Raw genomic sequence first — 144179 nt, forward strand, 5'->3', positions numbered from 1 at the left:
CTATATTCAAATATATCCCATTGCACACAGTAGACTTGAAGACCATCTTCTAGTCCAACCTTCCATTTCTTTCTTGTCCCTGGATGCTGCTCACTGGCCTACTCAAATGGGCATTCCCCTACGCTTACCTTGGGCAGCACCGACCTTCTGTCCCTCGACACTGTCTACTGGCCTATCCAAATGGGCATTTCCTGCCCACCTTTCCTTGAGAAAACTGCCTGTCCTGAGCACATGACTCCTAGAATCCCACTGGGACCTCTAAGTAGGGACAGGCACAAGTCAAGCAGCTTCCCAGAATCTTGGAATACAAGGGCAGAAACAGCACCAGCACCCTGGGCTTATAGCAAGGCCTCTTCAGCTGCCTGAGAGGAGGCCCAATGCATCAGAAAGAGCCTGGGAGTGGGAGACCACCTGGTCAGCTGCTGTAGCAAATGAGATATGAAGTGGTAAGCTTCAGATGTATCTACAAGCCAGCCTAAACATTCTAGTTTCTAGGTTCTTTCCCACCAATTCTTTACTTTGTTTCTATGATTTTATACTTCTGCATAGTATGGAGACCAGACATATGATTCTAAAGGGATAAGGACATTCTAGATAAGGAAATCCCCTCTCCCAATGCAGATTAGAGTTTCAGAAAGTTTCCTGGGTGTCTGAGAAGGAAGTGATTGCTTGCTCCTGTCTTTTAGCCCTGCTCTCTTTCCACCATGCTACCATGCTTCTTTGTCTGCACAGTCCTGACAAAGCTCAGTGACATGGCGACGTTTTCCTGAGTACCCAGGCTACTTGGATGCTCAGTGACACGTAGTTTTACTGCGACCATGGAAAGACAGAGGGGAGAACCTGATCCCAAGATCTGGAGAAGCCTTTGAAGAACCCACTCAGCTTCCGACACTTAGTAAGTTTCCATTATGTGCAAAGCCCTGGGCAAGGACACCCTTTCTGTTTGTTTGTTTTTCCAGAGTGAAAGGATTCAATGCAGTTTATGAATCTCTCTCAGTCACAGCAAGAAGTGACATCTACAATGAATACTTGAGGAAATACTTATTACAACAAACTGGCTCAACAGGTGTGTCAATTATTCCATTCCTGGAAGCCTTGGGCTGTTTTCTGAGGTTGGTGGCCTTGGGGGAGTGGGGGACAGGGCATGAGGGCAGGGGAGGGGGAGGGGAACACTTCTCACTGCCCCATCGCTCTTGAGTAAGTAAGTAATATAATTATTATAATTATCTTCTCATTCCTCTCATCTCTGGAGTTCAGATAGAAATGGTCTTGAGACAAGTCGCTGTACTAATATTATTCTTTAGGCTTAATGTTCTGTTTACACATGGGATGGGGGTGCAAAGTGATAGCTTTTTGAAAAATGAATAAAAATATGGGTATATCGGCTCATCTTCTATAGGTTTACTAAAAAGCATCTCTGAGACAACGTGAAGAGCAGAAAAGATGAAGGGGATTATACAGTGTCCCAAAAGTCTTAGTGCAGCTTTAATCTCTTAAAGCTATAAAAGAATAAAACTTCACTAACATTTTTGGGTCACCCTATAGGTACTTCCTCCTTTTTTCACATACTTTTTGGCTCCTTCTACTAGGTCTCTAAATTTTGAAAGATTTTTGTTCTATGTAGTTTGGAGATGCATGTTGTTAAAAGTAATTATAACTTCATTACTTTAAAGGATTCATTATTTCATCAGTTTTGATACTTTTTTTTGGCAATCACCAACGCAGATAACGTCCTGTCTAGCCATTAATACTTGAATTACAATGACCAAAAAAAATAAAAATTAATCAATCCTCTGGTAACCATCCACCTGGGGATAAGCATCATTGACCCTAGGTCATAACTAGGCTGGTCCCCCAAGGACAGAGTCTGTAGTTAAGCCCTTCCCAGTGTTGTAGAACAGTCTGGAGCTTACATTCTACTAGCATAACCTTCGAGAATCCTGGGTCTCTTTGATACCACAATGAGATAGCAAAGGAGAAATTTAGTGGAGGAATAATAACACCTACAACAACTGATACTTATACAGCAGTTCACCATTTAGAATTGGGAAGGGTTTGGAAACTATCTCATTTGAAACACATAATACACTATATTACATATAGTAGGTACTTAATGAATGAATGTTGAATGAACAGTACCATTAGTACTAATGGATTATTATTCCCATTTGACAGATGAAACATGTAGAGCTCAGACAGGTGAAGTGATTTGTCTGAGTTTACACAATTAGTGGCAGAGCTAGGACTAGAACCCTGGTCAGTTGTCTAGTCAGCAAACCTTTAATAGTCACACAAACTATGGGCCAAGCACTGTGCTAAGCACTAGGAATGTTGTTCCTTGTCCTTCATTCTCAAAGAGGACCATGACATCAGGAAGGTGATGTCATGACTTGCAAGTGAATTGGATTTAAGTGAGGGAGGGCTGTGCAAAGTCATCAGCCACACTTTCTCCTCCAGAGTCATCTGGGTCCAGTGGCCAGATATAGATCAGGATGATTAGAGATGACCCCACATGCAGTGAGAGACCTTGGCCTTTTTAAATTAAGGTCTTTCCCAGATCTCAGTTTGATTGAGGCAAAGCCCATTCAGTAATTAAGGCTATGTAAGAAATGAGGCAAAGAAAGAAAGGCAAAAGGCAGTCCCTGCTCACAAGGAGAAACCTGAGAGCTCTCAAACTCACAGTCTAATGGGGAAGGCAACATGCAAACAACTAATGTACAAACAAGATACAAACAGCATAAAATAAATTGGAGCTAGTCAATAGAGTGAAGATGCTAGAATTAAGAGGGATCAAGAAAAGGCTTCCTGTAGAAGGTGGGACTTGAAGCAAGACAGGGAGAGCAGGAGATGAAAATGAGGGTGGAGAACATTCAAGGCATGGGAGACAGTTGGTGAAAATGCCAGGAGTCAGCAAATAGAATGTTTGACACAAGGAACACTGGAATGTAGATGACATGAAGGAGTGTAAGAAGGCTGGAAAGGCAAAGCGGGCCAGATTATAAAGGGTTTTAAAGGGAAATAGGATTTTATATTTGATTTGGGAGGTGAGAGGCAGCCATTGGTGTTTGTTGAATAGGAGAGTGACATGGTCAGATTTAAGAAGATCATTTTGACAGCTGAATGGAGGATGGACTAGATTGGGAGAGATTTGAAGGAAGAAGAAAAACCAACAGTTATTGTAATAACTGAAGTGATTAAGACCTGGAATCCCCTCCTACGTATTGGTGGCTGTCCTCGGTACTTGTTCCACATCATCAATGTCTTTCCTGAAATATGATGCCCAGAACTGAATACAGTACTCCACACATGATCCAATCAGGGCTGGAGAACAGGGCAACTATTGCCCCCCTGGCTATGGACATCACACTTCTGGACACTATGCAGACTCAGATCACATTTAGCTTTTGGTTAAATTTTTTTTCTAACCTGACTCACTGTTGACATATATTGTGCTAAAAATTCCCTAAAACCTTCAGGTCTATATTTCATGAACTGATATCTAACTGGCCATCCTGTACTTGTATGGTTATACCTGATTCAAAAACAAGTATAGGATTCTACATTTATTCCATTAAATTCCAACTTATTAGAATCAATCCATCATTCTTTCAATCAGCCAGCCAATCAATAAGCATTTATTAAATGCCTTATATATTTTATGTCAAGCACTGGAACCAGTATATGGGCAGTTTGCAGGGAAGGCTATTTTAAAATAGACTTTGAATGTGTTCTCCTGAGCCACATGTGAGGATAATAGCCTTTGGTTCTGAAATTCTGTACAGGAGGATCAGCCTGCCCAGGGAATACAATGAGGTCAGCTGACTGGCTGGCCAAGAATTTGGGCAAGTTTTCATCTGATGCTCCACTCAGTGATCTGGACACATTCTACCCCAACATTACTTCAGTAAGTGCCTAACACTCAGTCTGTTCAGTGCCCCAATGACAGGGCATGCATCAGCCTTGGGGGAGGATGTTGAGAGGGGCACATTCCCCTGCCCAATGAATATGCCAATATCTTTTTGAAGCCTAATGTTTGGAACTAGCCCCAGTTCCCCTTGATCTTCTAGCAAAGTTTTAGCTTGCACACAGCTCCCTACAACTATTGGAAATGGGATAGGACTGAAATTTAGCCAATCAGTGAACTAAGTGACAAGTGCCTACTATGTTCCAGGCACTGTGATAGGCATTGCAGATACAGACACAAATGAAACAGTCTATGTCCTTGAGGGGCTTAGACTAGTCATGCTCAGTCACCTCCACCTTGATGGGGCGAAAGAAAGGGGAGATGTAAACACTAGTTCTCTGGCTTGGGTGACATATTGAGGGAAAGGCAAGAGACTTTAAATACTACTTTATGTATTAATATCCCCAGGATACGAGGGAAATAAGAGTTCCACCATAAAACTCTCCACAAATCCTAGCCTTTTAAGAAAAACTTCAACTGTTCAGGCCTGGTTCTGAAACAGTGCTGAGGAGAGAGCTTCATGAAAGAAACATGGAGAGATGGAAACCTTCCAAGAACATTCACTTTCCTCTGCCTCTGTTTTCTTTAGGAGATTGAAGCCTTCACAGACCTCTTTTCAGAGGAAACCTTTCAGACACTAGGGGCCTTGGCTGTTGGGTTAACACCATCCATGATCCTGAGTAAGGCCAATGGACAGGTGTTGAACAGGACACTCCCAGTTCTGGCCACCATCAGGGTCTGGAGCCCTGCCCAGGCTTCTATCATTATGAAGAAACTCCTTCAAAATGGACTTCAGGTAAATAAAATTTTAAAATGACACCATCTTAAGAAATGCTTTGAAAATGCATGGTTCCCACACCCAGATGACTTAAATCCACAGAATAATAGAGGTGGAAGGAACCTTAGAGATTATATAGTTCAAACCCCTCCTCCCATTTTATAGAGGAGAAAACTGAGGCTTTTCCAAGGTCACATACTGAGTTAGTGATTAATCCAGAACTTCTGAATTCCAACTGTGAGCTTTTTCCACTAGTCTTGTAGCTCACCATTGACCTTGACTTGCTGCCTCCATAGGGCTGTGCCTTCATACCACATATCCCAGCCTTTTAAGGAAAGTCACTTCTTTTCAAACTGAAGGTTGGAAACTCTAAAGGGAGGAGCCAGACAAAGTCATGCTGCCACCTCAATTTTTATCTCACTCCTTGCCTGTGCTGGCATGTGTCAGGTATCACCTGGGTAATCCCAAAGGGAAGAATCAAAAATAACTGAATTTGTGAACCTGGCTATCTAGGTGAATAATGGAGAGTTCATAGAAGTTTGGAGAATGGGCATGTTTAATAAGGGGGATTTGATTGAAGAAGAAACCACTGCAGTTGTATATAATGTGATAGTAGTAATCTGAATTTCATTTAATTTAGTCTAGTGTTGAGTTGGACACCTGGTTTGTCCACTGAATGAATTCTCTTGGGATTCCCAATATGGCTATATACCATAGGTCACAAATATTGTTTTAGAGTCTCAGAAGTTCTATTTTTTTCCTAAATAGTCTCCTCAAATTAGAGTCAAAGGACATGAGTCCAAACCCAGTTCTACCACTTTACTACCTGTATGATCCAGGACAAGTCACTTGAAGTAAAGTGGGCTTCAGCTTCTTCATCTGTAAAATGAGGAGTTGGGTCAAGTGTCCTCTACAATCCCTTTCAGCTCTAAATTTGTGATCATGTATATTAGGGAACATGGGTAGAAGCAACAAAATGCAGTGCCCCCAAATAATAATTATGATAGCAATAACAATAATAATAGCTAGGTTTTACATAGCACCCACTATGTCCCAGGCACTGTGCTAAGCACTTCATAATTATTACCTCACAACAACCCTAGGAGGTAGGTGCTATTATTGTCCCCATTTTTGTTTTGGTTTTGGTTTTTTGGTTTTTGGTTTTTTGGTTTTTGTCTAGGCAATAGGGTTAAGTGACTTGCCCAGGGTCACACAGCTAGTAAGTGTTCTGTGTCTGAGGCCGGATTTGAGCTCAGGTCCTCCTGAATCCAGAGCTGGTGCTCTATCCACTGCGACACCTAGCTACCCCATATTGTCCCCATTTTACAGATAAGGAAACTGAGGCTGGATTTGAACTCAGGTTTTCCTGTCTCCAGGACCAGTGGTCTATCCTGTGCACTACCTAGCTGCCTCAGTAACATTTCTATTTCCCCCTTATACCACAGTGTTAAACCAAGTGACCTATTTGATTCCTTCTCTCTCTTGTAATACCTTGGCAAACTTTTTCAACAAGAATTGATTAAGCACCTACTGTGTACCAGTCAGTGTGCTAGGCACAATACAAAGACAAAAACAAAGCAGCCCCTGCCCTCAAAGAGCTTATATTCTATTGGAATATAAATTGTTCGTTTTGGTTTATTTACTCAGCAAATTCTTTTTTTTTTTTTTTTACTGACTGTGTACAGATAACTTCTACTTTAGTCTATGTTCAAACTATACAAACTCCAAATTAGGGTACAAAGTATTAAAGTGTTGCTGTACTAGGAATAATCGATTCATTTGCCTAATATCCTAGGGCAAGAGTTCTTAATCTTGTTTATGTCATAGACCCCATTGCCCATTGGCAGTCTGAAGCCTATAAACTCTTCCTCAGAATAATACTCTTAGAGAAAGATGGAGCCAGGATTGTGGAGTAGAAGAAGTCCTACAGCCAACCTCTCCCAACATTCCCCTCCAAACAATTTTAAAATGTCACCTCAAATTGAATTCTGGAGTGGCAGAGCCAACAAAAGGTTGAGGTGAGACATTTTTCCAGTCCAAGACAAAGTAGGAGGTCAGAAGGAGAGGTCTGTGACACTGGGGTGGGGGATGACCTGGTGGCAGCAACACCAGCTATGAGCCTTGGCAACAGCTTTGGGAGCTCTCAGCCCAGAGGCAATAAGGGCAACTGGTCAGAAAGAGATTACAGGGAACCCCTGTGCTAGCACAGGGTACTGTTTGGCAGCTCCATTGCCCATAACCAGTTCTAAATCACAGTTCCAGAGTGGAGAAGAATGCTAGTACTTGTGGCTGCAGGTGACCAGGGGCTCTTCCTGGGTAAAGACCAGAGCATAGACCAGGAAAGCAGTGACCACACGTCTCCACAGGTCACACCACCTTCGGAGCACCAAAAACTTGTAGATCCTCAGAAGTAGCTCTGAAAACAACAGTGCAATAAAGCCTGAAGCTTGGGACAGGGGTTCCTCACCCTCAAGTGAACAAAGCCCAACTTTAACAAAAAGTTCAAAGTCAAGAAATAGGCTAGAAAAATGAACAAACAAACAAACAAAAAAAAAAGAACTTGACCACAAAAAACTACTACAGTGGCAGGGAAGACTAAGACATAAACTCAAAAGAAGACAACAATGTGAAAACAGCTACCAAAAAAAAAAACTCAAAGAAAAAATGCTAATTGGACATAAGCCCAATAAGAATTCCTAGAGGAGGTGCAGCTAGGTGGTGCAGTAGATAGAGCACCAGCCCTGGAGTCAGGAGGACCTGAATTCAAATCCAGTCTCAGACCAGACACTTGATAATTACTAGCTGTGTGGCCCTGGGCAAGTCACTTAACCCTAATTGTCTAGCCAAAAAAAAAAAAAAAATCCTAGAAGAGTTAAAGAAAGAGATAAAGGTGGTAGAGGAAAAGTTGAAAAAAGAAATGAAAGTGATGCAAGAAAATTATGAACAGAAAATTAACAACTTGATAAACAAAGCACAAAGAAATACTGAAGAAAATACCACCTTCAATAAGAGCCACAAAAATTCACTGAAGAAAAGAATTCCTTAAAATGCAGAATTGGCGAAATGGAAAAAGAGGTACAAAATCTCACTGAAGAAAATAATTCCTTAAAAATTAGAATTGGGGGGCAGCTAGGTGGTGCAGTGGATAGAGCTCTGACCTTGGAGTCAGGAGGATATGAGTTCAGATTTGGGCTCAGACACGTAACACTAGCCGTGTGACCCTGGGCACATCACTTAACCTCAATTGTCTCAACAACAATGAGAGAAAGAAAGAGAGAAAGAGAGAGAGAGAGAGAGAGAGAGAGAGAGAGAGAGAGAGTTAGAATTGGGTAAGTGGAAGCTAATGACTCCAAAAGGCATCAAGAAATAATAAAACAAAGTCAAAAAAGAATATTATTTTAAGGCACAAAATAAAGTACATAGGATATATAGGAAACTGTTTATATTGAAATAGCTATCAAATGTTTTTTTTTAATTCATGAACCTCAAGTTAAGAACCCCTGTCCTTAAGAGTATTATCCATAAAGTATTAATGGTATTAATCCATAATATGGCATCTGTATACTCCTAACTTTATGTCTATAGCTCACACAAGGTAGAGATGTACTAGCCCTGGGAACCCTAGTATCTGGACTCCCCTCAAGTGAAGTGAGCCAGCTAAGTGATGATACCATCCTTCAGCTTGCAGCAGATGAGAATTTCATCAACATTCTTCGAGGGGCTGCAGAGTCCCTACAATATGCATTTGTACATAGGGTGAGTATGGACCCCCTTAATCACAATTGGCCATCAACACATGCATCCCAGGCTCTGCCTGAGCACAAGTTGATGTAAACCTAGTCTTTCCCTGATACCACCTGTCCCAGCCCCAAGCATGGAAATCTGAATGTAGGGGGTTTGCTAGCAGCCCAAACAATAGATGTGATCTTTGGCTTTATTAATAAATGCCTGGTGTCCATAGTGAGGGAGGTGATGCTTCTGATGTACTCTGACTGGGCCAGATGATCTCTGGAGCACTGTGCCCAGCTCTGGGTGCTGTATTTTAGAGAAGATATTAACCTGAAACTATGCCCCACAAGGATCTATTAAAGGAACCAAGAAAGTTTAGGCTAGAAAAGAAAAGACTTAGAGGAAGGAATGACTTCTGTCTTTTAATGTCTGAAGGGATGTCATAGGGAAGAGAGTCTGGACTTGGTCTGTGTGTCTCCACACAATGCCAAGATTAATGTGCAGACATTAGAAGGCAGATGTTGATTTATCTCTCCTCAAACCCTAGCACAGGGCTTGGCATAACACTGGGCCCTTAGTAGAGGATACTGACTGACTAGAAGCTCAATATTTCCATTTAGTTTTATAGGGGGAAGGGAGCAGGAAGCTGGAGGAAGGCAAGAGATGAAGCCAGTGGATCAGACTCAGTTCTGGAAACTCGCATTGGATAGGAATCTCAGCCTCTTGATGTGGTCGCCATGTTACCATGTTATAGGACATAGTAAGCTCCTTGAAGACAGAAAGAGTTTCTCTTTTGGTTTTGCATCCCCAATGCCAAGCACAGAACCTGATGCATGGTAGGCACTTAATAGATGCTTTCTGATTGATTGACTGATTGATTGATTGATTGTAATGTGGCCTCAGTGAATTCCAGATAGGGGAGTGTGCATAGGCTGCAGAAGCCAACTGTTCTTTCAGGAAATATATGGATTTTCCTGAGAGGTTGTGGGGCTCTATATTTCAGATCTTACAAAGCAATGAAGGAAAGGTTTTTCCCAGAGTTCCAGCTGGTCTGGCCTCCCAGATCCCCCTGTCTCAGCTGCTTTCTTCCCAGATGGACATTGATGAAATCAACAAAATGCTGTGGACACCTGCCCAGGTAGTTTCCATCAATGTGACTGTCCTGTAAGAGGTAATATGGTATGGGATGAAAGGGAAGCAAGCATTCATCTTGGGTACAAAAAATCTGAGTTAGAATTCCAATTCTACCATTAACCAGCCACACGGTTAAATCACCCTGGACAAATCACCCTGCCTCAATTTCCTCATTTGTAAAATGGGCATAATGACATTCTCCCTACCTTATAGAGGTATGTTGTGAGAAAAGCATATTGTTGTAAATCTTAAGGCATTATGTAAGTACAAATTATTATTATTATTATTATTATGAGATTACATATGTAAAGGGTGTTATTACTGTGACATGCTGTAGAAACATCAACTATGGTATGTTTTAGCCACTGCTCCATTTCTATGGGAACTGGTTGTCATGAGGGAGGAGACCAGGGGGATTTCTTGAAAAATAAGGGGAATAATAACTGATTTTATAAAAACACTTAAAGGTTTGCAAAGGATTTTACATATTTTTTTTCACTGGATTCTTAATGGAGACCTGGGAGGGAATTTGAAAGACTCAAATGCTAAAACTTTCCAGTGGGTCAGTACATTGTAACTAACAATCCAGAGTTTCCTTCAATGGGCATTTCATGTGCCATCTCTCACTGGAACCCTTTCGTCATCCCCCTGCTTGTCAGTGCTTAGTGTTATCTCATCTCTCTTTTCAAATAATGGTATATATACATGTGTGTGTGCATGTGTGTGTGTGTATATACACACATGTGTATATATACATATTATGTATATGTATGTAAATACATGTATGTGTGTATATATATGTATTTTATGTGTGTGTGTGTGTTCCAGTTATTGGTTACATTATTTAAATTCTCACTGCATATTTACATTAGGTCTAATATTTCATATAATTATGACTTCAAATAGAGCAAAATTCTACTATATGTGACCACTGCAGGAGAATTCATTATTCACACTGGTTGAGACCCGCCTGTATTGCATCTCCACTAAAAACATAAACTCCCTGAGGGTTGAAACTTTTCCATTTTGTCTTTATAGATCTAGTTCTTAGCATAGCACTTTGCATATAATAGGTGCTTAATAAATGCTTATTGGGTTAAATTGGTGAAATGGGAAAGAATGATAGATTTGGAGTAAGAGTACACGGATTTAAATCACAGGCTCTGCTTCTTACTCCCCATATGACCTTGGACACATAACTTAAGCACTCTGGACCTCAGTGTCTCCTCATCTAAAAAATGAGGAGGGTGGGACAGATGACTTTGAAGGTCCCTTCCAGATCAAAATCTCTCTCCCTTTTATTTACTTTAATATAGGGTGTCCTGAAAGTCATAGTGCAGTTGTAAGCTTTAGTAACTACTAAAAGTAGCTACTACTAGTTTTAAGCAAACTATACTAAGATATTTGGGACACCCCACACTTGAAGGATTTGTCTGCATGAATGTAACAGTCCCATACAGCAGTGGATAGAGTGCTGGGCCTAGAGTCAGGAAGATGAGTCTTCCTGAGTTCAAATTCAGCCTCAGATACTTACTAACTTTGTGACCCTGGGCAAGTCACTTAACCCTGTTTACCTCAGTTTCCTCATCTGTAAAATGAGGTGGAGAAGAAAAAGGCAAACCATTCCAGTATCTTTGCCAAGAAAACCCCAACTGGGGTCACAAAGAGTCGGACACGACTGAAAAACTACTGAATAACCACAGCCACCACCAACAAAACAGATGACCACAACACTTCCCCATCTTAGTGGGTGATCTTCAGAAGTTGGGGTACCCCCAAAACCTTATCACCTGGTGGCTAATTCTCAGATGATGAGCCTCTTAACACTTAGGTTATTCTTGAATGACAGGCACACAATCTGAATTCCTGAACCTATACTCAAAGCCTTTCCAGGTTGGTAGGAATAGTTTGTGCTATTATATGATAGACTTCAAGTGCTCAAGGTCACCTTCATGCTTTGATGAGTCATTGGAGCAGGCTCTCATGAGTAATGATGATAACACCATGCATTTCTCTAGCAGCACTTTAGAGCTAACAAAGTGCTTTCCTCACAGTGACCCTAAAATGTTTTTAGTGTGAAGATTGTTATACCCATTTTACAGATGAATAACTGATGCTCAGGAAGGATAAGTGATGTGGCCACTTGAACTCAGATTTAGTTCTTCTGACTCCAAGACCATGATGCCTCTTCTCATGAGCTACAGGACCCAGTTCACACTAACACACAATTTGTCCTCTTTCTTTCCCATAGGCCCAAGTGCTTTTCCAGACTGTGCTCAAGTCTCCTCTAAAGTACTCACAGTAAGTTGACTAGTTCCCAGGCCCCACATCAGGGGCCTATATCTGAATCATTACTCACTTGTGCTCCTCTTAACTAGCCACCTACAGTGACTGGCACTGAGTCCCATCCCTGCACTGGCAAGGGTAAGTTTGTAGTGCCCATGTTCATTAGACCCTTTAAGATCTAGCTCAAAGACCATCTCCTCCATTATGTCTTCCCCAATTATCACCAGCCAGAAATATTCTCTTTCTTGCATATTTTGTAGCATTTTGTTCTTCTCTTCTGTACTTATAAACTAATTCGCATTACATTTATATGTCTTATCTCCCCTACCAAACTACAGGCCCCTGGGTTCAAATCCAACTTCAGTAACTTACTAGTAATATGTCCTTGGGTAAGTCACTTAAAAAAAAAAAACTCTGTTTGCCTCAGTTTCCCCAACTGTAAAATGAAGATAATAACAGCCCCATCACCCAGGATTGCTGTGAAGATCAAATGAGATAATATTTGTAAAGGGCTTGGCACATAATAGGTGCTTAATAAAATGCTTGTTTCCTTCTTTCCTTGAAGATAGACAAATTCTTATTTAATTTTTTTTTGGCGAGGCAATTGGGATTAAATGACTTACCCAGGGTCACACACCTAGTAAGTGTTAAGTGTCTAGTGTCAGACCGGATTTGAACTCAGGTCCTCCTGACTCCAGGAAAGGAGCTCTATCCACTGCACCACCTAGCTGCCCAAATTCTTGTTTAATTTGGTGTCTCCCAGTGCCTAACTCAAAGATTTGCGCAAAGTAGATGCTTAACAAATAAATACATGTTAAGTGGGTGAATGACTGTCTGGGACTCCAGGTACAGCTACCAAGCAGCTGTCCCAGCTTTGCTTATGCCCAAACTCTCCTGTGTAGCTATCCCTGGTCCTGAAAGTCAGAAGCTGGGGAATTCCAAGAAGGCTTTGAGTTAAAGTTTGTGCAATAAAGAAAGGAACCCCCTATCAACATCTTGTGATAAGATGACCAGAGGGCTTTTCTCCAGAGTCACTGCGAAAAGTCTTTGAAAATGGAACCAAAGAGAAGAGAATAATAATAATAATAACTCACATTTCTTATTTCTAACAAAGCACTTTCCATACAAACGTCCTTTGAAAAAAACAGAGCAAGGATTGTTACCCTTCTCCCATTTTACAGATGAAATAACTGGGGCTCAGAGAGATGAAATGATTGACCAGAGTCACACAGCCTGACTAGTAAGTGTCAGAGCTGGAACTGAACCCTGGGTCACCTGACTCCAAGGTCAGGGCTCTTTCCTCTATTGCCACGCTGCCTTCCTTGGGAGTTTTCCCAAGCATTACCTTCTTATTCAATAGATACTCCACAATTTACTGATCCATGACCCCCAAGTAGAAGGGCAGAGAAATCTGGGTCCTGTGCAAATGGTACAATTTTTGTTTTGTGTCTAGGCTGTCCTCAAATCTGCTACAGGGCTTTAGCTGTGGAGCAGCCAATTTCCTGAAGCAGAGTCAATTTGCTGAGCTTATCAGGGTCTTGGCCAGTAAACATATCAGAATAGACAAAAGCCAGGTGAGTATATCTCCTATATCTGCCCCCACCATCCCCAGTACATACACCCACACCCACACCCACACTCACACACACACACACACACACACATATACTTCCTACCCAGTTTTAGCATCTAATCCCCTGGAACCCAGCTCAGGTGATAGCCAGTGTGATGAAATCATGGGTGGACCAGATGGACATACTCTCTCTTTAATAATTTATGAATGCTGGCTTCCAGCCCCTCTCATAACAGATTTTTGCAAATATTCTGAAAGTCCACTTAGTCATTCTACCCAAGACTAGTCCAACCTAAAATTAGGGCTCAGGTTAGACTGACAAGCTGGAAAGAGTAGACTTTGTTTTCCATGTATCAGGTGAGGGAGAAGGGAATAAAAGCTCTCTAAGGTCCATTCCAAGTCTAATATCACACAGTTCTATGATTCTGTGGTTCTCATTTTAATCACTGCAGATGTTATAAAGTAGTTTGTCTTCCTGCCATTTCTCATGTAACCAAATAAGAAAACCATTGCAAAGAGGTTTAATTTGGGAAATGACTCAGCTGTGGGGGAAAAAAAAACTTCCATAAAAAGGCAAAAAAAAACCCAAAAAACAAAAAAAATAAAAACCAAATACTGTGTAACTATAATGACCGAGCTTGGGAAGAGATAAATGTACCTCCCTCCCTTCTTTGCAGAGGTGGAGGACTATGCATGTGGAGCACTGGATATACTCTGCCTTAACTGCTATTTGTTAGTTTTTCTGAACTGTTTTTTTTTTTTCTCTTGTTTTACTCTTTGTTATAAGAAATGGCTCTCTGGGTGTGGAAGGGAGGAATATATTGGGAAATAAAGGACACACACACATATAAAACCAAATAATACCAATATAATTTTTAAAAGAAAAGCCTTCCATTTCACTAGGATTATTTGCATGACAACATCGGATTTTCCAATTTTCTTTGTAGCTCAGCTGTACGGCCAAGAGACTGATAGGGTTCATCACACCATCAGATTTTGAGGAATATCCTGCTGATATCCTGCTTTATTTGGGGTGAGAGTGTCTCCCACAAACATTGCTCTTCTGCCCATGCTATTACCCCACTGGGGAAGCCAGGCAGATGAACCCTCAGACTGCCTGAAAAGTAACTGGAATGGGACAAATGAGGCTCTACCCGAGGGTGCCAACATGTTGTAGTCCTTTACCAGTCCAGGCCAGTATGAAGTACAACTACCCTCCATAATTCCACCCCCAGGGTCTCTCTTCTCAGGGCCCTCTGGGACATAGACTACCCTTCTGGGGCCCCTTAACCCATAGTCAGGCCATCTTCTATCCCACTGTTATCACTTACCATTCTCTACCATCGATCTACTTGTCAGATGGTCCTTTGCACTATCCCCTTTCCAAAGGAATTTGCTCCAGATATAAGAATTCCTAGTTTGTGACTCTGGAGATTGACAAGCTGCAGTTATGGGAAGTAGTCCTGAGGAATACATTTGCTGTAGTTACCTGCAGAACAATAGATGAAATCAGAAAGAATCAAGATATCTGGTCTGGTGTTTTTAGGCTTTCCCATAATACTGTAGTTTCAAAGTTATTTGTCATGAAAGAATACAAAAGGGAGGAGAGACTTCTACATAGTAGAGAAGTATGGCTCTGGGGTTTGTTGCTCCTAATTGACTTTCCCTCAGTATCTCTCTATCCCCTGCTGTATTCTGTATTCTCCTGGAGAAGTCTTGGGTGTCAGGTTGTGCCATTAGCAGCCAGAAATCTTGGACAGAGACCACCAAAGGGCCATGGCAACTATGATTCTGTGTCACTAGGTTAATTATAGCTGTAACCACAGTTCCTTCTGAGCTCTTCCCTACTCTCTTGAGCCTCCCTGTATTAGATGTCTTTAGATCCTGGCAGTTAGAGGCTATGAGACCCTTATACATGCCAACATTTGACCCTAAATACTATCCATCTTGAGACCTAGACTTCAATTAAAACCCTCACTATTTACTATAATTTCCAGGATGGAGAAAGACTTTGGTCCAGACAACTGTGAAAAATATTTTAGGCAAATTGGACAGGTTCATTTTGACATCTTGAAAAAGGAGGCTTCGAAATGGAAAACCCTCCTGGACCAGGCTGAGGACTGCCTGGTAAGTGATTTTTTTGTCCCTATCTAGAAATTTACAGGACCTGAGGTTCTGAAAAAAGACTTTGAGAAAAATGACCTACAACCCCCAACTGCATTTTTATCCATTCTCTGTTTCTGTTTGCTTGTCTCCTTTCCCCATTCTCTTCCAGGGAATTTCAGGTGACTCTCTTTCCAAGAAAAACCTACAAATTTTGGGTAATTTGTCCTGTGCCCTGAATGACTCACAAATTATAAAATCTGACCCTTACATCCTCCAAATGCTTCAGCACTGTTCATCATTCACTGTATCTCAAGTCACAGCCATTCAGCATAGGCTGGAAGACATCTTTGGGTATGTATGTACTTGGAAGAATTTGATTCTATGTCGATATCAGTAGTAGCAATGATCATGCACATTTGTTGACCAACAGCATGGATATACCCTTGAGCAATCCAAAGCACTGACCCTCAGAAAACACGAGACTTAGTCCTTCAGGGGTCTGTTCAGCATTCCAATCCATCCACAAAGGTGTGCATTTAAGAGAATAGATGAGTGCCATATCCACAGCCTATTCACAGAATGTGCAAGGCATCTCATAACACCTAATATGGTAGGTCAGAAGGACCTTAGAGCATAAGGGGTCTTAGAAAGCATTGGCTAAAATTCTCACCACCATTATGCGGACAAGAAAATTGAGGTCACACAGGGAGCTAGTAGAACATCCAAGTCCAACTCAAGAACTCATTAAGCTAGTGGCTGTGATTTTACATTCCTATGTCTCTTTCCCCCATAGGTCTCCATCAACATGGACAACCAGCACCCTGGAAGGGATGGGTAATCTTGCCAGCATCTTAGACAGCAATATCCTTCAGAGAGTCCCTGAGGTACCTTGCAATGGTCTTCAGAAAATGGTTCTATTATGGGCTTTGTACCAAGGAGGGCTGGAGAAGAAATGGCAGGGTATGGGACTTCTGGCCAATGGAAGCCTCCAGGGACATTTCTTGCTCCCAAATCTGCCCCTCAACCAACTCTTTAATCTCTTTCATGGACTTCCCATGTGTTTCCTTTTGGTTCCCACCTGGATTTCTCTCCCTACCCTTAGGCCTCTTACAGAACAAGATGAGATCTCTCCCTATCTCCTCTTCTATCCCTAGCAAACACTCAACCCTGTAGAGGCTGACAGCAGAGAACAGGCAGAGAGGTCGGGTTGAGGCAGGAATAGCCCACGTGGGAAAATTGAAAGAGGTCTGAAAAGGAGAGGAAGTGAGATACCATGGAAAATATGCTGATTTAGAATCAGACCACCTAGGTTTTGTTTTGTTTTGTTTTGTTTTTTACCACCTAGGTTTGAATGCCTGCTCTGCCACAAAGTAGCTGTGTGACATTGGGCAAATTACAACCTCTCTGGACCTCAATTTTATTATGTGTAAAATGAGGGAGTTGGATTAAGAGGCCCCCAAGGTCTCCTTCCAGTTCTGAATCTCTGTGATCCTCTGGTCTTACAGTGAAAGTTATCTTTGGTATTTATTGACTCATCAGTGGGATTGGTCTTGATCTTTCTCAGTTCCTTCTAACTCATTTCTTTGTTTTTGCCTTAAGAATCAGTCACAGTCAGTTCCTCTATCCCCCTTTTTGTTCCATCCCCGTAAGTCACCCCATACACATACACACTCTGCCCCACATCTCTCCTACAATAAAACCTGTGAGGGAAATATAATCAATAAGCATTTATTAAGCACCTACTGTGTGCCAGGCACTATGCTAAGTGCTGGGGATACAAAGACAAATGAAAAAATCTCTACTCACAGGGAGCTTACCTTAAAAGTTAATGTAGATGTTAATGGTTGCTCTGGTGGTATCCAATTCCATTCATTCATTAAATACTTATTAAGCACCTACTGTGTGCCAGGTCCTGCTCCAAGCCCTGTAGAAGAAGCAGAGAGGAAGGAGACTCAGTGCCTGCCTTCAGGGAGCTCACAATCTAGTGGAAGAGAGTAAGACAAAGACACAGAAAACTACAATGCATGGCAGAAGGGATTGAGGGCATTAAGAGAGATGTAGATAAAATGCTGTGGCAGTTGCAAGGAGGAAGAAATGACTTCTAGCTGGGGCAGAAGACAGGAAAGACTTCATAGAGCAGATGGAATTTGGATTTGGAGAACGGATCAGATTGGAAAGGTGAATCTGGGGAGAAGAGCCTTCTAGGAAAAGGGAGCAGCTAAAGCAAGGAACTTTTAGGTAAGGAGCCCAACTTGCTGGAACGTTGAGAATATGAGTGGGACTAGCAAAAGATAAGCCTAGGAAGACAGGCTGGGCCAGCTCATGGAAAGCCTAGAATGTCAAACTAAGGACTTTATTAGACTTTATCAGCGTTGACATCTCAGAGGATATTCCAGACTGTATCTATCTAGATAAAGAACTTAGAGCTAAAATGGATCTTTAAAATCATTTAGTCTCACTCCATTTTACATATGGGGAAACTGAGGCCCATAGAGGGCAAATGATTAGCCCAAGGCCACATAGCAACTATGTAGCAGAGCTTAGACTTGAACCCAAATCTCCAGATTCCAAATCCAATACTCTTTCCACTATACTAAACTCTCCCTAGGAAATCATCTCAGGTCATTTCCAGACAGAGGTAAATACCCAGAAGACTGCCTCAGCATTTCCCCTCTACCTAGGAACAAGTACAAGCCTGGTTGGAGGCAGAATCCAGTGGCAGTCATCGACAGAAGGCAACTGCCTTGATCAGGAAAAACTTCATCTTCACAGAAACACAGAATTTCCTTTTTACTTGTGGACTGCCTCCATCTACCTGTGCATGAGGAGATTACATGGAGGAATGAGAGGGGCACTGGAAAGCCCTACCTCCAAGTTCCACCGATGGCCAGTTACTGATGCTTGAAATCCTACCATTATGGTACACATTCTTAGAAACTCTTAGAATTCCTTGTTAATATGCAAGTAGCGCTCCGAGTCAAGAGGTTGGAATCACGTGTTTAGTCTTTATCAATCAGAATACCTTACAGTAAATGGTATAGTGGAAAGAATGATAAATTCAAAATCAGGAGAACCCAAGGTTCAAATCTTACATCAAGCACATGCTTTTTTATGTTATCCTGGGCAAGTAATTTTGCTTCTCTGAACCTCAGTTTCCTCATCTGTAAAAATGGAAATAATGATATCTGTTCTACTTCACAGGATTAATGTGACAATCAGGTAAGATAACATACAAATCACATGCTACTGTATTAAAGCCAATCATTGGGGCAGCTAGGTGGTGCAGTGGATAGAGCTCTAGTCTTGGAGTCAGGAGGACCTGAGTTCAAATCTGGCCTCAGACACTTGACACTTACCAGCTGTGTGACTCTGGGCAAGTCACTTAACCCCATTGCCTAGCCAAAAAAAAAAAGTCAATCATAAATCTTAACATTTATTATTTAGTTTTTAGGTCCATGACAGCTTGTGTCAAGCAGGTTTGACTTGGATGTAGAGTCAGGGAAAGGTCAGTGAAGCTGGAAAGGGAAATGGAAGGAAGTAGATAAACCTTCCCAGCTCCACTCACTAGACCTGCTTCTTCTGTATCTGTTCATGGGGCTAATTTGTACTTTAATTTCCCTAATCAGGGCTTCATGTCAGGTGTTTCAGTCCTGGCCCTTTCTCTTACTTTGGGCAAGTCACTACCCTCTGATCCTCAGTTTTCCCATTTGTAAAATAGTGATAATAACCCCAGCACTATCGGCTTCATGGGACTGCTGTAAAGATCAGGTGGTTAATAAAATTCTTGCCCTAGGGGCAACTAGGTGATACAGTGAATTGAGTCCTGTGCCTGAAGTCAGGAAGACTCATCTTCCCAAGTTCAAATCCACCCTCAGACACCTAGCAGCTATGTGACCCTGGTCAAGTCACTTAATCCTCTTTGCCTCGGTTTCCTCATCTGTAAAATGAGCCAGAGAAGGAAATAGTCAACCACTCCAGTATCTTTGCCAAGAAAACCCCAAATAGGGTCGTGGAGAGTTGGACACAGCTGAAAAATAACTGAAAAAAAATTCTCACCCTATGTACCCGTCTCTCTCTAACACCATCCCTTTGTTCCACAGACCTCGAAGACATATTTTTTTCCAAATTTCTTGAGTTGGCTAAAGATTCACAACAAGGAACAATTCATGTACAGTTTGAAACAACTCAGAGGACCCCAGAGGAACAAACAGGACACAAGTAGGTAGTCTACATGCTGAAATTCTGAACTCCCTGTCTCTCTTAGTCTGTTCCTGGTTATTCTACCTAAAAGTTGTAGCTTCATGAAACATCACATAATCAGACATAGACCATCAAAATCGAAAAAGGCTTCAGAGATATGCCAGCCTAACCAGCCCCATTTTGCAGAAGAGGAAAACTGCATCCCAAGGAGAAGGGGTTACCCAAGGTCACTCAGCAAGCGTTCAGCACAATCCCAAAGAAAACCTAGATTTCCTAGTTCTAGCGCTTTCACCATGGTATCAAAATGATTTGGTGCAAAGCACCCGAGATTCCATGTCAGAGGACCTGGATTCAAATCCCAGCTCTACTATGTATGATCTGTGGGACCTTGGCCAAGTCACTGTACTGCAATTTCCACATCTACAAAATGAAGGAATCGAACCAGATGACCTCTGGTTCCTCCCAGCCCTAAATCTTTGACCATGACCGTGACCCTCCCTCACTAAGACACAGGGAACTTCCTTTCCAGTTTTTCAAAAAGGTCTTCTGGGATTCCCTCTTATTGTCTAAAACAAATGAGATCATTCTTTCAACATGTCTCAGAAGCATTTTGCATTTTTTTTCTCCATCTGTCCATTTGTTCTAAATTTTCTTTTTAAAGTGTTAGCTAATTTTGACCAAGACTAAAGATTACAGAAATAATAATAATAACAGCTTATATTTATGTAGTGCTTTGCAGCTTAAGTTGTGAAGTTGATCATGCAAGTATCATTAGGCCTGGGAGTCAGGAAAGGCTCTGATATGTACTAATGAGTGACCATGGGCAGGTCACTTAATTTCTCTGAGCCTCAGTTTCCTCATCTGCAAAATGGGGCTGTAATGCTTCCCTCCCAGGGTTATTGTGAAGCTCAAATGAGATAATGTATATAACATGTTTTTCAAACTTTAAAGTGCTATGGAAATGTCAGTTGTTATTATTATTATTATTATCACCCTTTATGGCCCAGCTCAGTTGCTACCCATAATATGCCTGGCCAGGAGTAATCTTCTGAACTACTGAACACTTTGCTCTGTTCCTATCTTATACCCTTATATTCTGTTCTTCCCCCTTCCTGCTACTACCCCGTTAGACTGTGTGCTCCCTGAGGGGAGGGTCTGTGTCATTCATTTTTGTCTCTCCCACGACCCCAAGCTCAAGGCCTTCCACTTCACTGTTTCTCAGTAAATATTTGAAAGGAGGAGGAAGGATTGTGTTTGATTAAATTCAATAAATATATATTAAGTATCTACCATTGTAATTTGTATGAAGTGATCTGAGAGTTTTATGGACTGCAGGGTCAATATGAGTCAACAGTATGACAGAGAAGCTGAAAAAAATATCCTAATATTATATCAGTAGAGACATACAGTCCAGAAAGAGAGACATACTCCTATTACTGGGCTCTTCCCTGGTCAGATCATATCCGGACAGCTCTGCTGAGTTCACATTTTAGAAAGCACATTGACAGGATGGAAGAGTGTCCAGAGAGAGATCAGGAGGGTTCCACTAGAATGGTTAATCATGAACCTGAAAAGCGCTTTCAGTTGGGGTTGGGTAGGGGGCAGTATGGTGATCAAGTTATGTTTCATAGTGGAGCATGGAGGACGTGGCTTGACCTGGACCTAACAAAAATAAAAAAGGTATATCTTAATGGATAAAAGAGAATTCTTGGTGTGGAAAAGGATGTGAGCAAAAGTATGGGAATGGAGAACAGCTGAAATAGAGCAGAGTATGTGAAAGGGAATAGCATGAGATAAGACTAGAAAGGTAAGTTGGAGCCAGATCACGGAAGGTGTTGAATGCCAGGACCCCTAAATTCACACATCTTCCAGACATTTCATGTGAAGGGTGCAATGAGTGGTCTCTTTCTGCAGGAAGACCAGCACAAGGGCTTGAGACTGAGATGGGGTTATTGGGTAGAAAGGAAAGGAAGGTTTTGCATTTCTGGAAAGTCACCCCATGCCTGTTCTTGCTTTGTGCCTCACCAGCTTGTCCTGGAGTGCCACTAACAGCAGAGAGAGTAAAGAAGGAGAGGGACGTGGTAGCTGCCCGATACACTTCGAGTAGTGGTCTGGAAGCCTGCTTGCCGGACAGCGTCCTAAAAAACCACTTGGAGCTCTTTGGGAGCATGGAGTTTGAGGATCCCTTGCTCCAGGTTCTGAAAATGAAACTGGATAAGGTAGAGTTGAACTGATGAGGGAAGAGGGAGAGGGAAGTCATGGAAGAGACAGAACTAAGCCCTCCACCTATGAGATCAGCAAGCCTAACTGCCTAAGCAAAGGCAGGCAGGTGGGAGTGGAGGGTTGCCATGTAAATTTAGCCCTAGTAAGACAATTCACAAATCCAAAAATCCATGTCAAGCCCATTCATTTTCCCATGTGGACAGGAGGCGATGGGCTACAATGGATGGAGACCTGGATTCTAGTCCCAAATCTTCTGCTAATTTACTGCATGACTTGAGCCAATCCTTCCTCTCTCTGTATCTAAGATTCCTCCTCTATAAAGCATGTTGAGTTTATGCATCTAATGGAATGCTATCATGCCAAAGAAATGACAACCATGAAGAATATCAAAAAATATTGGAAAAATAAGAACTGCTGCAGAGCAAAGAAAGCAATATTAGAACAATATATACACTGATTATACATATATATAAAATAAAAACAACACTGAAAAATACGCAATAGAAAAAGTGCATAGGAGGAAGAAAAACAATAGAATTGTTTTATTGATGTTAATATATGCATTTTAAAAGCAAACTGTAAATAATTTACAATTTGTGGAGCTATGTACAATCATTTTTAAATTGTGTTTTGTTGATGGCTACTGAGTTTAGACTTTTTTTTTTTGAGGCAGTCAGGGTTAAGTGACTTGCCCAGGGTCACACAGCTAAGAAGTATCTACTAAGGCTGGATTTGAACTTAGATCCTCTTTGACTCTAGGACCAGTACTCTACCTACTGCCCTACGTAGCTGCCCTGATAACTAGAAGGTCACTGAGGTTGTGTTTAGCTCTGATACACTGTGACATATGATGTCTTGAAACAGATGCTTGGAGTACTCCCTGAAGACTACCTCCCACTCCTGGGCCACGTAGCCAAAACATACCAACCAGCAGAGATGGCCTGGTGGAACATCACTGCCAGCGATACTTTAGTTGCCCTCCTGAGAGGAGCTTCTTGGTTAAATCATGATGAAAAGGTAAGAAGAGAGAAAGAGCCAGCATGTATAGTGAAGAAAACTAGCCTTAGATACTTGAAGTCCTGGGTTCAAGTCCTACCTCTGGCACATAGGGATGAACCTAGAGGTAAACTACTTAGCCCAGGAGTGGGGAACCTGCAACCTCAAGGCCACATAGCCTCAAGGCTGCAGGTTCCTCACCCATGGTTTAGCCTATCAGAGCCCCCAGGAAGTTCTCTAAAACTGTAAGTTACAGAGCAAGTTCTAACTTGCATTCATAGAGGAAGTTCTCTATACCATTGAAATCATAGGTACAGAACAAAAAAAAATGTAGAGGGAAAAATAGAAAAATCCCTCTCCTAGTTGGTCTACAAATCAGCTTACAAAGCTTTTATTGTTGTTCAGTCGTGTCTGACTCTTTGTGACCCTATTTGGGGCTTTCTTGGCAAAGATACTGGAATGGTTTGCCATTTCCTTCTCCAGCTAATTTTACAGATGGGAAACTGAGGCAAACAGGTTTAAGTGACTTGGCCAGGGTTACACAGCTAGTAAGTAAGTGTCTGAGGGCAGATTTGCACTCAGGAAGATGAGTCTTCCTGACTCCAGGCCCATCACTCGATGCATTATGGCACCACCTAGCCGCCCATAATAATAATAGTAGCAGTAGATAACATTTATATGATGTCTGTCTTAAGGTTTGTAAAGCACTTTACAAATATTATCTCATTTGATCCTCATAGCAGCCCTGGGAAATAGGTGCTATTATTATCTCAGTTTTACAGACGAAGAAATTGAGGCAGAGGTTGAGTGACTTGCCCAGGGTCACACAGCTAGTAAATGAATTCCTGACTTCAGGACTAGTGCTCTATCCACACAGCCACCTAGCTACCTCTAAAGTAGTACTATGTGACATGTCAAAAGGGAAAAAGTATTGTCAACTAAGAGGACCAGGGAGGCTTCCTTAAGGAGATATGGAGGATGGATCCGATAAGGGAGAAAGTGGAAGTAAGATCTGCTGGAAGATTGTCACGATAGCCCGGGTGGGGTGGGGGGAGGGGTATTGATAATATGGGTCTGTACTAGGCTTGCTAGGTCCAGGTGTGCCTTGCTCCACATCATATGTTCCCAATAAATTGCCTCTGAATGGGATTTTTCTAACTCAAATCACACTGAAAAAGCTAGTTGTTTCAAGGAACCCAGCAGGATTGGGGTATACTCTTGTAGCTAGGAAAAAAAAATTTTAATGGAAATAGTTAACTCCCTTATCTGTCTCTTTTATAAGTTTGGAATTTTGCTATTCAGGTTTCCCTAAACTGAGACCCATCCTTAGGTGAAGCCAAAGGCACAGGGAGCTTTAGTTGACTGCATAGGCATGGAGCCTGGCACCATCAGTTAGGCTCATAGAGGTTTTCCTATCTGAGGATACAAGCTTCTAGATGTTCAACCTTCCTATTCATCGTTTCAGGTTTTAGCATAGCTAGCAGACCACGAAGCAGAAACCCTGGGTCAAATCAGAGCAATGGGTTCATTAGATGGAACTGTGTTACGGTAGGAGAGATGAGCTCATGGAACAGGCCACTAAAGAAGAAAGCAAACGAGGCACCTAGAGACCGCATGGCCCACTGTGTCTGAAAGTCTCTGATGGCATCCAAAGGCTGCAGAGCTCCCTATTAGCCAGACCCCCACAAGCATCCAAGCAATAAGCTCATCCCTAGAGTTGGTAGTACTTAACTCTCACCTAAAACTTTACAATTTACAAAATATTTTACTGGCTTCAAGGTGCCTTGTTATTCACAAAGACCTTCACGGTTTCCAACGCACTTAACAATCCATAAAGCTTCTTATTTACAAAGAACTAGTATGGCTTGTTACAAAGTAACACTATTACTACAAAGTGCAAAGTTATCACTTATTTTCAGAGATGTTTCTTAGCTAACAAAGTCCTCTATTACTTGAAAAGTGTTTTATGATTTACAGCACCTTTACAGTTTACAAATATATTTGCCTTTTTTTGCTCATCTGACTATCACAACATTCTTTGGAGTTATTGCCCCCATTTTTCAGAGGAATAAACTGAAGCCCAGGAAGGGGAAATTACTTGCCCATGGGTACACAGATAGTCAAAGGCAGTGCTAAGACTAGAATCCAGAGCCCCCAGCCACCAATCCAAGACCCTTTCCACTATACTCCATTTGCCAAAGAGAGAAGACTGAAGATATGGGAAGGATTCCTTTCTCACCCTTCCTGTCTTCCTTTTCTCCCCTTGGCATTTATGGAGCACTTACTATGTGCCTAGGCCTGTGCTATGTTAGGATATAAAAGAAGTCAGAGTCTTTCCTATAATCTGAATGTAGAGAGGAAACACTTCCAGGAAATAATTAGAGAACAGTAATAGGACATTAAACTACTCAGCTATACAGCCTTTCCTTCTTCTTACAAATACAGTTCATTTTCAGCTCTAAAACAGCCACCTACCTGCCCACCATAGCCCTGAGACCCTGCAAAGAAAGGAGAAGGGAGAAAGCATTGGATGTGGGACAGGGAAAGGAGATCTGACATCTAGGAAAGTTACAGCGTGTGTATGTGTGTGTGGGCTCATAGGTCAATGCAATGGTCAACCAGTACCTGAAAGGGAACCACACCCAGCTAGGAGGGAGCATCCTCATTGCACTGGACCCTCACATCTGCGCTCTGGAAGACCGCCTGCTGCAGCATCTCAGTCCTGACGACATCCGGTATAACTCAAGTCATTTCTCTCTCTTGTAAACAATAATCTAGGCTCACATTGATATAGCACTTTAAATTTTACAAAGCACTTTGTATATAAAAATAATAATAGCTAGCATTTATATGGTGCTTACAGCATGCCTGGCACTATGCTAAATACTATACAATTATTATTTCATTTGATCCTCATGTCAACCCTGGTGGGAGGTAGGGGCTCTTTTTAGCCTCATTTTACATATGAGGAAACTGAGGCAAACAGTTTAAGTGACTTGCCCAGCACTACACAGCTAGGAAGCGTCTGAGGCTGGATGTGAACTCAGGTCTTCCTGACTCCAGGAATGAGATATGTGCTATCATTATCCACATTGTATAGATGAAAAAACTGGGATCCAAAGAAATTAAGTGACCTGCCCAGGCTCATTCAGATAGGGTCTTTGCATATGAAGTGGGATTTAAATTCGTGTCTACTCAACTTTTAGTCCATCACTCTATTACGTGCTTCCTCTGAGAATGTTGGATGGGTGGTTAAACTTAATTAGTGCCCAGGGCATTCACTCAAATCCTAGGCACTAAAAGTAGAAGATCCTAGCAGTTATCTGTATCTTGGCTCCCAAATCTTCCTCCCCGGGGCTCTATGAATTCAGATTATCCTCTTCTTTTCACGTGGATTTGAAATACTGAGAGCTGACTCTTCCTAAACAAAATAATAGGATTATGTCCCTGGAGTCTCTTATTTTTTCCCCTGGAGTCCCATAGGAAAAATCCGGAGATGTGTGTTCTTATCCCAGACGTTGCTAAGAACAGTATGACCTTTGGCAAGTTATCTCCCCGCTCCCCTCCAAGCCAACTTGGTTTCTTCATATATTACAAAACGGGGAGGGGGAGTTGGAACTAATTAATTTATGAGATCTCTTGCAATTCAAACAATCTTTGTTCTACATCCTAAGCTGCCCATGTCTTTAAGTCCTAAGCTCAAACATTCTAAGTGTCCTTCCAGTTCTAGGAGTCTCTGAAGAGCTCCCCTTGAGGAGTGTCTGGGATATGGGAAGGTTAGAAGGAAATTGGGAGACTCTCTCCTAATTCAACAAGTCTCTCTCTGTAGCTCTGTGCAATAGGATTTGGACTGTGTCTAGTTCAGCAACCCCCCCCCCACCGCCCCCAGCCCCACCACAAGCCCCAAGCACAGTCCTCGCCCTTATACAGACCAAGGGACCACAAGATGATAGATTGATGGCTGGAAAGAACCTCAGAAACACACTTCCCCTTCCCATTTTACAGCTGTGGAGACAGAGGCCCAAAAAGGTTAAGCAATTTTCCTATGGTTGCACCAGTAGTGAATGGCAGGGCCAGGATTAGAACCAAGGCTAAGGCCAATGCCCTTTCCACTGTCCCACACTGCCACTCACACCATGATACCCCCTCCCCCTGAAATGATGCAAACAGACATAGTTGTTCACTGTGCCTGATTCAAAACACAAAATAAAATGGGAATAAGTCATTTTCACTATTAAAGGTACCCAAATTAACTATAAAGGACATATGACACTATTTGCATCCAGAGAAAGAACTGATAAATAGAAGTATATGCCTATCTCGTGGTCGATGCTTAATACATCTTTATTGCCTGACTTTAGAACACTTACTGGTACTCAGCACTTCAATGATCTGTGATTTTATTGGTATGGTATTTAGGTACCTCTCCCTTCACTTACATGGCTCACAATTCCTCTATCATTTTGCAGATAATTTTCATGAGTTATTGTGGCCAAGAGAACTCCTCACCCTATACAAGTCTAAGGATGAGGCTCTCTAACCAAAACTAAGCTGATTCTCAGAAAATAGAAATGCAGTGCATCGCCGGACCATGCTCAAAGTCTTTCTAAATCAGTGGCACCTGCCAGAGACTGTATTCCATTTATTATAGCCTTCAAGAACCCAGAATTATCTTCATGCCGTGAGGAGGAGTGCAGGTGTAGAATTCTGATAGAGGTCTAGGTTTTCACATTCTAAGTTAAAATGGTTCCAAATCTTTCAATGGCACAGGGAACTGAGAACACCCTTGGATATTTCTCAGTGCTCTCCACGAAAGAAGAGCCTCATCTACCACCAGGTGAAAGCCACAGTCCAGGAGCACCAGAACGCACAGAATGCCTATTTTCAGATGCTAAAGTCCTTGCTTGGTGAGTTCGGATGCTGACAAGTAGACAAAGTTCATCTTGGTTTTCCAGTTCACAGATCTTCACTTTATAAAAACAAATAAGAAAACAAATCATGAAGTGTACCTGCCTCCTCTTGGCAAAGAGGTGGGAGCCTACGAGGGAAGAATAGAGTATCCATTGCCAGATACAATCCCTGCTTGGGGTATTTTTGCTAAACTATTTTTCTTTGTTACAAAGAAGAGTTAAATTCCAGAATGGGGAAGGCAGGGGGAGTAGAGTGCAGCAGGAGGCAGGCTTGGCAGATTTCCAAAAATGACTGTGATGCAAAAGCAAAAAGTATGAATAAAATGTATTTTTTTAATCTCAGGCCACGCTAAAGTTTTCCCAGACTGCCCACCCCTATTCAGCAATATTAGCACTTTAATCTAAGGTCATAGAACATTAAATTTAGGAGGGACTTAAAGATCATTTAATCTATGGGGATTTTTTTTGGACCCCTCCACCCATACAGATCTTCACCTGCTCTGAAACTATAATCTTACAGAATTGCATGAGTTGCTGAGAGATTGAACTCATTTAGCATTATACCCTTATATTAAAAATGGGAGGGGCAGCTAGACGGCGCAGTAGATAGAGCACCAGCCCTGAAGATGGAGGACCTGGATTCAAATCCAACCTCAGACCAAACACTTGACACTTACTAACTGTGTGACCCTGGGCAAGTCACTTAACCCCAATTGCCTACAAATTGAAAAAAAAAAAGAATGAGAAAGAATGAGAAAAATGGGAAAACTGAGGCACAAAGAGGAGAAGGGATTTGCCCACAAGAACCTGAGTTAATGGCAGAGGAAAGAACTGGAAGACCGGGCTTTGAGTCATGCAATATATTGGCTGTATTGCCTTTAACAAGTCACTTCACCTATGTGAACCCAATTTCCCTGACTTTCCAAATGGGATATAATACCTACCTTGTACGTTTTATAGGGCATAATATATAAATGTAAGCTGTTGTAATTAGAACCCAGGTCTCTTGACTCCCAATCCTATGTTCTTCTAGCACAAGGCCATAATGCTTCTTATTCCTAGTTCTGCCTATGTAAGTAGCCAGATGATTCCAGTTCTTTTAGTGACGATAAAGGAGGAAGCCCCAAAAGAGCCTCTGCTACTTTTTTCCTGGAGAGCAAAGAGAAACAGGAGTATCACACACCTTCATAGAAAGAAAATGAGACAGAAAGAAAGAGGGAGACAGAAGAGACAAAGACAGAGAAGAAGGGGGAGAGAGACGAAGGAGAGATAGAAGGGGGGAAGAGAAAGAGACAAAAGAGACAGAGAGAGATGGTGGGAGAGACAGGAGAAGAGAGGGGAGAGAGAAAGAGATAAAGAGAAGGAGGGAGAAGGAGATAGAAGGAGAGGGGGAGAGAGAAAGAGAGAAGAGACAGAGAAGGAGGGAGAAAGAAGAGAGGAGGGGGAAAGAGAAAGAGACAAAAGAGACAGAGAGAAGGAGGGAGACAGAAAAAGACCGAGGAGAAACAGGAGAGAGAAAGAGAGGGAGAGGGAGAGAGAGAGACAGAAGAGACAGAAAGAATGAGTGAGACAGAGAAGGAAGGAGAGAGAAAAAAGGGAGAAAGAAGGTGGGGTGAGGAGAGACAGAGACAGAGAGAGCTCTTTGCATGAGGGAGAAGCATTAACAGACTCCAGAGGGAGCCCTCAGCCAATTCTATGAATGAAACAACTGACTGTTGGAGATAATAATAGGAGGTCAATGAGGCCGTATCTAGTGGTGTTATGGGCAGTGGCAAGGGGGCAGTGAGCAGATCTGAGGTCCAGTCCCTGCAGAACCATGGGCAAGGTGTGCTGCTGGTCCATCTATAAAATAAGGGATTTAAATTAAATGATCACCTAGATCCTTCCCAGCTCTAACAGTCTATGAGGCAAGTAGGAAGCAGTGCTTGTCAAAGATTGATCCTTCCCTTCAAATATTGTGCTCCCTCGCTGTGTGTCCCTTCGATCTGTGAAGTCCCGAGGCTCAGTTGATGGAACTATAGCTGTTGCAGGTGGTGCCAACACACTGTTCAACGGGACATTTCAATATATCAGGAGCTGGATTATAAACTATCAAGGCTAGAAATTTTACTGGGGCAATAGAAATATTTAGACTGAATTTGTTGTTCTACTTTACAAGAACTGTGTTTTCATTAGTGTGGGGGAAATCCTTGTGAAGAAAATCCATCTATCAGTGAATGTCATACCTGCTGGGCAATTTAAAATCTAAAGGAGTTGCCTGGGCATTGAGAAGTTAAATAATAATAATAATGAAAAATAGCCAGCATTTATGTTGCACTTAAATGTTTGCAAAACACTTCATAAACTAATTTGATGTTATGAACTCATTTGATCCTCACAACAATTCTGGAACGCAGGAACTATCATTATTCCTATTTACAGATGAGGAAATTGAGGCAGGCATCTAGGTAGCACAGTGCTGGGCCTGAAGTCAGGAAGACTCATCTTCCTGAGTTTAAATCTGGCCTCATTTACTAGCTCTATGACCCTGGGCAAATCACTTAACCCTGTTTGCCTCAGTTTCTTCATCTGTAAAATGAGCTGGAGAAGGAAATGGCAAATCACTCCAGTATCTCTGCCAAGAAAACCCCAAATAGGGATACAGAGAGTCAGACGTGACTGAACAACAACAAAAACTGAGGCAAACAGAGCTTAAGTGACTTGCCCAAGGTCACACAGCTTGTAATTTCTGGGGCTGGATTTGAACTCACGGCTTTCTGACTCCAAGCCCAGCACTCTATCCACCAGACACCTAGCTGCCTCTAGGGTTAAATGAACTTCCCAAGGTCACACAGTCAATATGTGTTAGAGGTAAGATTTGAACCCAGCTTTTCTTGACTTCAAGGCCAGCTCACTATCCATCATATCATATTGCTTCTCTTTAATCTGTTTTAGTGCAGGAAAAATAAAGGCTAGAAAGACTTTTCCTAAAATACATTATCTAGTCCAACTCCCTCATTTTACTAAAGAGGCAATTTGTGCCCAGAGAAGAGAGGTCAATAACCGGGCCAGCCCTACCTGTGGTCTTCTGAATTGAAGTCCAAAGCTTATTTTACTGTACTGTGCTTCTCAGGAAACTTTTGAACCCCTCCCCCACCCCACCGAAGTTACTTTAACACTTCTTCAAACTATAATGTCCTAGAAATTACGTATTTCCTAGAAACACCTTGGTTAAAAATAATATACAAAGATTATCATTTTGGAGATAGAGCACTGGGCCTGGAGTCAGAAAAACCTGAGTTCAAGACACTTGGTAGCTGTGAGGCCCTGGATAAATCACTTAACTTCTGTCTGCCTCAGTTTTCCCATCTATAAAATGGGGATAATAATAACACCTACCTCCCAGAGTTGTGAGGACCAAAAGAGGTGATATCTGTAATACATTTAGCACAATGCCTCACAAAGTATTTGAATGGTTGTTTGCAGCATGGTACAATGAAAAGAACATGTGATTTGGAGTCAGAGGACCGGGGTTCCAATTCTGGCTACTTACTACCTATATGATACGTCACTCTACTCTCCAGGCCTCAGTTTCCTCATCTGTAAAATGAAGGGATAGAATTAGATGACCTCTAAGGTCCCTTCTAGTTCAACATCAGTGATCCTTCGGGGAAGTGAATGGCTCTGTACTGCATTGTCTCCATCCTCTCCTCAGATCTCACTGCAAGGTCCCAAGCATCAGTTACTCAACATTAAATGCCTACAATGTGCCCTGCACTATACTAAGACTGTTACGGCATCCAGAAACCCAGCCACTACTAGTAGAGTGGTATAAATCACAATCCATTTATAACGTAGTAAATAGGTCTTAGCAACTTGCCTTAGGGACAGAGTTTAAGTAACTTGTCCATGGTCATATAGTTAGGGGCTGAAGACAAAATGCATGATATGGCTCTGTAAGAATAATGTCAGGATAGCCAAAAACAAAAACAAAAAGTGACCCTGGGCAAGTCACTTAACCCCATTGCCTAGCCAAAAAAAAAAAAAAAACAAACCACAAAGAATAGTGTCAGGAGTGCTAAAGCTCAGAATGAACTCAGGCTAGTCAGGAAAGATAAGGACATCAAAAAAAGGTGGGGTGGAGAGTAGGGGGCTTGAGGCTTGTTTTAGCTATGTTGAGGAAAAGAGGAGGATCAAAGAAGCCATAAAACCATGGCCCAGGTTGGTTAGCATAATGATAATAAGACTACACAAAGAAGATAGAACTACTCAATTCTTACGTAGCTTGCTTTCTCGGTCAAAGAGAATAATCTTTGCACTAAAAAGGATAGAAAATGGATAATAAGTTAAAACTCAATAGAAATAGGAAAAAGGATATTCTTGCTCAAGTATAGGTGGAACTAGATGACTTGTGGTCCCTTTTAATGGGGAGAGAGCATGCGAGGCAGCAGGGGTCAGGGGAGAGTCCAAGTATAGGGTATACAGGGCACAGCAAGGAGACTGTTCTCAGTCAGACCAGTGTATGTATTAGGGGTGGGGGGGAGTGCAAAGGACCCAGAAAACCAGACAAATAGGGTTGCACTAAACTCAGTACCAGCCCATTGGCTAATGGCTAAAGGGAATTCCCCTCTGCTTCCTCCTGGCAGGAGGAGCCCCAGCTGAAGATCTCATCCAATATGCAGCTGACTCCCCAGTGATGGACATGCACACCTTTACAGCCCTCAGTCCTGAGGAGGTTAAGGTGGGAAACACTGGGGGCAAAGCTTCTCACTGGAACTGCCAGCTGTTATGTGGTCCCATACTAACCATTCACAGGCTCACAGTTGAACAAGCAATTGCTAAAAGTTCATTCCCTGAGTGCCCAGGATGAACTGATGGTACAATTTTAGCTCAAAGTTCAATGATCTTTCCACTAAACCACATTGCTTCCCTCCATGTTTTATAGTATAACACCAAGAGTAGTTAACTGATGATAGTCAGAAATATGACCTTGGTTTTCTTAACACTGTGTCTTAATCCTCTGAGCTAACTAGCCCTAAACCTTTGATACTGTCTTAGTGGTCTGGGTCTCCTGGTATGTGCATTGTAGACCTAAAGCAACAGTCTCAGGTGTTCTCTCTTTTCATTTGGGATCCATAGAAATTAAGTCCTCAAAATCTGAAAGACTTACTTGACGTAAATCTCTCTGAGCTGAACACCATCGTTGAGCATCCTACAGTACAAGCTTGGGTGAAGGCTCATACTCAGTCAGAAGTGAATGCCGTTGGACTCAAGGTTATGGCTGGACATCCAGACCCGACACCTGATGGTTTCTTTGTTTTAACATCAGGTAAGTGAATTCCTGGGACATTTCCCTAATGACCTCAGCCTTCCAAAAGTAATACAACCTCACCAAATCAGGCTAATAAGAAGAAAGATCTGTATGAATGAATAATATGAAGTCTTCCCCAAACCCCAGAGGCTGGTACTTCTCCCCTCCAAATGGCCTTGTATTTCTTCTGTATATATTTTATGTGTATACACATATATTTAATGTGTACTTTTTGTCTCTGATAATCGAATGTAAGCTACTTGATGACAGGCACCCTAGTGCCCAGAATAGTGTCTGACATCCAGTAGCTACTGCTTAGCAAAGGCTTATAAAGTAATTGATTAACACCTGAAATATAGTCAGACCATACCTAACATCATTAATGGATACCAATGCAGGAGTCTTAGAGAACTCTGAGAAGTTGACTTAGTACTCAGGATCACACAGCCAGTATGTGCCAGAGGTAGTAGTGCTTAACCCAGGTTTTCTGGCTCCAAGCCTAGCTCTCTATACATTATCCTCATATAAAATGTGTTATAACATAAAAAATGTTATATATACATCAGCATTTATTATTTCAAAGATAAGTAAGATGTGAAACTCATCCTCAGGTAACTAATGGGAAGAAGGGGGAAAGTTGGGACAGGATAAGATTTTATTCAACAAGTATTTATTAAACATTAATTACATGTAGTGGAGAGTGCTGAACTTAGAGTCTGAAAGTCTTCACTCAAATCCAGACTATGCCACTTATTACCTGCATGACCTTGGGTTAGCCACTTAACCTCTCAGTGAATCAGTTTCCTCATCTGTAAAATGAAGTCAAACTGTATGCTCTCAAAGGCTCTTTCCGTCTACAAACCTATGAAAAATGGGGCACTGTGCTACGTGCTGAAGAAACAAAAACAAAAACAAATCAGTCCTTCCTTCAAAGGAATTTTCCCTCTACTGGAAGGATATAACCCATACATAGATAAGCAATTGCAAATTTGGGGGTGTTTGTTGTTGTCATTGTTGTCATTTGCAAAGTATATTACAGGTAATTGCAAAGTTATTTGGAAGCGGTGAATTTCAGAAAGAAATAATATGTACAATAATAGCTAGCATTTATATAGGGCTTTAAGGTTTGAAAGTTTACATCATTTATTTCATTTGATCATCATAACCCTACCAGATACATACTATCATTACCCCCACTTTATAGATGAGAAAACTGATACTCAGAAAGTTTAAGTGACTTGCCCAGGGTCACACAGATAAGTGTATGTAGCAGTTTTTGAACCCAGGTCTTTCTAATTCCAAGTCTAACACTCTATTCATTATGGCATAATTTTATTCCAACATTACTATATATGTGTATATATGTGTGTGTGTGTGTGTGTGTGCGCATGTGTGTGCACTCAATATATATTTTATGTATGTTCCTATATATATTTATTCCAACATAACTATATATGTATTTATATGTATACTCTTATACATGTATGTATGCACACACTCCTATATATATGTATATTTATTCTAATATAACTATATCTATTTATTCCCATATATATTCTATACGTATTTACTCATGTTTTTACATATATATTTACTCCAAGATTACTATATATAACAATATATACACATAAAGATATGTACATCAATAGCTGTAATACAAAATAAAATTATTAGTACTTTAAAAGGGTACAAAGTACAAAGTTCAGAGATGGGACATCAGAGAGCTCTAGGGGAAAAGGTTGTCAGGGGTGTCTGAGTCTTGATGGTTAGGTAGCCAGTTATTTTCACTCTTTGTGGAAGGAAGGGAGCCCTTTAGAAATACAAGTTTAAGCCAATGGGTTGAGGATTAACCCGGCTGATGATTCAGTAAATCAGTCAGTAAATATTTATCAGGTGCTTACTATGTGCCAGGAATTGTGCTAAGTCCTAGGGATACAAAGAAAGGCTCACAAAGGTTACCCTTCTGTGCTTATGGTATATGGTGTAACAGAGGGTTCCATGGATCATATCCATGGTATGGTAGATCTACTCCAGTACCTCTTAGCCTCTCCCCTATTTCCAATACCCTCCCTCCTTCCCAAAGCTACCTTGGATTTATTTTGTGTACTCTACATATACTTATTTGTGGGCATATTTTTTATCCAGATAAAATGTGAGCTCCTTGAGGACATAAACTGTTTCTTTTTTGTCTTTATTTTTGATTCCAGAATCTAGCAGGGCCTGACACGTCATAGGTGCTTAATAAAGGATTGTTGATTGATTCCAAGGCTAACACACTCCATTAAAAGGAGTAGAGCTAGCTAGAGCTGGACCAAAGTATTCAATGAGGATGTTGTTTTATTGATTTGCTTCCTAGAGTTAAATCCAACTTTTCCTCCCGAGGAGAAAATTAGTGTTGTTATAAAGAAAGAACCAGATGGCAAAGCTCCTCTTTTTTCTCTGAAGTGCCTCGTCCCCTACAGCTGTGCCCTAATGATCCAACTCTTTTCTTTATTCTGTTTCAGCACCACCCATTTCCAGAGCGGAAGGAGCCCTCAAAAAACACCCGCTCCAGATTTCTTACACTATCCTCCTCACCCTGGGTGCAGTAATGATTTCCTTAGGGGTTTCATAACTGTCTTGGAATATATGACAGTACCATCTCATTTGTAACACCAACACAAAAGAGAAATCGCAATCTGCCCAATGCACAAGTGATTTGCCACCTCTCTCTTGAATGCAGAGTATAAGCATACATTATGTGAGAATTCCTTAACTTTTAATTGCAGCAGCTTTCTCTGCCTCACATGGGTATCGTAAGATTTGCTTCGTGTTGACAAATACAGAACATCTCAACAGAAAGGAACCACATATTTGACATATTTCTAGTGTTGTGTTTATTGTCTATTAGTTATCCCATATGGTCACATTGTGGTATATGGAAAAGTGTGCTGAAACTGGAGTTGGAACACCTGAGTTCCAGTCCTGACTCTGTCACTAACTGTGAAGCCTTTCAGGAGGTGACTGGTGGGTTCTTTCAATTTCTACTTTACCTTCTAGTTCTAAAATATCTGTGCATTTTCTTTTATGATTTCTTGAAATAAAACATCTAGGATCTTTTTTGTTGTCGTTCATAGCTTTCAGGTAGCACAATGATTCTTAAGTTATCTCTCCCCAATCGGTTTTCCAGGTTTCTTTGTTTTTTCCTCTGAGACATTTCACATTTTCTTTTATTTTTTTCAAGCTTTTGGTTTTGTTTTATTATTTCTTGATGTCTCATAGAATCATTAGCTTCCATTTCACCAATTCTAGTTTTCACGGAGTTATTTTCTTCAGTACCTCTTATTCCAAGCTGATAATTCTTTTTTCATATCTTTCTTCCATAGCTCTCATTTTCATTTTTAGCTCTTTTTTTAAACTCTTGTTTTAACTCTTCTAACTCTCTTCTTGTGTATAAACTGCATTTTTCTTTGAGATTTTGTTTGTAGATGTTTTCAAGTCATTCTCTTCTTCTGTGTTTGTGTCTTGAGCGTCCCTGTCACCCTAGTCGCTCTTTGGGGCCAGATTCCTTTTTTGTTTGCTCATTCTTCCAGCCTGCTTCTTGACTTTTGACTTTATGTCAATGCCAGGCTGTGTGCGCTTCTGGGGTGGGGATGTGAGGAGGAGGGTGCCACGCCTGTGCTTCTGTCCTTTTCAGTTTTTCTGATGCTTTCACAGCTCAGTCTGGGGGCGTGCAAGCTTTTAGTGCTCCCACAGTGGTGTGATCCAGGGAGAGGCTGGTTCACTGTCCTCTTGGTCCAGGATCTGCCAGTTCCTGACCCAGGTCTGAGTCTGGGTTGACTTGTCCATAGTTGAGAATTTCAGAGATGGGACCCAGTCATTATTAGACCACTCAGAGACTTTAGGTTTAGAGTGACTGAACTGCAGGCTCCCCTTTGGTCTGAGACTCCTGCTATAGGTATCCTACTGAAGGCTCACATGCTCAGCTAGAGCTGAGACACCATTTAGCTCCTGGGATCAGAGACACACAGCTCAGATCTGGAACCTGTCCCTTCTTTGGCACAGAGCTAAGGCCCACTTCATAGCTATTCCTCTCCAACCTGGATCTGTGCCTGAAAGCGAGTAATGGACTACAGAACTGTCAGACGGCACCTGCTCTTGCTACTAGGACTACTTCAAGGATCCCCTGGCACTTCCTGTCTGGTGCCCTCTCTCTGCCCTCTTTCAGTTCCTAGGTGCTAAAATGCTCTGTGCTCTGCACACTCCTGGTCAGATCCCAGCCCCATTGTCCACAAACTTCTCTGCCTTCCTAAGCCATGATGAGCTGGAAAAATGATTCACTGTGACTTTTTCTTGGCTTTCCAAATCAGAATCCAGACTGGCTCATTTTCTAGAGGAGTCATAGTGATCTTGGCTCAATTGCTTCCTCATTCCTCCAGAGCCATCTGAGTGTGCCAAATACCTCAAACCCTGAAAAAAACAAAAACCTGGTCTCATGGACACATTCATTCAAACAAACATTTGAGTGCCTACTATGTGTATGCCACCACGTGTGATACATAATAACATTTAACTAATTAGCTAATGAACCCAAGAATATTGGGATTCAAAGGACCCCTCCTCATAAAAGTATTCAGGAATGCCAGACTGGGTCAAACCTGTGAACCGCTGTGCCAGTCTGCCCAGTTACAGTTTCATAGCTAGTCTACAGATACAGAAAATAACCATAGGAGGCACTCGTGTTTATAGAATTAGGTAAAGTTTACACTAAGTATACCAAAGATCAGGAGATAATTAATAGCTATACAGGTATTTTTATAGGGAAATGCACCCTGAATTCCAACTTGAGATGCCTGAAATGCAACCCTTCCCTACTCACCTCCTAACAGTAGGAGGAAGGGGAAGGAAGATTGAGAAACTTGCTAAGAAAACCTTACTGATTGTTTCTTTGCGTGAGAGAAAGCGTCTCTCTTAATCAGTCTTTCTCTAAGCGATTGGGAAACTAAGTCAGAGTCGGAGCTTATGCCCATAGTTGATCAGAAGCATACGGGTTATTCATAAATCAAGTGTTTATAAGTCAAGGACAGCCTATCTCACAAGGTTGGTGTGAGATACAGTATTTCCTTCTACTTGTTGGAAGCCAGCTCCCTTCAATTTCAAAGCAATAGAGGGTGTCCTATTTCTAGTATGATTACTGCTGTTGTTTGTCCTTCATTCTCGAAGAGGATCATGACATGGGGAAGTTGATGCCATAACTTGCAAGGATTTAAGTGAGGGAGGACTCTGCAAAGTCACCAACCTCACTTTCTCCTCCAGAGGCATCTGGGCCCAGTGGCAAGATACGGATCAGGATGACTGCAGATGGCCCCGCTCTCGGATGATCAGGTTTGCAAGGACCACCTAGGTCTAAGTCCAAGACCAAGATGAAGCTGCTGAGAGGTCAAGAATCAGTGTGATATTTTGTGTGAGAGTTCACAAGGTTCACCCTGCTCAGCCCCCCACCTGTCTGTTTTCATGGGCTTTGCACAGAGGACTCCCTCCCACTCCACCATTCTATGCATCTGGAAGCAGAGAAGCTTCCAGAGACTGGGAGTTCCTGGTGTAACAAGTCAGCCTTGAAATGGAGGCGGGGGGCTTTCCCCACCCTCTAACCCTTTTCCTAGCACTAATGCTACAGCGTAGGTTGGGCAGCACAAAGGAAGAGCTGCGACCAATCCTGAAGATCTGTAGTAGTCACAGCAGGGATTGGAAGGTGAAAATCTGAGGCCAGTGTGGATAGGATCCGGCGGGGGGGGGGGGGGGGGGACCAGACAGGAAAGGATTGATGTGACTGGCCACTGCAGTGGAACTCCCTGACTCCAGTGCAATGGCTTGGAAGGCAGTTCCAAACCCTAGTGTTTCCCTCCTGCTTTCACCAGTTCTTGCCACATCAACTGGACCCCACAGTACCTTCCTTGATCCTCCTCCCCAAGCCTTGAGTAATAATGGTGACTGACAAAAGGATCAGAGGGAAGTCTACAGCTTATTTACAATTATCTTACTTTGGTCCAGTAAGTTACTTAACCCTTAAAAAGCTAAGATTATATCTCTGAATGGGGTCAGTAAGCACGAGGTTTCACTAAAGCTCAGAACAGAGATGAGAGCTTTTTTTACTCATTTTTAGCACATTTCAGTTCATACTCCTAGATTTGCACAGAACCCCACTGCCAGCCACTATGCTACAGGAGCCTAGGAGAACTCACACAGTGGGCAAAGTAGTCTAAGACCTTGCTGTCAAGTGCCCTCTGGTGAGCAGTAAGGACTGTGCAGCTGTTGGCAAAGGCAATGCACATGCAATGCACACCTACTGACATTACCACTGGGCTAGTAGTCTAAGGGTAGTACTACCTGGTAGCTGGAGGGGGATGGGAGGGGCGCTACATTCCCTAGCTAGTTAGTCAATCAACTGACAGCCTGCTTCCCTGTGGGTTACAGAAATCAGGAAACCTAGTCAGGGGTGGATGGTTATAGTTTCTATAGCACCACCACTGTATATCTACCTGGCACTCACAGCACCTGTCACACAGGTATTCTGGGATTTAGTACACAAGTCTATGTTCCTTTATGCCATTTTTAAATGGCTATCGCTTAAGTTTAAATTTAAATATCATTAGATCATGGGCTTCTTGAGCACAAGAACTCTCTTTTGCCTCTCTTTGTATCCCTATGGTTTAGCACTATGCCTAGCACACCACAGGCACTTAATAAATGTTTATTGTCTACCATAATAGTTCAGCAATTTTTTGAATATGTCACTTTTTGTTGTAGCTGCTTTCCTTAAAAGCAGCTATAAAATTATTTCTGCACATCCTTAATCACACACAACATTGGAGAACATATTTATTGAACTATACAATCAGAATCCATAAAATCAAATCATCAGGCAGCACACATCCATCATATCTATAAATAGGCAAATATTTATAAATAATATAAAAGGTGACTCTGAGGGCCATGTGATAGTTCATTTTACAGTTTACAAAGCACTTTTCCCACATGAATCCTACTGTATTCTTCTCCCTGGCCCACTAGGGTGAAAGGGAGGAGGAAGAACCATGGTTGTAGAGGGAGTACCAAGTCACTTACTACCAGACAACAAAGAGCCAGGGCCTGAGGAGTCAGTGGAAACAGGAGATATAGTTGAGATCTAGAAATATGGGTCAGCATGGAAGAGCATCAGGATCCAAAGGGCAAAACAGGCAAGCACAGTCCAAGGGCAGACAAGAGTCTGAGGCACTAGATCTCCAGAAGGATCTATGCCCCCAAAAAAGCTTATTTCCCAAGTTGGCTTGCTTGGCACCAAATCCATAATGCCACCATTTTGAATCCCACCAGGACTTCGTCTCCTATCTCCATGCCTTGGATGGTTCCCTCTCCTCTCTTCCACTTCTTGGAATCCCTAGCTCCCTTCAAGGCTCATCTCAAGTACCATCTAGGCCTTTTTTGATTCCCCCCCAATTCCTTTGTATTTATTTTGTGCACATCTTATGTTTTCGTAACTGTGCTCACAATGAATGTAGGCTCTTTGAGAGCAACAACCACCTTGTTTTTGTATCCCTATTCCCTGGCACATAATATACAATTCATAAATCCTTCTTGAATTGGATTATAAGAGTCAGCTGTGGACAGATATCCCACGGGTATCTTCCATGTTGGAAACACCTAAATCTGTCCAAGTTTCACCATAAGGTAAGTAATGTAGATGTCATTAACTTCACTTTACAAAAGAAGAAACTTATGCTCAGAGAGATTAATAACTTGGTCATGGTCACACAGAGAGTAAGTGGCAAGGCCAGGAATTGAACCCAGATCCTCACTGTACTATCCTGTAGAGCTGGTCACCACTGCTGGACAGCATAATAAAAGGAGCCTGAGATTTATAATAAATCAGAAACAGTTCAAAAATGGTGGGCCCATTGTTTCTCACATTTACTTGATTGTGTGACCTTTTTAAGGTTATCTGAGACTTAATTTCCTCAGCATTTTAAAATGGGGGAATGGAGACTTATAGATTAAATCTTATAATACAAGAATAATTGAGTCTTCTCTCCCCCTTGAAGACTAAATCCTAGAATACAAGAATTAATGATGCCTCTCTCTGCCCTTTTACACTAAATACTAGAATATAAGAATTTATTACTTCCCTCCCTTCTCACCTCCTTGAAGCTAGAAGGAGCTAGTTAAGAGGAGTCATGATACCCCACAATAACTCTGTGATACAGGAAATACAATTTAAATTATTACCTTACTCTTTTTGCCATCTGACTTAAGGTTACTTTTGGCATCTGCAGGAAAGTATTAAGAGAGAAATTAATCATATTACTTCCAACATGTAGAGGAAATTGCCCTCAAAATGAGCAGTATAGGCTAGTAGGTATATTGCCGTACCACAAACTGGGTAGAAGCACAGATGATAATTCTCCACCATTTATTTTAGAAGCATAAAGTTCCCAGATCAGCTAGCGGGAGACAACAACTCCTAGAAGTCTCAGGAGGGACTGAAGCACCAAAGTTGGAGTGATGGCATTCCAGATATGTCAGCACCAAAAAGAGCTAGTAGGAGATGGCAGCACTCCAGACGAGGACTCAGCCCCTGGAAGGCTAGATGGGGGCAGAGCAGTCCAGTGCTAAAGATGACTCATTGGCTTTTCCTTTTTATACAGAAAAAGTCCCATCTCTGACAAAAAAAAAAAAAAGTCAGTAAAGTTTCTATTTTCTAGTTCCTAGGGGCTCCACAGCAGTGATTGGCAAGATGGGGTGAAAAGGAAAGCACACAGAAATCTGTTATCTATAGTCCCAGGAACGGAGGTGCAATGAAAGAAAAATAAAATTCCTACTTGAACTACAAAATCTACCTTAAAGTTGAGGTGCAATCATTGTAATTCTGGAAACAGCAAGACATCTTCCCAGAAGTTTAGGGAATAAGGTAAAATGATGAGCCAGCAGATTGCATAATTAAACAGAATATACCTTCAATAAGAACTGACTCCCAACAGAGTTATTTTCTCTTTAACTTGGCCATGGCCAAAGGGGATGACTTTAAGGCATCTTATTTTGGTAAAGCTTTTGTCTTAAGGAGTTACAGCTCTCTCTTGATACTTTCTTTGGCAAACAATGTCAATTCATTCACTAGCATTAACAGTTGCAATTTTAAGAGTCCTAAATACCTGTCAGATTGGCCAACATGACAAAACAGGCAAATGATAAATGTTGGAGAAGATGTGTGAAAATTGGAACACTAATGCATTGTTGGTGGAGTTGTGAAATGATCCAACCATTTTGGAGAGCAATTTGGAACTATGCCCAAAGGGCTATAAAAATGTGCATAGCCTTTGACCCAGCAATAGCACTTCTAAGGTTGTATCCCAAAGAGATCATACAAATGGGAAAAGGACCCACATGTACAAAAATATTTATAACAGCTCTTTTTGTGGTGGCAAAGAATTGGAAATTGAGGGGCTGCCCATCAGTTGGGGAATGGCTGAACAAGTTGTGGTATATGAATGTAATGGAATACTCCTGTGCTATAAGAAATGATGAGCAGGCAGATTTCAGAAAAAACCTGGAAAGACTTGTATGGACTGATTCTGAGTGAAGTGATCAGAACCAGGAGAACATTGTACACAGTAACAGCCACGTTGTGGGATGACTAACTTTGATAGACTTAGCCCTTCTCAGTAATGCAAGGATCTAAGACATCTCCAAAGGTTTCATGACGGAAAATGCTATCCACATCCAAAGAAACAACTATGGAGTTTGAATGCAGATCGAAGCATACTATTTGCTATTTTTTCTTCTGTTTTGTTTTGTTTTCTTTCTTGCAGCAACTCCTATTGGTTCTAATTCTTCCTTACAACATCACTAATGTGAAAATATGTTTAATAGCAATGTATATGTATAACCTATATCAGATTGCATGCTGTCTTGGAGAGGGGGGTAAAGGGCAGAAAAACTTAAAACTCAAAAGCTTATGGAAGTGATTGTTGATAAATCAAAATAAATTAATTTTTAATTTCAAAAAGAAAAAAAGGAGTCCTAAATAATTTGATGCATCTTCATATACATTATGAAAAAAGGATATAGAACTTCAAACTAGACAATATGCACAGTATGTATTGTGGAAGTCACAGCTTAGTTGATGCAAACACAATACCTTACAGATACTCAACTTGTGAACAACCAATTGTCACCAGTCATGGACCTCCCTTCAATTCTCCTACAGGTGTGTCCTTCGAGAGCTAATGATTCCCCCTCTAACTAATTTGAATTGCATAAGGAACAGCTCCTCATTTTAAAGTCTATTAAATTTTGCTCCATAGCTCATTAAGCCTTGATTGCCTGAAAAGACACCATCTGACATCATAGACACAGACATCTCACCCACTGAAACCCACTTCCAGTATCTGTGGAGAATGTTTGCTGGAAAGGACCTGGGTCACAGAGCCTTCTGGTGTTGGGTCCAGGGCTGGTGCCCTAAAGGACCAGAGGTGATCCTGCACCTGTGTCACTCTGACCCCCAGGTCTTGGGGTGAACTTTTCTGTTGTTCTGTGCTGAGCAGAGCCATTCAGTGCTCTGATTTCTGATATAGCAACCTTTGCCTCCCATTTAGCAAGAATATAGCCCATCTATAACCTATATTGGGCAGAAAGAGATTTTCAAAAGCACAAGTCTGATCATGGATGGAGCTCACCTACTCCATATACTCCAGTGGCTCCCTATTACCTCTAGGATCAAATAAAAACTCCTCTACTGGGCTCTTAGAGTCCTTATGCAAAAGGATCCCATCCTTTCTTTCCAGTCTTATCACCCATTATGCCCTTGTACAGTACATGTACAGTAAAGCCCAGTCAAACTGACCTTCCTACTGTTCCTACCCAACCTACCCCTCCCACCCTGCATGTGCCTTCTCTCCTCTAACCCTAATTGCGCTTCTTTCAAGGTTCATCTCTAGCAGCACCTTGGACAGGAGGGTTTCTTCACCCTGTTCGCATCCTGGCCTCCTCTGGCAGTCTGGCAAAGTCCAGTCGGTGGACCCCTTCTCAGAATAACGTTCTTAAATGCATAAAATAGCATGTTTGGGATTATAAAGAAAACCAATTATACTTAAATACAGTTATTAGAGTATTTACAGAACAAGTTTGAGGACTCCAGATTAAGAACCCCAAGCCTTTTCTTATTTCTCCAGACATTAGCTTCTCTCCCGACCCTCACCCCCCAATATTGTTGTTGTTGTCCAGTTCTGTCTGACTCTTAGTGACCCCATTTGGGGTTTTCTTGGCAAAGATACTGGAATGGTTTGCCATTTCCTTCTCCAGGTCATTTTACAGGTGAGGAAACTGAGGCAGACAGGGTTAAGTGACTTGCCCAGGGTCACACAACTAGTAAGGGTCTGAGGCTGGATTTGAACTCAGGAAGATTCTTCCTGACTCCAGGCCCGGTGCTCTTTCCACTGAGTCACTATCTATTCTGTATATAGCTATCCGTGTGCACATCGTCTCCCCTCTCTAGACTGTAAGCCTCTCAAGGGCAGGGACCATTTCACTTTTGCATTTGTATACCCAGACCCAGTCACAAAGTAAGCGCTCAATAAATGAGCATGGGTAGTTTGGTGTCTGATCTCTCTCTGGCTCTCCTGCGCTGAGACGGTGCTTAATAAATGGGAAGGGGAGGGCAAGAGGCCCCGTCGGGTGCAGCAGGGTCCCGCTGTCATTGTCACTGTCACCACCAGCCGCTCCTACAAAAGGGGCGGGGCAAGAGAGGCCTCGAGGCACAGGCACTGCGCACGCGTACGATCTCCGGCGAAAGGCGAGGAGGGAAGGCGGGCAGGGGGAGGAGGCTGGGCGTGCGTGAGTAGCTCTTGACGGCAGTGTGGCGGAAATGACCCTCCCTGCAAGGCCTTTGACGACAGTCCCGTCGGAGATAGAGCGCCACCCAGCAGTGTGGCCATCATGGCGTCGCCCTTCAGCGGGGCGCTGCAGCTGACGGACCTGGACGACTTCATTGGGCCGTCTCAGGTGGGCCGGGAGTTCCGGGGGTGGGGGGGGGGGATGAGCCTCGCAGGAGGGAAGCCTGGTGGCCGATGGTGGGGAGGGTCGGCACGCGGGGGGACGGGTGCGCCCGAAGTGGGACTCAAGGCCCGTTAGTGACGTCATGGGCTCGGGCATTTTCCCACACGCCTCGTCGGCCGGGGGAGGGGCTTCTCTGCGTAATATTCCTGCAGAGCTGCGCTGCTGCCGCAACTCTTCGGTGTTCAGCCCATTTCACTGATGGGGAAAACTAAGTTCCAACCATGGAAAAGAGTTTTCCCAAGATCTCAGCGAGCCGCCCTGGGACGCAGCTCCCCCGACTCCCCAAGCCGGGGCTTCTTGCCTGCCCCACGAAGGAGTTGGGGAGCGTGCAAGCTTTAGCCTGGTCGCTAGTTCTGCTTTCGAATGCCGGCTCCGCTCCTTGCCGCTGCCCGCGTGACTTCGGGCCGTTTACTCCCCGGGCCTGAGAGTCACTGCGGCGCAGAGCTGCCGCGGGTCATGCCGGCCCACCCCGCCTTCCCCGGGAGGAGCCTGGGAGGAGCTGCCGAGGCCTCGGGGCCCGGAGCCTTGCGGGGGGCCGGGACCCGGGCTCCGGGCTCGGGAGCAAAGCCAAGGGCCCCCGCGGTGCCCGCAGCCTCGTGGGGGCACCTTCAGTAACGGTCATCGCCGCTGTTTATGCAGCCCCGGAAGGTGTGCCAACATGCCCATCCCTGATGAGGGGCAAAGTGTAGAAGCAGAGTTATTAATGTGAATTATTGTTGTGACTGATGTGATATATGTCTGTGTCCAAGTATGTAACAGTACCAGGATTTCAGCCCAGGACTAATGCCAAATTCAGAGCGTTTTCTTTTTTAAAAATCTTAGTTTTTATTGCTGTCTTTCGTTTTTACATCACTGACATTTCTAAATACATTCTTCCCTATCCCCTACCCATTGAGCAATTTTTTTTATTTTTAAAAAAAGGAAAATAGAAGCAAATTAGGCAAAGTCAATCGAAACATTAATGGTATCTGACAGTATATGTCCCTCACCTCTGCAAAGAGGGGAGGAAGGGTGTGTTTTTCCAAGTCCAAACTTGGTCATTATAATTAACATTTAGGGTTTTTTTTGTACTTTGCATTTCCGTTGTTTTAGTCACTGTATAAATACATATGTGTCCTGCATATTTTATTCTCCCATCAGTGCATATATCTTCCCATGTTTCTGTGAATATCTCATATTCATCTTTTTTTATGAATCAGTAATATTTTGTCACATACATATAGCACACTTTGTTTAGCTAGGTCCCAATTATTGAACATGTACTTTGTTTCCAGTTTTTACGGCCACAAAAAGTTGCTCTGTATACATTTTTGGGTAAATGGGACCTCTCTGTCCTATGGTTGAAACCCTTGTCCCAGGGACCTCCTTGGTTAAAACCCTTGTCCCTGGGACCTCCTTGGTTAAAGCCCTTGTCCCTGGCTCTTTGTGCTCTATACTTTGTGCTTGTCTCTGTCCCTGACGGGTTTTATCTTAGAGCTAAGTAATAGAATACCTACAAGGAATTCTGTTAATCTTAGCTAAGGAGAATTTCTGACACTGTTCGAATAGCCATGGAGAGTCTAGGGAGAAGGAACAGAAAAAGGGAAATTTTTCTAGTGTATGGGGGCTGGAGGTGGGGGGGGTGGAATGGCTGCAGATCTTCAAATGCAAACATTACTCCCAGACCTCCCTCTTAGTAGCACATGCAGCATTTTGTCATCCTGAATTTAGTGACCACACCTCCTGTTTGCTGCTGTTAAAAAGGAAAGTCGAGATCATTAGAGGGAGTGGTATAGAGATTTGCTGGGCAGACATTGGCTAGTTCAGAGTGAACCTTTCATGGGCTTCTTTTATGATTTAACTGAATAACCTTGGACAATGTTAGAAAACTGTTCTCAGTGTGAAAACAAGGTAAGCAACTCTTATCTTGTGTTGAGGATTTCTGCTGGCAGAAAACCAGTCTGAGCAATTAGCTTATTTGTGCTATTTCAGGACTGGTTGGAAAGAGGAGGCAAAGGGCTAGAGAGGTGAAATACGAAAGGAGAAAGTTAATGCAAATATTTGATAATGTCAGTGTTTGTAGGTGCATTTGAAGATAACCAGTAAAGCTATGTGAGACCTCTTCAATTGTGCAGAAGCCTCTACAGACAGGAGTCATTGCAGCATAGTAAAAAGAACTCTAGGTTTGGAGTCAGAAAACCTGGGTTTGAATCCTGGTCCTGACATGTATTGGCTATGTGACTAATCTGGGGCAAATGACTTTTCTCTGTAAAACGGAAATATTATGTTTGTCCTGCCTTCCTCACAGGGCTGGTGTGGGGGTAAAGCTTTTAAATCATAAGGCACTGTGTTACTGAGAGGTGTTGTTATGGTCAAGAGTATTGGACTAGGGATTAGGAGGATGTGGCTGCCGTTCACTTGCTATGTGACCTTGGGCCTCAGTTTCCTCTTCAGGAAACTGGCAGGGTTGGGTCAGGTGACCCGTCGGGTCTCTTCCAGTCCTGCATACATACATACATCTGTGTTACTGTGATTTTCTCACTTTTATACCATTTGGGTTTTGTGTTTTTTTCTGGTCTAGGATTGCATAAAGCCTATGAAAGTTGAAAAGAAACTTGGAAAAGGCACAGCCAAGATTCAGATTGAAGATGATGGGACTTATTTCCAAGTTAATCAAGTAAGAATTGGGGGAATTTTCTCACCATTCTTTGCTGCAGAATCGCAACTAACATCTTGAGACCCATTTTTCTTTTCTTCCAGTTTGCTTTCCAGCTCTGAATGCTGGTTACGCACAAGTCATTTATGTTTGATATCAGTCCCTGGATTTTACAGAGCGCTTCTCTTATAATCAAGGGAGAATGGAGGAGTCCATTCAGATTGAACAATGAATGTGATTTGTTCAGCAAATCATATCTATTTAAGAAAGATATGGCCAGTGACTGGTCTCTTTTCTCTTTAGTATGTTCTCATTTTTTTAAGTGAGATTTTCAAACTCAAACTACTTATCCTGAGTGAACATCTGTTGCATAATTAGCTGATGATATAATCAAAATCAAACTCTTTGTATTAAAATCAAGCTGCTTCACTGAACTCTTACCTGGTTATAATTTGGATTGAAATTATGTAACACAAGTAGATCTACGATAATCTCCTGTTTGGCAAGAATTGAAAGCATGCCTGAGTGTAATTGAGTGGGGAAGGGCAGCGGCTTGGGGTTGAGGAGACCTATTCCAGTCTCAGTTTTGCCGTTGGCTGTGACTGTATGGCAGTCTGAGTCACTTGGCCTCTCAGTAGTTTAAGAGCCCTTATTGATGGAGGGCTGTGTGCAAAGCATCATACTGGGGAGCCCTTATCAGAGTGAGCACACCCTCGTGCTGTTGTGGGTGTATTCCCATCTGCTGAGGCATACCTTCTCTCCTACCCATCATCCTTATCTTTCTCAGCCCTCTGCCCTTTACCCTCCCGTTCAGTTGTGACGTCTGGATTCTGTGCTCTCTTGCTGGCAAACTTGCCTTTGTCCTAGATCTCTCTGCTTCACATTCTTTCCACCTTTTTGCACTAACAGAAACTTGCCTCTTTACAAAAAACACTGGATTGTATTGACTGACCGGTTCCTGGCCACCCTTTCCAGTACCAGGTGCTCCTCCTCTCAAGCATACTTCTTCCATTTCTAGACTTGCTTTTTGCCGTCATCACTTAACTTCCCTTCTTTTGAGGTTCGATCCACCCGGGGTATGCTGGTAAATGTTGAATAGCGGGCTCTCTGGGGGAAATTAGATGCATGACGCATTTTAAAGTTTTTTTTTATTATTATTACTAACATTTTCTCCATTATTTTGTTAAGTCTAGACAATCAACAAAGCAATAAATCAAGCTCTCATTTGTAGCATCTGAAGTGTAACTGCTTACAGTGAAATTTTAACAGTCGGCTCTCACAAAGCCAGTTCAAAGCTAGCTCCAGCACACCCCATCTTTATCACCTGATCCAGTGATTTAGTGCAGTCATCTACTTACCTTACTCTTTCTTTTCATAAGGAGTTCGGTACCTGGCTCACAGTTTTCCTTTACATTACAACCTCTGCTGTCATACTTGGGGAATTTGATGTTGAGGTCCTCCCTAAAACCCTGATTTCCTGGTGGTTCTACTGCCTCAGCTGTGATCAGGGCTCACAGCTGATTCTATATGATAGTTATTTGTGTAGAAGAGAGGAGCAAGTAAAAAGTGCTCATTACCAAATGTGAGGAGTCATGGGAGACCTCACATGGTGTTTTTGTACCTTCCTTCTAGGACCATAACATAACTAAACATGACTAAGCTGTATCATTTCCTCCCAACACCCAACACAAGACCACGATTAACAGAAGTACTCTTGAACTGTGGAGGACGGCCTAGTCAATGGCAGAACTGAAACTGGAATGCAGATCTCCTGACTCCTAAGCCAAAAGGCCTTTCTAGTAACCCACAGTTTCACAGAGGTGGGGGTGCTGGAACTGGGCCATAAAGGATGATTGAGAATTCAGCACACTTGTAGGTGGGGATGAGCACAAGAGAGTGACCTGAGGCAGGGGAGTAGAGCAGGGTATTGTAGGCCTAAGGAAAAAATGAGCAAATTCATGAAGGGAAGGCATATATGAGGGAAGGCAAGTAGTCCAGCTCAGCTGGAGGATAAAGTACATGGAGAGGAATAGCATGAGACAAGGCTAGAAAAGTAGGAGTGTCATTCTGAAAAGCAAATTGTAAATTCGTTCAAAAAGCTATTAAACTCAACAATACCACTACTAGGTTTATACCCCAGAGAGATCAAAGGAAGAGGAAAGGACTCATATGTGCAAAAATATTTATAGCAGTTCTTTTTATGATGGCAGAGAATTAGAAATTGAGGGAATGCCTATCACTTAGGGAATGGCTGAACGAAGTTGTGGTACATGAAAGTGATGGAATACTATTGTACTATAAGAAATGATGAAGGGGACAATTTCAGAAAAACCTGAGAAGATTTAACTGATTCAAAGTGAAATGAATAGAATCAGGAGAACCTTTTATACGGTAATAACAATGTTGTAAAGATAATAAACTTTGAAAGACTTCTAATCGACACAATGACCCATCACCAGAGTTCCAAAGGACTCATGATGAAAAATGCTATCTACCTCCAGGTAGAAAGCTGATGGACTCAGAGTACAGAATAAAGGGTGTTTTCTTCAATTTTTTTTTCTTTTTTGGAACATAGCTAATGCTGGAATTTGTTTTGTATAACTATACATGTTTATGAGTTTTGTTTTTCTTGCCTTCTCAATTGGAGAGGGAAGAGGGAAGAAAAGATTTGGAACTGAAAATAAAATAAAATTGAATTTTAAACAAAGGAAAGTAAAAGAAAAGTAGGGTTGTGCTGTGTTACGAAGGGCCTTACATGCCATGCTAAAGAAATTAAACTTTATCTGGTAGGTGGTAAGATGTCAATGAAGAATTTTGAACAGCTTCCTTCTGCATAAGGAAGATAAATGTAGCAGCAGTGTGATGGGTGGATTTGGAGGCAATGTAGTTATGAAGAAACTGTATTGGAGTAGTGGCATTTAGTGAGAGAAACAATTCATTGAGGACCGCTACTCAAACTCTAATCAGTATTAGTTCATTATGATTTTATAAGGGGTAATGGTTATTAGTAATTATTTTAACATATTCATCTAGTAATACATATCTATCAATCACCTAATGATAGGTATAAGAATAAGCAGCGTATTAATCCATACTTTATATAAGTTACATGAGAATATAGAGTCTAATAGGAGAGTCCTGTAATAGGCCTCAAACTTTAATATAATGTTCATTACTTGTTTACCAGCTATGGAGCTCACTTTTACAACCACAAGAATGCTGACAAAGATATCTCCATTCTGTTCTGCTCAAATTCCAAGACCAAACCAAATATGGGTGGTGGCATGATATAGAAAGTTCCCCCCACCACTACCACTACCACCGCCACCACCATATGTTCTTGGAGCATATGTATAGCTTGTACCATCTCCTCCTGCCTAGCTTAAGGAGGAGCCCATCCATCTTATGACCACCTAGTCAGTGGAGATATTCCTGGCTTCAGCCAAATTGTGACCCTACTGACAGATCACTTTTGCTTATTTTAGTCTATGTATGTGTCAACCATTGGGATTCTGTATTTTGCCATGCCTCTTTTGCATATTTGGGTATCAAACACTGTAAATACAAGATCCCAGAAGAAGGGGGCATCTCAGATCATGAGGCAGATCTGAGGTCCATTTCATTAGAGGGGACCATGGACCCTTTAATAAAGTGTCATTGGCTCCGAGCTCTGCCTCAGTTTCTTTTAATTGTAGGTTGGACAATTTTAATCCCCACATTAGACCAGAGAAGAGGGAGCAAGTGTGAGAGTCATTTCTGGGATGGTAAGGCTATGAGATAGAAAGGAAAAGGAAGGATCAAAAGTTCCAGCTTTCAACCACAGGAGACTAGTGGTACCACTGATTAACATAACAAAGTCAGAAGAATGAGCAAATTTGGATGAAATAATAAGCTCAGTTTTGACCATTTTGAGGTGAGGTGCCAGTGGGATGTCCACCTGGGCAAAGATAATACTCTAGGCAATTGGAGATGTTGGTCTGGAACTCTTTGAGATGGGTAAGGCTGAAGATAAGGATTTGGGAGTCACCTGCACAGATGAGAGTTTTGAAACTGTGGGAGTAAGTGAGATTGACAAGTGTAGAAAAGAGAACACCTTGGACACAGATCTTTAGGGAATACTCACCTGAAGGAGTCAGGAAGACAAGGGACAAGCAAAGGAGACAAAGGATGGGTAAAAATTCCACAGATAAGGAGGAAGAGGAAGGTATTGTGGGCACAGTGTTTGTTATCTACTTTGGCTGGAGCATAGAATGCATGGTAGAGAGCAATAAGATAAGGCTGGAAGGTGAGGGAAGGTTGTAGAGGGCCTTGAACGCCAGACTGAAGAGTTTGAACTTTAATTGGGAAGTCATAAAACTGCTGAAGATTTTTGTGCAGAGGAATGACCGAGGTAGATTCCTATGTAAGAAGCATTGTTCGTGGCTTCCTTGACTGCTTTCTACTCGACTTCCCTGGTACTACTCTCTCTTCTGCCTGTCTGATCATTCTTTCCCTGTCTCATTTGCTGGATCATCACCCTTCTGCCAGCTTAGTGTGGGAGTTTCCCAAGGCTGTGTCGTAGCCCCACTTTTCTTTCTCCGTGCCCTTGTCTTCGGTGATCTCTTTAGCTCCTTTGAGTTACAATAGAATGTAAGTTCCTTGAGGTCAGGGACTATTTCATTCTCATCTTTGTATCCTCAATGCTTGGCACATGGTAGGTGCTCTTTGAATCAATTGAATTTGATTTCAAATGATCAGCTTTATGTAGTTCTTTGCTTTCCTTCAAAGTTCAGCACAACCTACTACAAAAATCCTGTCTTATTCCCCCCAGTTGTTAGTGTCCTTCCCAAAATTCCTTTGCATATATTTTGTACATAATTCCTGCATACAAGTTGTTTCTATTAAGGAAAGACTTTAGAAAGAATGTTGGTTTTTAAATCCCAGTATGGGGGTGGAGCCAAGATGGCAGAGGGAAAGCAGTGACTATCTTGAGCTCTCTCCCAAAGCCCTCCAAATACCTAAAAAAAGGCTCTAAACAAATTCTAAAGCAGCAGAACCCACACAAAGACAGAATGAAACAAATTTCCAGCCCAAGATAGCCTGGATGGTTGATCGGAAAGGTGTATCGCACTGGGCTGGGAGAGGAGCACAGTTCTGCGTGGGTACAGCGACTCTAGAGCAGGCCTCAGAGGACTGAATCGCAGGCAGCTATGGCAGTTTCCAGACTTCTCAACCCACGAATGCCAAAGACAACTTAGAAGGTCAGTGGGAAAAGTCTGTGACTACGGTGAGAGAGGAGCTAAGTCTCAGCCACAAGTCTCAAGTGAGGCCTGTGGCCTCAGCTTTTTCTTAAGCTTCCAGCCCACAAACTGAGGGGGAATCCAGTGGCTGATGAGAGGGGGGTTGCAAGGATCTCTTTGCCAGTGCTGAGGCAGGAATCTCTTGCTTTATCAGTGCTTGCATCTGGGTCACAGTTCTGAGGGGTGGTCCTGGGGCAAGGAGGAGCGCTGGTGTGGTGGAGCTTGTTGTGGCTATGGAGAGAAAACACCTCGCCCCTTATCCTAGCACCTTGAAAGAACTGAAAATCTATAGGTCCCTAGAAGTACCTCTGAAAACAGCTGTACAAACCCCCAAAGCTTGGGACAGTACACTCTTCACATTTGAAGCAGACTCTTACCTTAACAAAGAGTTTAAAACTCAAGTAATTGGCCGGGATCATGAGTAAGCAGCACAAAAAGAGTCAGACTATGTTATCTTACTTTGGTGACAAAGAAGATCAAAACATACAACCAGAAGACAACAACAAAGTCAAAGCTCCTACATCCAAAGCCTCCAAGAAAAATATGAATCAGTCCCAGGCCTTGGAAGAGCTCAAAAGGGATTTTGAGAAGCAAGTAAGAGTAGAGGAAAAACTGAGAGTGATGCAAGAAAATCATGAAAAACAAGTCAACAGCTTGCTAAAGGAGACCCAGAAAAATACTGAAGAAAATAATACCTTAAAAAATAGCCTAACCCAAATGGCAAAAGAGGTTCAAAAAGCCAATGAGGAGAAGAATGCCCTAAAAAGCAAAATTGGACAAATGGAAAAGGAAGTCCAAAAGATTACTGAGGAAGATAACTTCCTTAAAAATTAGAATAGAGCAATTGGAAGCTAGTGACTTTATGAGAAATCAAGACACTGTAAAACAAATCCAAAAGAATGAAAAATTAGAAAACAATGTGAAATATCTCATTGGAAAAACAACTGACCTGGAAAATAGATCCAGGAGAGAGAATTTAAAAATTATTGGACTATCTGAAAGCCATGATCAAAAAAAGAGCCTAGACATCATCTTTCAAGAAATTATCAAGGAAAACTGTCCTGATATTTTAGAACCAGAGGGCAAAATAGAAATTGAAAGAATCCACTGATCTCCTCCTGAAAGAGATCCCCAAAGGAAAACTCCTAGGAATATTGTAGCCAATTCCACAGTTCCCAGGTCAAGGAGAAAATATTACAAGCAGCCAGAAAGAAACAATTCAGGTATTGTGGAAACACAATCAGGATAACACAAGATTTAACTGCTTCTACATTAAGGGACCGCAGGGCATGGAATATAATATTCCAGAGGGCAAAGGAGATAGGATTATGACCAAGAATCACCTACCAAGCAAAACTGAGTATAATCCTGCAGGGGAAAAAAATGGTCATTCAGTGAAATAGAGGACTTTCAAACATTCTTGATGAAAAGACCAGAGTTGAATAGAAAATTTGATTTTCAAATACAAGACTCGAATGGAACATGAAGAGATGTGGACAATGGAAAGTTAGATCCAGAGGTCATTCCTGGTTAGTAGGAGGGGCAGATTCCTCTGTTGAAACCAGGCCGGGATTTGAAGAATATACTTAATTTATATGGTCACACTGAAGACTCCACCCCCACAATGGAAGAGATCATGATAGGTTCTGATGACTTCAAGGAAGTTATTGAAAAAAAACAAAAATGAAATCAAATGAAGTCATTTGGGACTGTATGACCTCATAAGGGAGTCAGCTCCCTGGATAGGGATGGGCAAGTTCAAAGTAGTAGCATTTAAGTGTTGTGAAATGTCTTGTACTAGAAGAGAGCTTAGGAGACTGTGCTAAGAGGAAGAAATTGAATATCTCTACTTCAGATATGTATTCTCAGTGTCAAGCTCACTAGTGCTTCAGGCAGGCCCAACGTGTTGGATTAACATGAAAAATCACGTTATTTACTTTACCTTTTTTGCCCCTGTGGTATCCAAGACTATGGTAGTTTGTATGACTGAGGCATTTTTTAAAAATTGCTAATTGTTAGTCTCTTAAAGTAAACTATCTTCTGTCTTTTGCTACCAATACAGCTACATGAATTGCCTTTTCATTTTGTTGCTAATATTTTGTTGCAGTAAATAAAGCATTTATTACTTCAAAAAATAAATAAATAAATAAAATCCCAGTATGCTTGGGAACATATTAACAATAGAACAGGGGTTACAAAGGACCGTGAGATAACAGAGTAAGTGGAAGAAGAACTGGGTTGGAATGTGACTGGAGAAGAGTAGAAGTGATTTTTTTTAGTAGCAGTTCGCAAATATTTTGGTACAGTACTCCTTTACAGTTTTGTTGATGTGTGTTATATCTGTTGATATTTACCATATTTGAAATTACATCATCTTTATTAATTATGAAAATAATTTTGACCTTTGAAACCCCCTATAAAGGTCTTGGAGACTCCCGGGGTCCTCAGACCACACTTTAAGAACCTGAAATAGAGGATTCAGGAGGAAGTCAGACTGTGCTTGCACCTTAAGTAATGAGAATAGACTGCCAGGACAGCTCGGACTTGACTTGCTTGGCAAGCTCACTTGACAGAATTTAAGCAGCAGAAGATTTGTGCATTAGATATAGCCAGCCTCCCCAGGGCTTCTCTTCCAGGAGTCCATGGCTCCTAATTGAAGGCAGCTGGGCCTTGGCTATCTAAACAACAATGTTTGCTATATGTATGGTTATATTGTGTGGTTTATTTGGTGCTATGTAAGGACCTTTTAGTTGTGTATAGTAAAGGCCCCAAGGGTGAATGTTTTAGGTTTCCTTCTCTATTCCTCAGAGTAAACACTGTGACATCATGTTAAATTCTGGGAAAGGAGCAAAAATGTCAGAAAAGACTCTTCACAGATCACCTGATCCCTGCCAGCTCCTGCATTTCTAAAGACAGGCATAAAGACCTGTTATTTTTCATCTAGCAAAACATAAAACAATCCCTACCAAAAGTGGGGCTTGGAAGTCCAGAATTTAACACTGGACTAATGTGTTTCTTTATGAAGAAGTATTTAGGTTTCTCTTCGGTAAAGTTTAAAGAGAAAAGTCTGGATTGCTAATTTCCAGATAGCTAGAAGTGTAGCTATTATGAAAGCTCTCAGCTCTGCCACAGTATAGACCCCTAAGGGACCTCGATATCCTTGTTGGTCAGATCTGTAACCCTGATCCAGTGAAGCCTTTCACAAAGGTACTGTGCTGTTTACAAAGCCAGGCAAACCAGAAGTTCCTATATTATTCAGAGAAGCCAGATGGTGCAATAGAGAGACTTTGAATCAAAATGCTTGAATTGAAATCCTAGCCCCGTCACTTAGGGCAAGTCAGTTGTTATCTCTGAGCCTCAGTTTCCTCATCTGTAAAAATGAACGTCATAATACACTACCTCCCTCAAAGGATGATTATGAGAAACATGACTTATAGATATCACAGAAAACTCATAAAGGAATTGTTACTTGCTTTTCTGTCTCTGCTGTTCTTAGTCTTTTTCTCCCTTCAACTCCTTTCCCTATCCCTCTTCAGAGCTCTGGATTATGAAACGCAAAGTAATTATAGTACCAAGAGCACTGGACTGGGAATCCGAGCTGAGTTAGAGCCTAACGAGGCCTCTATTTCCACCTCTATAAAATGGAGATAATGACCCTTGTGTTGCCTGCTTCAGAGTTTGGGGATCAGATAACAGTTAAAGCACTTGGTACCCTTAAGGGCAATGCCAGACTAAAGGAGTGTCATTATTGTTCCTTTGACCCTTTCCTTTGCCATTTTCTTACTTGGCTTTCCCTGGGCCATTCTTTTCCCTTTCTCATCATTATAGAAACCAAGCCCTCACTTTCATCAAGTGAGAAATTGATCCGTACCTATTTTTCTCTCTTCAGACCCAAGATTAATTAGTATAAGGAACTCTTGAGGAGGAAACTCCCTCTTCTAGTACAGGTATCATCTGCTTTGCCATTTCTAGAGAATCACCTGGGACACTAAGAGGTTGGGTAACAACAGTCAGAGCTGAGTTGGAGCCCTAAAAGGCACTTGCCCAGGACCACAAGGCCCATATGTGTCAAAGGTGAGACTTGAACCCAGGCCTTCCTGATTCATAGCTAGCTCTCTGGCTACTGTACCACAGTACCCATTGTGGAGTGAACTTAAACTTAAGGTTACAGCTGCTCTTCCCCTTCATTTCACTGTTCCTTTTTTTATTTCCCCCTTGGAGTTCATTCTGTTTCATTTAATCCAAGAGCAGCTGCAGGAAATCTGAATGTTTGTCTTTTTCCACTATTTCCAAATGAGTTTTTATGAAGTGTTAGAACTTGAAATTTAGGAATGTTGAATGTACTGTTTTCCATAAACATGCAGCTTCTGGGTATAAGTAGGTCCCACCTAAAGTCATTCATTGGTTCCTGGGAAAAACAGCCTTTTAGTGTGTGGGTAGTTGGTTCCACAGGAAGTGTTAGAAATGGCAGGATAATCTGACAGACATTCAGACATTATGAAGAACTGGCTTGATGGCTGTTTACCCCCTGCTTAGTATTCTTGCTGTCTTCCCTAAGGTATCTGCTTTGTATGTGTATTGTACATAGCTACACCATGTGGGTTTTGTCTCCTTCATTAGCTTGTGAGTTCCTTGAGGGCTGGGACCATCTCATCTTTGTTTTTTCATTCCCAGCACCTAACACTTGTCAATAGGCAGTTAAGTGCTTAACAGTTGATCAGGCAAACAAGAGTTCGATTTAACATCACAGTGGGGTTTGGTTTTGCTGCAATGGTAGTAGTAGTAACACTTCTCTGTAGTTTTTTATGGTTCACAAAGTACTTTCCTCCTAACAACTTTGTGAGGTAGGTAGTGTATACATTAGGGAACTGAGAGGCTGGGGTAAACTATACACGGTCACACAGGTAGGACTTGTTTTCCCTCCTTCATGCAATGGCATCAGTCCAAAAAACATCTTGGGTATATGTATGTGCTGTATATACACTGTTGTGTTCCCCTGTTAGAATGCAAGCTTCTTGATGGCAGGGACCATCTTCCTTGCTCCTACCTATATCCCCAGTGCTTAGCACAGTACCTGGCACATGGAGGCCCTGGCATTCAGATCCAAATACTGGAAGCAAATAGGCGTCATAGGGAATAAAGTGCCTAACTTGGAATCTGGAAGCCTGGAGTTCAAATCCTGTCTTAGAGGATTATTAGCTATGTGACCCTGGGAAAGTCACTTAACCTCTCATCCTATTTCATAGCACCTACTTCATACGTGTTCTTAGGCTCAAACAAGATAATATGTAAAGCACTTTGCAAATCATGAAGCACTATATAAATGCTGTTATTACTTTTATAGAGAATTATCTAACACCGTAAGATTAGAACATAAAGACTTTGTTAGCTTTTTAAAGGTAATTATTTTTATGTCATCTTTACAATGAAATAATTACATCACTTGTCAGTTGTTTATGAAGTGTTTTTCTTTGATTGTCCCTAGGATGGAGGCTCTCAGAAGCTTGAAAAAGCTAAAATCTCTCTGAATGACTGCTTAGCCTGCAGTGGCTGCATTACTTCAGCAGAAAGTGTCTTAATCACCCAGCAGAGCCATGAAGAGCTGTACAAGGTTTTAAATTTTAACAAAGTATGTGGTAGCAAACTTCTGAAATGTATATCTTCATCAGATGCCATGGTGTAGAATTCAAAAGTGTAGTTTACCTGCTGACACTGTGTTTTCAACATTCCATACGGTTTTCATAAGAAACCTAGAATCAAAACAGTCTTCAGGAGCTGCCTTCCTTTTTAACATTTCCTAAGTGGAATCTTCATGAATTTTCTAATGTGAAGTAATTTATGCTGCAGCCCTAAAATGGTGCTTGTGTCTGAATTCAGAAAAGCCCCTGTAGAATATTATTTGTAGCTTCTTTGGATATGATCAACTAAAGGAACTGAATTTGATGTCCCATTTATGTGTGGAACTGATGAGAATCTGACCCAGAGCCAAGGACGTGTGTGGACTCCTTCAGCATAGTCACTGTCTTATCTTGTGAAGTTATGGTTAATTTTCCACTTTTTGTTTTCCAGACCGCAGAGCCAAGCCAGCAAAGGCTAGTTGTCATTTCTGTTTCACCACAGTCGAGAGCATCACTAGCAGCAAGATTTCAACTGACGCCTCTAGATACCGCCAAAAAATTAACTGCATTCTTTAAAAATAGAGGTGGGAAAGGGGCCTCTTGTTCCAGTTGCCCTTGGATGAGGGGGTGTCCTCAAACTATCAAAGTGGGAAGTGAAGTACTCTCCTGCCTATTAGTCACTGACATTTTGCTTGACTGAAATCTTAAGTCATTTTTTTTGAAACTTCAACCATTTATACTATGTTTGACTTCAAGTCAGAGTTTTAGTTTTGAAGATCAAGGACAGAGCATTTTAAGGCAAAACAGTTTAAAATTCTGACTTTGGTCCCTCCAAAGTTTAGAACTAATTTATTTTTACTGTTGATAATATTACACATTTGCCTAATGCTTTCTGATTTATAAAGAGCTTTACTCTGCTCTCAAAGGTATAGGTAATATCATAGTATTATCCACATTTTTCAAGTGAGGAAACCAGAGTTTAAAGAGATGAAGAGACTTGCTCCCCCATCACCCTGCATCAGCCTCAGTGTCAAGGCCAGGGCTGGGACCCACATCTTTTGACTATAATGCTCTTTTAATTACGTCATTCAGCCACTTCTTCAGTATTTAAGTGAACTGGGATTTCAGTGATGTACAAGATAAATCATACCCCTCTGGACCTTATTAAATCACTGTCAGGAGTTACTGTGCAAATAGTCATCATCTTCATCAGCCTCTGGTGGTCTGGCTTCTGGTAGAAGGTAAAGCCAGACCTCAGGCCACAGGCCCAGTTTGTCACTGAGTCCACTCTCAACACAGTTCCAGCCTGATGGTTGTCTATCCGGTACTGGCCAGAATCTGTGCTCCGAAGGCCATGGCCTTGAGCACCCTGATCACCACCATAAGCTTGAGGCATCAGGAGGGTGTCAGCAATCATCCAGAGAACATTGTTTTTGTTGTCCTTACACAGATCAGTATCATGTTGAACTGTCATCCAGGGAATTCAGAGATTTTTGACACTTGGACTAGAGAGGGGAAATTAGGTTTAACATCATTTGACTGTCCCATAAACTTTGCTAACCGTCACTCATGTTTATATAGCATTGAAAGTGTCCTCCATACAATATAGCACCATAAGGTGGGTAGTACAGCCATTACTCTCACCATTTTACAGATCGAGAAGTTTAAATAACTTAGCCACAGTTAGTCACACAGTAAGTCTCTGTGGCAGGGTTTGGACCCAGGCCTTTTAAGGCTGTGCTTTCTCCACTGTGCTATGCTGCCTCTAACTGGGGAGTGGAAGCACTGCCTTTCCTATACAGTGACAATCCTCTGTCAGCCGACTACATAGACCATATTGGGCTCAAGATCCCAGAACCATGGAGTTAGGTATAGAAGATGACCAACCTCAGAGGTCATCTAATCCAATTCCTCCTATACTCGGAATCCCTTCCTTCTCCGAATGAATGATGATGCAGCCACTTAACGCCTAAAAACCTTTGGTGAAGGGGTGCCCACAATAGTGCATTCCATCCTTAGAGAGTACATCCCTATAACTTCTACCTTTATCCTGCAGGCCTAACAGAATAAACCTAATAATACTTACATGTTGACAAGTCTGAAGTATTCTAAATCTAATTCAGACTAAACATCTGCAGTTCTTTTCATCCCATTTGTCAGATGAGACAGCCCTTCTAAATGGCCTTGCCCTGAGCTAACCACACTTCCTTTTACCTGCTCCTCTTGTGACCAGAGTCCAATTTGGAGCTGTTAGCATTCTGACAAAGGGAACAGTGCTTCTTGTAAAAATGCTTCATGCGCAGACACAATGGGTAGTCTTTGGGGCACTTTTGCAGATAATATTCTTTTTTTTGGCCAATATAGAAAAAGCTGAGCAGTAACATTACCAGGACTTGAGATCACTGTTATTTTTGTGGCATAATCAGCAGTATCATTCCCTACTCAGGCAAAGTCAATTGAGAGTCCAGATTCAGCCTCAATTCTTGCTTGGTGCATTTACTGAAACTGAGGTAAATTGGTCATTTTGATACAGTCAAGTAACATACAGTTTAAATACAAAGTAGTTAGGCAGACTCATGATTGCATGTTTTTGTTTTTTGTTTTTTTAAGCTTTCTTCCTTGTTTCTCAATGAGATACTCATTTTGCAGGAGTGCACTATGTGTTTGACACAACTTTCTCAAGAAATTTTAGCCTCTTGGAAAGCCAGCGAGAGTTTGTACAGCGATTTCGAAGACACACAGAATCCAAACAAGCCTTGCCCATGTTGGCCTCTGCCTGCCCAGGTGTGCCTGAAGAATACAGGTTTTTATTGGCCTCTGAATATTAAAATAAAGCCTGACAGGTCATCAGTCAATCTAAATAAGCAGAAGGAGAGTCATTCTTAGGTAGAAAATATAGTGATATAAAAAAGCTGGTTCATGGCATCAACATAAAATTTATTCTTCCTAAACCCACAGGAATTGATTCTAGAAGCCAGGAAGTTTTCTTGGTTCTTGAAATTGATTTCCTAGTCTTTCAGTTCTCATGAAACCAGGGTTGATGTGATGTCATGTGATTTGAACTACTATTAATAAAGATAATAGAGATAAAAATAGGAAAGTTCTCTAATGTCATCATATACATGTTTTTTTCCTGTCAAGACTTTCTTTAGCAGCTAATCCTCCCCCAAATGTCATGTCATTTGCAAACCTGCTTCATAGACATTTGGCAGCAAAAGTACCTGAAATCTTAACCTTGTTTAGGGAGTGGGTGGCTAGACTTTTTGAAGTTATCAGATCTGTGCACTAACTGTATCTCATGGTGGTTTTCAGGTTGGATCTGTTATGCTGAGAAAACCCATGGAAGTTTTATTATTCCTTACATTAGTACAACTAAATCTCCCCAACAGATCATGGGCAGCCTAGTCAAGGATCACTTTGCACAACAGCAGGTAATATGTCTCTTGTCCATATGAAGCTGACTGTTGACAGAGCTCTATCTTAGATCCTTTCACTACTTGGTCACTTTTTAGGAGTAACAAGATAGCCAGAGTGTGGGCTTGGTGGCAGACTATGTGTCTGCTGACCAGCCCAACCAAGTTTAAAGAGACTTCATGCCAGAGAGTTGACCACCATGTGGATATTTTTTGGTTGTGGCATCTCATGAAGGCTATCTCCTGGTGGAAGAAGTCTACATTGACAGAATGCCAGTTCTTCTGAAGTGTACTTCAGTGGAATTGTGAGACTGTTGATGTGAGTACTCTCTCCCATGTTGCAGATCAAAACCCATTCATACTTTTCTGCTCCATGTCCCCCCATTTATCTTCAGCTCACGCATTTTTTCTAGGCCTCTTAACGTTATGTGAGTATTAGTACTATATACTTTTCTCTATCAAACTTCTTAATAAGTTATAACTATTACGTGTTGGTTTCCATTGAGCAATCAAAACTAATCTAATAAAGGACCCCATTTCCAAAATATAGGCTGGACTTACAGATGCCCTCACACTTCCTAGAGAGAGCGGGATAAAGCTAAGGGGGAAAAGCCAGTATGGCATAATGGAAAAAACACTGGATTAAGAGGCAGCAGATCTGAGATTAAGTCCCAGCTCTGCCATTCCACTTACTAGCCATGTGACTGTACAAATCACTTCACCATTGACCCTCATCCATAAAATGGGAGACTTGATCACTAAGGCCCCTTCCAGCTCTAAGCAGTCTATGATTCTATAGAAAAAGGGCATTTATTCTAACTGGAATGTGCCAGATACTTTGTATCATACTCTGTAAAGCCTTTGGGGATAGATGAAAATTCCATGTAATTCAACTTAATTATTTTACCTAAAGGCTATTTTGTTTTTCCTTTAAAAAAAGAATGGATTTTTCTCTCCAAGCTCATTAATTTTTTTCCAGTGTGATTTTTCTTTTCCTGTTTGACCTCTGCAGTTCCCCCTTAGCTATATAGATGTCCTGTGGGTTTTTTTTCTCTTATTTAAACTTGATTTTGTTAGGGAACATGTGAAAGCACTACAAATTCCATGATTTACTATCTGTGAATGATTTAATATCTGTGAATGGTTTCATTTTCTTCTACTAAATTTAACTCAAGACATCTGCATGCATTTAAAAAAAAAAAACACTGACAGAGACAAAAAATATTTGGCAAAGCTCTCTTTCAAATGGCCTTGACTATCAGTTATTTCCTGGCCCTCCAAGAAGTTGGTGGGTATGTTGTATTTTTGTCTCTCTTGATAACATGTGTCTAATCCCTCTTATTCAGTATATTTGAGAAGCAATATCATGCATTCATAAGAATGCTAGGCTAGGACTCAGACAACATGGGCTTACATCCCAGCTTTGCCGCTGGAAGGTGCCCTATAAATCATAAAGCACCATAGGACTGTGAGTTGTTTTTGTTTAGTAGTGAGTTTATTTTTATGAATAGTAATCAGTGCAGCAATTCCATGTTTTCCATATTTTTTAATGTAGCATTTAACCCCTGACAAGATCTACCATGTAACAGTGATGCCCTGCTATGACAAAAAGTTAGAAGCATCAAGACCAGACTTTTTCAACCAAGAGTACCAAACTAGAGACGTAGACTGTGTAATTACCACAGGTATGGGTAACATTATTATAATATGCTTAGCACTTCTCTGAGACCTAATATTTTCATAGGACTTTGCAGTTGTTTCATATTAGTTGCTAGACTAACAGCATCTCTTCGGTGCCCAGCCTTTCTCAGCACTACTTTCCCATGACATAATAGGAAAACAATGCTACCTTATTACTTTTGAGTGGAATCTCGCTATAACTTAGTTTTCCCATTAATTTCTTATTCATGTCATACTTATGTGGAATGTGAAGTACCACTATTGGTCCTTTTCCCTAAGAGTTGAACTCTGAATTTGGGGGACTTCCAGGTTTCTCAAGAACTTAGCAACTGAACAGTTTGAGCTTAACTGGAAGCCTTTGTTCACTCTTTTGGAGCAGGGAAAGCCCTGGCTTTTGCCTCACCACACATCTGGAATAGTGTTCAAAGCATTCCATTTTGAGGAGAATTAATAACAGAAAAAGGTTATGTCACAAGCTGAACAGGAATCAGCCATGCTGTGCTGTGTGACAAACAGCAAGCACAGTACTCAAAACATATTGGAACATCCCCCTCCCAACTCAACCCTTGCAAACACTTAGATGGCATGTCCATATCTGGACTGCAGGAAAATGAGAAAAAGTTGGAGAGGATTCCAGGAATCCCTAAAAGGGTAGAAAGTGGGGGAAGGTTAAATAATCTAGGGTGTTATCCTAGAAGGCAGAAAACTAAATCAGTCTTCATTATCCAGCCATTTCCTCAACAAGCATTTATTAAGTGTATACCAGGCCCAGTGCTGGGGATACAAAGACAAAAATAAAAATGGCTTCTGTGTCAAGGAGCTTCTTTTCTGCTTGGTGCTAATATAGCAGTCATTCTTGATCAGCTGTTCTCAATTTCCACTGAGAACAAAACAGGAAGAAATTGACTTCTACTGCATCTGGAAGGGGACATAGGCCTAGGCATAGGCCGAACCTCACAGTTTTTTCTATAATGATGGAGGTAGGGGTGTCAGTAATGGTGTTAGGAAAAATGTCTTTGGATTTGTTAACTGAAGTATTGAGTTACATGGGTAGCTGTGGATCTCTTCTGGAAGACTTTAAAGTTGGATAGAGTCACATCGGACTAGTTTAGCAGAGAGAGGACTTAATGACTCCTTAGGGTCCCAGCTCTGGTTTCTTGTAGGAACTAGTCCATAAGAATGTGTAGGCATCTTTAGTGAGCTCATGTCATTACTCAGCCTAGGCTTTTCAGTCCTTTTAATTATGTCAGGCTCGTACAATGTGCCTGTATTCCCCCATTCTCTCAAGCCCTAACAGTTGTTGTTTGTTTTTGAATGTCTTTTGTGAAATTTATTTCAACTAGATGACTCAGAATTTTAATTGACATGCCAAGTGAAAAAAGAATCTATGTTGTGGTTCTGTTCTAGGGGAAATATTAAGGTTGCTGGAACAAGAGGGAATCTCTTTGTCAGATGTGGATCCAGCCCCTCTGGATGCTGAGTAAGCACAAGTATTTTTGTTGCTCATTTACTAAAGTGGCTTCATCATGTCTGCTGGAGGAGAACAGAGCAAGCATCAGAAACATCACTGAGTGCTCTTACTCACTGTCAGAATGTTGGACTCTAGGAGCTGTTATGGCACATTAGAAATAAGGAACTTTAGGGGCAGCTAGGTGGCACAGTGGATAGAGCACCGGCCCTGAAGTCAGGAGGACCTGAGTTCAAATCTGGCCTCAGACCAAACACTTGACACTTAACTAGCTCTGTGATCCTGGGCAAGTCACTTAACCCCAATTGCCTTAAAAAAAAAAAAAAAAGAAATAAGGAACTTTATTTTGGCATGTGTCTAGGGTGGCTAATGGTCTAAAGCTAATCAAATCAGAAGTTGAAGTCAGTTTTGGCCCTGGCCAGTCTTTGACTGCTTCATGGCTTCATAGAATGCTAGGATTAGAAAGGATCTGAGGGCAACATGAAGTGCAGCCCCTTTATCTGACAGAGGCAAATGACTTATTCAAGGTCATTCAGCTAGATAGTGGCAAAACCAGACCTGGAACCCACTTCTCCCGATTCAGGGCCAGTTTTCTTTCCACTACATGGTGCTTTCTAACTGACCAATAGGCATTTGCTGCCATAAAATCTAAGTCCCTTTGAAATAGGGATTGTTTCATTCTATGTACTTGTAGCCCATGCACTTAACACGGGGCCCTGGCATATAACAAGCACTGAGTAAATGCTTTTGATTAACTGATTCCCTGTCCTGGGCATGCAAAATAGAGTCCCCTGGCTTTAGTGCCCTTCTTGTCTTTTATTTCTATACAACATCTTCTGTTTTCCTCAGTATCTCTCTATAAGGTAAATTTAATTGACCCCAGGCCCATTACCTGATGAGGGAAAAGTTACAGGAAATGTGAGTCTACTTTTGAATGTCCCTTTTTTTATCCAAATGCTTACTTCCCTGGAACAGGCCATGCAGTGATAAATAACATGATCCTTTTCCCTTCCCTGGCCATTCCATTTAGTCAGTCATTTCCTGAGTGTATTGGAATCCTAAATACACTGATAAAGTCATCTGGGGTCGTTTTCAGCCTGCCCCTTTGTGTATATCATTTGTTTTCAATTTAGCAAAAGCAGGAGCTCTCAAATGTGAAAAACAGATGAGCAGTGATTCAAATGCTTAAAGTGAAAAGCAGTACCATTGGCTCGACGCCATCCATACAAATAGAGATGGGGCTCAAAAGACTTTGAATAACTTCTAAATTACATGTTTTGCTGCTCTAAATTAGTATCAGCTGTAAATGTACCACGTTCGACTAAGCCCATTTCTTTTTAAGTGCACAGAAAATGGCTTTGTAGCCTTGCCTCCCATTTAATCAGTAATACTAGATAGCATGGGACCACAGACAAAGTTGAATTTGGACTCCTGTCTGTGTCCATAGGCATGCAGATGCAGCACAGCAGAGCTGCCTAGTGGGGGAAAGGTCTAGACTTGGGGTCCAGAGACCTGGATTCTCTTCCTGCCTCTGCCACCAAGTTTTTGACCTTCAGTCTCCTCCCTGGGCCTCAGTTTCCCCATATGTATGAGGACACAGGTTTTGCTTGATGACCTTGAAGGCTCCTTCTGTTCCCTCTCTGACCTGCTAAGCTCAGGGCTTATAAAATGGACTTCAATTTAGCTGCACCACTCAGAACTAATTGTGGGTTTGTTGGGGTTTTTTAAACCTTTTATCAATGTGGATTCCTTTTTAAGGAGAAAGAAAAGTAGCACAGGATAACCTGTTTTGAAACATTTTTATTGAGGTATCCTTGGGCTTGTGAAACATTTTTATTGAGGTATTCTTGGGCTTGCAGAATTCTACCCAAGAGATAGCATTTTAGCCTGAATCACTAAGACTCACACCTGTTTTTGTCATTTAAAACTTTATCAACATGAAGTGGGAGGCAGGGCTTTGACTTGGTATTTAAGGGAAATAACCAGCCTGGATATTTCCATAATCAAAAAAAATCTACAAACTATTAATGTGAGAGCCCAATTACATTTTTTCTTTTTTTGAGGGGGGGGGCAATGAGGGTTCTTGGGCCTCATAGTCGCTTATTTTTTCATTGTATTAGAGGAAAGACTTGTGGAATTAAGAGTCCAGAAGACTTGGGTTCAGATCCCCTCTCTAATATCTATTGGCCTTGTGCCCTTTAGCAAGTCACTTCACCAATGAATCTTGGTTTCCTCGTCTGTAAAGTTGGGAATATTACCGGTTTTTCTGCATTTCCCACAGGATTATTGTGAGGATCAAATAATATGATATATATGTAAAGTACTTTTTAACTCGTGAAGTTCTGTATAAATGTTAAGTAATAATAGTTATCTCCCAAGGTTGTTGTGAGGAAAGCACTCTGTAATTGTAATGAAACACTATGGAAATGTGAGCTTCTGTTATATACAGATAGTATCAGTGCTTCATTGTGGTTTAGGGATGACCCTGGGTTTTCAAAGGCTGTAGCAGCAGAGTAATGGAAGGCTTCAGGTAACCTTCCAGCAGCAGAGAGCATCCCCTTCCTTAGAACCAGCTTGATCACTAGTAGATTGGCCACTTGGTGATGAATTCTCTATGACAACCCAGGAAACAAAGGAAAAAACAAAAGAGCCAGTTATCCAGGTACAGCTCCCTCACTAGTGCCTTCCACTTCTGCAAAGACAGTAGGAGTACAGTGTCAGAAAGAGAGCAGAGGATGCTAAGGATCACACTTAAGTCTGACCCGAACAGTTACCTGAATGTGAGGCTTATAACCAGTGACCAACAAGCCAACCTACTACTGGAAGGACTAAATCTTACCCATCTGAATATGATTCCCATTGTAAATGAAACAAGACAAAAGGAAATTGCAGCTAAATGGGAAGATGGCTCATAAGTTCTCTTTCAAGATTCAAATAAAGAGAAATATTTCAGGGAGTACTGGGTCATTTCATAGTATAGTCCTTGTAAGTATTTGCAAAAAAAAAAAAAAATGCCATAAAAATCATTGCAACCTGTGGGCCAAGATCTGCCATGTGAGGAGGTAGATAAATTTGGGGGGGGGGGGGCTAGGCAGTGGGGTTAAGTGACTTGCCCAGGGTCACACAGCTAGTAAGTGTTATGTGTCTGAGGCCAGATTTGAACTCAGGTCCATCTGAATCCAGGGCTGGTACTCAAACCACTGCGCCACCTAGCTGCCCCGAGGTAAAGAAATTCTATAAAGAATTTGATGATAAGACTCCAAGTTAAATCTGTATTAACTTGATTACTAAATGTCACATAGCTAGTGGCAAAACTAGGACTAGATCCCTATACAGTTGATTCTTGGTGATTTCAATACAAAGATGAGCATAGGTGAGGATGGCAGAAAACATATTGGAAAATATAGAGCAGAAGTAGAAATAAAAGTTCAAGGACCACACAGAAGCCTCACATCTGTATCATGGATGCTTTCTTAATGAGTGGACTGAGAAGACACTAGATGTGGTGAGCACCAAATCACATTATAAAAAATATGAAACCAATTTTGCCTTGATGTATAAAAAACAACTCAGTATTCACATGGAGGTTGTTCCTAAATCAACTGTCCATGATGAGTCAGTTTAGTTATATTAGTCAGTCTGATATAGTCAGACTATTGACATGTTAGAATAAAATTTTAAAACACTAAGAGCTCTTGGATTGGACCAAGTATGTACAGAGGAGGTCCATGGTGGAAATGAGGCAATTTTGAGGACATTAGGGTTGATTCTCAAATTATGAAAAGGGGAAAAATAACAAACTCTTGGGAAAAAAAAATCTTACTCCTTGTTATATTTTTTAAAGGGCAACCAAAAGATTATCAATAACTACCAGTCTATATGCTGACTTTATATTGCCATGTCAATAAAATTTTTATGAGAATGCATTGAGGGCATACTTGATGAAGGTTTTTTGGGGGGATCCGAAAGCTTTCACAATATTTTACAAGAAGCCACATACTTATAGTCATAGAGTTGAGTGAAAGTTGAGAGAATACAAGATCTCACTGTATTTATTGTTGACTATAAAAAAATTGACTTGGTAGAGCAAAACACTACCTTGAAGGTTTTCCTCCAGTAAGGTATATTCCATTTATATCAAAATCATATAAGATTCCCTGAAAGATGTAACAACAAAGATAACTTTGTTCAACCCTTATGAATATCACGCAAAGCATAAAATAGAATGATATGCTTGCCAACTATATTTGTTGCTGTCATTTAAGGATTCTAGTCTAGAGTCCAAATGAGAATTCCCTACAGATGGTGAGGTCCTCTAGCTATGTCTGTGTATGGATAACATTGTGCATTTTCATTAAGCCTTTTAAATGAGATCCACGATCATTCAAAAGCATTCCACCTAATCACACAGAAGAATACAGTTAGGTAAAGAATGTCTGTTGTCCAAACTTCGATTTGCAGATAAAGCTGATTAATTAATACATACGCCTTGAACAGATACTGCAGATAGACTGCTTAGTCCAGGGGGGAAAAGGAAGAGTTGCTTTGCTTTTAAGAATTAGTTGCTCAGTACTTCTAATGACTCCAAACTGAAACAGAGGCTCATCCTCTTAACATTAATATTCTTCAGGGGATGCTGTAGGGCTGCAACACCTCCAAAGAATTAAAGTTGAGGATCACCCAGAGTACAAGGGGGAGGCTCATGGTGAACATATGTAGGACACAGTTCATTTAAAATGAAGAATTGTTTGGGAGAAGCAGCATAAAAGATGTTATCGGAGAGAAAAAGATTGACCAGCCACAAAGAAAGAGCAAGGGGTGAGCAGCCTCTCCAGGGGAGCTACCCCCATCAGTGCCCATGCCCCGGTAGAGAATCTATACGAGGCCCCACCAGAGTGGGCGGGTCCAGGGATTGCACTGTGGGTTTAGGGGATCACACGGAGAAGGGTGTCCACAGGATGAGCAGGCACGAATGGGCTGTAATCTCCACCACTGCGTTGAGCACCCACATGAGGACACAGATCCACTGAAGTCATGGCTAATATTAAACTACAAATAACCCCCAAACTGGTCAACCAGAAGCATTTCTTAAGCTCTAACCACAATAAGCGCCAGGCATATCAGTTGTGTTTGACTTTGGAGCCCAGGAAAACGTGCAGATGTTGACACACATCCTGTTCCAAGCCCAGCTGTCACTTAGCTCAGCCAAAGATCTCCTGGGCCAGAGGCACCATGGTGGATAATGGAGTGCTCGGGACACAATTGTGACTTCTGCATTGGTCATCTCTTTTACTCTAAGGAGGTGACAAGCTTTGTGGTGTAGGGATCCCGGAGTGTCCGCTTCCTGGCTTCAAATCTTTTGGCAGTATAAGGCTACTCAGGTAAAGTTACTCAGAGGAACTGACTTGATTTTACCTTAAGGCAGTGACCATTCTCCTTTCACTTTGGCCTCTTAACTTTCTTAAGCCTTGAGACACATCTTCTAGTATAGCTGTAGCACAAATCCAAACAGCCCAATGCCTGCTTCTACTTGGGATTATTTTCACACATGGAAAGAGAGAACAGGGCTCTTCAGTTTGGTTGGGGTATTGGGCTACTGGTGTCGGAACCACGACTACTGGTGTGATCAGAGCTGAGTCTGCTTTGGTTCCCTGATGAGGTCACTACTGGTAGCTGTCCTGGTGGAGACCAGCAGGACGTGATACTGAACACACTGAAGCATTTACTAATGAATCTCAGTTCCTGTAAACAAGAGCAAGGGAGTTAAAAATAGCTTTGAAGCAGATTCCCAGGCAAAATGCTGCCCTTCGTAGTTCTTCCTAAACGAATATGTTAAGCTGTAGAAGACCACAGCTTTTGCTTCTGGCACAGAAGCCTCAGCACTGACCAAGGAGAAGGGCAGCCTTGGTTTCTGCACAGCTGTTCTACAACGACAGCTTTCCAGTTAACCTCCTGTACAAATCCATTGTTATATTCCACATTGAATTTGTTGTTTCTGCTGTGTAAGCCTGAGACCTAAATAGAGGCTAGTATACCTATAAATGAATGAAATGAAATTATATCCATGTGGCTATGGAGCATGGAATTGGTTTGGCATGTCTTTAGCAAAAATTTGTTCTTAATATGCTCTGAAGTTACTGTGGAACTGATTTAAGGACAAGGAACAAGTTATAAGTGACTTCAAGGCTTTCTTCCTTCTTAAAGATAGTCTTGTGAGGGGTAGCATGGAATTAGTAAATAGTGAGGAAATAGATAAAGCCAGAAGACTTCAGTCTCAGCACTGAAACCAACTGTGTGACCCTGGAAAAATCACGTAGCCTCTCTGAGCCTCAATTACTTCTTCTGTTAAATGGAGATAAGTATTGCACTGCCTATTTTAGAATGATATGAGGACAGTGCTTTGCAAACCTTTGTAGCACTCTACCAATGGCAGCTGCTGTCAAGTGATGAATTCACACATGGGATGACCACTTAAAGCACTTTTTCAGTTTTGTAAATAAGCATCAAAACTACCAGAATACAACCATTTTTCACCAGCTTGCATTCTCCTAAAGGTGCTCATAGGATTAATAAAGTCAATGAAGTCTGAATTCATTTTTCCTTGCCTGATACAGTGGGCCACTTTTTAAAAATATTTTACTGGTATCTTTTATCTTTATATCATCCTCATTTCTGAATATGCCCCCTATCCAGTCAGCCATCCCTTGGGACAAAGAATAAAAAAGAGAAAAAAAAAACAATTCATCAAATCTAACCAGCACCTCAGTCATGTCTAACAGTATATGCAATATTCCACAACCATAATCCCCAAGCTGTGTAAAGAAGGGAAAGAGATTCATTTTCTGAACTCTTTTCTGGGGCCAACCTTAATAACTTTATTTTCACAAGCATTTAGAAATCCTAATATCAGAGGCACCTTGGTCATTACTAGGGAGTCAGAAAATAAAACATTTGGTTTGGCACCATCAGCACAGACTCATTGAATCAAATTGTACTTTTTTATCTCATTCCATAGGAGAATGGGACAGAGTACATGGAAACCTATCCATGCATGATTTGATATGGAAATGGGGCTGTTGATTTGGTACCCAAGCACAGCAGCACCGTGTGCAGTGAGCCCTGCCCCATAGGCCCCAGTGGGCTGCTGAAGTTGAATGGCCTGAATGTAACATGATGAACCAAGGGAAAGCCTCACTTCATTTCTTGCACCAGTGCACATATGCCTATCTCCCTGCGTAATGTGATAAATGGGTAATGATCCGACTGAGCCATTCCCAGATCTTAGTATTAAAGTACAGTATATTTGTTCACCCAGTACATTAGACACAAAAAAGCTTTTGTGCTTCCACGGTGTGTCCTATAATGAATGTCCCCAGAAACTTACTCTTGCCATTTATGAATGTCTTTCATGCTACATGTTCACTGTTGCTAGGACAGAAATTCCATTGTCAGCAAATGAGCCCGTGGTTAGGACTTTTCATAAGCACTGCACCGATCTCCCACATAGATTCTGCAGGATCAGAAGCCCAGGGCATAATTCTGCTGTCAGACTCCTAAGAGCTATTTATTTCCACTGAAGCCATCGTGGAAGGTGTGAAGCAGCAGGTCGACCAAGAAAAACCTTTTCCTTGTTGCCAGTAGATGGATTCTCTGCCCAAATACAGATTCTTACCCATCTATGAGCACACAGACTTGTGACTACACGTGTCTCGTCAAGCTGGCCATGATCTTTTGTGTCCTCTCTCCCCCAGGTTTAACTCTGTTTCTGGAGAGGAGCTCCTCGGCCACCAAGGAGGTGGTTCCGGTGGTTATTTAGAGCACATATTCCGATATGCTGCCCAAGAACTCTTTGGAATCCAAGTGGATGGAATCACCTACAAACCCTTGAAGTAAGGCTTTTCAACTACTGTGCAGACAAGAGAACTTGGAAAACTGACTCTGTTAAGTCAATTAACAAGCATTTATCAAGCACCTGCACTGTGTTAGCATCCAGGAATACAAATGCAAATGGTACCTGTCCTCAAAAGAGCTAAAACTATAGGAGACACGTACAGCTTATACACACCCAAGTGAATGCAAACTACATATAAGGTGATTTAGTGGGGAGAGGCAGGAAGCAGGGAGAAATTAGGAAAGGCTGCATGGAGGAGGTGGCATTTTAACTCAGCTTTGAAGGAAACTAGAGATTCCAAGAGCTAGAATTGAGGAGGAAATTCACTCCAGACATGGAAGACAGCTTTACAGAGATAGGAGAGTGGGTGCTTTGTGTGGGAAACAGTAAATTCTGAGGTCAGTTTGACTGAACCAAAGACTTTGAAAATGTGTAATAAGGAAAATATAGGAAAAATAGGCCGGAACCAGGTTGTGAATGGTTCAACATGACTAGTGGATGAGTTTGCATTTGATTCTAGATATAAGAGGGCACCACTGGAATCGACTGAATAATGGGGCTTAGGGGAACGTCATAATCTGACCTGCACTCGAATAAGCATAACTTTGGCAGCTTACTGGAGGATGGATTGGAGAGGCGGGGGAGAGGCAAGAGGTGATGAAGGCCTGAACTAGATGGTAACTATGTGAGTGGAGGGGGTGGGGTGAGAGATGCTGTGGAGGTCGAACTACCAAGATTTGACAACTGATTGTATTTTTAGAATAGGCAAGAGTGAAGAATTAGAGATGACCCCAAGGTTCTGAACCTGGGTCACTGGACGACTGATAGGGCTCTCAACAGATAGGGAAATTCAGAAGATGGATGAGTTTTAGGGAGAAGATTTTTGAGCTATTTTGGAAATTGTGAATTAAGATGCATGGAGGACATTCAGTTTGAAATGTCCAGCTAGCAGTTAGTGATAGAGTACTGAAGTTCAGGAAAGAGACCAGGGGTAGATATGTAAATTTTCGAGTTTTCTACATGGAGGTAAATGAATCCTTAGCAACTGATGAGGTCAACAAGAGTATTAAAGAGAAAATAGGACAGAACCTTGAAGGACAGCCACAAGTAGGGGGACAGAGTGTATCATGTGGTCAGACACTTGTCTGAACCAAAAGAGAGCGGTGTCTCAAAAACCCCAGAGAGGTCCCAGAAAGGGTGGTCAACAGTATTAAATGCTGCAGAAAAGAAGGATAAGGACTGAGAAGATGCCTTCAGATTTGTCAGTTAAGAGATTGGTAACTGGGGAAAGCAATTCCAGTTCAGTGCTGAGGTGAGATGCCAAACTGCAAGGGATTGAGACCTGAGTGAGAATAAATGAAGTAGAGACAATAAATATAGGCTGCTTTCCCCAGGAGTTTGGTGATAGTTTGAAAAGACGGCAACCAAAATTGGCATCCTCTGACTGTTCACTTAAATCAGCCTGTGGGGCATGCTTCTCTCCCCTCCTTTCCTTTCCTTTGGGGTTCTCTTTGCAGTTTAAGGGGCGAGGACTCTTGATAATTACTTTGTTACCCTCTTCTTCGATACAAAGCAGGGCTAATCTTTCTACATCAACCAACTCTTCTTTGTTGCCATTCCTTCCTGGGTCCAATTTTCTGCACAGTCTAATTCTAGTCATCCCACATCTGCTAAGGGAATAGAGCATAAACGTTATAGGATCCAACCTGGGGAGTTTGTGCCCTATTTGAAAAGCCACAGATTGCCTAATTTCCTCATAAATCTGCCAACTCCCTATTCCCCAGTCTGTAGAGAAGGTGGAATGTTCTGTATGTAAACATAATTGATTACAAAGTTTCTTACATTCTTATATTTTCTCCTTTTTCATCTCAGAAACAAAGATTTCCAAGAAGTGACGCTAGAAAAAGATGGTACAATTCTACTTCACTTTGCACTGGCATATGGATTTAGAAACATTCAGAACTTAGTGCAGAAACTCAAAAGAGGAAAGTCTCCATATCACTATGTGGAAGTCATGGCTTGTCCATCAGGTAAAAGATTTAAGTTTTACCTCTGGCTAGCATAGCAACTGTACTGGCCCCTCCAAGACCTAATGATTTCTTAGATAAATGTAGAAATTTGTAGAAATCAACTTTGGTTAGAGTAAGGATTAGGGAGGGAATAGTGGAATCTGATTTTAACTGTGCCTTTCACAGTGACCAGGAGGGGGCAGTAGCAAAGTACTGCTGATCCTACCTGCCGGAGTGTTGAAATAAGTCAACGGTGTTTATCCTGACCCTTCCAGAATCCCAGAACAGAGTTGAGGCCTTTTCTTCATATTTTGTTCTTTTTGTGGGGGAAATAAGGTGAGGGAGTAGAGTAATGGCTGTTCCAAATCAGTCCTTGATAATTTTGGTGCTTTATTTCTCCTTTCTTTCTCCCCATATCATCTTTATTTCACCCTGTAGCATCAAGCCCATACCTTTGTAGTTCTGAATACCTTTTCAGTTGCTATAATTGCTTCTTCTAGTGTCTTTAAAGTTGAACATCTCGTTCCAAATTCATGAGCCTTTCTTTTTCATTTAGGTTGTTTAAATGGTGGTGGTCAGATCAAAGCAGAAGCTATATCCAGTAAGGACCTTCTCCAACAAATTGAAAAGCTGTATGAGATGGTTAGGACTGTAATGCCTGAGACAAGTCCAGAAATTAAAGAATTATATGAACAGTGGCTTAAAGGGGAAAACTCCAAAGAAGCTAGGAAAACATTGCATACACAGTATCATGCTGTAGAGAAGATGAGCTCTGGATTTAACATTAAGTGGTAGAGAAGCAGTGTGTCCAGCATGTAATTTCTGCTGAATGAGTAATAACGCTGTGAAGATCAAAGGCTGCTGAAGTTGACTGAGTTCGGCCCCACCAGAAGAAATCCTAATAAAGCCATCATTCCAACTGCTCACTAAGAAAAACAAACTGCAAGACTACTCCTGGATCCAGTATTAGGGCTATATTGAGGCAAAGGGGCCATCAGATAAAAATAGAAACCAGGTTAAAAGGTGGCTTTCTAATTGGATGGGACAGACATTTTATGTGCCCTGGAGTTTAACCAAGGAAGTTAAAAACTCTAGACTCTCTTCCCCCGCCTCCACCACACCCCAACACCTATTCAATCTAGTCTTCATATAAGTGACTTTGTAAACGCTTCCATGTATTATGTGACCTGAGTCTCTGTCACCAGGATCAGATCTAAGAGCCCAAGGATGGTTTCATTGATCTCTTTGGGTGTTTGTCTCTCTTATTTTTACACCAGTGTTATGAGATGTTCCAATAGTTCAGTGGTGCTAGCATCATTTTTTTAAAAACTAGATTACTAGCTTGATGATTGACCCCAGATCTTAATGTAAAGCAAAATGTGAGCCTTTAGTCATTCCCTGAAGATGTCTGTGGATTGGGGAAAACGAAAGTACCAGACGAAACTGAGGTTGTCTTGACAAGAATCTAGCCCTAATTCCTTGGTTTTACCAGTCAGGATATAGAACAGTGAATTAAAGTCATTTTCTTAGTCAAATGATAAAACTGCAAACCACCTGGGTATGAAAACAAATGGCATATTCAGGTTCTTAGGTTCAATATGTCAAGCATCTCACCCAGTCAGATGCCTTAAGAATTCATCTGTGTGCTGCTCTCAGGTAAAACATAGTATTTATTTTTTACGATGTATCAATGACTCCTATAGTCATTAGCATCTTTTTTTCCTGATGTGTAATTATGTTCTAAAATCTGCATACTGACTAATGAGCAATATTAAAAATCAGCCCCTGGCATTTTTCCATTTCCTTGTTGTGAGTCTCTTGTTTCATTGTCAAGGTTCTGACTATAATATGTGTTAGGTGAAGTCCTCTAAATTGTAGCTTCTATACAGCAGGTCAGGCTGAACCATGACTGAATTACTATACAGTTTTGTGCTTTTTTTTTTTTAGCTATGAGAAAGCCACTCAACACTTCTAAAGGATAAGTTCCTCCCTCTGACATTTTCTTCAAATTAAAAAAAGCTTTTTCTAAGCTTTATTTGAAAAAAAACCACCATTCCTAAAAATAGGTTCTGCACAGTAACATGAAAATGGCTGTGAGCTCTCAGAGTGCTATTAAGCAGCTTTTTAAAATCAACTTGGCTTCCATATTCCATTTTCCAAAATGGGTTTTATTTCCACAGACTTTCTTTACATATTATAGGCAATGCAGGTGCAATAGTGATATGTAAGGAAAGGTTATAGCCCATGATTAAAACTAGATTTTAATACCTTTTAGAAAAAAATGTGGCTGCAGCTGAGTGTGATGGTACACATCTGTGGTCCCTGAGGCTGGGGTGACATTTGAGTTGAGAAGTTCTGAACGACAGGGCTAAAGCCAATCAGGTATGCTAAGTCTGGCACCAGTAGGGTGAGCTTTCAGAAGAAGAGGGCCACCAGGCTGCCAAAGGAGGGGCAAAGCAGCCCAGGTTGGAAAAAACAGTAGGTTAAAGCTTCCATACCCCCCTCAATACTGGAATTGGACCCATAAGTGGCTGCTGCCCTTCCAAGAAAAAAAAAAAAGGAAGGGAGGAAGAAAGAAAAGTGATAAATTAGCAACAGAATAATAAATTTATGGCTAGAGGAGATTTCAGAGAGCATTTAATTCAGTACCCTAATTTTACAGATGAAACTGAAGTAGAATGACTTGCCCAAGGTAGGGGATGGAGCCAGGCCTCAAACCCAGGTCTTCTGATTCCAGCTACAGGGCTCTTTCCCCTTTGAAATAATACTAAATCAGATTAAAACCACAGATTAGCCAACTACAGGAAGAAACCATCTGCCAAGAAAATCGAAGATTCATCCCCAAAATCTTAGCAGCAGTAAGCCAAAATAAGCCCAGGAAAAGCTCTCCAAAGAATTAATTTAAAACAAGCAATGTACCACTGTAGGAGTCCTTCCCACCTGTAGTGTTGCCAAATGTCAGGTGAGTTGGGCCCAACTTGTAAGTGCTAGTTTCACTGGCTTTATTTCTTTTGCACTAAAGAGCCCAAGAGGCCCCACTCTAGTGCAAGGACTGCACGAGGGTCCAGTGGTTCCGCAGGTTTTTTGAAATTGTCATTTTCCATATGTAGAACTTTCATGACCTCCACCGGATCCTTTTTCCCAGTGTATTTCTGGACAGATTCTTCTCTACAATTAAAAGGTAGCTTTAGTTAAGTAAGAATGTTAGAGATGTAAAATAATCCAATCAGGATTCAGAAAAAGTTACAATAGCAAACAAAATTGTGCACTCTGAAACACAACCTATACTCCTAGCATCTTTGAGAGAAATACAGATTATTAAACAAACCAGGATTGCCCACAAAGATCAGGGTGAGTGGCAGTGTAGAGAGGCATGGTTTAGCTATGAGATTAGCAATTCAATAGTTTCTTCCATTGTTTGAGGTCCTAGTCATTGTTGGAATCACAGATTATCCAACGGCCAATCAGCAGCCAGACCCAAATCTAACACCCCTTGTCTATCCAAACCTCACAGATTTTATACCTAAGATTTTTTTTTACCCTAATCTAAAATATATCACTATTTAAATTTCATTTTATCAAATTCAGCCCAATGTTCTAGTACATGGGTCAGCAAACTATAACCACTCACCAAATCCAGCCCAGAGCTAAGGATGATTTAAAAATTTTAAATACAATAAAACTATTTACAGATGTAAAAACCATTCTTAGCTCACAAAAACAGGCAGGGGGCCACACAGGGCATATAGATTGACTTCTGTTCTAGTTTATCAAATATTTTTGGAGCCTGATTCTCATCTAACCTGTTAACTATCCGCCCCAACTTTGTATCTTCTGCCAAAGTCAAGCATGCTGCCTATGCCATTATCTAAGTCAATGATAAAAATATTAAGCAGAACATGACCAAAGATAAATAGATCCCTGGGGCACTCCACTAGACGCCTCCCTCTAAGTTGATATTGGAAAATTAATGTCTACTTTTTGGACCCAATCATTCAACTGGTTCTGAAATCACCTAAATGCCGTCTTCCAACTGACATCCTTCTCTTAGCCATAAGAATAACATGCAATTATATCAAATACCTTGCTGAAATTCAAGCAGACTTGCTAGTCTGGGAGATCAGGGTATATGTAATGCCATTGCTTCCCCTCATCTACAAATCTAATCAAAGAAAATGGTGTTTATGTGACATATTCTTGAAGTCATGCTGGTTTATTATCATGGCTTTCTTTTCTAACTATTCACTCAATATCCCTTTTAAAAATATGTTCTAGACTTTTGCCAGGAATCGAAGTCAAACTCTCTTGCCTAATTTGTAGACTCTATTTTCTTCCTTATTTCAAAATCCATCCTGTGGCACCTCTCCCATTCACCACAGTCTTTAAAGATCACTGGCAGTGGGACAGCAATTACATTCAAAAGTTCTTTTATAGTACCCTGGTATTCATCTGGTCCTGGGGATTTGAACTCATCAAAAGCAGCTAGGTGCTCTCTCACTATCTCCTTATCTTGAATCTCAACTCCCTATGAGCCATTTTTGTTTTGTCCTTTCCAGGCCAAAGATATTCCTCTTGAGGTGGCGGGGTAGGGGAGGGGGGCAACAGAAAAAAATTAAAAGTTGAGTAGCTCCACGTTGTCTTCCGTCATCATAGCTATATATCATCATCCCATCCACCTTGGCAGCAGCAGTCTTCTGCTTCTTTGATCTTCCTGTTTTTTTCAATATAGTTTTAAAAAAACTCACCCTGTTCTGTTCTCATTAGCTTTCCTCACCAACCTCCCCACCCATCCCGAGCGTTAGCATTACTAATACTCTTCATCTTCCGTAGCTGTCTTAAACCCCTGTAGTTCAGTGAGTTTCCTAGGTATCCACAGTGGTCTCTGTGGGCAACTGCACCCTCTGTTCCTCAATAGAATTGCTTCCATTTCCATCTTTAGAATTTCATTCTGGAGTCATCCCTCTTAGGCTGACTTACCCTGTAGAATTTTAGTGCACGAATTCCTACCTATCCTTTCTCTGAACCCTCTGAAATCTGAACTCCCAGACTCTAGACACTCCCAGACACATCACACTGTGCCCAGCTTGCCCTCCTAAAATGAAGTGGTCACTTCCCCACCTCCCCCACCCAATAAGTTTCTCATTATTTCTATTCAGTGACCAGTTGTTCCTTGTTGGTGGGAATCAGGTCCAGAAAAGAAGTTCCTCTTGTTTCCTCCAACTTTTGAAGAATGGAATTATCATTAGGAAACATTATTAGTTTTAGAAATTATTAGTTGCTCTCCTTTTGGTATAGAACTCCAGCAGATGTCCAGTTAACTGAAGTACCCTATCACTTCTCTATCACACCTGTGTGCCAAGCATAGAATTGATTTCCTGAACTTCTCACCCATTTCCTCTAAGTGGTCTACAGTACACTACCCCATGACAATATTGTTTATTTTTCTGTTGTTCTTCACCTAAATGTGCTCCTTATCAATTCTTCCCCTGATTCTGATACCTGGATTTCCTCAGATGAACATATCTTCTTTAGGTACATCACTACTGTGTTCCTCCTTTTAATTATCCTATTTCTTTTACATAAGGAATAGCTTTCCAGAGCCATATTCTGATCATGAGTTCCATCCTGCCAAATCCCAGCAATACAGAGGTCAAATTTACTTCTTTACCTTGTTTGTTATCCATGTCCTGTGCATTTGTAAATAAGTATCTGATGTCATGAATGTTTTTTATTTTATCGTGCAATCCTAGGTAGTCTCCACTGCTACTTTTCCTTCACTGGAGTTACTTTTTATGGTATCTAGCTTGGTGGATAAATATATGCAGTTCACTTTTAATTAGATTTGTAATACTACAAACAAATACATTTTTACTAGCTCTTTTTAGGTACACTCTATTCCTGGCCAAGAGGGTGTCATTTCTGCATTTTAAGCCACAGTCCAGAAATCTAAGTCCCCTCCTCAGACATCTTGTAACCAACCTTTCACTGCCCAAATCTGCCTTTCTCTTCTGAAGCCCCTGCCTTCGGTCAGCAGCATGAGAGAAAATATCTCCAAGCCCTCAGGTTTTCAGCTTCTTAACCAAGATTTCATAATCTTTAGCAATGCTTTCTAGACTCCTTCTGGCAATATCATTTTTGCCATGTCATTCACAAGAAGTAGGTAGTAATCAGGTCTAACAAGTCTTGGGAGGTTCTTGGTCACATCCTCGGACACATGCCCCAGGAAGACAGAAGACTTCTGTAGTATTATTGTCAAGAAGAAAACTGTGTAGGCCTCATCAGCATCTCTTCTTCTCTGATCCTTACTGGACTATCTTTCACCTGATGGTATCTATGGAAACACAGGCCTAGCAATTTCCAAGGCAGGAATAATTGATTTTGGAGCTAGTTTAGCCTTCCTGTACTGCTGTTGGGAATGGCATTCTTCCCAAACAGGAGAAAGTTGGACCCTCTGAGGAGGAAGCCTTGGAAACTGTTAGGCCTGTGAACACTCAGCTCAGTCCACACTTCTCAGTGCCTCTTCCCCTCCTTCTGAATCTCTTCTCCTTGCAGTAAAGTAGTAGAGCATTCCTCTAAAGTCAGATGCTGGTAAACACAAGGAAAAGGGTTGGGACAGTGGGCACGAGGGCCTGAATAGGAGGGATGTGACTATGGAGTAGTTCACAGAAAAAAAAAAAAGAACTTGGTGGGGTGGGGAGGGGAGGGATGATGCAAGCTCAATATACCTTGGCAAGGCAGCCAACAGAGCAAATGTGATCTTTTGGCTGTTGTCTGCCTGGTCATGCTTCATAAGGACTACTATGTCCATTTTTGAACACCATATCTTAGCAAGGAAACAGACAAACTGAAGCACATCTTGAAGAAGAAATGAGGAACTGGCTGCTGGAATGGAAATGATGGGAACCTTGGGATGAAATGACCACACTATCTTAGAATTTGTAATAATCAGTAATAACAATAACTAGCATTTATATAGTGCCATAGAGGTTTATAAAGATCTTTAAAATATTATCTCATGTCATCCTCACAACAACCCTGCAAGGGAGGTGCTATTATTATCCCCATTTTCTAGATGAGGAAACAGAGGCAGAGGTGATTTGCTCAGGATCACACAGCTAGTAAGAGTCTGAGGTTGGATTTGAACTCAGGTTTTCCTGACACCATCTAGCTGCCTGTGGAAAGCTAAGCATCTAATATGCACCCTAGATTTTGGGGGTGTAGATATTAAAGGGTTCAGGAAATGATAGGATGCCACAGACTAAAATGCTGCAAAGGAAAGCAGTCTGGGAAGAACTGGAAGCTCTTGAGAATGAAATTCTGAAGAAGAAGAGAAACAGTTTCAATGAGGAAGAAAAAGGAAGTTGTCTAAACAGACAGATGTGAATGCATTAAGCACTCACCAACCAGCTTATAATAATAAAAAAAAAAAACATGTAGGGGCAGCTAGGTGGTGCAGTGGATAGAGCACCAGCCCTGGAGTCAGAAGGACCTGAGTTCTAATCTGGCCTCAGACACTTAACACTTACTAGCTGTGTGACCCTGGGCAAGTCACTCAACCCTGACTGCTTCACCAAAAAAAAAAAAAAAAAAATGTAGAAACTCTAAAAGCAAAGTGAAGTAATGGAAGATGGATACGGAACTGTGGCATAGACCTGTAAGAACAGCTTCAAGAGTGCTAAAGCCCAAACATACGGAAGTTAAAGGAAGTTGTAGAATACTAAGGACAGCAAAATAAAGTATTGGGGGGGGAAGAGGACCCTGTGTTGGGAAAAGAGGATGATCAAAGAAGGGATAGGACTGTTACTATCCATGCTGAACTGGACAATGGTAACTGATGACAAAGATATTCAACACTTTATTTTGCTCCTGTCCTGAATGAATGAATGATTTCCTCTTCCAAGGAGAATAATCTCTGGGCTAGAAAGGACAGAATAAAAACGGCTAATAGGAAACAGATAAGTAAAGTAACATTAACTGCCCTTAATGGGTTCAAGTCACCTGGTTCAAATGAACTATACACCAAGCTACTAAACTGACAATGTGACTGCTGGGTCACTGTCAGCGAACAAGAAAGGACAAATGTCCTGATTGTTTTGAAAAAGGAGAAGGGTGTGGAATTAGGTGTTCCAACTATAAACTAGTGAGCTTTGACTTCTATTCCTGGCAAAATCCTAGACCTTATTATTAAACAATTAGTGAAAAGCTAGGAAAGGAAGCAGCACTCCCAAGAACTAGAAGAGCTCCCCAGCAAGTCAGGCCACATGGACCAGATTTCCTCTTTTGGACAGGACTTCTAGATCAGGGCAGCAAGACAGATGTACTATATCTAGATTTTAAGCAAAACATCTGACAAAACCACGCTCTTCTTGTGCACGAGGAGAAAAGTGAACTCAACAACTGAACTGAATCTGGTAAGATGAGCCACGACAGTGCTTGGATTTAAAAATTCAACTTCACACGTATGAGATGAGGGAGGGTTGGCTAGGCAGCAGTCAGAAAAGAGATCTAGAGGTTTTAGTGGACAGCAGGCTCGATGTGATATGGCAACCAAGACCAGTGATTTCATTGGAATAGGGGACTCCCAGTGGAAAAGCTCCCCCAATGCAAACTGAAAACTGTTCTTCAACTCAATCTTAGAGAGTTTTCCTGGGTAAGTGTCTTGCCCAAGCTCACATAGCCAGTGTGTGTCAGAGGTGGAGCTTAAACTCCCATCTCACCTCCAAGGCTAGCCTTCTACTCTACAACACTGCCTCTGTACAACCTTAGTTCCACTAAAAGTTACACAGTGCCCAGAAAAGGGGAGGAAATAGTCCTGCTATATACTGCCCTCATTGAACCACATCTGGGGTATGGTATTCAGTTCTTGGCATTACATTTTAGGAAGGATACAGATGAGCTAGAGATTGTCTGGAAGTGTGCAACCAGGATGGTGAAGGATCTCAAGCTCATGCCATGTAAGAACTGATTGAAAAAACTAGGCATGTTTACCCTGGGGAAGAGTGAGTGGAGGCAGAAAAAAAACAAGAAGTAACAAGGACATAGATCTCAGGTCAATTCAAGGAAGAACTTCGTAACAATCATTCTCCAAAAATGAGACAGGTGGACGGGCGTTATCATGACACATTGAGTTTTAGCAGAGGCATTCAAGTAGAGAGTGAATGACCACTTATGAATGCTGTAGATTGGATTTGTACTTCAAGTCAGAAGTTGACCTACTAGGCTCTAAAGGCCCTTCCATCTATGATCTAGAGAGCAAGGAGAAGGCCAGAAAGGGACAGAGCATATGGCCTGTGTTAAGTTTTCAAAAACCTAATAGTTTCCTCAAAACCCAGCCCTCTCAGTTCATGACAAGTTCACTTACCCAGGCAAAAGTCCACATATGTGACAGGGCAGAACTTCAAGCAGCCCTTTATGCTCTGAAATTTGACAAGCCCAACTGTCTCCATTACCAAGGATACTCCACTTAGTGCAGCAAATGGTCCCATAAAGACATCACTAACCGGCCAAATTATTGCCAAGGAAGGACTTACGCCACTTGCCACATGGCTCTCCTATCTGGAAGTTTTCTCATTCTAAGCACGCTGTCTGTTCCAGTGTGAATTTTCTCACTCAACTACTAAGCTGACATTTCTGGGCCCACAACAACCAACCCTTGGAACAAAAATGTCATCATCATCCCATGGGAGCTACACATTTCTCAAACTAAAGATACAAATATTTTTCAAAACAGGATTTCCAGCAGCCCTGGACACCTAAGAGATGGGTTGAAGGTAGAGCACCTCCCTACAGTAGCAAGGCTCAGTTGAGGGGAGGGTGGATGAACAGAGGAAGAGGTCAGAGTAGAGGACAAGCGAGCATGTACACACGTGGAATATGTTCCATATTACAGAGCTGAAGCAAACCCAACCAACAGGAAGATACTTACACTACTCTTAGGAAGGGGTTATAGTGAAACTCCTCTCCTAGGGTCGAAGGTACTGTGGGTATGTCATCATCGTCTCTAGCCTAGAACGATAACAGGTTCAGTGATAACTTTTTCCACATGCCATATCACATTTAAGTTGTTAACAAAAAAGCCAAAGCAAATTGCAGGCTCAGAACCAGCTACTGTAGGCACTTCGTAAAGAATGCTCAGCTCATGCTTCTATTTTCTGGCTCTCCTGCTAGCAGCTACCCACCCATTATGAAGAAAACTGGAAATCACAGGGACCTAAACCTGACCCCCACTCCTTTCACAACACAACAGCCCCACATCCAAAAGGAGAGACAAGAAGGAATTAATGGCCACATACTACCACAGCCCTATTAGTGGCCGAAGAGGAGGACAATGGAAATGGCTAATGAGTCCAAGAAAGGCCTGGAAACATCCCCCACATTCTAAGCAACACCAGATGAGGGTTACAAAACATCATTATCGTACAATGCCTTATAACAGAAATATACTAGGGGCTAAGTATGGCATAAGGGCTAGTACAGCTGCCTTCTAAGTGGCTGACCCAGCTCAACACACCAGTATTGGGGGACAAAGCAAAAAGAACTGGCAGGGATCAAGGGATAAGAGAAGCAAAAACTAACAGGGTAAAAGAAACTGAGATAAAGGAGCTGAGGGGATTGAAAGTCAAAAGTTCTAATGGGAGAAGACAGAGGAACCATCCAAACACTGAAGGAATGAAAGGAGAAGGGAGAAAGAACATAGGCCAGAGGTATCCTGGCAGTTATAAACTATCATTAAATATTAGGGTATACACATAAGCTGACATAAAACTTGTTAGTAATTAGCAAGGCTTGGAAATTCTTTGCCAAAGCTCTGAAACCTCATTATGGCATGAAAGTGACCACGGATTCTCAAAGGAGAAAGAGAGCTCAAGAACTGGCTTTAAGCAGGGCTCACTGGATAACTGTGTCTGCCATCCAAGGACCAACCTATCGCCAAGTGCAAAGAGGCTCCCCATCAAGTGATTACTTTCTTCTGCCACAACAACTCATTAAACTGCCTGCTAAAGTCCCTAATGGAACATGTCACGACGAACAGGGATTATAAACAGCTCTTGTTGGTGCTCACTCCCCTCTCCTCCGGGACACAATAAGCAATGTGTGAAGAGAGCATTTCTGTGCGGCACCAGGAAGGACTTTCTGCTTGGGAGGTAAATTAGATTCTATTGGCTACCACAAGGAGGGAAACTTCAGCCACCAAAGCTGTGACTTTGAAAGAGCTCAGATAGGTAGTGGAGATACTGGAGAACATCTATCGTGTCAGCTCATACAAAAGGAGGGACAGTCAGGACTATATGCCCTAGTCCCCTATCTTTCAAATGTCTAACAATCATTAACATCCCTACTCTGTGCCAGTAGGATCAGTATACTAAGGACCAGAAGAGGAAGGTATCCCCAAATGAGAGAAAGCTGATCCCAGTAAGCTGAGAAAACTCATTCCAATCTGGGTCATCACTAAATGTCTATTAGTAGTTGCACGGAGGAGTCAGAGTGCCAGCCAAGCCAAGAAGGATGAGCTTGACTGAACGCAAGAGCCCAATTGAATGGACTGACAATTTCTTTGCAAGACCTCTCCCAAATTTACATCTGGGTTCCTGATAGCCCAGACTCAATAAAACCCCTTCCTTTGAAACATTGGGTTGCCAAAGGCCCCTGTTCCTGAAATGGACCATAACTATGGAGACGAGCATCCCACTCAACACAGAAAGACAGGGAGGAGCAATGATAAAAACAACCTTTTATCCAGGTGTTCCTGAGATATCAGTTGTTTTGCTTTATTACTACAAAGCAAAAATGATAGAGCTGAAATATATTGTTGTTTATTCCCCAAACCTTTTGTTGACCAACAACTATGAGTCTCCATCCCCACCAAATCAATCTGTCTCTGTCTCTGTCTCTGTCTCTCTCTCTCTGTGTCTCTCTCCAGAACTGCTGCCATTGAACTTGTCTGTTTCTCCCCCTTTCTAATCCTAGGCTGGCTCTCTTAGAACTCATGCCAGTTATAGGCCTATAGGGAAATAAAAACCTAAGGGAATTTGTCACTACCATCTTTGGGAAGCAATTCTCAAGTGTTTTTGCAAATAGCTTACATCTTTTAACCTGAGATTTCTAAAATCTTAACAAATTGACCAGCATGCCTCCTTTTTTAGGTATTTTGGTTAAGTTTAGATAATATAATGAGGCTTCTAGTTCTGACTTGTAAACACCAAAGGGGTATATTATATAAAATAAATTTCTTTCCCCATTGCATTTTCTAAGTCCTCAGTTTCAAAGCAGGCTTACCTAATACCTCCACTTACTTCCTCCCAACACTGCCTCAATGCCCCATTTGTCTTCCCAAATTCTATAATACTTACTTTGGCCCAAGCCAACTTTGTTTTCACAGCTTCATTATCAGGCTCCACTTTCAAAGCAAACTTGAGATTCCTCACAGTATGCTCATGCCCACAGAACACTTTCTGCAAAAGGAAAGGAAGAGATGCTTAGGGTTCCATAGTGCCAGGATTTTGCCCTGGCACATCTAGCCAACAGAATGATGTTCCAAACCACCCCAAGAATAAGCTCAGCTGGGGACAATGAGGTAGGCACATCAGCCCAATGTCTGTCATCCATGCAGATAGGTTGGGATTCCCCAAACCTTTTGTTGACCAACAACTATGAGTCTCCATCCCCACCAAATCAATCTCTCTCTCTCTCTCTCTCTGTGTCTCTCTCCAGAACTGCTGCCATTGAACTTGTCTGTTTCTCCCCCTTTCTAATCCTAGGCTGGCTCTCCAGAACTCATGCCAGTTGTAGGCGTATAGACAGAGTGAAAAGAGAGAAAAGCCAAGGGCCTAGATTAATCACACATAGGATCAAAGTGGCAGTATAGACTAAAACCCAAGACTAAAGTATTCCAGTATTTAGCCTTGTAGGTCTAGGTAACATTTCTAGTCTTGGAGACTTACAAGTGAAAACCCCATCTAAATCAATTAGCTTATTCCTATTACATACACTGAGCCCCTAACCCCAATCACAGGATAACCTCCAATCCTGGTCCCTGATTGAACCCTAAGCCTAGTCACAGACCAAATCCTGATTCTAATCCTTATCTGACCCTTAATTAACCTTGCCAGTTACTCCCCACCCCCAAAGAAAATTATGTTGTCTACAAGGGGAGACAGGTAAGAAAATATGGCTAGCTCAAGATTGCCCATCTCTGCTACTGGAGACATGCTTAGAGAACAAATCCTACTAAAGAATTAAAAGACTGGTCCATAATATTTATAACATAAGGCAAAAGTTATATGGGATATAGATGAACATAACCAACTATCTGGTCTCCCAAGAATGCTCCAACTTTGGGGAAGTAAGCAGAAAGGATTAAGTACATCACTACTATTTGGCCATCTAAGCAACAGCATTCCTAAATACAACAGAAGAAATAATGGATATTAACCAGTTATTTCAATTATGGTGAACAAATGGATTTTTATACAGTTCCAGTAAGGTTATAGACCTAGACAGGAAGGTCCCATACTCTAGCTATTTCATTCTCTTCATTTTTTCTCTATTTAATGCATCCCCTGACACTCAGGGGCAAAGCCCCAGCTTCCAATTGTGGGCAGGCATAGAGTTGACTAATCAAGAGATTACTAAGCTAGATTCTAGGTTCTGTTTCCCAGCCATGCCTGACAAACTTAAGTCATCTGTCCCTTACAGACAAAAACTAGGTGAACTGACCCCTACAGATTTAGATTCTTGGCTCTCCTACCCCCTTACTTTCCCTGAGTTCCATACTGCAGGGTCCTTTAGGACTGGTACTACATTTCTGTATCTTATCCCAGCAACCTGGAAGTATCAGGCCCCAGTCAGGATGTCATTCAGTAGGGTCAGGGAAACCAAGGAAACATACATCAGATAGCTCATCCCCAGCTCTACCTAAAGCCTCCCAAGGGGGAAGATTTAGGCTCTGGAGGAAAAATGTGGTAAGATTGCAAGAGGAAGATAAGGAAAGGGAAGCAGGCTAAGAATTGGTGCTCACAGTTTCCTTGGGCAGAGTCCCCAGTGTTTCATTGAGGCTCCGGTACATTTGTTCTGCTGTCCCCTCCAGGAGTCGACCACAACCACCGATGAACAAGGCATCGCCTGTTCAGGGAAGGAGGTTGGAAGTTCTTTCTAGTGGCCAGGGGAAAGGGACATCATGGAGAGTGACACAATACAAAGAAAAGAGACACATGGCCACACACAAGCCCAGATGGCAGGAGGTGGACAAAACTGTCATGCTATGTCTGCTGGAATGGTCCCATTGGGACAAGACATCCACACACAACATCAGCCAAAGGAGAATGCACAGGGAATGATGCCGACTACAATCCCAAAGGAAAACCAAAGTACTCCCTCCCATTCTTGCTCACCCTGGCTGCTAGGCCTATGCAACACAAAGAAGCACCTCCAGGTACCTGAGAACACAGCTGGAGCATCTGGACAGTTGTCTTCCCACATGAAGTAACACATGTGGCCCAAGGTGTGGCCAGGTGTGAGCAAGCACCGCACACAGATGGCTCCAAACTGCAGAGGGAAGGGAAGGGCCAGGAAATTGCCTGGAGCTTTACTAGTTTTCCCTCCCCTTACCCTGTCAACCCTGCCCCAACCCCTGACCTAAGGTGTGCTCCCAAATTGACCGAGATAGTGTCTGTAACCCCTATCCCATACCCTTCTTCCAGGTACGGTATCCCTCTCACTTTCATGGTAAGAGGCCAATGGGCAAGGGCCAAATTCCACCACAGACCCAGTGCAGGGGAGAGAGGAAGACACCCAGCAGAAAGGAAACAAGACTGAGACAAAAGTTGGTGTCCTCCGCATGCCTCACCTAGGATCGGTGGCAGGTTTCTGAAGACAAACAGACTTGGTGGTACCATTCCCCCTAATTTCCAGAACCCATTCTACATAAAAGGGCATCATGAAGCCTTTGGTCTGGCTGGCCTTAGAAGACAGAATGTTAGAGTAGGAAGGGACCTTGGAGATAATCAAGTTTTGCTAGAGATAATGAGGCCTTCCTAGGTGCAACCTGCTCAAGATCACAAGTTGGCAGCAGAACTGAGACCCAGTGCTATTCCCGCTGCACCACACTGCCTCCAACTGAAATATTGATTTGCTAGACCAAAGACAGCTAGCCTCATCCTTTAAAACCCCCTTCTACATCTTCAGACCTGAGTCCTTCTTTAACAATGAGATTTCACCAACTGATTACAAGGCTTAGGGATGCCCCCTCCTGGCCAAAGCTTATCTCAGCTGCTTGGAAACCACCCAGCGTCTTTCCCTGGGCCTGTCTCTTTTATTGCCATGTGGTTCTCCACAAAAGAGTGATAGAGGCACATAAGAACAGAGAATCCATGTGGTTTACCCAAGGTCATACAAGAAAATGTGAGCAGGACCAGAGTTTTGGGCATCCAATCTATGCTCAGTGCCCTCATTCTGCACCCCTCCACGCCCTTGGGCAACTAGATTATACCCTGATATGCATCCTTCCTTTCTGTTTTCCATGTCTTCCCAAAAAGACTGAGCCTCCTAGGTATAGAACCTGGATCTTCCTCCTCCTCCTCCTCATATCTCTCTCAGGGTAGTGAAACTCAGAAATGGTCATGCTAAGAGGCTTAGCAGTGACTTGCTTATCCTATGCCTGATAACTCTTGGTCCCTGCTTCCAGCCCAACAGCCTCATTAACCCTGAAACTTCCCAGGGCTAAGCAATGGGGGGGAGGTAAGGTGGCATACTTGAGCACAGGACATCCAAGAGGAGGGAAGGACAGAAGAGAACAGCTGACTCTGCCCTGCCCCTGGGCAGCCACAGTACCTTGAGCTCCTGGTTGTGAGTCAACTTGTGTGTCAAGGCACCAATGCGTTCATCAGCACCACACACCCGGAGCCCTGGACACAGCTGCACCAGCTCCTCATTGCCCCTGGAATGATCCCTGGATAGACAGGAAGGTTTCAAGGACCCGAGATAAGCCACGATTCTCTGTATCCCATATTCCCTTCCCCCAGCTCCAAAAACCTAAGTGGGAGCCTTGATCCTAGAGAGCAGAATGAGAAGCAATGGGTAGAGGTGACTTCCTATCATTGTCCAACAGTGGAAGGAACTGCCTCAGGAGAGAGTGGCTTTCCCATCACCGGAGATCTTTCAAAGAGATGCTGAATGACTACTTATCAGACATGAAAGAGTTCCTTGTATAGGTTCCACTAGAGGGCTTCTAAGGGTTCCTTCTAACTACAGTTATCCCTTCCACATCGAGACTTTCCCTATCGTGGTTTCAATGTATCTCGGGTCAGCATAAGAAGTTAAATGGGAATTTGGGGGGAGTTCTGCAGAAGCTGCAGACAAGACAGAAAAGCCAGCAAACACCACAGAAAGGTCTAGAAAGTCAGAAATGCATCAAATATATGTATAGTGTTATATAATATCAACATATTTTATCTTTTAATACCATAATAATTCAGACTTCTTTTCTGGTACAAAGGGCCAAAAAATTTTACTCCAGTGATGCTGAAGGGATAACTGCATATGATGCTATGAGACAAGGGATTTCCCCTATCTACTTTCTGCCCTGTCTTGGTCCTTATTTCTGCTTCAGGGCCCCTAGAAAGATGCTCCCAGGGTGCCACCACATACATGTAAAGGATCCTATCCTAGGTCTCAGGTTCACTGACCCTCCACAAGCTGCCTGGTGTATTAGTTCCTCTATCTGCCACCAAGCAGTGGCTTTGACCTCAAGGCCTTCTTCACCTTTCACCACTTTCTACACTGATCCCTGAACTCACAACTTAAGCCACGAGGCCATTGGCCTTCCTCTGAATCCCATGGATTCAGAGATATACCCCACCCTGACGCCACTCTCTTGATGTTGGTCCTAGCACCTACTTTCTTCTTTCTCATGCACACCCATCAGTATATACTCCATACCATAAGAACAGGTTTCTAAGTTTGAAGTGGGGGAAGGTGTTTTGTATGGTTTGATTTTTAACAAGGAAAAGCAGAAAAGCAATAATTGTTCAATTACATTGACATAGTGTTCTTTGGTTCAAAAAAATTCTTTCTTCATAACACTCCTGTGGACAGGTAGTACAAGTGTTATTAGCCCCATTTGACTTATGGGGAAACTGAGATCAGAAAGGTAAAATTACTTAGGATTCCATAGGCTTAGAGATGAAGGCCCCTTAGCGCTCATCCAGTCCAACTTCATTTTACGGATGAGGAAACAAAGCCTCAATAAAGTAAAGTGACTTGACCAAGGACAACAGAAGTGGCAGGACTAGAGTCGAACCAAACCCTTTCACTCCAAATCTTGAGTTCTTTCCACTCTACACACAACTAATAAATTGGAGAAGTTGTCTCAAACTACATCTTCTGATTATTTATCTATACATAGAAATCTACCCCATCCCAAACTGTGGAACACCTTAGCTTCCTTTAAATATATATGTATATACATATTATGTATGTATATATATGTATATATGTATATACATATTATGTATGTATATATGTGTGTGTATGTATATACATATTATGTATGTATATATGTATATACATATTATGTGTGTATATATGTATATATACATACATATATATATTTACATTCCTGTTTTAAAATTTTTGATTTCCATATTCCCTCCCTCCCACACCTCCTCCATCCATTGAGAAGGCAAGCAGTATGATATCACTTATACATGTGAAGTCATATAAAACATTTCCACTTTAGTCATGTTGCAAAAAAAACAAAAAATAATTAAAAAAAATAAAAAGCAAGAAACAAAGTTAAAAAGTATGCTTCAATCTGTACTCAGAGATCATCAGCATTCTCTCTGGAAATGGACAGCATTTTTCATCATGGATCCTTTGGAATTGTCTTAGATTATTGTATTGATCAGAGTATCCAAGTCTTTCACATTTGAATATTGTTACAAGATTGCTGTTACTATGTACAGTGTTCCCCTGGTTTTGCTCCCTTCACTTTGCATCAATTCATATATCTTCCCAGGTTTTTCCAAACCCACCTTGCTCACTATTTCTTACAGCACAACACTATCCCATCACAATCATATACCACAAATTCCTTAGCCATTCCCCAACAGATGGGCATCCCTTCAATTTCCAATTCTTTGCCACCACAAAAAGAGCTACTATAAATACTTTTGTACATATAGGTCCTTTTCTTTTTCTTTCTCTTTTTTGAGATACAGACCTAGTAATGATATTGCTGGGTCAAAAGGTATGCACAGTTTTATAGCCCTGTGGGTGTAGTTCCAAATTGTTATCCAAAATGGTTGGACCAGTTCACAACTCCACCATACACTTCAGTGTATCTATTTTTCCACATCCTCTCCAGAATTTGTTATTTACCTTTTCTGTCATGTTAGCCAATCTGATAGGTGTGCAGTGGCACCTCAGAGTTGTTTTAATTTGCATTTCTCTCATCAATAGTGATTTAGAGCATTTTTTTTCGTGTGTCTATTGACAGCTTGGATTTCTTCTTTTGAAAACTACCTGTTCATATCCTTCGATCATTTGTCAATTAGGAAATGGCTCTTATTTTTATAAATTTGACTCAATTCTCTATATATTTGAGAAATGAGGCCTATATCAGAGAAACTCACTATAAAAATGTTTTCTCGGTTTTTGCTTTCCTTCTAATTTTGGCTGCATTGGTTTTGTTTGTGCAAAACCTTTTTAATTTCATGTAATCAGAATTATCCATTTTACTTCCCATGATCTTCTCTATCTTGTTTGGTCATAAATTCTTCCCTTACCTCTAGAGTTGACAGTTACATTTTACCATGCTCCCCTAATTTGCTTCTATTACCCTTTATGTCTAAACCATGTACCCATTTTTGCCTTATCTCAGTATGCCATGTGACATGGTCCATGCCTACTTTCTGCCAAACTGCTCTCCAGTTTTCCCAGCAATTTTTGTCAAATCATGAATTCTTGCCCCAAAAGGCTGGATCTTTGGGTTTGTCAAACACTAGACTAGTATGGTTATTTACTATTGGGTATTGTGTACCTAATCTATTTGACTGATCCACCACTCTATTTCTTAGCCAGTACCAAATTGTTTTGATGACTACCACTTTGTAATATAGTTTGAAACCCAGTACTGGTAGGTTCCCTTCCCTCAGATTTTTTTTTTTTAATTGATTCCCTTGATATTATTGATCTGTGTTCTTCTAGATGAATTTTGTTATATTTTTTCTAGTTCTATAAAATAATTCTTTGGTAGTTTGGTATAGCATTGAATAAATAAATTAATTTAGGAAGAACTGTCATTTTTATTATATTGGCTTAGCCTACCCATGAGCAATGAGTATTTTTCCAATTATTTAGATCTGTATTTGTGTGAAAAGTGTTCTATAATTGTGTTCACATAGCCCCAGGGTCTGTCTTGGCAGATAGACTCCCAAGTATTTTATAATGTGTGATGTTATTTTAAATGAAATTTCTCTTTCTATCTCTTCCTGCTGGGTTTTATTGGTAACATATAGAAATATTGATGACTTACGTGGGTTTATTTTGTATCCTGCAATTTTGTTAAAGTTGCTAAGTGTTTTACCTGTTTTTTTTTAGTTGATTCTCTAGTGTTCTCTAAATATACCATTATATCATCTGCAAACAGTGAAAGTTTTATTTCCTCACTACCTATTTGTATTGCTTCAATTTCTTTTTCTTGTCTTATTGCTACAGCTAGCATTTCTAATACAATATTGAATAATAGTGATTATAATGAACATTCTTCTTTCACCCCTGAACTTACTGGGAAGGCTTCTAGCTAATCCTCATCATAGATAATGTTTGCTCTTGGATTTATATAGGTAGTACTTCTCATTTTTAAAAAGGTTCCATTTATTCCTATGCTTTCTAGTGTTTTTATAAGAAGGAGTGTTACATTTTGTCAAAAGCTTTTTCTGTATCTGTTGAGATAATCGTATGATTTTTGTTGTCTTTGTTATTGATACAGTTAACACCTTTCTAGCCAAATCCTTAAGTAAAGTTTCTCAGACCCAGATTGGCACATCCTGACTCTCTCTAAGCTAGGTGTACCCAATACCAATGCTGCTGACAGCCACATGCTTGTTGGTACAAATGAGAACTGTATCCATTCTTCAAAATATACTCAGACAGATGATATGGGACTTGGCTATTAGGGAGCTCTTTTGTAGTTCTATAATCCCGGGATGATCCTCAGCCAATCCAGGAGCCCCCTCATTGCCATGGCAGGCAGATTTGGGTGCTCTCCAAACACTTGACTAAGTAGAGTTCTCTTTCTCTGATCACCAATCAAGGGAAAAAAAGAAAATACCAGAAAGGTAGATAGGAGTTTCCCATAACCTCAAAATAATTCAAGTTGAAACACAGGTTACAACTAAAGATGTCCCACCCCAGGACTCTAATTTCCTTGAACCTGTCCTCGCTTTACTCAGGGAAGCAAGGAGCACATACATGACCTGTGGTTTCTGGTTTCTTCAAATGGCATCACAGCATAAAAGAGAGCTGTATGCTATCCTTTGGTCTTTGACACTGACTCAAAGTCAAGCTTTCCCAAGGGTGAAAAATTCACAGAATCTCACAGCATTCCTAACAGGTGGTCCCTTGGCCTTACTTGAAGACTCCCTCAGAGTGAGGAGATTTCACTATATCTAAAGTAGATCCATTCCATTATATTGAGTTAAAATCTACCCCCTCATAACTTCCACTCATTGTTCCTCGTCTTGTCCTCTGAAGCCACAGAGAATAAATCTAATTCCTCTTCAAGATGTCCTTATTAAGCCACCTTGAGTCCACTCTTCATTCTCTTCAACATGAGGACCCCAGGTATCACAGTGGTTGTCTGACCATTTGTCAGGGATGTTACAGATGGGATTCCTGCTTAGAGAGGGATCTCTCTGAGGCCTCTTCCAACTGTGAGGTTCTATGATCCTATGACAATTTAACAATTCTTCCCCTGAACAAGAATGAGAAAATATAAAAACAACAATAATAATACCTCAGGGCAGCTAGGAGGTGCAGTGGATAGAACTCCGGCCTTGGAGTCAGGAGGACGCGAGCTCAAATCTGGCCTCAGACTCTTGACAATTACTAGCTGTGAGACCCTAGGCAAGTTACCTAACCCTGATTGCCTCACCAAAAAGCAAGGAACAAAACAATAATAATGCCAGGAAGGATATAAAATCAAAAGGAAACAGGTAAGGTCTATGACAGGTAAGGTCTTATGAGGTCTAGGAGAATTGGGAGTGTTGACTGGAGAAGTTGGGACAAAATATGGATGGGAAAAGCATGAGTACCAAACAGTGAAGAGATGATCCTAAAAGAAGGGGGAATGACATCACAGAAATCACTGAGACTTGGAGAGTTTGGTCTCCTATTGAAAGTACAGCTCTGGATGGGTTAACTTTATTTAAAAGGCACAGATCTAATCAAAAAAGGAGAGCAAAGGAAATTTATATTAAAAAGAAATACTTAGAAGAGAAAATACAGTAATAAGAGATTATAAGAAGCTAGTGAATCTGTATATCAGACCCCAAACAACTGGGACTCACATTTGCCCTTCATCAAAGAGAGAAGTGTCAAGTTCCTCTCTGAAAGATACAGAGAGGACAGAAAGAAAGGGAACAAGTATTTATTAAGCATCTACTATGTGCCAGGCACCATGCTAAGCACTTGTACAAATATTATTTTATTTGATCCTCACAACAACCCTGGGAGGTAGATACTTTTATTATTCCCATTTTACAGTTGAGGAAACTGAGAAAAATAAAAGTTAAGTAATCTGCCCAGATCACACAGCTAGTAAGTGTCCAAGGCCAGTTTAGAACTCAGGTTCTCCTGACTCTGGGCCCAACACTCTATTCACTGTTCCACCTAGAGCCTCTGATAGGCCTAGTCTTGTTGAACTGTTTAGGACCAGAAGATACAGGTGTGGAACAATCTTTAGACAAAGGGAAATTACTTACCAGTGATAATGAGTGGTCAGGATGGTTGTCAGCTTCACTTCCTCCTTCTTAACAATTTCCAGCAACTGAAAGGGAATTGGGGTGCTCCTGAGAAAGAATCAGCTTCCTCCTGAGCTCTGCTCAAGGACCATATTAGTCAGCAAGAGATGACTTGAAGGTATTGAGGGAGTAAAGGAGTCAATGCTTAAGACTATAGGACTGAGGAGGAAGGAACACAGTTATACATAATTAAGTCAGCCTGCTCCAAGCCCTACCAAGCAAAGGGCTGACCCTAAAGCAGGGCAGCCTACAGTTCTTATCTTCATTTGGTCAGGTTAGTGGACAACAGCTGGTGAGATGCTAAGGAATTTCCCAAATCCCCTCTCCCATAGAAAAACCCTGACGAAGGATCTTTTGGCATCCAGGGGAAATGCAAACTAGAACCAGAACTGATACATTCTTGTCAGCAGAAACTACCAGCCCATCAGCCCAAATGGCCTTTGTCACCATGAAGCATAAGCCTTCCCAAGAATCACAATCACAATCACAGACTATCCAAACTGAAAGGAACCTTGGGGGTTAATTAATCCAATATCCATATTTTACAGAGGAGGAAAATGAGGCCTAAAAGGGTTAAATGACCTCTGGAATGTCATATGGCTAGTAAGGGGCAGAGCTGTGACTCAAAGGTAGACCTCTTGCTTTTTCCACTACCCAGTGACTTCTCCAGCTCACTGATTCCTCTGCGTGTGATTTCAGTTTAGGTTCAGGCAGAATATAACAGGGTCTCAGGCTTCTTAGTGAAGCAGCAAAGACCAATTAGGCCTGAAACCAGATGAAGAATTAGAGCAGACACTATCCCAAGTGAGTCTAGTCAGAAGAGGAGGAGGGTTGCTAGGCAGATGACACAGACTCCTTGGAGAAAGCACAGCCCATCCCCCGGACAGCCTTGAGGTTTCTGTTTCATTTAAGGAAAGTGGCTGAAGGAAAGATACTACCTTTAAACATTTGTCAGAGCTTTATTCCCTCCAATCAAAAATAGTTCATCCCAGAAATTACCTAAACCTATCTAGCCCTTGGACAGCTAGTAATGGGCCAATATATCTCCTCCTCTCTAACCTTGGCCACACACACACACACAGCCCCCTCCACACAGCACAAGCATGGCTGGAGTTGGACCTTGGGAGGATCAAAAGGCAAGATATCATAATGTAGAATAATGAGTCCCTCCCTGAGGCAGGCTTGGGACAGAGGTATATAAGATTATGAACCTGAGAGGGAACGAGAGAAGGGGCTGGAATAATAGGAGGCTTTGACAGAAAGCTTAGGCATCGTTAGGCAGGACTGCCCAGAAGTGGGCTGCATGTCAACAAAAGCTTCGAGGCCTGTACCAGGACTGTTTGAGTCATATTTGAAAGTAGTCTGAGGTAGTGACCGTGGGTGGCAGGCACAGGGCTAGTGCTGTCGGCCTCTTTCCAAGGTCCAGAATGACCTAAGTTCTAGCTGGGATCCATTTCCAAGTGTTCTCCTGCTTCTGCTCCTGCAGTCAACTGACCCCTTTCTGCACTTGTTTCTCTTTAGAGTTGTTTTGTACTGACACGTCTTCTTGAATCTCTGCCTTTTGTCATAGTTCCTCAACTGTGCTCTCCTTGACTCATCAACATCAGGTCAATAGCATTCAGGAACTACAGGATACAGCAAAAAAAAGAGAAAGATCGGGGCAGGTAGGTGGCACAGTGGATAGGGCACTGGCCCTGAAGTTCTGAGTTTAAACCCAGCCTCAGACACTTACTAGCTTTGTGACCCCGGGCAAGTCACTTAATCCCAATTGCCAAAAAAGACAGAGAGAGAGAGAGAGAGCAATTCACAGGTACTCTCACAAGTAAGTCCATTCAGAAGAGAAAGTTGCCAAGCAGACGACAATGACAAATGCCTCCTTAGAGAAGGCAAAGCCCTTCCCTAGACAATCTCAAATCTCCATGTGTTTCTTTACACATCAAGAAATTTTGCTCTACCTAGGACAATTTGGTAACTGGGTAACTGATCTAACCACCATTTTGCTTTAGGAGTATAGAGGAAACATGAGAGCATCTCCAATACAGCCACGATAGTATGAAGATCTCTCAGTTCTCCCTCAGGTCTGTGAGGGATTCCATAACCTCAATCTCAGACTTAAGGGTATATGTCATGTTCATGATCCCTAAAGGGCATGGCTTCAAGGAGGGCCTGTGTCTCTCCAGGATTTTGAGAGTGATCAGCATGGAGGACCAGGGAAGTGCAATTATAAGGAGAAAGGTCAGAGACACAACAAGTTGTCCCCAGTCTCAGCTTTGTAACTTCTCCTTTCTCTATTACCACAGAAATCTTGACCATACGGAATGTCATCAGTGACCTTGAAAGCCATCTAGTGAATCCCTCTGCTTTAAAAATGGGGAAATAATCTTGGAAAAAAGAAGTGAATTACCAACAGTCATACAGAACATTAGTGACAGAGCCAAGAACCCAATAAATCTATTCCTTTCCTTCATATGCCATTTTACCATTATTACTATGACCAAACCTACTATAGCAGCAGGCCTTACAGGGCTTGAGACCTAGAAAAAGAGTATTCCCACCTACTCAGTCTCCCCTATCCCAGTCACTTGAACAGGAAAGGGGTCCCCAAAAAGATCCCTCATAAATTTTTGCTTTTAAATTTAACTGTTGTTCAACTTCTTTCATTTTAATTCTTTGATAATTTAAAAGTTATCATAGAACTTAAACTGAAAAACACTGATTAGAGTCTTGATAACTCACTAGCCAAAGCCCAATGACTCAAAACTGGGAATTCTTCAGTTCCTACAACAACCCAGCCTCTTGAGAATAGGTGGCCCTGGCTGGTGCAACCTTAAAAGGTGACTGAGGCCCACAAAGAGAAGTTTCCCAAACCCCTACTTACCCTTTTAGGAACTGTTGCATCTACTGCAATGGCTTCTCTGGTATTCTCTTCAATGACCAAATACATGTAGTTGTCTTCCAAGACTGAAATAACCTTGACCTTCATGGTCCATTCAGTTTCAGGCTCTACATGAAAGTTAGGGAAAATGAAACTTTTTCAATCTGTCACTTAACAATCATTTCCTGAGTGTCTACTACAGGAAGGATCTGTGTGAGCAATCCTAAGGAGGGGAGAAAAACATGGATAAGAGACCTCCCTGCCCTTGGGGAACTTACACTTGTACAACGGGAATAAAATATCTACAATTCAGTATAGTACAAGGCAGGACATGATAGGAGCTATATGAGTGCTATTAACTAAATCCTAGAGGAATGCAGAGGAAAAAGAATCATTTCAAGTCATTTACCCACTCTGAGCCTCAATTTCTTCATCTGTAAAATGGCTTGGGGGGGGGAGTAGGGCAGGGAGAGAGGGACCAGGAGTATAATTTCTAAATTCTAAATTCCCTCTCAACTCTAATCTGGTAATATCTACCGAATCTATATATTCCCTGTCTTAATTTCTCTCCTGAATTTCAGTTGCAGATTACCAACTAGCTCCTCAAAATCTACACTTAGATATCTTGTTGGCATCTCAAATTCATTATGTACAAAATTAAACTCCTTCAACTAGGTGGTCCAGTGAATCTCAGGCCTAGAGTCAGGAAGACCTGAGTTCAAATCCAGCCTCAAATATTTACTAGCTGTGTGATCCTGGTCAAGCCATTTAACTTCTGTTTACCTCAGTTTCTTCAACTGTAATTGGGGATAGTAATGGCACTTACCTCACAGAGTTGTTGTGAGAATCAAATGAGGTAATATTTGTAAAAATGCTTAGCACACAGTGCCTGACACATAGAAGGCACTTCATAAATGCTTACTGCCTTCCCTTCTCCGAAAATCCATCATGACTCCTCCAAACTTCCCTATTTCTGTGGAGGGCACCTCCATCCCTCCAGTAACCCAGGTTCTCAGTCTTGGAGTCATCCTTGACTTTTCCCTCTCCCTAACCCCACCATATCCAGGTGTTGCCAATTCTAACTCCGTCTCCTCTCTTGAATCTATCCCTTCCTCTCTCCATTCCCATTGGTTTAGGTCTTCTTTCCTGGACTACTGCAATAGCCTCCAAACTGATCTCCCTGTTTTCATTTTCTCCAAGTGGTCCTCCACACAGCTGGAAAAATTATCTTTTTAAAACACTGACTATGTCACTTCCCCTATTGAAGAATCTTCAATGGCTTCCCATTGCTTCTATGATAATAACAATTTCTTGGCTTGGTATTTAAAGCCCTTCAGAGTCTGACTGCAAACCTCCCTCTGCAGAATTATTTCACATAACTCCCTTTCATACTCAACCATTCCATCCAGCCAAACAGACCTGCTTGCTGTTCTTTCAAGTCTAAATTTCCTCCCTCCTCACCTCTGTTTCCTTCAAGGCTCAGCCCAGCAACACACCCTACAAGAAGGCTTTCTGATCCCCCTAGGTTTTGGTGTTCCCTTTCTCCTCAAATAATCTTGTACCAAACTTCCCTGTATAAATGTTGTATCAACCTAAAATGCAAGCTCTTTGAGGGCAGAGGATTTTTCATTTTGTCATTGTATCCCCAGAGAAGAGCACAGTGCTTAAATGATGCCAGTTTCAAAGAGTTCCCTCTAATCTCCTACTCATCTCACATCACTCAGGATGTCTTCTGCTACCATCTCCTCCTTCACTCCAGTCTCACATGAAGGGTACCCCCTTCTCCCTGTCAAGACAAACCACTCCAAATGCACATGTAATGCCATTACATCCTGTCTTCTCCAGAAAAATTGCCCCTTTTATCATCCCTTCCCTCTCATTTATCTTTAATCTCTACCAGTTTTTTCCTTATTGCTTAGAAACATGCCTATGTCTCTTCAGCCTCAAAAAAAAAAAAAACCCTCACTTGACCCCTCCATCCCTGCTAGGTGTCATTCCATATCTCTCCTCTTCTGTGTGGCTAAATTCCTCAAGAAAGCTATCTACAACTGGTGACTCCACTTCCTTTCAACTCTCTTCAGACTGGCTTCAAATCTCATCATTCAAATGAAACTACTTTCTCCAAAGTTACCAATGATCTCTTAATTGCCAGATATTTGGGACCTTTTTTTTTTTTAGAAGCAATTGGGGTTAAGTGACTTGCTCAAGGTCACAGAGCTATTAAGTGTCTGAGGCCAGATTTGAACTCAGGTCCTCCTGACTCCAGGGCCAGTGCTCTATCCACTGCTCCACCTATCTGCCCCAGCCTTTTCTTTAATACTCATCCTTCTTGACCTCTCTACAACCTTTCACATTGCTGATCACTCTCTTCTCCTTGGTACCCTCTTCGAAGTTCTTATGACTACACTCTCCTGTTTCTCCTCTTACCTCTTAGATCTCTCCTCAGTCTCCTTTGATGGATCTTCATCCAAATCACTAACCACAGATGTCCCCCAAGGCTCTCTCCTGGACTCTCTTCTCTTTTCTCTCTATACTATTTCACTTGATGATCTCATCAGTTCCATTAATTCAAGCATCATCTCTATACTGATGATTCCCAGATCTATTTATCCACCCCTAACTTCCAGTATTACATTTCCAACTGCCTTTTAGACATCTTAAACTACATGTCCCACAGACATCTGAAAGTCAACATATTCAGAACTGAATTCATTATCTTTTCTCTCAAATCTTCTCCTCTTCCTAACTTTCCTATTACTGTCAAGGGTATCACCATCTCCCCAGTCACCCAGGCTCTCAACCCAAGTGTTATCCCCAACTCCTCATTCTCTCTCACCCTCTATAATCAATCTTTTGCCAAGACCTATCAACTCTACCTTCATAACATCTCTTGTATATACATTCTTCTCTGCTGTGATCCTGCCACCACCCAGGTTCAGTTACTCCACAACTGAACACTGCAATAGTCTGCTCTCTTGATCTCCTTGCAACAAGTCTCTCCCACTCCAGCCCTCTGTCTGCTCAGCTGCCAAATTGATCTTCCTTAAACAACAGGTCTAACCATGTCACCCCAAACCCTCCCCACTGAACAAACTCTCGAGGCTCCCTATTACCTCTAGGATCAAATATAAAATCTGTTTGGAAATCAAAGTTCCAGGCTCCCTCCTACCTTTACAGTCTTTTTATACCTTATTCCACTCCATATACTCTGTGATCCAGTAACACTCACCTACTTGCTGTTCCTCACATAAGACACCATCTCCTGACTCCATGCATTTTCACTGACTGTCCCTCATGCCTAGAATTCTCTTCCTCCTCATTTCCATCTCCTAGCTTCTCTGGCTTCCTTTAAGTCCCAGCTAAAATCTCACTATGGGGGCAGCTAGGTGGTGTAGTGGATAGAGCACCAGCCCTGGAGTCAGGAGGACCTGAGTTCAAATCTCAACCTCAGACACATAACACTAGCTGTGTGACTTGGGGCAAGTCACTTAACCCAAATTGCTTCATAAAATGAAATCTCACTTTGTACAAGAAGCCTTTCTTGATTTCTTTAATACCAGCGCCTTCCTTTTGTTGACTATCTCCAATGTATCACAAATATATCTTGTTTGTACATGATTATTTGCATATTGTCTCTCCCATTAGACTATGAGCTCTGAGGGCAAGCTGCTTTTTTGCCTTTCTTTGTATCCCCAGTGGTTAGCACTGTGCCTAGCACACAGTAGGTTCAATGTTTATTCACTGACTGTAGAGCAAGCACTTAATAAATGCTTCCTGAATTGAATGAATTGACTTCTAGCTAGAAGGACCAGGGAAGGAGATGATACCTGGGCTGGGCCTTGAAAAATAGTTATTAACAAGCAGAGATAGCAGGGCATTCTGGGCATAAGGGATGGTATGAACAAAGACATTAAGGGATGATGAGAGTTTCCTTCAAAGCTCAGCTCAAGAACCACCTACTGCATAAGGTTTTCCTGATTGCAACCCCAACTGCTTGTTCCTCCCCCACGAAATTACCTTGTACTCACTTTATATATTTTAAACATAATTATGTGCACATTTTCCTCAACATAGTGCCACAGAAGGCACTTAATAAAGGCTATTTACTGATTGATCAGAGGAAGTACTAAAGATATTTTGGAGAAAAAACAAGTAATCTAGTTTGGCTGAAACATAACAACAATTTACATTTCTAAGACTTTTGAAATAAGTAATTTCATGTGATCCTCACAACAACCCTGTGAGTTGGGTAGTATAGGTATTATCCCCAGTTTAAGAAACTAAGCCTCCAAGGGATGAAGTAATTTGGCCAAGGTCACACAGGTGAGAAGTAGCAAACATTGATACTTTGATTCTAAATCCATTGCCACAAAAAAAAAAAAAGAAAGAAAGAAAAGAAAAGAAACATTCAGGGTAACAGGGTAGCTGCAAAGATAGGTTAGAGCTAGCTTGTGGAGAACACAAAATGGCAAGCTAAAGAGTATGGATTTTATTGTGGGCCCTGGGGAGCCATTGAAGTCTTTTACTAGGAAAGTGATGTTATTATATCTCTGCTTGACTCGAGAGCAGAAATGATTAACCTGGGGTCCACAGACCCCTGAGAAGTCCATGGATAGATTTCAGGGGGTCTGTGAACTTGGATGGAGAAAAAATACATTTTTATTTTCATTAGCTTCTAATTGCAATTTAGAATTTCTTTCCATTATGAATATTTAAAAAAACATTATTCTGAAAAGAGGTCCATAAGCTTCACCAAGACGCCAAAGAGGCTTATGACACAAAAAAGGTTTAAAAAAAAAACAAGCCAAACCTCTGATATAGAGTAAGCATATGCAGAATGTATCAGAGGGAGACTAGAAGCTATTCAATTATCCAGGAGGGAGAATAGCCCCTACCTCCTCCATCATCATCATCATCATCATCATCATCATGAACAACAAAAAGTGTTTATTATGCATTCTGCTGAGTCAGATCCAGTTCTTGCCCTTTGGGCAGCTCACCATTTAAGACACACATGGAGACCATCAAGAGCTGAATGGTTAGCATACATGACTATATAACCAAGTGTTTCAGATCAAGTACATTTAAATTAACCATCAGGGAAGCAAGTTGGTGCAATGGATAGAGCACCTGCCTTGGAGTCAGGAGGACCTGAATTCAAACCCCACCTCAGTCACTTGACATGTACTAGCTGTGTAACCCTGGGAAAGTCACTTAACCTCCATTGCCTCTCAAAAAAAAAAAAACTGCATCAGAAGTGGGTTAAATGTACTCATGGGGTAGTGAGTACAAGTGAATGGATTGGCCTGAGAACTTCAAGTTTAATCAGGTCAAGATGGCTGAGTCAACGTCACTGATCTTCAGATGCGTCTAAGAGGGCTTCTTGGGATTTCATGTCGAATATCAAGAGCTATCTCAGTGACAGAATAGGTTTAAGGCTAGAGCCACGGCACAATTTATCAGATGACCGGGTGGTTGTGAAGGTCATATTATCTTTGAGTTCCCAAATAGGCTCTTTCTTCCTAGGATGCCTAAGCAACGGACCTAAGGGTCGTGCCCAGGCTTAAAGCAGTAGATGAAAAGCAATTTTCAGTCATTTAGGGAATTTGTGCCAAAGTCAAATGCAGCTGCCATAGGGGGTCTGGGCAAAGGTGTACTCATTTGTGCAGTCACTTCTCTCTGGGCCTCAATTTCTGCAACAGTAAAATGAATGGATTGTACTAGATAATCTCTGAGATCATTTCCAGTTGTGTTGTCGCATGTCGTAAAATTGGGGGGTATATGGTGTATGGCATTTGCCGATCGAGGAGCCAGGGACTAAGAATGTAAAAATGAAATGTCCTCACACTCGCAAATACCCCTACAAATATACAACCAGACACACGGCTATGCCCTCCGTCCAACTTAATTCATCTCCTGACACTCGCCCAAAACTTCTTCCCATCACCCACCTCCTTACACCCCCAAAACTTCTGCCCATCTGTCTCAGGTCTTCTTACAAATGCTCCCAGAGGGCCTGCCCACCCCCGCTCCTCCCAGCCTCTCTCTCCATTTCTCCTGCCCCCCTCCCCCCCACCAACTTCCGCCCACCACCCCAGCTTCCGCCCCCGCCCATTTCTCCCCTCCACTTCCGCCCACGTCGGCCCCTCCCCTACGGCCGCTACCCCCTCGCCGTCAGGGGGAGAAGGTCTCCCACCCAGGATCCGGGCTCCTCACCAGTGGTTGAGCCTGGCCTGACCTGTCCAAACAGCGAGAACGGCGAGGGGTGGGGAAGCGCAGCCCGAAGGCTGCACCAGGGGCTCGTCCGGGGCCGGCCTTGGCTGTCACTGGCCCCGGGAGCAACCCCGCCCACCAGGAGCGCACGCCACCAACGGCCTTCGAGCGAGCACCCCTTCCCCCCCCCGCTTCCAGGCTCCGCCCTCTCCCTACTCTACCCCTCTCCTCTTTTCCCTCCCCCTCCCCCACCTCCAGCTCCCCTCCCCCCCGCCTCCCCTCAGCTCTCCACCCATTTCCAAAAGCTTCAGAGAAAAGCGGCCTCGATAACCTCTGTCCTGTCCTTCTCCACCCTAGCCAGCTCCAACCCTTCCTGAGGAAGCAGCTCCCTTCCACTCCAAAGCTAGCCCCTCAGAACGAAGCTGCCCATTTTCCCCTGCCGCAGTTAATCAGTCGGTGCCTCAGAGGTCGCCCTGCCCCAGTTTCCATGGCCCCAGGGACACTGCGCTCCCCGAGCCGAGCCTCACACTCCACCTGACCCTGGTTCTTATTCCCGTCTAGGTCCCCTTCCAGTTCCCCTTCCCATTTTTTCCCTGCTTTTAGTCCTTGCCTTCTTCCCTCGGGTCTTCCCAGGCTACTTCCCTCATTCCCACCCTTCCATTCCTTTGATTCATTGCGTGAGCAAACACTGGTCAAACACCTGCAGTTCGCAGTGTGCTGTGCTGCCGCCCCACTGCCTTTTCACCCCTCCCCCCAGCCCTCTAGAAAGTGAGTCTTCTTCAGTCCCAGCTCTCGGAATCCATCACCCCAGGCCCCTTACCCTTCACAGAGCCACACTAACTTCCCAGACACCCTTCTCTCCAGCTTCCTCACACAGAGGTGCTTTTGCCTCAATTCACAGATAGTAAAGAATGGCATATGAGTGAGATCATTAGCATTAGAATCAAGAGACCTGAGTTCTACTTCCTGCTTTGCCATCCCTCAGTCCAGGAAAGAAGTCAGTGGCATCCCATGGATCTTTGCCCATCAGAGTCTATAAGGATTCAAGTCTAGTTGCTCAAAGCCCATCAGAGGACTATGCCAAACCCTCTCTTTACTGAAGACTTCCAAGGATAAACTCTCTTTGAAGACCAATTTTCTAAATTGGTCTCAATAAAAGTCTGTTCTTAGGGCATTTTATAGCTACATGGTAAGTGACAAAAAATAATAAAACCTGGACACATTTGCTAGACATAGAAGTAAGTTTATTGAAGAGAAGTATCGTGTTGTGCCTTATACACTATATGTACTTAATGTTTATTCAATTAGACAGAATTATAGCTATAAAGAACCTTAGCCACCACAGTAGAAAGGGTTTCAGCCTGGGTTTCAGGACACCCAAGTTCCAGTCTTAGGTTCTCTAGCTCCACAAAGGCTTCCATGTTGGCAAGGAGATGATACTTGGATTCTCTAAGACTATGCCAACAGAGAGCAAAGTCTTGACAGGTTCTACCATGATGGAAGAAATTTTAAGTATAGAGCTAGGACTGGACTATACCTGCTTTCTAAGGACCAGTTAAAACATGGGAAGGCTTGTCACCAGTCAGTTGACCATTTGGTGATGAATGCTTTTAGATGGGGCAATAGATGAAACAAAAACAAAAAATGGCCCTCAGTGCTATATGACCAGCTTAGCACTTCTGCAGTGATAGTCACAGAGTAGCAGAAAAGGGGAAGAGGGTGCTAAATTAAATCACTGTTTTAGACAGTGAACATCGATGTAAGATAACTAAGTCAGAAGACAAAAGGAAGCTGCCACTAAATAGAAGGGTGGCTCACAGTTTCTTCTCTGGGGTGAAAATAAAGGAATTGGCAGAGTTTTTATTGTTTTTTTTAATAGCTTGTCTAGAGACAAGTAGAAACATCATTTCATAGGATGTTTGTTTATCTTGTGTGGCAGTGCTCAAGCTAACCATTTGAAATAAGACAGCCATGAAGATAATGCAACAGGTACCAACATCTGTTCAGGGGATGAAGAGCTGGAGAAATTCTACAAAACACTTGTTAAGATCAGGATCCTCCAAATTAAATCAATAAATATTTTAATAGTAACTTCAACATAAAGGTGGGCATAGGGAAAGATGGCAAAGAATTGTAAAACATGATATAAGAATAAGAAATAAGAAGCACTTAGACATAGACCATATGAAAATGTCATGTTCATAGATAATGAATATATCATCTTCAAAAAGAGAGGTGGGAGGCACTGAGACTTGAAAGCATCACAAAAAAAAATAAAAAGAAATCATATTTGAACAGACAAGAAACAACGGGGTACTGATGTGGGAGTCATTTCCAAATTAGCTGTCAGGGTACAGTTACCAAATTATTAACGCAAAGATCAAAATTAGAATAAAGAACAAAAATGAACATGCAGGCTACCTCAATTTGACCTATTTCAAGAAGTTGTTGATGCAAAAAAAAAAAAGGATTTAAAAAATTACAAAGACCATGACAATTTCTTAAGAAAATTTAACCAATGTAACTTAATCGGCACAAGGAGGAGCTCAAAAGAGCCTAGAAACTGCCTCAACTAGCAAATAATGTATCTCTTTGCCAAGTATTATGGCCCCCAAGACAACACAAGTTTAGAATATAAACATTTATAAGATCATATAGAGGAAAACAGTAGCAAATTAAAAAGGTACATAAAACAGTGAGCAGTTATGGAGGGAAACAAATGTTTACAGGGACTTAAGCCAGATCATCCTGAAAGCATTTAAGTATGAAATTAGAAAGAAAAACAACATGAAAAATGGAAAGGGTGAGTCAAGATTACTAAAACAGTAACTATGCTTTCCTCCTGTCTTCTCCATCAGATTCCTTCCACTATCATTTCCCTCCTCACTATCTAATCTTTAATCTCTCCCCATAGCTACTGTTTTCTTCCCTACCTACAAACACATTCAAGTCTCCCCATCCCTTTAAAAAAAAAATCCTCCCTAGATCCAACCATTCCTGCTAGCTAGTTTTAGACAGATAGATAGATATAGATAGATAGATAGATAGATAGACAGACAGACAGACAGATAGATAGATAGATAGATAGATAGATAGAAACTCAACTGAAACTACCCTTTTCAAGGTTAACATATAATCTAATTGTCAAACCCAAAGGCTTTTTCTCAATTCTCATGCTGCTTGATCTTCTTGATCTCTATGCAGCACCTGATACTGGTAAACACCCTCTTCTCTGACAGTTTCTAGGACCCTGCTCTCTTGGTTCTCTTCCTGCACATCTAACTGCTCCTTCTCAGTCTACTTTAAGGGTTCATTGTATCACACCCTCTAAATGCGGGTATAGCCCAAGGCTCTATCCTGAGCCCTTTTCTTTTTTCTCTCTGTACTCTTTCACTTGGTGACTTCATTAGCTCCTATGAGCAAATGATAATCTCTATGAAGATGATACCCACATCTATTTTTCCAGCCCTAGTGTCTAACCTGAGCTCCAGTCTTGCATTACTTCCTGCCTATTGGACATTCCAAACTGGATGTCCCATAAGAATCTCGAACTCAACATGTACAAAATAGAATTCATTATCTTTCCTCAAAAACTCTTCCAAAGCTTTCCTATTTCTGTCAAGGGCACCACCTTCCTTCCAGAATCCTAGATTTACAATCTTTTCATCCTTGATTCCTCAGTTTCACCCCACATATTCAATCAGTTCCCAAGTCTTATCATATCTATCTCTACAACATCTCTAAATATGTCCCCTTCTCTCCACTCACACAGCTACCACCCTAATTCAGGCATTCATCACCTTTGCCTTCTAGTTCAAGCGACTTATAATTGGTCTCCCTGCCTCCAGTCTTGCCCCTACTCCAATCTACGCAGCCACCAAGGTGATTTTCCTAAAGCACATGTCTGACCATGTCACAACCTCTACTTTTTTCCCCAGTGAACTCCAGCTAACCTCTACTCTTCCAAATAACTTATTACATCTAGAATTAAATATTAAACTAAGTTTTACATTTAAAACTCTTCACAGCTTTGCTCCAATATACCATCCAGCTTTATTACACATTACTCCCCTCTTATAGTCCATCCAGACTGGCCTTGTTACTCAAACAAAACCCTCCACCTCCCTTATCTGTACCTTTAACCCTGGCTGTACCACAAGCCTGGAATGCTACCTTTCCTCACATCTATCTCCTTGGGTCTCTGATACCTTCAAAAACAACTCAAACTCTACCTTCAGCATGAGGCCTTTCCTGGTTCCTTTACCTGCTACTCCCTTCCCCTATTTTACTGTTTATGTACTTGTTCTCTCTCCAGATAAAATAAAAACTACTTGAGGGCAGGAACGATCTCTATCCTCTGTGCTAAGCACGATGCCTGAACTGATTGATTGACAATGAAACCCCACATTTGGATCATAATATCACAGTCCCATATATGAGAGGTAGCATTGAGTAGTAAAAAGAGAAGGCTCAGAACCCAACTCTGACATTTACTATGTGACCTTGGGCAAGTCACTTAACCTCTCTGACCTTCAGTTTCCTAATCTGTAAAATGGTAATAATAATACTTGTAGTACTTACTTCAGAGGGTTGTTGAGAGAATCAAACAAGAGTTTTTAAATGCTTTGCAAACCTTAAAGTGCTATACAGGGTATCCCAAAAGTCTTAGTGCAAAAGTCTTTATGCTTTAATAGCTTAAACTGCACTAAGACTTTTGGGACACCCTGTATTAATGCCATTATTATAAGCCACAAGACAAAGTTGAAAAAGGACACAAAAGAAAAACAAAGGGGCAAGAGCAGCAGGGCAAGACCAGATATAAGAAAAATAAGAAGATGTATGCTGGTAGCAACATAATTTTGAGAGGCATTGAGGGATCAATTCTCACAATACATAAGAAGAGCACTATCAAACATTTCAAAAAAACACAGCCTTCATTTTTTTTAAAGCAAGTGGAAAAATATAAACAACTGACCTATATGCCTACTTTCCCATCTCTATAAAATCTTTATAAGAATAATTGGCAAATGTTATCAAGGGCATAATGGGGGCATAAAAAAAAAAGCCAAGGCTTAGATTTTTAAAATCTAGTCACTGCTCAGATTCTTATAATCTAGCCACAGCTTACTAATGTTCAGACTCCCTAAGAGTCTGCCCAATATGATGGATGTTCTAATAAACCTTGACTTTGGCTGAAAAAAAAAAAAAGCCAACCTTTCACAAAAGATTTTCTCCAGCGGACCACACTTTTGCAGTCACAACTGACTAAAATGCGTAAAGAACACAAGATCCCATAGTTTTATTCCTTGTTGACTATAAAGAAGTATTTGTTTCACCTCAAAGTCTCTCCTCCAACAAGTTGTATCCCATGCATAGATTCAAAATCCCACAAGATTCCTTCCTTGAAAATGTATGGACCGAGATTACTTTGTTTGACTGTCTTTATTCATATCAAGCAAAGCACAAAACAGGGAGACATGTTTGTCAAAGCTACTTGCCATCCTCATGGAGGCTATCCGGTGTGGAGTCTGAATGAAAAGATTGCTTACAAAAGGTAAGGGCCTCCTGATACCCATGTTTGCTAATGACTGAGCTGATTGCATCAAGCCCAGATATATGTCAGAGTCTCCTAAATGAGATCTATAATCACACACACACACACACAAAAAAAAAAAATTTAACTTAACTAGCCACACAGGAAAAACCAAGAAGATAAAAAATGTCTATTATCTACCAATCAGATTGGTAAATATTGGAGGAGCTGTGAAAAGACAAGAGCACTGATACCTTTTTGATGGAGCTATAAATTAGCCTAAATGTTCTAGAAAACAATTTGGAAATATAGGAGAAAAGTCACTAAACTATACATACCCTTTGACCCAGCAATATCACTGCAAGGCAAATACCCCAAGAAAGTCAAAGACAAAAACAAGGATCCCCAAATGTGAAACAAACACAAAAGTATTTATAGCAACACTTTTTTTTACGGCAACAAAGAACTAGAAGCAAAGTGGATGTCTATTAACTCTGAAATGGTTGAACAAATTGTCACATGAATGAAATGGATGAAATATTTTTGTTATAAGAAACAACAAAATGAAAAATTCAGGGAAACTTAGAAAGCCTTATACATAGAAATTGAGGCTTAGGAAGATAAGTAGAACCAGGTGAACAATTTGCACAATAATGTAACATTGAAAGACATCAGAACTCTGATAAATATAGTGACCAACCACAATTGCAAAGGACTAACAGTGAAACAGGCCTTCTACCTCTGCTGGAAAGATAGCAGACTGAAGGTGTGAAATGTGGTATATGCTGTCAGACATGGCCAATGTGTTGGTGTATTTTGTTACAATTAAGGACTGTATTATTGGGAGGAGTAGGGTAGATGAGGAGTCATTGGGAAGTAACTATGATATAAAAAGAATAAAGAGCATCAATAAAACATCTAAGTACCTGTTGTCCTATGAAGTTGCATTACACCTCACAGACCTAGTCCAGAAATATATTCATCTTGGAAAGACATAAGCTGATAAGCAATAAACTGGGCTAAGAATCAAATAAGAAGAGAAGAATTGGCTGGATTACCTTTGAGAAACTGTTCAGTGCTTTTAACAATACTCCAGCCAAAAACAAAAACAAAAACAAAAACCAGAAACCAAAAGAAACATTTAAAAATGAAAAACTAACAGATGTATTTAATGTCTTCTCTGAAACCAAGGCCCATCAATATTTTTCCAATAATGCTGTATGTATGGTTGTCATGGAATTCCACAATCTCCAAAGAATTAAATATCAGGGTTACCCAAGGGCAATACAGAAACATGTGGTGGGCATGAATGGGCTGCAACATATGACCAAGGAATGATAATAAGGAAGAGAATAAAGGATGTCGTCAGAGAGCTCTATGCCCAGAAAAGGGATGAGCCAGTCATGTGGCAAGAGCAAAGGATAAGGAATGGAACAGCCTACACACATGGTCCAAACTGTCAGGAGGTCTGGAGGAAGGCCCTCAGCATGTAGAGTGAAACCCCTATGGAGGATTTATAGTCAACAAGCAATGATTAAGCACCTACTATGTGCCAGGTATTGTGCTAAGTACTGGGGATACAAAGAAAAGCAAAAAACAGTAGTCCCTGCCCTCAGGGAGCTCACAGTCTTAATGGGGAAGTCAACATGCAAACAACTATGTACAAATAAGATAAATTGGAGCTAATCAACTGAGGAAAGGTACTAGCATTAAGATTGGGAAAGATGTATAGATGGTAGGATTTTAGCTGGGTCTTGAAGGAAGTCAAAGAAAAGGCATAGATAATAGGTTGCATTGTGAACCACTGTTTAGAGGAGCTCATAAATCTATGGAATGATCAAATTATCCATCTTTAGTGCCCACCATAGTGTCTTGCACTTTGTAGGCACTTAGTAACTATTTATGGTATAGAACAGAAATCTATACGAGAACAGAATCTATATGTACAATGGAAAGAGGCTTGAAACCCCTAGTTTTCAAGTCCCCACTAAACCACTGTATGATCTTAGGCAAATCACTTTTTTTTCTGAGCCTCAATTTCCCTGTCTGTCCAAATAAATGATTTGGGTGAGCTACTGATGTTCTATGGTTCACCCTTCCCTCTTCCTTTTTATAAAAGAGGAAACTGAGGCTAAGAGACACTGTGACTTGCATAGTTCATATACACATATGTGTACATGGATTGTGTACGAGATATATTGACGCAGTCCTCCTTTAGGCATCTTCTGGCATGTTGGTAACATGACACCCATGGGGAGCTTCATCAAGTGACAAACAAAGATGCAGGCAACAGTTCCCCCTAGCAACTGGCAGGTGTTGGTAGTAACCGTAGGGGGTGACTAAGTGGAGAGGTGGCTTCCTTTCCACACATTTCCTCTGTTCCTTTAGACCAAGCTCTATTCATCTAGAGTTTTCTGTGTTTCATACCACGGAGAACCAAAAGGGCAAGAACTATCCTGTGGGCACAGCCACCACAGCACAACAGCTATCGGGCAAGCAAGTGAGTCCCTACCCATCCCCGGGGGTGGGACCTCGTCACCCAGACCCACCACCCTCCTCTTCCTTTCAAGCCTTCTGTCCCACACTAACCCTGGAAGCTGAGAAGTGACAGGAGTGTTTCTGCTCCAATTCACAAATGTTGGGAAGTATGAAGTAATGGAGTGTTGGACTTGTAACCACAAGCCCTGGGTTCCAATCCTTTTGGGGGTTTAGTTTCCAGATCTATAAAATGAGGGAGGATTTGATGATCTCTAATATCCCTTCCAGTTCTAATACTTCGTGATTCTGAATCAGAAGTCTAGAGACATTGAGAGATAGGGTTGCAAAGTAGAACTGTGTGTCCACCATCATCTGACTAGGTGATTGGTTGAGGGAGAGGGGCATAAAGTCATCAGAGCTGAGATTGTACAGATAGACTCAGAAAGTGTGGGGAAGAGGTTTGGGGAAAATCTGATTTTCCAGGCTGGGTACAACCCATTCCTTCAGGCCCTTTGTTCCACAGGAATCCCTGCCCTGTGGCCTCTCTATGGGGTGGTTTGAGGAAGGCCAGGAGAGAAGGAGGTACCTATTCAGCTCCTATATGACCAGCTCCAGGGAAAGGTTGAGGAGATAATGTTGCTATGGCTAAACTAAGATTTGAGGATGATCCATGTTTTTCAGTTCTCCAAATCTTTCTCCTGTACCTATAATGGTGGGCTGGAGAATTTTCATTGGCATTTATTGAATTCCAGCATCTAATGTCCTTGGGATGAAGAGGATTGGAAGAGGGTGGGGTGGGGTGCTGGGCAAAGGAATGAAAGAATCAAAGGAACCAGAGATGATACAAATGAAAAACGCCCTAGCTCTCTTCTTTTGTCTCTAGAATTTGTACATCAGAGGTCAGCACTGGAAGGTACCTTAGAAACCATCTTGTTCGATCTCTTTTTTCAAAGGGGAAAATAGGTCCAGTGAAGGGAAGACACTTGCTCAGGGTCCCACAGTTAGTTAGTGGCACAGCTGGCACTAACTACAGTACCTCATTTCCAGGGCAGGGTTTTTTCCTCTCTAAGACCACATGTGTTGAACACATATGGTAAGAGGGGCCCCTAAACCATACATAACGATCCCTGTGGGCCACATATTGACTTAATTTTACCATGGAATAATATTATCATCTATTTTCTTGTACTAGTATTTATTTTGTTAAATATCTCTCAATTGCATTTTAATCTAGTTCTGTATCTGACACCTCTGTTCTGATCGAAGAAGTGGACTGAAAAACAGTTCCCCCTGTCTGGTCGGTCAGAAGGTGGTGGAGAAGGGTGCAGGTGGAGGGAGGGAAGAAAGAGACTACCTAAGGTTAGTGTACCCGATTCCCCCTTCTCCCTGATGGCATAGGTCCAGCTGCTGTAACAGATCCGTCAGCTGCCAGGAAGGCTAGGGGAGCTCCATGAGACTATCATGCAGATGACCAACTCCAAGACTAACCCATCCACCCAGCTGGTGCTGAGTGAGGAACAGAAGCTACAGGTGATCCTTGCAGGGGTCAGGGAGGTCACAATACAAGAGTACTAAGCGAAGCTTGGTACCCATGTGAGCTCATCCTCCATTGTAAGACCCCAACAGGAAAAAGTTCAGGCCCCTTGGTTGGCTATTCAAGGCCCTCTTTAGCCTGTGTTATCTCCCCCTCCTCCCTCACACACACCTTTTGCTATAGCCTGTCTCCTCAATGTTCTTGAATATGTATAACCCCATCTCACTGCCTTTGCTCACATCATTTCCTTTGACTGAAGTGACTGCCCTCTTCTCTAATCAGCCCTGACCCATTCTTTCAGGCCCTGACCATCCCATAAGTTCAGAGTGATATTAACCTCCTCTGAACTCCTAATTCTCTTGCTATATATAACCATCATTTGGCATTTGCCATATACTCACAACATATTTGTTTATGTGGGAGTTTTGTCTCCTCTAAGCTGTGAGCTCCCCAAAGTCGGTGGCCTAGGTCTCCAGAATATGAGCTCCCCAAGGACAGTGCCTAGGTCTGTTCCTTGTTTGTTCCTGTAACAGTGTGCAGCACAAAACTGAGCACACAGGACTCCCCATTTCCCACAAAGTATAAGAAGCCACACAAATAATCTTTCCCCCAAGAAACTCAGGACTTGAGTAGCCTTATGACCCACCTTCTTCACCCCCTTCCCACCAGATTCATAAGGAACTCATCGACCTCCAAATTGAAACCAATCGCTTAAGGGAGCAATATGAGACCGAGAGCTTTGATCTGAAGTGTGAGGTGCCTGTGTCTATGCATATTTGTGTGTATTTGTGTCTTTGTGATACCCTCTTCCCCATCCTTCTCTTGGACTAGAAACAAGGACCTGACACAGAGTCCCTAGTTGGTAAAATGGCAAGCAGGGGAAAGCTCAATTAGCACTATCCTAATCCTCATCCCCACTGAGATAACCTTTTGCAATTAATGTTGTCCCCATTTTACAGATGAGATAATGAATATGAGTTTGCCTAACATGTCCAAGATTGCATAGAATAAGAAGCAAAACCCAGCTCTCCTCACTCCCATCCTAGATCTTTTTCCATGGAACTGCTACCAGTCCCAGAACTTACCAGTCACCTTCCTGGGTGACCTTGGGACCTTGGATGGGTAGAAGGATAGGATGGGGTTGTAAATAAAGAGAGGGGAAGAACAGGGCCATTCTGCCCTTTCACAGTGGTCCTGCTCCTCCACAGATTCTAACACTGGAGAGCAGAGTCCTAGAGCTGGAACTGACTGGGGAGAAAGCTGGTCATGAGCGGGCAGGACTGGCAGAGCAGCTGAAGATACTGGAAGGCAAGCGTCAGGAGCTGTCAGATGCTTACATCAGCCTTGAGAACAACTACCAGACCCTGGCCAAGCAACATGAACCTGAGGTGAGGGTGTAAGAAGTGAGATGGGAATCCTGGGCTTCCTCCTCATGTTTCTACCCAGCCCTCAGAGGCCTAATTCATTTTGGGTCTGCCCCGTGAATCCAGCCTCCTCGGAGCTGTCCTGTCCTGTCCCCAAACAGCCAGAGTAGGCTGTGGAGCAGAGAGGCTAAGCTAAAGGCTGTTTCTTCCCTATCTCTACTCTTAGGAAATGATCCACTTGACAGGGACCCTTCTAGGAACAAGCTCCCTTAGCCCTGAGGTATTCACCTCAGGCACACTGCTCTTAGCTTCTCCACCCACCTCAGTTCCATATCTTCTGGGCCACATCTGGAATAATAATAATGAGTAATAACAATATATCTTTATATCTTTATGTGTCTTTATATATTTAAATGTCTTTATATCTTGCTTTAAGGCTTACAAAGTGTTTTATACATGTTATCTCATTAGCTCTTCCTAACTCTGTGAAGTAGGTGCTATTATTATCTCCATTTTACAGATTAGAAAATTGATGCTAAGAGAGAGTTTAAATAATATGACATACAATGTCTGAGCCAAGTTTCTAATTCAGGTCTTCCTGACTCTTACATATTCTGCCACCTAACTGCCTGAGTACTTTGAGATGAGAGGAAGAAATCTAGAGACCTGAGTTCCAGTCCTTACTCTACTATTTAATTTCTATGTAACCTGGAATAGATCACTTCCCATCTCTGAGTCTCACTTTCCTCTTCTGCAAACTGAGAGGACAGACTAGACTTCAAGGATTCTCTCAGCTCTAACACTCTCTAATCTGAGCTTCCCTGATCACAAAGAGGCAAATCCTCTAATTTCAAACAGGTAAAACACTCACATGACTGGGATAGTGAGAAGGAAGAGAAATGTAACTTAATTTACTAATTTTTTAAAATACAATATCCTTCCCACCTCCATGTCCTTTCCCAAAAAGTTACAATCAAGTTGGCCTGGGCCTTTGGTAGAATACCTTCTGCATTCATCATAATGGCAAAGATGGTATTCATTTTGAGTACCTCAAAATCTTTCTAGGTAAAAGGGCTCATCCTGCCCCAGCAGCCTAGGTGGAAGCTGAGACCCAAAGAATAAATACCCATCCTTGGCCCCAGGACAAGGCAAGGAGGAACACTGTAGTGAGTGCTGAACACAAATGGAGAACCATGAGAGTTGGGGTAGAACACAGGCCTTTCTTTCCCTTGGTGTCCTGCAGGTGCTCCAGAGGAAGGAGCTACGCCTAGGGCTGTTTGCCATGTCCAAGAAAAAACACTCTTTTCCAGCCCATCCAGAACCATCATCTTCTTCCCAACCTTCAGAGCCTGAGGTAGCTGCCGGGATAGCTGCCAAGCCAGAGAGAATCAGATCTTTGGTACAAGGGTTCACTCACCAGAAACTCAAGGTGGGCTATCCCAAGAGGTCCCTCAGCCAGCACCACTAAATGAGAGTTTCCACTGAAGACAGATCCCTAAACCAAGCATGCTAAGAATTGAGGGGAAAAAAAAAAACAACTAATAACAGGAGCTAGAATTTGCATAGTGCCTTAAGGTTTGCAAAGTGCTTTACATGTACTGTCTCAGTTGATCCTCACAACCACCCTGTGAGAATATGGGCTACTATTATCCCATTTTACAGATGAGAAAACTGAGACTCAAAGAGGTTAAATGATTTGTCCAGTGTGACACAGCTAGTAAATTTCTTAGAGTAGAATTTGAACTCAAGTCTTCCAGCACTCTCTATTCACTGCACCACCTAGCACTTCTAAAAGTCACTGACTCTACCCTCACTCAAGTAACTGTTTGGAGGGTTGCAGGGAGAGGAAATTTTATTATAACATTTGACAGGCAACATATCTGGACAAATGAGCGTAAGTTTCCCGAAAGAACATACAGAGTAAGGAAGTGGACTATAATTTAATCTGGGACAACTTCCTGAAGGAAGAGGATTTTGAAACAGGTGTTTGGGAAGACAAGGGCATAGCTTAATAGTTAAGACCATGGAAGCAGCAGTTCCACCAGAGTTAGACATCTTTCACTTGCCTTTCCCACTACCCTCAGACAGAAGACATCATAACCTCTGAACAGGAGCAGAAAAAAATGGAGAAAAAGGTAAGTGTACCAAGCCCAAGTTCCCCTCCATTTCCTTTTGGAAAAAACAAGGAAAGAATCTGAGCTTCCCCAATCACAAAGACACAAATACTCAAATTTCAAATGTATAAAATACATGATTGGAATAGTAAAAAGGGAGAGAAATGTGACCTAATTTTTTTTAATACAAAATCCTTCCCACCTCCATGTCCTTTCCCAAAAAGTTATGATCAAGTTGGCCTGAGCCTTTGGGAGAATACCTTCTGCATTCATCATACTAGCAAATATGGTATCCCTGCCCCAGGAAGATCACAGTGTAGTCAAGAAGATGATCAAGAATGTTTTAATGAGTTCCAAGCACTCTATACTTGGGGAACAAGGGAGTGATCAGCAGATCAAATGGGTAGGGTTTCTCCAGGAGCATATCCCAGAAGAGAGGTGAGTTTGGAAGAGCATTATCTAGTGCTTGGGTGGGTCCCCGAGTCCCTAGCAGCACTATGCTCCCAAACACTGCCCTCAGAATGGCTCAGTAGTCTCTGGACCAGAGTCTTCAGGGTTCTGAAAACTAGACTAGAAGAACATAGGTCTGGGTGTGTGACCTACAATATGCCAAGTAAGGCCTAGTTATAAGATGCCCACTTCTAAAATGCAACCTGAGGCTGATATGTATGACAGCTTCTAACAAGCCAGTTTATGCCAATTCTGATCATGCCATCACGTATAAATGAATATGTAACTAGAAGCAAAGCAGTGGCCAATGACTGGGAATAGGAATTGTCTCACTACAGTCTTTACCACCTGTATCTCTCTTTCTGGGGATGGCCATAGTTGCTGGCTAGCCAAGAGTACTTTCGGGAAGAGATAGAAAAGATGAAGCTACTGCAGAAGACTCATCAGGAGAAGCTGGAGGAGAGAGTGTAAGTGGTCAGACCAGCATGGAGGGCGTAGCCTTTGGGTTCCAGTATGAAAGAGATTATTTCAAAAGGAAATCAAAAATTATTCTACTTCCTTAGTCTGCAGAGCAGTACACTTTTTAAAGAATTTAGAATCACAGCACATAGATTGTTAGAACTGGAAAGAACCTTAAAACATGCAATAAACAAACTAGAAAAGGGACCTTGGAGTGATATCCAGAGGGAAAATAATTTGTGTAAAACTTCTCATTGAGTTAGTTCTAGAACTGGGGGTAGAACCCACGTTTTCTTATTCTCATTACAGATTCTTCTCATACCACCACCATACTACCTTTCGTTACATCCACACATACCCCCCAAGAGAGCGTAGAGGTCCAAAATATCAACAAGCTATAGAAGGGTAAGGTGGGAGACAGATCCCTACCTACAGATCCACGACAACAGAATCACTTCCATCTTGGCAGTGTGCTATCATTGGCTCCTTGGGGGCCTGATGCCATCCCCTAGGGCCAAGTCAAGGGTCCAAGAAAAGATCCAGTTGCTAAGTTCTGCCTCCCTCATCAACCCAAGCAGTAGAAGGTCAAAATGAAGAGGAGATCCTTCAGGCTCTTGCTCCCTTCTCAGAGGATGAAGCAAGAGAAGAGAGGCATGAGCTGGGCCACCCAGTCATCTAATCAACCATCACTCCACCCTCTCACCACCTCATCCCTGACTGCTGAGGCATGGCCATTGGTGGGGAGGAAGGAGAAAAGACAGACATCCTGGGGCATACCTAGGTATAGAAAGATCTCATGCTTAGGCACCAGAGAAATGAATAGAGTTTCCCCCTCCTACACACACACACACACACACACACACACACACACACACACACACACACACACACACACACACACACACACACACACACACCCCACCCCCTCACCCTCAGATTCTAGGTTGGAAGGATTTTAGGGATGATTATGTCTGATCCTATGGATTGTGTTTGTCAGAGCTAAAGGACAGAATTGCTAGCTTATGGGACTCACTAACCCTGCCATGACCCATGTTTGCCCACCCTGTTTTCAGGGCAGTGCTAGGAAAAGAACTCCAGGATGCCAAACAGGAGATCCATGGCACACAGCTCAAGATGGATGAACAGGCTATGGTAAGCCAGCAATTACTTTTTTTCCTAGTGACACTTCACAGGATGGATCGGAGAGCATTTGGAGCTGAAAGAAGCCTTAGTGATTTTTAAAAATCTAATTCCATCATTTTACGAATAAGGAACCTAAGGCCCAGGAAAGGGAATGGGTTCGCCCATGGTCACACAGTAGTAGAACCAAGATTCAATCCCAGACCTTATGACTCCAATTTCTGTACATAATGACTAGGCAATAGGAAGCTGGGGTCTATAACTTAGAGTGGGTGTTACATGGGGACCTGGGCAGGCAACTGTGTCTTTAAGCATCAAAGTCATGACTATGCTGGCCATTAATCCCAGACAATTCTCCAGGTTCTAAAAACCAGTGTCTTAAATATATAAAAATATGCAAACTAGTTTGAGCTATGGCCCAGGAAGCCATGTAGAGGTTAGGAAGGAGGACCTTGGCAAGTACCATGTTACCCTCAAGCCCCTGCCTCCTAATGTGTCCTTCTCTACTTCCCCCAGGCACTATCTGCTTCCCAGAAGCAACTTCAAGAAGTAGAAAAGGAGAATTCCAGACTGCAGCAACAGCTGAAGATGATGAACGAAGAGTATCGCACCAGGCTTCTGCACTATGTGAAGAAGATGGCTGTAAGAACCGAGAAAGACAGTGAGATAGGCAGGAGACTGGATGGGGTTTGGAGGAAGTGGACAAGGCCATTTCATGAGGATTGGGTAGGGAGTGGTTAAGGGGGATAGGTCCATGTCAGGGCTTATCTGAGTCAATTGTGGTCCAGGTTGACCCAGTCTATGAGAATCCTGATGATTGGATAATGAATTATCCAGTATGAAGTACTGGGACAATTTTTGCAATCAAAAACAGTTGGGGGTGGTTTGAGTCTGGGTTTTAGAGAATTTCTAGCAGAGTTCATGATAAGTCCAAGTAGATTGGCAGTGCGTTCCAAGAGTATTACATGAGTTCTGACCATGCCCTCACAATGATTCTTCTTAATGAGAACTGCTCTTAGGAGAGCCCTCCTTAAGGCAGTCTCACAAGCCCTTGGAAGAAGTCTTGTTCTACCATTCGTCCAGATCGGCAACATTCCCCACTACCCCTTGGGCTTCCATGGCTTATCCAATTAGTCATGGTTTCCATTTTTCTGGGGACGTGGACAGTCTTACATGGACAACACTACCCAGGGCCACCAAGGGCCTCATCAGACAGATGCTGCAGAGCGAGGAGCAATGAAGAAACTCTTGGATGGAATGCTAAATGATATGCAAGCCTCACACCAAAGTCGAGAACAACAACTGGCCAAGGTTGCCCGGAACTATAAGAAGAGGATGGAGAGCCTGATGAAAAGTCACGAGAGCCTGCTCAATGCCTACAGGTACAGTCTTCCAACACCTCCCCCTAAACAGGTCTAGAGCTCCACCAGGCCAACCCTCTCCCAGCTTTCTTCCCTAATGCTTCTTCCACAGGGTAAAGAGTACAAAGTCAAAAGCCTCAACTGTTTTTTTTTCCTCTCAAGAAATGAAAATCTGGGCATGTCCATTTTAGTCCCTTTGGGTAGAGCGTGAAGGGTGGGGAGCTCCTTGCAAATATAGCCTTCATCAGGAGGAAACTGTACAAGAGAGCTCACTGGGATAAGCTGGAGTTGAGTAACTACCAAGTCCAAACAGGGCCACAATCTAGATCCTTCCGGGGTTCTGTGGGCAACAATCAAAGTAATGGGTGACAGGCAAGCCTGGTTTAGGGTCCAGAGGGAGCAGATTAAGGTCCGGGGTGGTCCCAACATGGAACCTGGTCCTCCGGAAGTCCACTTCACCATCAACGAGGTTGATCTTCAGTCCAACCTAACCCAGGAGCTCAACAAGCTTCGTGAGGACAAGGCTCAACTGGAGACTCAAATTCAGGAATTGCAGGCCAAGGTAAAGCTCTAAACCACCTTGACCTCTACTGAAGCCACATGACACCTCAAAAAGGCTGTAGAATTTATTTACCCACAGTTACACAACGAGGCATCAAATAGAAACCAATGTTTCTGGGTGTCCCATATAATTCTATTCAGCCAATTCAGAAAATCATAGAATGTCAGAGCTGGAACAAAGGATAGAAGTTACTGAAAGGAAGACTTTGACTTCATGAGAGGAAAAATTAGCCAGTAGACCTATCCAGACAAAGATGGACTACTGAGATAGTGAGTTTCCCATCACTGTTCAAGCAGAAGTTAGATAATAACCATTTTTTTGGAAATATTCTAGGAGAAATTCCTGCTTGAGGTACTGGTGAGACTAGATGAACCTTCCAACCCTGAAATCCTGTGATACATGGGACAAAGCAAGAGCCTGGAAAATCCAAATAGCCCACTGTTAGCCTGTAGTTTCATCCTCTTTACCCAACACAAAAGCCAAATGGAAAGGTTTTCCTTCTCCGTGCCCTTGCCCCCTAAGGAAAGGGCTCATCTTCATAGATTATAGATTTATAGTTGGAAGGGGCCTGAGGAGCTATCTAATCCAACCCTTTCATTTTACATATAATGAAACTGAGTCCCAGGGAACATCACACCCAAGATCACAAAGGTAGCAAGAGGCAGAGCCAGGAATCAAACCTAGACACCAAATCAGAGCTCATTCCACTGTGCTATGAGTTAATTGAAAGGTAATCAAATACTTTTGGAATATGTTCCTAGTTTTCTGAGGCTATCTCCAAGGGCTATCCCACAAAATGTCAATGTCAAAGATGTCATACAGGATTGAATGAGTCAATGACTCGAGCCAGAGTGGCACTGAAAGAATAAGGAAAGAAAAGAGGTACTAGAATTGTTTGTGACTTTTGTTGTTTGTTTCCCACAGAATGGATCCACCAAAGTCACTCATTTGGGGGCATCTTTGCCACGGTGAGTGTCCCTAATATGTCTGGGACCAGACATGCTCCACAGCCCAAAACAGATCTGTGGTAGAGATGAGTAGGAGTGATAACTGTACCCTTATCTGGGCTAACAGCCCAAGAGTTAAGTGCTGACCATGAAGAGGGGAAAGGAGGCAGTAAGAAAGGGATGGGACAAGTGGGGGAATGGAGCAAGAGATATGTGGGATAGACCATCCTCCTCCTGACCTCACTCCTCAAAGACTTCACCTCCTCTCCCTTTCTAAGTGTACCCCAGCTTGGGGGACCCCAGGCAGACACAGAAAGCACTGGGTTCAGTCAGGCCACCTGGGTTCTAATCCTGGGTCAGCTACAGCACGACTATTTGATGTGTCACAACAATTTTTTGAACTTGAAATTTCTCATCTATCAAGTGGAAATAATATTTGTCCCACTCCTGCTCATTTAGGGGCCCAAATGAGCTAATAGGTGCATAACCACTTATTCACTCATTTAACAAGTATGTATTGAACACTTTCTGTATGCACATCCTGTCCATGATGCTGTGTGGATGGGAATTGACCAATTATACACCAGGGGGTGGGCACGTTACTGCCTGAAGTCAAAGGCAGGGGATTTCTCAAGTGAGCCTAGTTCCCTGCAGGCATTCCACTGACCACCACAGAGCATCTGTGCAGTAGCAACAAGGTCTTGGAGGCCCAGAAAACAGACTTTGAAAGGAAGGGCCTTCAGATGTAATCTTATCCTACTGTTCTCGAAGCTTGGATCTCTTTCCTATAATATCCCTGACAAGAGGTCATTCAGCTTCCAGTTTAAATATCTCCAGTGACTATGAATTCATTACATTTCAGTGAAGTCCATCCCTTTGTGGGACAGCTGAAATTTCTAGGAAATTCTTCATAACACTATGATTAAGCTAAAATCTGCCTTCCTATGTTTCCTATAACAAATGTTACATTTGGGGGCAGCTAGGTGGCGTAGTGGATAGAGCTCCAGTCTTGGAGTCAGGAGGACCCGAGTTCAAATGTGACCTCAGATACTTGACACTAGCTGTGTGACCCTGGGCGAGTCACTTAATCCCGACTGCCTAACAAAGGAAAAAAAAAGTTACATTTGATACTATATTTCCATAACTACAGAATTACACTGTATTTCACATAGCACTTTTTAGGTTGACAAAGCACTTTCTCCACAACAATCCTATGAGGCAGGCAAAGCAAGTCATCTCCATCTTGCAGATGAGGAAGAAGGGTTTAAAGATTCATCATGGTCATACAGCTGGTTAAATGTTGGAGGCAAGATTCAAATCCAGTTCTCTTGACTCTACCTCCTGCATTCTTCTCATTCTTTCGTCAAATATGACATTCAAGACCAGACACACTACTCTAGATAATGGTCTGAACAAGGTAGAAGATAGAGCAAGGTCACCTATGATGTTCTAGATCCTGTGTTTCCATAATTACATGCTGGCTACAATCTATAATAACTTCCTGTATTCGCTATGGTGTTACAGCAGCGCCTTGACCATTCTTTTCATCTAAGTCATTCTTATCACTTGACACGTAGCTTCAGAAGGAGGCTTATGATACTCACAGTTGACATCCTGAGAGTACAAAGCACTTCACATTTCCTCATATGATCTTCACAACCCTGTGAGTTAGGTTATGTATTATTATTCCCATTTTATAGATGAGAAACCTGTGGTTAAGCTTGGGGCCTATAAGGGGCAGAGTTGAGATTTTCCACAGGACCATGAGGAAAGTGGTCAGATCAAAGGAAGCCAAAGGGTGCCAAGTTCTTGTTCCACCACAGCAGAGATCTATTATATAACGAACCTTCCAAAGCAGGGGGCAATGAATAGGGAGTGGGACCAATTGAAGCCAGAGGATAATCTCCAAACGAGTGGCGAGTCCCATTGCCTGCGTTGTGAGATCAGAGACCTTCCTGCATTCCACACATGCTCTTTTCTTCTCTCCAAGGGACGAAGTGGTCTGGGCCGAGATCCAGAAGCAGCTTCAAGAGTTCACCCAAAACACTCAGGTAGTAGATGTTTCAAAAAGAAGACTCCAGGGTTGATCCAGTTATTCCTTAGCCTAACAATCTTCCTAATCCTCTACTCACCATCCACCATCTAGGAGCCAGTCCAAGGGGTGAAGGAGTTAGGAATTCAGATCAAAGCTGCTTCTTCCTCTTGAGAAAGGGCAGAAAAGCTAGGGTTCCCACGTCAGATCCTTGGACACAAGTCTCACTGCAGCCTGGGATGCCACCCTCTGTCAGGGAGATATGCTAAGGCTATACCTGACCTCCAGTACAGATGATGGGTATGACCTGGAAATAGTTCTCTACTGTCCCAAGATTGAGACTTACTTCTTTAGTTCTGTTCTGACTAGAGCTAAATGACGGTTTCATAAAAGCTTACCATGAGGCCATCTAGCTTTCTTCCCACTTAAAGCAGGAATAGGCAACCATATTGCCTCTGCTTGAGCACCTCCAATAAAAAGGAGCCCGTAAGGCACCAGTCCATTTCTAGGCAGTTTTTTTGTTTTTTTTATCAAAGTTCCTTCTTATATTGAGCTAAAACCTGTCTCCAACTTCCCTCTATTGATTCTAGTTTTGCCCAATGAAGCTGAACAAACCAATCCCTCTTCCCCCTAAGGGCCTTTCAGATATGTAAAGATTCTGATTATAGTTGGGATTTGGGAGATCCATTCCCAATCATCTCACATTTAATTCTAAGTAGTTTATCATTCATTACCCTGCTGAGATCACTTGCTAAGAAAAGGATGAGCCAAGTTTGACTGGGCAGAGGGTGGAGCAAGGAAAGAAGCTGCTGCCCCGCCAACTCTGAGGAGTCATTCTGTTTTGGGGAGGTCAGTACTTGAATCAGCAGGGAAAGAACAGTTTGAAGGTGACAATGCGCTTTCTCTGCTAAATAAGACCCTAGCAATAGCAACAGCACTGTTGCTGTTGTTTTGTCACTCATGTCCAACTCTTTATGACCCCTACTGTCCATAGGGTTTTCTTGCAAATACTAAGTAGTCTGCCATTTCCTTTCCCAGAGGTTAAATGATTTGCCTAGGGTTCATACAGCTAGCATGAGGTTACATGTGAATCCAGGTCTTCCTGACTCTAGGCCCAGGGCTCTACCTACTGAGCCACCTAGCTACCCACCAACAGCATTAGTTATTAGCAATTGCCACATTAAAAGCACCACTACTGATTAGCTGGATTATGTCCACAGCACAAAGAGGATGGTGTGGGGGAGGTTCAAACCCACTCAATAAGCCTATATTATCTAATATGTGCCAACCCCAGAGTTCCTGCTCTCAAGGTGTTTGAAGCTAATAGCTTGGGTTAGGGGAGGGGGAGAGAAAGGAAAGAGGTGGGGGGAAGAGGCAGGCAAGAGGAGGAAAAGACATGTATACCAACAGTTCACTCTCCCTTTTATCACAAAGGAGAGGTCTGGATTAAGTCCTATAAGAAATTTTGAGGGTGGAGAGATAATTTTGATTAGTGGGATTGTTTATAAAGCATTGAAATGGGAGAGGGCAGGGCAAAAATAGGGAATAGAAGGGACAGCTAGGTGGCACAGTAGATAGAGCTCCAGCCTTGGAGTCAGGAGGACCTAAGTTCAAATCCAGCCTCAGACACCTGAAACTTACTAGCTGTGTGACCCTGGGCAAGTCACTTAACCACAACTGCCTAAGCAAAAAAAATTTTTAAAAAAATAGAAGGTAGTTTAATTTGGCAGGAATAGAGGTACATGAAAGGAAGTTAACATGAAATAAGGCTAGAAAGATAAGCTAGAGCCAGTGTATAAAATATTTTCAATATGAAGACTAGAAGAAGCAGATTAGAGTAGGGGAATGAGTCCTCAGCTTGAAGTCAGGAAGCCATGTGGTCTGAGTCCTGGCTTAGACACTTACTAGTTATATGACCCTGGAAAGACACTCAATCTTTCCCAAGCTGTTTCCTCATCTGTAAAATGGGGACAATAGCACCTACCTCACAAAGTTGTTGCATCAAATGAGGCAATATGTGCAAAATGCCCTGCAATCAACTTTATTTTGCAATCATAACACACAAAGATCAGTTGAAATTACTGTAAACAATTAGCCTGGAAAAGAGAAAATAGCAGGGGACATTACCACTGGCTTCTAATATCTGAAAGACTATCATGTGCAAGAAGAGATTAGGCTTGTTTTCCTTGATCCCACAGGGAGGAACTAGAACTAGTTGGTGAAATGTAAGAAACAGGACCTAACAGCTATAACTATTAAAATATGGAATGGGCTACCTCTTTAGATAGCGAGTTTGAATTTCCCATCACAACAAGTGTCCAAACTAAGTTCAATGGTCAATTGTCAGGCATGTTGTAGAGGGGCATCTTGCTTTAGATAGAATTTGCACCAGAGGACCTTTGAGATCCTTTCCATCATTGAGATTCTGTGAGCCTGTTTTCTCTCCTTGTTACACTCAGAGGGAGCTAGAGAAAGAGAGGAGCCATTTGTGGAGCCGGGCCTTGGTGGCAGAAGGACAACTCTCACAACTCCAAGAGTATGTGGATAAACACCTAGGCAGGTGAGCCAAGGTGGAGCTGCCCCAGGGGAGCCCAGCACTATGGCAATATGGCTCTGCTGGGATAGCAAGGCCACTCTCCCCATCTGACCCCTTAAGAACCCTCAGACTTTTATCACCTCACCTCCCAAAAGCCACCTTCATTATTCTACTTGACGAGGCACAAGTATGTAGCTGTTACTCTGGGACCTTTATCTCAGGTTATTCACTGCACTCAACAGCCCTTCTGTCCCCACCTCTTCCACAAAAGGAGTAGAGAGTAATAACCTTCCTTTTCAAAATACCAGGCAACCAATAGCCTAGTGCTAGCCCCATCAAAACCAGGACCCAGACCTCCTGGGGATTGTACGTTCTCTTTCCCTTACCCTTCCCTGCCTCTCTTGGCAGAAGCAAGTAGAGAAGAGTATCCTGGTGGTGAGGGTACTGTTACCTAGAAATTTAAAGTCACCTAAGAACTAGGATGATGCCATTGCGATAGATGCTAATCCCAGCAGCAACATAAGACAAATGTGAATGGTCAAAGCTGGCAATGTTCAGAGGCCTAGTCAATCTCTGAGGGAAAATGACCCCTTGAGGGAAGGCTCAGAGCTCCCAGGAGGGGTTCAAAGGGATAAAGACCTGACCTAGAGCAAAACTGTCTTCCCCAACCCTCTCTACAGGTACAAGCAGGAGATCTTGAGGCTGAGGAAGCTCCTGGAAAATGAGTCCTCATAGGCGGCTGAAGCCAGTTTCCTTAAATCCCCAGAGCCAAAGCACCACCAACAACTAGCTGTGCCTGCTCAGCCTACTCCCAAGAAACAGCTGGAGGCACTGGCCCTAAAAGCCTATGGGCAAGCAGCTCTACATGGATTTCTGGAGTATTAGGGATGGGAATGAACTCTAAATTTGCAGGTAGGAGGAGTCCAATCTTCTCAGAATTCTGTGCCTACCATTACTGTTAATGCCTTATGCCTCTCTACAGTGGTGCAGGAGCTTGAACTAGGCCATCACTGCCACACCAAAAGCAACCTGGAACAAGACTCCAAACTTTGGGGCCTTGTGTCCTGGAGTGCTCCGAGTTCTCTGTGCCCTGAAGCCCACTCACATTAAGGTATGACTGGGCTACCTAATTTGGTGTCTTTGAGGGGAAAAGATATCAGAGGAAATGAAATAACCTGGAGTTTAGAAAAAACTAGAGGGGGAAAAAAGTAAAATAGTTGTAAGTAGTAAGGAGGGGATCCTTAGTCCAGTGGTAGTCAAGAGAGCATCAAAATGAAAAAACTTTTATTGTGTTCAAATGTGAACTACAGGAAACAAATTTCAGTTCTTGACCTCGAGTTGCCAATGAAAATCTTCAGAAGTGATCCTGAACTTCCCTCAATGTTGGCTCCTAATAATTATCTGAGCCTCAAGTACAGTGACCAGGATCAGTTCTAGCTTGGAGCACATCCTGCTTCTCTGTGGTTAAGGGAGGTGAAATCCTTGGTTCAGACAAAGGCTGCTAAGGTACCCTTACGCATAAGGTAGAGTGCCCCTCTCACGAAGGGAGCTCTACTTCCCCAAAACCTAGACAGGTGTTCCCTGTAGAAAGGTAGTTTCCCTCATCTCCATGTTTTCCCGGATGAGTCCAATATCATAAGCCCAAACCTTGTCCAGGCCCTCACCAACTGTGGCTATTGGCTCCCAACTGGGAAGGGGGAATCGACCAGATACCACTCGGGCCTCGTTGGGCAATTCCGCTAGGAATTTGGTTTCCAGGAGAGGGAGCTGTGGAAAAAGGCCAAGTCAGAAGAGAAGTAACCTGCAAAGGGGATTTGGGGGGGTGGAGCAGGGAGGGAAGGGGTAGTGAGGAGACCTGGTAATAGGATAGACTGGTTTGAGGCACAGGGTCATAGGAGCTAGGAAAAAGCTGATCTGGCTTCAGCAGGCTGAAGTTCAAAGCTAGCAACTCTGTGGCTGGTCTGCCACCCTAGGGTCAAACAAGGTCTTCCAAAGGATCTTTAAATCTGGTTGCTACGCTTTCCTCCAAAGTGTTCCCATTCCATCTCACAGACATTTGAGATGTCTTTGGGGTTCCTAGCAACATCCAATGCCAGCCCATTTGGGAACAGCCTGCTGATTTTTCATGGGGACGGCTAGAGAAACAAGCAGACGGCTGTGAAGCCAAACAGATGGGGCACTGGCCCACAATGCAACAATTACTTCAGTTTGAATCATTCCCTAGCCCTGGGAATATTTTAGTTCAACAAATCCCATGGCCCTAGAGCCTCTGAAAGTGCTCAGACATACCACACCGGGAGCCAGGAAGACTGTGACGTTTTTGCAATCAGCCAGGTTCACCTGTAGAAGAGATAGGGCTGCTTAGGAGAGATGAGGCCAAGATGACAGCCACAAGGGACTGCTTTGTAAAGGTCTTCTACTTTTGTTAACACCTAGAAAAGGGAACCTTTGTGCTCTAACTAGGGAGCCCAGAAACCTCTAAACGTGTATATTTCATGTTCCCAGCAATCAAGATGGTTTCTTAACTCCAGGGGAACCAGGATATAGCAGGCTATTGGCCTAAGGCATCTTCCCTTGCTCTTCTTCCTCTGTTGATGGCCTCCAATTCCAAGGCCAAAGTTATGCTAAACCAATGATTGTTTGTAGCCTTTGAAAACATCTATCCGGCTCTGCTGTCCCTAAAACCTAAGGAAGTATCTTATTAGCAAGTGAGGAAATATCTTAAGTCATCCTAACTAGACTATATTTAACCAATTCAAAGAGGCCAAAGGTCTAGAGCCCTTAGGCCACAGAATCACTTAGCTAATAGGAAAGGAGCTCATTTCCAAGTGGCTGGGAAATCTAAGTTACTCCTCTAACACAGATCTGACTAAAGGTGCTAGATAAAATAAGATCATGGAAAGAGGATTAAACTGTGAGTCAGGAGACCTGGGTTAAAGTCCCAGCTTGCCACTAATTCACTGTGATCTTAGGGAAGTTATTTCCCCTCTCTGGGTTATCAGTTTCCTCCTCTATAAAATGAGGGGGGTGGGGGTGTAGCATATGGTCTCTAGGATCCTTTCCAGGTCTGAAAATTCTTAACTCTTCAAGATGAGTGGGAAGAGGAGAAGGATAAAATAGCTACCTCCTACAACTAGAATCACTAAGTCACTGGCCCTGGTCTCATAACTCTAGCTTTGAGCATGCTGGTTTCCTGGGCCAATCAGTACTTATGTGCCCCCCCCCCCCACCCCGGTTGCCCACCCCAACTAACTGGAATCCAGAACTAAGGAGAGAGAAGGAAGAGTATAGAGTTGCAATTACCTTCCAGAGATCCTCCTTCTGGTAGGAAACCTTTTGAGCACAACCAGCCCGCCACGCATAGAACCGGGAAAGCTGAAGAAGCCAGGGGTTCAGTTCATAACCCACAACAGGATAGAATCCTTGTCTGTATGCTGCCAAAACCTGTAGTACCAAACAACGAGCACTCCCTTCCATATCCCTCAAGGATCAGGGAAGGTGTTGGCTAGACAAGGCAAAGCTAGGTGTCATGAACTTGAACAAATATAGGAATGGGAAAAAGCAGCACGGAGGGAATGGTATCCAGAAGAGCCTCTCATCTGATGCAAGGAACCGGGACCTAAAAGATGGAACACAGGAAAAGAAACCCTATTCTTTAACCTGGCACTCAAGGCCTCTACATTCTAGCTCCAACTGACCTACTCGTTATTCTCTGAATTTGGACTACTTCAGTGCTTTGGCTGATACCCTTCCCTTTGCCTGGAATGTTCTTCCCCTTGACCTCAGCTCACTGAAATCCTACCCATCCCTCAAGACCCAATTCCAATGCCATCTCCTCCATGAACCTGTCCCTCTCTCATGAACTGGAAATGATCACTCTCTCTACAAATCTCTCATTACATTTTGTTTGTAGTTTTCTTATGAATTCATACTACTTCGTATTAGCTAATCCATGTGTACGTTTTATCCCTATACTCTAATAACATCCCCTGAAAACACTAGACTGGACTCTCCTTGAGCGTAGTGATGATTGTTTGTCTCTATATATCCCCCAGTGCTGGACTCTGCTAATAACAGGTAGTCAATAAATGTTTGCAGAATATGCTGAAATGAACTGAGAGTAGAATAGTCTGAAAGGAACTCTATGACCCAACCAGAAAGAACAGATAAGGGAAGGAGCAGAAAGGGGAGATTTTTTTTCCTTCTTACAATCCTGCCATCACCAGAGCCCAAGTCCACCATCTTGCCAGAGCGGCCCCGGAGAACATTCAGAACATTCTCTACCTGCTGCCTACTTGATGGGACATATGGCACCTGGAAAAAGACAGAAAGAGCACAAATTTTGAAGCTGCTCTTCAATTATCATCTTCCCCTTCTCCCCACCGAGGCCAACTTACCTGAAGCTTCAGGGGCACTCTGCGGAAACCAGGCATAAGGAACCCTGCCCAGAAGGTATAGGCAAATAAGCCAGTGCCAGCTGCCACTTGTAAGATACCCAGTCCCCCAAGGTGGCGCTCTTGTAGTTCTGCCATGGCCTCTCCAGGATCATCTTGGTCCATTTCTAGGGGAACAGTATGTAGAGGAGCTTCCAATACCCACCTTTTGGCCCCTATTCTCTATTGGTCCCTGGTTTTACCTCTTCTCCTCTCTCTTCCCAATCCCCCTCCGTTTCCCAAGTCTATACCCTGTTAGGCACAAACCCCCTCCTATTTGAGGAGGGACCTTATCAGTCAAAGCAAGGACAGTCAAGCCCCTGGCATACAAAAAGCTGAATAATCACACTGATAATGAATCACCCCACTCTACAGGCAAGCATATAAAAGGGAAAAAAGTGTGATTCAGAACCGCTGAGTTGGCCTGCAGAATCCATTGTATGACCAACTCCAGTATATTGGGTCAATCTGACAAAGAACAACCCACTTTGGAAGCCACTGGAGCTCAAAAGTAAGGGTATTAGCACAAGTTAAGACAGTGGTTCTTAAACTTTAAAGTACCAGAGCTATACTGACTTTTTGTACAACAGAAAACCCACTAAAATTTAAAAAAAAATCATCATTACCACTGGTGAAAAATAACTGCTTATTATTGCTATTAAAATAATTGACTTTATTATGAAATCAGAGGAATTAAGTATAAAACCCAAGTCAGCTCACTCCCAGCTCCTCAATACCCCCCAAACCATGCCCTTATAATCATCTACAAAGCCTAAGCCCTCTACTCCACACCATCTCCAACAGAAGACTGAGTAACGCAATGTGGATGTGCCTTACTTTAGGAAAAAGATTTTTACAAAATTATAGAAAGTCAGAGATGGAAGGGGCTTTCCCTTAAGAAAGCCTCTAATTCCACCCTCTATTTTGCAGTAGTCACTGACACCCAGCAAGAGGAAGAAATTTGCTCAAGTTCCCATATGAGTCAGTAGCAGAACCAGGTTTGCAAACCTGGGCTCCTTCCATCATGATGAAAATGTCTAAAATGAAATTCTATGATGCCAACTCTATTTTAAAATGCTATTTGGATTTGCTATTTAAAGGAACTGATGTGATGTATCCTTTTATAATCACCCCTTCCCTCAACCTTGTTTGTCCTTTATGCATGCAATTTTTAACACTTGCCTAAAGCAAGATTCAGAATCTGAGAGTTGGGTTAGACTATCTAGTCCAAAATATAACTTAATAAGAATCCCTTCTACAACAAATCAGACAAGTAAATTAACATTTTAAGTCATTCAGAGAAGACTCTCTAACCAAATCATGGTCATCAAGCCTTTCTTTGATGACCTACAGTGACAGGACCCACTACTTTGGAAGGCATCCTACTTCCATTTTTGTTAGAAAATTGTTTGCTAGTTTTTCCTTCCTAGAGATCCTAAATCAGGCTCTCTGATACTTTCACCTATTGCTTCTAGTTCTGTCCTCTGAGGTGGAGCAGAACAAGTCCATTCCTCCATTTGACAACCACTCAAATAGTTGAAGTCAGCTATCATGTCTCTCCATGTTTTCTCCAAATGACCCCCAATTCCTTTCATTGATCCCTATAAGGCGTGAATATGGGCCTTCATCAAAGGCCCACTTGGATGCTAGAAATGCTCCTTTAAATGTAGTGTCCCGAATGGAAATATTCCAAATGTAGTCTGGGGGGGCAAGGTAGATAGAATACATCGGGCCTATTTATCACATTCCCCCCTCCCCACCCCACCTCCTGGAGACCGTGCTACTTCCTTTTTTTGGGGGGGGGGGGTGAGGCAATCAGGTTAAGCGACTTGCCCAGGGTCACACAGCTAGTTAAGTATCATCTGTCTGAGGCCGTATTTGAACTCAGATCCTCCTAACTCCAGGGCCAGTGCTCCATCCACTAGAGACTGTGCCATTCTTAATGGAGCCTAAAATAATATTAACGGTGTTCCTTTTCTACAGCTCCACTCAGCCCTTCTATTTTTCCCAGAATGATCTAACTGTGGGGAAAGACACTCTGGGCTGAAAGGAAACCCCTATGCGAGCCTCCAACCCCATCCCTTCAAACCAGCCCCAGTAGAGAAGTCTCTCAATGAGTAAATGTGCTTGGGGGGAAGGGAAACGGGGGCAGGAGAAAGAGTAAGAAGTGTCAGTACAAAGTAGAAAAGTGTGCCTAGGGGCAGCTAGGTGGTGTAGTGGATAGAGCACCGGCCCTGAAGTCAGGAGCTGTGTGAACCTGGGCAAGTCATTTAACCCCATTTGCCTAAAAATAAAAAATAAAATAAAAAATAAAAATGTGCCTAATAATCCTTCCCCCTCCAGCGGACACTGGAGATCTGGGCGCTATGGGCCTCTTCATGGCACTTCCCTGCCTGGACCTCAGTTTCCCCATCTGCAAACTGGGGGTATAATACTGGATGATCTCTGACGCCTCTGGCAGCTCTCTATGGCTTACGGAGTGTGTGACCTTCCTCTCCCTGAGCCTCCGCATCTTTAAAGAGGGATGAGAATCCCCTCGCGAGGCTGGGGCCGCGCTGAGGCCCGGGGCACACACGCGCCCGCTCAGCCTGGGGAGACCTTCAGACGCCCGGCTCAGGCCTGCCCCCCGCACCTGCTCCTGCAGGCCCTTTCCTCCGCTTCAGGAGCCTGGGGGAGGGGGGAGGCCTGGGGCGGAGTCTCTCGGGCTGCAGCAGCGCCATCCGCCCTCCCTTCCAAGTTCCCACCTCATGAGGGGCGGCCCGGAATCGGACCCCGCTCCCCTTCACCACCGCTCCTGCGGGGGAGGATTCGGCCACAACACCCTCCGGAAGCAGCAGGCAACCCTGATTCTCCGTCCACTCTGTCCTGCCTGGATCCCAGGGCCCCCCCTCTCGAGTTCGGGACCAATCCCCTCAGCAGGGCCGCAGCCGTTGGGGCGAAGGGGGCGGGGGTGAGCAGAAGCACAGGCAGGTCGCCAACTCTCAACCGGAAGAGAGTGCGCTGCCGGGTCGTGCCGGCCAGGCGCGTGACCTCCTTGGGAAGTGGAGCGCGTGCGCAAGAGTCGAATGTGGAGGTCGAGAGAGCAGACTGGTCGCATCGTTCACGGTCACCTGGGAGACGACGAGGGGTGGGGCGGGGGCGGGCGGAGGCGAGGAGGGACGAGAAAGTGGAGCGCGTGCGCTCGCTCGGGGAACGCGCCCCTCCTTCCCCGGGCACCTAACGGTCAGCCAGCACGGGGAGGAGCACGTGGTCAGCCTTCCTTTATCTATGCGGCTGACCAGAGGAGGTTGGGGATACGGAAACCTGGGGAGTTAGTTATCTTCTGGTTAGCCCCAGACGTGCCCCGCCGGTTTGGCCCTTTCTTGACGTTATTAAACAGAGCTGTAAGAACTTTCCGGCTCATTTGATCTAATCAGTGCAAGACAAGCATTTATTAAACACCTCTTGGGTTCCAGGCACAGTCCTAAGTATTTGGAGCACAAAGACCGACGTGGGACAGCCCCTGCCCTCGAGGAGCTTACATTTTGTGGAGGAGGGGTGGTGGCACACAACAGGTACACACACAGGTATATAAGAAATATGCAAGAAATAAACGGGGTGGGACAGCACTAGGAGCTGGGAAAATCAGGAAAAGCTTCATGTAAGAGGTTGTTGGTTTAGCTAAACTTTGGACCACCACTCAAAAACGTTTCTGGAGTCCTTGTTGTGTATCAGGTACTATGCTAGGTGCTGGGGGTATAAATGCAAAAAGGGGACCACCCCAACCCCTTCCTATTATGAGTAAGGAAACCGAGTACCAGAGTATTCATTAAAAAGCCCAGGTCCCCTGCTCTAGACTTTACACCGCACTGACCACCTTACTGAGACAGGGAAGAGGGATACCCAAAACTCAGCCCCGGGTTTATCTGGAAGGCCCCCAGATTTTGAATCTTAAAAAATCATTGATTCAGTTAAAAAAAATAATAATGAATGTTGGGGTTCAGCAACCTAAAGCAAAGCAGCTCATTCCAGTTTTCGGTTCACAGTCCTGATTCAAGTGCCTGATTCCTGTACACACAAAGAGAGCTATTGTTGCTTGTGACCAAGCAGTTCTCCAGAAGAGTCCTTTCAGAATGGGGAGGACCGGGTGTTGAGGGAGGAAAACTCACCACCACCACTACACCACATCCCCCACACCAACACACACACACACACACACACACACACACACCACCACCACCACCACCCCGCTTGGTGCCTAATCTCAAAGGAAAAAACAGAGCTCATTATATATTAACATTCCACACCTCTGCTAGTTCCAAGTCCAGGGCTCCAAAGACAATACTTGAGAAAATTGCATGATTTTCCTCTATGTGGCCATTTGGTACTCCCTTTACTGCTGCAACTCGCAAACCTAGTAGGTGGTCTGCTGGAGTTGTTGTAGCCAAAAATGCTCATTGTCTGGTGGTCCACTTTTGGCGCTGGGCTTCTCCAGGATGAACTAGGCTGGTTCTTTTACTAGGCCTGTACTGGTTTAGCAGCACCTGCCCTACTTTGCATCCTGATGACATAACCTTATGGATCCCAGGGTCATTTCTGCACCATTATATGGCATCAGAGAAAGACTAATTTAGTGGATGCTTGCAAATGATAAGAATAGAGACCGGACCTGTGATTTCACTGGTGTAGGGGAACTTCCAGGGAGGAAACTCCTTCCACCTATGTATGTCATCACCCCTCATTCTTAAAGAGTAGCCTAGAGCATTTAAGAGTTCAGATGACTTGCCCAGGGTCACAAAGCCATCATGTCAGAAGTAGGACTTGTTTTGAATCCATCCTGGATCTCAATTCACTGCACCATGCTGCTTCATATACAACAGTAGTTAATGTTTTTTGATGAACGCCAAAAATAAAGGCACAGCAGTACTCTCTATCTTGGCACAGTATTAATAATAATCATAATCTCTTAGATTTATATGGGCCTTTAAAATTTACAAAGTCATTTCACATATATCAACCTTATTTGACCCTCAGATCTCCACTTTACAGACAAGGAAACTTGAGGCCAAACAAGATGAAGGAATGAATGGGGGGGGGACCCAAAAAACCATTTATTAAGAGCCAAGCACTATACTAGTTTCTGGGGATACAAATGGAAATTAGACACTCCCTGCCCTCTAGGAGCTCACATTCTACCTGATGGAGACAACGCGTAAAGGAGGATACAACTTCGGAGCAGATGCCCAGGGGTCAGCAGGGCAGGTGGTAAGGCCCAGTGGGCCAGAGGCTGCTGGAATGGCCCATTCCACAAACACTGGGAAACAGACAGTAGGCCTAATGGTCATAGAGCATCAAGGGCTTTGGCTTCTTTTCCTGAAGGAATGGGAATGGGAAAGGGGTTAGTGGACAGATCTGTAGGGCAATAAAGTGAAGAGACCGCAGCTTTAATACTTTCTGATACTTAATTCAGGTTCTTTTTGCTACACCGATGTCATCAGCCCCGGCCCCAGTGCCTGTTCTATACCACATCACCGTTGTTTTGATGATCTAAAGGACAGAGGCACGAGTCAGGGGGAAGTGGGAAGAGACTGTGATAGTCAGAGAAGGTTGCTTTCCTAATAGGTGATATAAAGGCCTTTTCTTCTGATCCAACCCCCCCTTAACCCCTTATCTCCTTTCCTATGCTACTTTCCCCATCTCTTCCATCTCCCCAAATCAGAATTCATCTGGAATTTTCTCCTTCCAGGTGTCCACCCATTCTATTCTTTTCTGTCCCTCAGAGCACTTAAAAACCAGTGCTAAATTAAAACAAAGCTCTTTCCTTTGAGGTTCCATCTTGAAAGATTGACATTTACATACATTATCATATTTGATTATCACAACAGCCTTGTAAGGTAGATACAGCAACTATCTCCATCCCCATTTTGTAGATGAGGAAACTTGAGACTCAGAGGTGATATAATTTGTAAACAGTAACACAGCTATTTAGTAGTATCAGAGGAGGCAATGGAACTCTGGTTTCATTGATTTTCAAGTCCAGCCCATTATCCTGTATGCCATGGTTAATTCTTAAATTCTCTAATCTAGCCATGTTTGGGGGCCCACAAAAGGAGTCAACCACCCTCACCCTCACAGTTTAGTTCACTCTTAGGTATACAGCCAAGGGTATTTCAGAGAGCTGAAAGTCTGAGAGGCAGAGAATGAATGGTACAGTTTTAGTTTGAAGGGAACCCAACTCATTGTTTGACCTTTTGGTGGGGTAGAAAGAGTACTGGATTAGGAATCCTAGCTTCTTTCAAATCACAGCTCAAATATTGCCTCTCCCATGAAGCCTTTCCTAATCCCTCCACCTGCTAATTTTTTTCACTCCTCAAAAAAAATATTACCTTGTATTTATTTTTTAATATACTTCCTTTGATAAGCTCCTTAAAGACAGACAAGGACTGGTTCATCTTTTGTCTTAGTAACCCTAGTGCTTATCCTAGCGCAGAACATCCTTTTAAGTAGGTGCTTAAAAAATATTTCTTGATTGAAGCCTGGATTTGACTCCTAGGTCTGCCACATGTGAGCCTTGTGACCTTGAGCTTCTCTGGACTTCAAGTTACTCATTTGAAAGTTGAGGCTTTTGGACTAGTTGATCTCTCAAGTTCCTTGCTGTTGTAAAATCTTATCTTTCCCTGTTTAGCAAGAAGGTTCTCTAAAAGGAAAATGGGAAGAAAGAGACTTGAGTTTTCCACTAGCTTTACGATGCTGCTTTTCAAAGCTGGTGACCAAATTCCTGAAGAATCAGATTTGCTTATCTCTAAACATCATGAGAATGGTTCCATGTTCCAGGCATGTATAGCACATGTCATTAGCACATATTAGCATATGTGCCCAGGGAATTGTATTTATTTTTTAGAGACAAACATTTATTGAATTCTCATTCATAAAGGATATATTTTATTCATCAAACAAACTAAAATTTAACTAAGCTCAATTTTTAAAATTAACAGCTAAACTTTAAAAGTACAAACTTTGCAAAGTGCTCCTTTTAATCAAACCCTTTCCCTTACCCCAAATATAGAATAACCTTTTTAGCCTTATCTTGTCTAAAAAAAAAAAAAGCACCACCTGGACTGTACCCCTGTTCCCACATTTTGCCTAAGGAGCAGGGTACATACATCCTTTTAAAGCTTAAAATTTTTCATATTTTGTCTTATTTGCCTGAATCAACCACAGCCCCAGAGTCCCACACTAAAACAAATTAGCCAGGCAAAGTCAAAGGGGAAAAAAATGTCTGATTTTTCCCTGACCTGGCTACAGGACATTCTAGGGGTGGGGAGGAGGGCAGATAACCATCTAATCAATCCTGATAGGGACATAAGCAGCACCATGAGAACAGTCCAGGCAACACCTCAGAGAGATTCAGAAGGAAGGTGGCAGAGGGGCTTCAGACTTCCAGGTGACCAAGTTACTAGATAAACCTGCATCTTCCTCCTGCATCAGAGAAGAGGAAGAAACAGGAGAAGCAGCAACAGCTGCAATAACCAGGCATTCCCAGAGATAGGGAAAGACACCCCTGTTGCTACAGGCTTCAGATCACAGGTGGCCCTATCACAGCAAGAGGCCCCAGTCATACCCCAGCACAGCCCATACACATGCCTATGTATCACCAACTTCTTTTTTGGACATCTCAAACTGGATGTCTCATAGGCCCCTCTCAAATTCAACAGAACCAAAACAGAACTCATTTTCTTTCTTCCCAAACTCTTACCTCTTCCCAACTTCCTTACTACTGTTTAAGACATCACCATCGTACCAGTCACCCAGGCTCATAACCTCAGTGTCATCATCCTTCACTCGTCTCTCCACATATTCAATCTATAGCCAAGTCTCATCATATCTACCTTCATAACATCTCTCTACTTATGTAGCCACCATCTTGGTGCAGGGGTTCTCCATCACCTCCAGCATAAACTATTGAAGGAGCTTTCTGGTCTTCCAGCCTCAAGTCTTTTCCCCCTCAAGTTCATCTTCCATTCAGCCACCAAAGTGATTTTCTTAAAGTGCAGGTCTGACCATGTCACTTCCCTACTCAAACTCCAATGACTCCTGATTACCTGGAGAATCAAATACAAAATCCTATTTGGCTTTTAAAGCCCTTCACAACCTGATCCCTTCCTGTTCCATTTAATCTTTTTACATACTTTCCTCCCCTTAACAGCAACACCTTCAAACCATTCCTTACATGACCCTCCATCTCCCAAATCCACCTATTTTCACTATCTCTACCCTGTGCCTAGAATGCTTTCCCTCTTCCCTTTGGTCTTCTGGGTTCTCTTCCCTCAAGATTCAGCTCAAATCTCCCCTTCTGCTAGAGGTTATTTCCTGGTCCTTTTCTCTGCCTTCCAAGCTTACCTTCCGTCTACTCTGTATGCATGTTATATGTACATAGTTGTTTGCATGTTGTCTCCCTGACTAGAATGGAAACCCCATGAGGGCAAGGACCATGTTTTTGCCTTTCTTTGTAGCCCTAGCTCTTAACCCAGTGCCTGGTACACGTTAAGCTGATTTTTAAGTTCTGATTTTTGAAAATATTCCAGAAAGAGTCAGTCATCCTTTCATATTCTTAAAAGACAGAACACTAATAAGCAGAAATGCCTATTGACTGACAGATAGTAGGTGGCAGAGCTGGGACTGGAGCTCAGATCTTTCCACCATATTATATTGGCCAAAGCTCTTTTCTCTGGTGGTCCAGGTGGGGAATTTACAGGAAGTCAGAAATCTTTTCCCAAAGGGCCAGCAGACAGGCCTTCTCGCCCACTTTCAAATGGGGGAGGGAGCTTAATATGGGACTGGGAGTCAACCTCCTGAATTCCATCATTAGTTAGCTTCATGCCCTAGCCTTTCATACCCCTCTTGTCTGTGCTGCTGTCACCATCAAAGCTCATAAGCAGTGGAAAGGCTATGGAAATTTCTGCTGAGAAAGCATTTTGCTTAAGTCCAACATGCTGTGGAAAGGCATAATCACTGGGTTTAGGCGATTTGAATTGGGTCCAGAGAGGAAGGACAGATGCACTGGGAGCTGGAGGGGTTGTTGATCATAGTGGGCCTAGAGAAGCGCAAAGAGGGTGATAAACTTTATACTCAGGACTCTTTCCACCAGCCACCCCTAATTAGGGCTGGGGCCTTGGCCCCTCCTAGCTCCTGTTCTGGGAGAACCAAATAGGGCTTCGCTAAATGAAACCATCTTGAGCCCTAACACCAGCCAAATGAACCGCCACGGAGACTTCTCTGATTTTCCGGTTCTCTCCTGCAGCTGGAGGCAATTAGCTTGAAATCTGATGGAAAATCAGGCAAAGAGAAAGGGGGGAGTGGGGGGCGAGCGGGTGTAGTACAGAGAGAGCAGGAAAACGGGGAAGTATTGAGGCAAAGGGAGTGTGGAGACCGAGTGAGCCCTTGGGGAGGAGAGAGAGGCCAACAGAAATAAAGGCCAAAGGACTTAGCAAGGGGGCTGAGGTTAAGAAAGATGATGTGTAAGTGAAACTGAAAATGAAGTGAGGGGAGAAAACGAGGCGCCTGCGCCCAGTTGGGAGGACAGGAAATGTGAGAGGAGGGGAGGTGGAGGGGGTGGGGGAGGAGGGATTGGCAGAGCAAGGCCGTTCCCTGGGTTCGGGTTGGATCCTTATGACTCCTCACTTCTGAATTTTCCAGTTGTCCAGGGAGAGAAAGAAACTGGAGAGATTTCCCACCCTAGGCAACGTGTATAAAGGGATTTAGGAATACCAAAGAAATGACCTTTCCCAGCCTGAGGGTGGGAAGAGGGGCCACTATTTGGATTCCAAAGGATTTAAACAGGGGCAGGTGAGGACTGAGTGGAGAGGCTTTTATGCTCCTGGTAGGAAACCTCTCAGACCTAAAGACCTTTAATCTTTTACCCTCCTAGGTCTTTTTTTTTTCCCTCCTCCATGCTGTAAAGTAGCCATGAATGTCAGGAATTTGTCACTATGTGCTGGGAATAGCTCCCTCCCCAGCTGCCTGCAATCTCAGCCGCAGCCCTGAGAGCCAACAGCCAAAAGGAGAAAGAGCAGCTTAGATGAGAGAAGGCTATTTCCCAAGCCCACCTGAGTACTCAAAATCCTGAGCCCATTCCCAGGCACTGGACATAGCCTCAGGGAGAGGACCGAGTGCCCTAGGCCTCAGGGCAGAGAGCCATCTCATTTAGCTTCCCAAGCACACACTGCCTACCTCCCCCACCCCCACATGGGGCCCTGGCTGAGGCTGCCACTTAAGATTTCTGCAGCTACGCACTCCCAGATGATGGGAAAGCCCTGGACCTTGGGAACAGCTCCAGAAAATAGAAGTGACCTGGCAATGTTCTAAGTAATGGAGAGAGAGCAGGCCCAGAGACCTCAGCCCAAGCCCACGCACAATAGCCCTTCCCCTTTGGAGACTGCTATTCATTACTGGCCCTGCCACCCTGGGGTGACAAGAGGCTGCCCCTTCTAAACCTTAGAAGGATTAGTCTGGTGCGGATCAATAGCAGAATGAGTCCCAGGAAGCCACATGTGGAATTTGTACTTAATTCTCTACACTCTTGTCCAAGAACCAATTACACAGAAAAGCTCCCAGGCATGCAGACCACTTTCTCACACACCCACAGCCTCACCCGAGATGAGTCCCAGACATTCTTGTAGAACCTTACTCCATACCCTTGTCAACGTGCACCCACCCCCACAACATACACTGGGGTACACATGCATGTGGGATCACATTTGCCACCAGAGGCACAGGAAGGTACTCACACCCACACGTTCTTTCACACGCATCTTCTTCCATGAAGACCAATCTCAGTCTCAACATTTCTACCAGTGCAGTTAATAGAACCAGCAGTGAAAA

The 144179-nt window shown here is 42.5% G+C and overlaps 4 protein-coding genes across 9 annotated transcripts; 2 read left to right on the top strand and 2 right to left on the bottom strand.

The window, feature by feature from the left end:
* The first annotated feature begins 45122 nt into the window (after positions 1–45122).
* On the top strand, positions 45123–77072 carry CIAO3 (cytosolic iron-sulfur assembly component 3). 2 transcript variants are annotated; one of them, XM_027863129.1, is made up of 11 exons: positions 45123–45222; positions 47837–47932; positions 58676–58819; positions 59260–59392; positions 61458–61592; positions 62121–62239; positions 63777–63906; positions 65309–65381; positions 73121–73258; positions 75133–75290; positions 75826–77072. In XM_027863129.1, the coding sequence occupies exons 1-11, from the start codon at positions 45157–45159 to the stop codon at positions 76062–76064; spliced, it is 1431 nt and encodes a 476-aa protein (XP_027718930.1). In that variant the 5' UTR covers positions 45123–45156; the 3' UTR covers positions 76065–77072. The 2 variants fall into 2 exon arrangements, with proteins under 2 accessions (XP_027718930.1, XP_027718931.1); XM_027863130.1 differs by lacking the exon at positions 45123–45222 and adding an exon at positions 47050–47166.
* A 344-nt stretch (positions 77073–77416) lies between these two features.
* Positions 77417–107280, bottom strand: HAGHL (hydroxyacylglutathione hydrolase like). Of its 5 annotated transcripts, none has more exons than XM_027863132.1 (9): positions 107197–107280; positions 100167–100291; positions 97250–97314; positions 91098–91215; positions 89705–89813; positions 89287–89390; positions 87620–87721; positions 85195–85274; positions 77417–78437 (listed from the first exon to the last, which is right to left on the bottom strand). In XM_027863132.1, exons 2-9 carry the CDS (start codon positions 100269–100271, stop codon positions 78272–78274), a joined length of 849 nt encoding a protein of 282 aa, XP_027718933.1. In that variant the 5' UTR covers positions 100272–100291; positions 107197–107280; the 3' UTR covers positions 77417–78271. The 5 variants fall into 5 exon arrangements, with proteins under 5 accessions (XP_027718933.1, XP_027718934.1, XP_027718932.1 ...); XM_027863133.1 differs by lacking the exon at positions 107197–107280 and adding an exon at positions 106402–106506; XM_027863131.1 differs by lacking the exon at positions 107197–107280 and adding an exon at positions 106380–106506.
* Positions 107281–114134: 6854 nt separating this feature from the next.
* CCDC78 (coiled-coil domain containing 78) lies at positions 114135–130067 on the top strand. The gene is made up of 15 exons (XM_027862975.1): positions 114135–114409; positions 115622–115917; positions 116591–116677; positions 117130–117309; positions 118529–118714; positions 119370–119420; positions 120228–120316; positions 121382–121460; positions 121965–122090; positions 122616–122830; positions 123197–123371; positions 124296–124339; positions 126309–126369; positions 128810–128910; positions 129567–130067. The coding sequence occupies exons 2-15, from the start codon at positions 115849–115851 to the stop codon at positions 129619–129621; spliced, it is 1518 nt and encodes a 505-aa protein (XP_027718776.1). The 5' UTR covers positions 114135–114409; positions 115622–115848; the 3' UTR covers positions 129622–130067.
* Positions 130068–130153: 86 nt separating this feature from the next.
* On the bottom strand, positions 130154–136271 carry FAM173A (family with sequence similarity 173 member A). The gene is made up of 6 exons (XM_027862976.1): positions 136064–136271; positions 133284–133447; positions 133096–133200; positions 132190–132330; positions 131176–131226; positions 130154–130653 (listed from the first exon to the last, which is right to left on the bottom strand). The coding sequence occupies exons 2-6, from the start codon at positions 133443–133445 to the stop codon at positions 130453–130455; spliced, it is 660 nt and encodes a 219-aa protein (XP_027718777.1). The 5' UTR covers positions 133446–133447; positions 136064–136271; the 3' UTR covers positions 130154–130452.
* Between the last annotated feature and the right edge of the window lie 7908 nt (positions 136272–144179).

The sequence above is a fragment of the Vombatus ursinus genome, unplaced genomic scaffold, assembly GCF_900497805.2.
Source record: "Vombatus ursinus unplaced genomic scaffold, bare-nosed wombat genome assembly UNPS02014770.1, whole genome shotgun sequence".
NCBI classification, from domain to species: Eukaryota; Metazoa; Chordata; class Mammalia; order Diprotodontia; family Vombatidae; genus Vombatus; species Vombatus ursinus.

What these genes read in the sequence shown, in the direction of transcription:
- CIAO3 (XM_027863129.1), top strand. Translation starts at nt 45,157, where the DNA reads ATGGCGTCGCCCTTCAGCGGGGCGCTGCAGCTGACGGACCTGGACGAC. An exon ending in AGGTTTTAAATTTTAACAAA is followed by an intron (nt 58,820 to 59,259) that starts GTATGTGGTAGC and finishes TTTGTTTTCCAG; the next exon opens with ACCGCAGAGCCAAGCCAGCA. An exon ending in GTTGGCCTCTGCCTGCCCAG is followed by an intron (nt 61,593 to 62,120) that starts GTGTGCCTGAAG and finishes GGTGGTTTTCAG; the next exon opens with GTTGGATCTGTTATGCTGAG.
- HAGHL (XM_027863132.1), bottom strand. Translation starts at nt 100,271, where the DNA reads ATGAAGGTCAAGGTTATTTCAGTCTTGGAAGACAACTACATGTATTTG. An exon ending in CTGACCACTCATTATCACTG is followed by an intron (nt 91,216 to 97,249) that starts GTAAGTAATTTC and finishes CTGTCTATCCAG; the next exon opens with GGATCATTCCAGGGGCAATG. An exon ending in CTCACAACCAGGAGCTCAAG is followed by an intron (nt 89,814 to 91,097) that starts GTACTGTGGCTG and finishes TTCCCTCTGCAG; the next exon opens with TTTGGAGCCATCTGTGTGCG.
- CCDC78 (XM_027862975.1), top strand. Translation starts at nt 115,849, where the DNA reads ATGCAGATGACCAACTCCAAGACTAACCCATCCACCCAGCTGGTGCTG. An exon ending in ACTATGTGAAGAAGATGGCT is followed by an intron (nt 122,091 to 122,615) that starts GTAAGAACCGAG and finishes GGACGTGGACAG; the next exon opens with TCTTACATGGACAACACTAC. An exon ending in GTGGATAAACACCTAGGCAG is followed by an intron (nt 128,911 to 129,566) that starts GTGAGCCAAGGT and finishes CCCTCTCTACAG; the next exon opens with GTACAAGCAGGAGATCTTGA.
- FAM173A (XM_027862976.1), bottom strand. Translation starts at nt 133,445, where the DNA reads ATGGACCAAGATGATCCTGGAGAGGCCATGGCAGAACTACAAGAGCGC. An exon ending in GAGTGCCCCTGAAGCTTCAG is followed by an intron (nt 133,201 to 133,283) that starts GTAAGTTGGCCT and finishes GTCTTTTTCCAG; the next exon opens with GTGCCATATGTCCCATCAAG. An exon ending in TCTTCCTGGCTCCCGGTGTG is followed by an intron (nt 130,654 to 131,175) that starts GTATGTCTGAGC and finishes CTTTTTCCACAG; the next exon opens with CTCCCTCTCCTGGAAACCAA.